The following is a 142,248-nucleotide window of genomic DNA, read 5'->3' on the forward strand; positions in this document are numbered from 1 at the left end:
GGAGGCCGGAGAGTCAGGGTCATAGCTTGGGATACATGAGACCCTGTCTCCAAATAACAACAACAACAACAACAACAGCAACTGTCTAAACAGTACTCTTTAACTTCTGTTTATAGATTTATTTTTATGTGTACAAGTGTTTTAAATTTATGTGTGTGTGGACCATGGGTGTACCTGGTAGCCACAGAGGTCAGAAGAGAGCATTGGCACCAGAGTTACACATGGTTGTGAATTGCCGTGTGGGTCCGGGGGCCTGAAACGCAGGTCCCCTGCAAAAGCACGTGCTCTTAACCACTGAGGCGTACAGCTCCAGCCCCTTCCACACCATCTTGATGCTGGTTGTCCTGCTGCGGAAGTTCTAAGCTGAGAGAGCTCCAGACCCTCCCCCCCCCCCTTGGCTTTTCTACTAGAAATCTAACGTTCCTGAGCTGAGAAAACTCAACTGCCTCCCGCTAACCCTGCTCTCCTGAGCTGTGCACGGCCGCACGCACCTATAATCCTAGCACTGCAATCCTAGAAGCCTACAACCCTTCCCCTTCGCCCTTCCTTTACTTACACTCACAAGCGACCCTTACAAACCTCCCCAACTTTCCCCTTCTGAACACAGTCCCCCGCCCCCATGTTGAAAGCAGGGGGTTGCAAGCTTGGTGTGGTGGAGCAGGGTGGATCTCTAAAATCCTCCCCTCAGACAAGGACGGGACAGAGGGACAGGGCTAGACCTGGAATCTTCCTCTATTATCTTAAACTTCTCTCTCCTGTTACTACCTACATGGTAAGGCATTTTTACCTGAAAAATGAGACCCTGGACAAAGGAGCGATCTTACCCTCTGGTGGCCTGGCTAGTCTTTAATTTGGCCAGCCCTCCTCGACTCACACATTGAGGAACATTCAGGCAGCCGCCATAACCAAGTGCTACCTCCATGGGTAGGGTCTGGGAGGACCAGGGTCTAAATGTTTGGGTACCCAGCAAGGTGGCAGCAACAGCCTTAAGGGTGGAGCTAAAGATAGCATCAGGCGAGGGGCGGATGTGGAGCTGAATTTAAACAGCCTGGCCTCTTATCAGCCTCTACCAGTGGTGTTGCTTGAGGACCAGGGCCCCTAAATCCAGAAATGCAGTGACCGGAAGTCACAGTCTTCTCTCGGGGTACTGGAACCTGGGGAGAGGGTAGGGGAAGGGCCCGGTGGGTCCTTTTTCCTCTTCCTGAGGTAAGGCTCATGGGTAGAGAGAAACAGCTGCTTCAAGTCCTGACCATGGCCTTGTCCCGCTCACTTTCAAATGGGGAAGTGGAACAGGTGGCCGTGGTAGCTTCTCCCAGGAGCGCAAGGAAAGTCCCTCTGCACTCTAGTGTCAATAACCACATATGTGCCCTGTCACTTGTGTCAAAATCAGCTTCAAAGTCACTCAGTGCTCCTCCAAACTAGAAGTCCTGCATGCCTACCCTGTACATGCACACCCACCCCTACCTCAACCGTGCCCCCTCCCCACCCCACCCCACCCCCCTCCTCGTTGCACCCTATTAAGTCTCTTCTTGGGGTGATATTTCTGGGAAAGTGCAAAGGAAGCTAGCCTCCTTCTGGGGCAGCTAGCCTGAGTGATAGGGCTCCAAGGAAGGAGCTGGTGAGGACATTGTTGGCCCTGGTCCCTGAGGACACTGGATGTAAAACAGTCGACAGCTGTCGGCTGCCTCAGTACAGCCACTAGAAAAATACCTCAGGGTCAGCTCCTCTGAGTGCCTCCATGACAAGGAGAGGGTGAGAAGTGACAGAGAGGCCTGAAGCAAGAGTCCCCACCACAGAGACAGGATGCCAGAACACTGAGGATTAGGACTTCAGAGGCAGCCCTGAGCCTGTGGCTTCCCTTTGTTTGCTGTTCTCCTTCAGGCCCTGCAGAGGAGAAGCAGAACCTCATAGCCCCCGGTTGTTAGTTTCTGGTTCTCTTGGGTGGAGCCCACATGCACGGCTTAGCATCACCCAGCAAGCTGGGAACCGGGATCCTCCTGTGATGTGAGCCTCAGTGAGCTTCAACGGTGGAGATTTGGCTTCAAGCTTAAATCTCAGCAAATTAAAGCACCTCACTCACGTCTCGCGAATTGTTCCTAAAAAGAGAGTTGTTGGCTAGCTGCTTCCTCGAGGAATCAGTTTAGGTGCTTGAACCTCCATAATGAAGGAAAGGTGTGGCCAGTATTGATCTTACAAGTCAGGCACCCCTGGTGATCCCAGCACTGGGGAGGATGGGTAGAAGGCCAAGAATTCAAGGCCAGCCTGGGCTATGAAGGGAGAACCATCTTGAGCAAAGGGGAACAGGGAAACATAGACATCTTAGGTTGTCAGACCTATTCTGACTTCCCCTCCCCCACTTCACTGCACCCCAACGTGCCCTAAGGATTAAATGACCATGATCTGAGCACAGAGAACATTCCAGGTTCCTGTCCTCCCTAGTGCCAAGGGACAGGGCTGGTTGCAAAACTATTCACACCAGGAAAAAAAAATCTAAGGAGATTCAATGACAGCTCTTAGACAGGATGAATCTGTGGCAAGGGACCCTCAAGGGGGAGGTTAAGGGACTTTTGAACAATTCAGAGTGGCTGGGAAAGACAGCAGCTGCTCTTGGGCTCTCTGCAAAGCAAGCTCCATAAATAAGTTTGCTGATGCTACTGAAAATTGCTTTTAGTAACTTTTTTTTTCATTTAAAAGAATGCATGCTCTTTCTTTCTTGCAAGTAACTAACACTTGGAAACAACCCAAATGTCCCAAAACAACTGATATCATTGTAAAGTGTGTATACAATGTAGTACCCACAGGGCAATGAGAACGAAGAGCTACAGATGTAAGCTACAGATGTAATAATGTTGCCAAATTTCATAGAATAGTGTTTAAGAAAAAGCGGAATGTAACTGTGCATATAGCTCCTTGGTTGAACACTGGCCTATCAGGCACAGGGCGATAGGTTCAGCCTCCAACATAGCAAAGAAAAAAAAGAATTGTTTCATGCTTAAAAATAGAATATAGCCGGGCATGGCTATATACCTTTAATCCCAGCACTTGGAGGCAGAGGCAGGCCAGCCTGGGTCCAAAAGCAAGATCTAGGGCAGCTAAGGCTACATAGAGAAACCCTGCTTCAAAAGAACAAAACAAAACAAAACAAAAGTTCAGTCTCGAGGGCAATGGTGACCCACGCCTTTGATTCCAGCACTTGGGAGGCAGAAGAAGAAGCATCTCTGAGTTTGAGACCAACCTGGTCTATATAGAGGGAGTTAAGGACAGCCTGGAACATACAGAGAAAACCTATCTTGAAAATCCCCCTCCTATCCCCTACCCCCAAAAGTCAGTCTCTTAAAAAAAAATCCGAAGTTTTTCAATTATGGGCTCCTGTAAAAATAAATAAATTAATTAATTAAATGCTTTCTTAGTCTAAGAGAAAAGTCACAGTCTAAACAAAGCAAAGCCAAACATTCGAAAGTGTAAATAACTCAACGTCCACTGTCTGGGGCTCACTCATGATCTCCTGGGCTCCTCCAAAGGGCTGGGGGGTCACTCCAGCTCTGCCCTCTGCAGCACACACAGCGCGTCTTCTAGGCTCCAGCTGGCTCCACTCTGTCACTTCTGTCATCTTTGATGGTGATCCCTTAGTACTGGCATCTCGAAAACACCAGGGGCTCCTGCTGCCACTGGGCTGCACCTTCACCAGTGGCCTCTCACAGGCTCTCACAGTGCTAAGCCTCTGCTGCTCTCCATGACCCCTTCATGCCCTCAAAACCAGTACAACCTGGGTGACTCTTGCACTGTCAAGTCTGGTTGCTAGCTCAAGTTACAACCTAACCACCTCTTGAACAGAAAGTTTCTGTGTGCTGACCTGCTGACCTGAGGAAACACTTCCCAGAAGATTTCACTTTAGTGATGCTGGCCCCCCCCCCCCCTCTCTCTCTCTCTCTCTCTCTCTCTTTCTCAGACAGGGTTTCTCTGTGTTGCTTTGGTTGGTCTGGACTCTATGTAGACCAGGCTGGCCTCAAACTCACAGAGATCCGCCTACTTCTGCCTCCCAAGTGCTGGGATTAAAGGCGTGTGCCACCACTCCCGGCTGGTCTCTTCTTAATCACCACTAATTTCTCAGCTCCAGTTGAGCAGCATTGAGTGTCCCAGCAAAGCGAAGGTTTCTCTTTAGAAGCCCTGGTCCCTTGTTAATCACGCTGACTCTTTAGCTCCAGCTGACCAGAACCACAGTCTTCACACAAATAACCTCACAGAGTGTCTGCTTCCCTCTGAAACGTCACAAGCCAGGCCTCCATCGTCTGCGCTGCCCTCAACATTCATATCTTCCAAGCCCCTACAGAACATCCCACGGAGCTCTCAGCACTCAGTGACTTTCCTAGCCCAAAGTTCCAAACTCCTTCTACAATCCTCAGGGCACGGTCAGGTCTGCCACAGCAATCCCCACAATCCTGGTACCAACAGCTGTGCTAGTTAGGGCTGCTATTTCTGTAATGAAACACCACGACCAAAGCAGCTTGGAGAGGAAAGGGTTTAATTCAGCTTATACTTCCAGGCTAAAACCGTCATCAGTGAGGGAAGTCAGGGCAGGAACTCAAACAGGGCAGGGACCCCGAGGCAGGAGCTGACGCAGAGGCCATGGAGGGGTGCTGCTTACCGGCTCGCTCTCATGGCTTGCTCAGCCTGCTTTTTTTTTTTTTTAATAGAACCTAGGTCTACCAGCCCAGGGATGGCACCACTCACAATGGGCTCTCCCCGCTCCCACAAATCACTAATTAAGAAAATGCCCTACAAGCTTGCCTATGGAGGCATTTTTGTCAGTTGGGGAGGGGCTCTCTTCTCTCAGATGACTCTAGCCTGTGTCAAGCTGACATAAAATTAGCTAGCATGCTAGCTAAATAAATACTTTTTTTTTTTAAAATAAAGGGTTTGATGATGCAAATCTATGCAATCGTAGCACCTGGGAGAGGGACAAGACACTCATGGTCAGGTCATCCTCAAGGCCAGCCAGAGCCACATAAGATCCTGTCCAAAACATACATTGAGAGAAATTAGAACGGTCCCTCCTACGCTGCTGGTGAAGAAGACCATGCAGACACTTTGGACTGAGGCCACGCATTCCTCACAAAGGCAAGTATAGCTCTTTACCTTGTGATCTAGCAATTCCACGCCCAGGTACACGCCCTAGAACTGAGAGCATGACCACACAGCCTGTCTGCCTGAGTTCTTACAGCAGCATTAGTCACCAAAGCCAGAAGGCGTTTCCATTAGCTGCTGAGTGGATCCACACAATAGGATATGGTAGGAAGGAAAGCAATACAGTCACTATATAATCCCATTCATAGAAACATTAAGAAGATTAGTGGTTGCCAGGTTTGGGGCAGAACTTGGGGGTAACAGCTAAAGGGCAATACACACACACACACACACACACACACACACACATATACACACATGAATTCATACATACATATATAATATATAATAATATATTTATGTGTGTATAGATATGCACATATACAGCTATTTACTTTGTACTTGGAATTCACATTGCAATTTCATAAAAAGTTTTAAATGGCCATTTTAATGATTTTGAACATTAGAATCATTTTTTGGCTTTCCAAATATTTATTATAAAATACCTTTTTTCCATTTTTATTGAAAATAGATTTTTCTCATACGACGTATACCAGTTACAGTTTTCTCTCCCTCTACCCTTCCCAGTTCTGCCCCACCTCCCCGCCCATCCAGCTCCAACTCCCTTTCCATCTCTCGTTAGAAAAAAAACAGGATTTATTTATACATATTTTTCGTGTGTATGAGAATGTGTCTGCATGCATGTGTGCATGTGCGCCCTGTGTGTGCAGTGCTGGAAGAGCCCAGAAGAGGGCCTCCAATCCCCTGGAAGTAGAGCTACAGGGTGGCCGTTAGCTCTTGTGGGTCCTGACCTCAAGCCCTCCGCAGGAGCAGCAAGTGCTCTTAATGGCAGAGCCATCTTTCCAGGCCGGTTACTTGAGGGTGAGCAAACGCTGTAGAATTAGATTGTTACTATGGTAGCACAAGCTTGCAAATGCCCTAAAGCCTAGTGACTTAGGGCTAGAAGGGCCAAATGTTATGGTAGCACAAATACAAACGTTAAAAAAATATTTTATTACTATTAATTTCGTGTGTTTCCATAGGGGCTTATGTGAGTACTGCGCCCTCAGAGACTAGGGCCACGGGATGTGCCGCAGCTGGGGTTATAAGTGGTTGTGAGCCACCTAATATGGGAGCTGGTAATGAAAACCGGGTCTTCGGCAAACGTGGCTCCATCCCTAAAAACTACAAAATGTCTCTGTAAATTGGGAACTAATGCTTCGTTTATTATTTTTCTTTTCATTTTACATTTTTAAAATTACACTTAAAAATTTTATGTGTGTGTGTGCATGTGTGTGTGTGTGCGTGTGTGTGTATGTGTGTGCGTGTGTGCGTGTGTGTGTGTGTGTGTGTATACTGTGTGTGTGTGTGTGTGTGTGTGTGTGTGTGTATACTTATACACACAGGTATGGAGGTCAGATGACATTTTCCACCAAGTGGGGTCTGAGAATCAAACTCAGATTGTCAGTCTTGTTCCTCCAGGGCCATTACTCGAAACCATCCCACAGGCATTAATGTTTCATTCCTTAAAAATCGCACCTCGGAACTGGGGAGATGGCTTAGTGGTTAAGAGCACTTGCTGCTCTTCTGGAGGGTTCGATTCGATTCCGGCACACACATGGTGCAGGGGGCTCTGATGCCTTCTTCTGGCTTCTAGGAGCACTGCATGCACATAGACCAGGGACATCTGTCCAGACAAAATATCCATGCATGTAAAATAATAAAAAATGAAGCTATGCAGAATAAACTAGGAACTGAAAGTGTGTGCGTGTGTGCGTGTGTGTGTGTATGTGCATGTGCGCGTGCGTGCGTGCATGCGTGTGTGTGTGCATGTGTGTGTGTGTGTGTGTGCGTGTGTGTGTGCATGTGTGTGTGTGTGTGTATTTCAGTAGGTGAACACTTCATTGAAATGTATGAGGCTATAAGTTCTACACCCAGAACCGCAAAAGCAATACATTCATTGTCACAAAAGTTAGAAGCTTGCCCAAATCACCACAACAGCCCTTGTGAACACTCCGAGTACCCAGGCTTTAGGAGTGTGGGTTACACTCTGGATCTGTTTTTGCCACCATCGGAAAGAATGTCTCCAACAACCGCCCCTCCCCGCCCCAACACACACGTAAGCAAGAGGAAAGTAACATTAGCCTTAAAAATGTCACTCTCCTCTCCCGGCCAGGACAGGATGTCCTAGCCATTTGTTAACCCCCTAGAGTAGCTCTGGGAGGTGGAAAGCAATGGCTAGGGCAGGATTGGGAGCTACCGGGTAGGAGGGAAGTGTGTAGGCTCAGTGGCGTAGAGAAGCACGTGAGCTTGGTGCTGAATGCGCATCAGAGGCGGAGCACTGCGCTAGTAGGGGGCTGTGGGAGGAGCTTGGAAGGGACTGGGCGGGGCCCTGGAGCTACAGGACTGGACGGGAAGAACTCAGGGGCGGAGCGTTGGAGCTCCAGACCCCGACTTGTTAATGCACGATGGCGGGGTGCAAGGGCGGAGTGGGAGGAGAGCGCGCAGGGGTACAGAGACGGGGCGTGGCGTGCTCGGGGGAGGGGCGTGAGAAACGGTGAATTTAGGGACAGGGTGCTTGGGCTGGATGCTGGTTAAGGAGGACGCAGGGGCGGCCAACAGGACTGGGTGGTGAGGCTACCGGGGCGGAGTGAGAGACCGCCGAGGCGGGGCACCAGAGTCAAATACTGAGCGTGGAGAGGGCGGGGGCAGGGACCGCTCAGGGGCGGGCCGTGGTGAGCTCAGGGGCGGATGGTGGAGAGCTCTGGGGCGGGCTGTGGTGAGCTCAGGGGCGGGTATTAGGGAGCTCACCCGACCGACCTGAAAGGCGCTAGGTGGAATTAGGGAGCTCAGGGGCAGGGCGGTAAAGGCCGCTGCCTAGTCGATAGACTGGGCGGGGCTGGGACGCAGGCGGTACCCGCGGGGACGCGAGCCCCAGGCGCCCAGATGCCCAGACCGGGGCAACCGCGGGCTCGGCTTGGCCTCGACCTCTGGACGCTCTTGGACTTGAGCATCCTGGCCGTCTGCCCTTGGTCTCCAACCAGCCATGCCCTCACCCGCGCCTCCCACCGAGCTGCTGCCGTGGGAGCGCGCCGTGGTGCTGTTGTCGTGCGCGCTGTCAGCTCTGGGCTCGGGCCTCCTGGTGGCTACACATGCCCTTTGGCCTGACCTGCGTAGCCGGGCGCGGCGCCTGCTACTCTTTCTGTCGCTCGCGGACCTGCTCTCGGCTGCCTCGTACTTCTACGGAGTGCTTCAGGACTTTGCAGGTACTTCGTGGGATTGCGTGCTTCAGGGCGCGCTCTCTACTTTCGCCAACACCAGCTCCTTTTTCTGGACGGTAGCCATCGCCTTCTACCTGTACCTCAGCATCGTCCGAGCTGCGCGGGGGCCCTACACGGACCATCTAGTCTGGGCTTTTCACCTCATTAGGTGAGTAGGAAACTGCTTTACCTCCAGGTCCCAAACCCAGGCTTATGGGTCCCTGGCCTTGCCTGCTGCACTGTGGCACTCTTGCGTCCCCAATCTAGGTGCTGTGTCCTACTAGCAGCCATGCCCCCCTCCCCCAAGCACCTCTGAACCATGGAAGGGTGACGATATTGGAGTCAACCCTATCAGAGCATCTCTGTTGTCTAACCCAGCCAGAACCTTCCAGCAGGGTCGGGGTCGGTGCAGAACCTGCCCACAGGAGAGAGCCCTGCCACTTAGGAAGGAGCTGGGGATGACACCCTGTGCCTTTTGCCTCCTGCTTCACTGTGATCTGACAGTCTCTGCTGCCCATGGAGGGACGCTCCAGGCTGCAGGAGATAAGTTGGGTATCTGCCCCGGCTGAAGAGCCCACTGCTTACAGTTCTATACCATAGTGGGTGTGGTACGTCCAGCCACTCTCAGACCGCAGTGTCTCAACTGTAAAACACACGAGAGTATGCTTTTTAAGCTTTCTGTGCCGTTTGTAGACCTCAGGGCCCCCGTCACGTGTGTTTTTCTTCTAAGTTAGAAGATTTATTCATTTTATTTTATGTGTGAGTTTGACTGCGTGTTTTGTATGTGTGTCACGTGTATGTGTACTTGGTGCCCTCAAAGGTCAGGGAGGGCATCAGATCCCCCAGGAACTGGAGTTATAGATGGTTGTGAACCATCGTGTGGAGGCTGGGAGTTGAACCCAGGTCCTCTACAAGAGCAACAAGTACTCTTAACCACCAAGCCATCTCTCCAGCCCCTTCTAGGTGGTGTCCACTGTCTAGAATCCAGGAACTTTAAAACTGAGGTCCGTGACAAAGGGCTGGTCAGGAGCAGGGCTCTCGGCCACTTGGAGTCTCAGAGAGTGGGGAAACCCAGGTCCTACCCTGTGACAGCCTGCTCTTGCTTTCAAGCTTGTCAGCAAGAAAGCTGTACCCAGAGGCCAGCCCCACTCGGGTCATTCCAGAGTCTGAAATTCTCAGTGTCCTGTGCAGAGCCCAAAGCAGGAGTCCTAAGGCTGCTTCCTGTCTCCTTGCTTCAGCTCAAGGCACCAGAGGCTGCCCTGATTATAGATCCTTCCTATTAAAGACTTGAGTGCTTTCCAAGGGCTGAGAGGATAGTCAGCAGTTTGGGAGAGACAGGTCACCTGGGTGTCACACGCCGGGGCAACAAGCTGGGAAGAGTCACTTGACCTCTGTTGTTGTAGCTGTTGGAAGGAGAGCAGCTGGTCGCGAAGAACCCACTTGTCAGCTGGTCAGGCAGTTTTTGTGCCATGTCACTCGCAGCGCAGGGACCTACTGAAAAGGGGACTTTGGTTTCTCTCCCCTCTAACCTGCATCAGACACCAGCCCTGTCAGAGACCAGAAGTCTTCTTCCTTGACAGGGTTGGAGTGTGATCTCGGTGGTCACTGACATTTGAAAAGGAGCCCAAGGCTGGACCTTTCTTTTCAAGAACTTCTCCTCTGCTGTATTCCTTTAAAAACGATGAGTAGGGTATATTTAAGCGAGGAAACAGAACCTTCTGTGTAGCCCAGCCCCTACACAAGATGAATTCCCTAGCCTGCCTGAGTTGGGAGGGCTCTGCTTGGTCCTCATCAGAGATGCTTTGGAAGGCTCTCTGTCATGCTTGGAGAAGTCTTCTTAGGTAAGGCTGTGTTCAAGAGACTTGTTAAAACCTGCCCAACAGGTTCATTATGACCCACATCCTCCCACGCTGGTTGCTAAGGGCTCTCCACTGTATAGCCTTGGAATATTAGGTTATTGTTGCTGAAGGGTCTGTTTGTGCAAGAAGTCTCATCCCTGCACACGGCCTACCTGATTACCAACTATGTGTTTGTACGTTTATTTATTCATTAGACAAGGTCTCCCTATGCAGCCCTGGCTGGCCTGATGTCCTGCCTCTGCCTCCCTTGGGTGCTGAGATTAAAGGCATGTGCCCATTGAGTATCCCCTTTTCAGACTACTGAAAGTCAAGCTTCTTCAAACTTTACAGCCTTGGAAGGGGCTTTAAAACATCAACAGCACCGAGGCAGAGGCAGGCAGCTCTCTGTGAGTTCAAGGCCAGCCTGGTCTGCAGAGTGAGTTCCAGGGCAGCCAGGGCTACACAGAGAAACCAAAGACCAAAACAAAACATCAACAGCACACGTGGTGGATATCTCTGTGGAGAATTCTTAGGAACAGTTGGAGTTAATGGCACATCCCTGCAATCCCAGGGGAGGTAGAGGCAGGAGAATCAGGAGTTCAAAATCAGCATCAGCTTCATAGGAACTTTGAGGCCAGCCTTATGGGCTACGTGGGACCTTGTCTCCTCCCCAAAAGTTACTAAAAATTGAGAGAATAGTGAAGCACCATTTTCTCATTATATTAGAATAGCTAGGTGGCACATGCCTTTAATCCCAGCACTCGGGAGGCAGAGGCAGGTGGATCGCTGTGAGTTCAAGGCCAGCCTGGTCTACAAAGTGAGTCCAGGACAGCCAAGGCTACACAGAGAGACCCTGTCTCAAAACAAAACAAAACAAAACAAAACAAAAAACAACAACAAAAACCCAACCCAACCTAAACCAAAAGAACACTCATGAGAATGCCAACACGCAAGCGTTGCTGAAGCTGAGATGCCTTGCTTTATCGGTTTTGTAACCTGGCGTAATCCCTGTAGGAAGCATTGGTTTGCACCTCTCCACCCAGTAATCCATTGACCAGAGCCTCCTCTGTGACGATAACACAGAGTTCACACAAAGCTGTGCATCCTCAGGACTTGCCGAGGAGCCGTTGCCATAGCGAGAACCAGAGCTTTAATGTCCAACAAGAGGGGAACGATAAGATAAAAGATTTCTCTTGCCTGGGCGCAGTGGTGCACGCTTGTAACCCCAGCAGCAGTCGAGAGGCAGAGGTGGGCAGATGGCTGTGAGTTCGAGGCCAGCCTGGTCTACAAAGCGCGTCCAGGACAGCCAAGGCTACACAGAGAAACCCTATCTCAAAAAAACCCAAACCCCAAAACAACAACAACAGATCTCTCCTTCCCATCCAGAATGTCATACATCTATTAAATGCCAGTGGCCAGTGCTCTGAATCATGTTTTTAAATGTTATAATAGAAGGTGACACACAAAGGAAATATTTTTTTGCTTGTTTTCTGGAAGTGCTGGGGATTAGAGGTAGAGCTACATCCCCCGCCATGAGAAATCTCATGTCTAAAACAAACTACAGGCATGAAACACAGAATTCCAGAGACTCCTGCACACACGCATGCACACACTTGCACATGTGCACGCACACACACACACACACACACACACACACACACACACACACACACAGTCCCAGGAAAGCAACCACTGGCCCCAGAGCCTTCCTCTTAATTCTCAACATGGTCCCATTCCCAGTGACCTTTCTATCTGATTGGAGGGGATAGGTAAGACGCCATCATCCGGCTCCTGAAGTTTTTACAGATTTGCTGCTCCATTTATTAGCTCACTGATCACCAGTGGTCCAACCAGATGTACGGGGTAGTCACCACTCACAGAAGACAGATGGCCCAAGACCACAGAGCTAAGAAATGGAAGGCTCAGGGGTAGACACTAATTCTGATCTACGCCAGCCACCGTCCGTGCCCCTTATGATTCCTCCTTGGCTGGAATAACACTAACATGAACAAAACTTACTTTTACCTTTGCAAATTTCCCAAATGTTAGCCCTGTGTCTTCTTCTGTCATTTTTCTGGAACACACACAATGCCTCCTCACCTCTAAATGCTTATGTGTGTGGTTCCCCCACAGAGGTGCACACACCTATATCTAACTACAAGTGGGATTGCCTCCGATGACACCGTCCCCTGATTGGTGGGCTTTCTTGAGCCTAGGTCTCTCTGAGGACTCTCAGAGTGTCTCTGAGGAAAAATTTGGATTACGTGTTGACCTATTTTTCATGTCTTTTATTCCTCTGCAATTCTTCCATTTCCCCATCAGTCTTAGTTTATAACACTGACCTTACATTTTATTTTCACTTGTTATGATTGCTTGGGGGCACACATGTCATGGCGCCTGTGGGTAGAGTCAGCAGACAGCTTTGTGAAGTCAGTTCTCTCTTTCCACCAGTCTCCTTCAAGAGACTGAATCGCCAGGTCCGGGCAGCAAGCACCTTTACCCCTGAACCGCCTTGCTAGCCCAACATAGACTATTTCGTTCATTTACTTTTGTTTTTGTTTCTGAGTCTGAGTCTCCTCCTTCCACTTCCCAAGTGCTGTGATTACAGCTGTGTGCGCCACTGACCGGCTCTGTGCACTGCGGAGGATCAGGAACACACCTAGGCAAGCACTCCGCCAACTAAGCTCTGTCCCCAGCTCCTAGGTCTATTTTGTTCAGATAGGGCTTTAGTCTGTAGTCTAGGCTGGCCTGCAATTCGGTATGTGGCCCAGGCTAGCCTCAGACTCAAAACCCTTTGTGGCAGCTCCTGTGTGCTGGTGTTGCAGACCTGCACCATGGCAAAGGGCAGTGGCAGTGGCCTCGTGAAGAATACGGCGAGGTAGTCTGTAGACCGCCCCACGGTTTTGGTTTTGTCTTGGCGCTTCCTCACAGAGGTTTCCAGTTCTGCACTTTGGCAGGTTTCAGAAGTGCTTTGGAGTTGACGTGGCAAAGTGACATCTGCCAGGCATGGTGTAGTTATTGCTCTGTCTCTCTCTCTTTTCTGCCTGTATGGGTGTTTTGCATGCATGTATGTCTGTACCTCATGTGTACCCAGGAGGCCAGAGGTGTTGGGTCCCCTGGGACTGGAGTTACAGATGGCTGAGGGCTGGGTCTTGAGCCCCAAACCTCTGTTAGAGCAGCCAGTGCTCTTAGTGGGGCCATCTCTTCAGCCCTGCCTCCTCACCCATGCGTCCTCACCCATGTGTCTGTGCCTCTGTGGTCATTTATTTGCAGTGCCCACCTGAGTCAGGGGCTGGAGTTGCCGGCATGGGTCCTTTCCCATGATTCCTTTATGGCAACTAAGATAACCTTGAGGTTGTCCCCACCCTCCCCTTGGCAAGGGCCCCAGAGTTGCAGGCACCAGCGAGCCACCCCACCCCTACCCCTGTTCTGCCAGAACAGTTCTAGAGTCCTGTGGATGGTGGGTGGTAGGATGTGGGGTGTTATCTCCAAGGATCAGGGTTGTAAGGGGCCTGCTCCTCCAGCAGTCTGAGCTCTGGGGTGAGAGCGAACAGCTATCCAGCTGTCCTGCCTTCTCTCTCTCACTTACCTCTGGACCTCTTCTGCTCCCTCCCTTTGGTTATGAAGAAGAAAGAGTCTTGGGCCCCAAGTTGACCATTAAAAACTCTGCTGTGTGGAGAGTGGGAAGTCCCAAAATAGTGAAAAGGGAAACGAAGGTGGGGTCTACCCAGGCGTACACAGCACTGAGGAGGCTGAAGCAAGGGGATTGCCATGAACTCATGGGCAGAGCTGGATTTGAGGGGGCGGGTTCTTCCTGCTGTGTCCTAGTGTCCTCTCTCAGATGTGCTGGGGGGGGGGGGGGTGGGAATGGGGAGGGGGAGGGGAAGGAGATAGTTTGTTTTGCTTGTGGTTTCTGAGACAGCCTGTCAGCTCAGCCTGGCCTCTGGCTTGCCATGTGCTGTCAGATTCTTGACCTTCCTGCCCTGCTTCCCAAGCGCAAGGATCACAGGAGTGGTCCTCCATGCTCAGCTTGGCTTTTGTTTTAGACAAGGGCTCATGCTGTAGCCCAGGCTGGCCAAGAACTCACTTACTGTGTAGCCCAGGCTGGCCAAGAACTCACTTACTGTGTAGCCCAGGCTGGCCAAGAACTCGCTTACTGTGTAGCCCAGGCTGGCCAAGAACTCACTTACTGTGTAGCCCAGGCTGGCCAAACTCACTTACTGTGTAGCCCAGGCTGGCCAAGAACTCACTTACTGTGTAGCCCAGGCTGGCCAAGAACTCACTCACTGTGTAGCCTAGTAGACTGGCTGTGAATTAAGGTGAGGTTTCTTTCCTTTGCCTCAGGCTCCATTGCTTGGCCAGTTGCTGCTGTAGGGGTCTACAGACTGGGGGCGGTGAGAGCTGTCACCAGCGCTCATGGGGAGGAGTAGGCGCCACAAAAGGAGGTTTGATCGCTACATTTTCTTCCTTTTTTTTTTTTTTTTTTTTGGTGAGACATGTCTCACTATGTATTATTAGCTGGCCTGGAACTCACTAAGTAGACCAAGCTGGCCTTGAACTCAGAGAGACCTGCCTGTCTCTTGCCTATGAAGTGTTAGGGTTTAAGTCATGCGCCACCATGCCCTGCTCGTCCCTAAGTACTTTAAACAAAGAAGATTCTTTCCAGGTTTGGTGCAGAGATGCTGAGGTGGATGAGGCAAAGCATCCTTTAGTACCACCAGCCGTTCACAGTCTGTGTATGGGGGTGGGGTGGGGGAGGGGCTGAGATAGGAGACCCAGTGGCAATCCATAGAACCAAGGAAATTCCTTACTTTTTGGACTTTAGAGTGGGGAGGTCTCTGTTCTCAGAGGGGAGCAAAAGTACAAGAAAGGATGTCACTGAGGACGCTAACCCTGTGGCTCCTCCTCATCCTTGGGTGCTGCATGCTGGATTTAGCTGCCTAGGGGAAGTAAGGCGCCTGTGCTCCCTCTAACATGGAACAGGCAGCCTCTTGACCATTTCTCCAGGACAGCAGTACCCCCCCACACCCCCGAACTGGAGCTGTTTTTTATTTGTTCTACCCAGTGTTTCTTCCCAAAGTAATATGGTAAAATCTTAGCAGTGGGAAAACCAGGCCAAGGGCCCCAGGGGCAGCCCCAGAGGCTACCCTTGACCCTTCCAGGGGTTGAGTCAGTCAGTGTTTCTCCACACCAGTGTGGCCAGGACCTGTGTGTGTGCCTGCTGGGGACTATAGAGTGTCACCAGGTGTGTCAGGTATTGCACAGGACACAGCCCTCCCCCTGCCCACAGCTGAGGCCACCCACTGACCTCATGGTGACCTTCCTAGAGACTGACCCCCTGAACCTCTCCCACGTCCTAGCTCTGCCCCTTGAGGGGACAATGGGGGGCCATTGTCCTGGGGAAGCTGCCTCTTTGCAGCCCGGCTCTGTTCAGATGGGCTTCCCTCTGGCTCCTCCCCAGAGCTTTTCTAAAGTAGCCCATTGTAGCCTGACAGTTCCCTCAATTCCTCCCTCCCCCCTCCCCGCCCCGCACTCATAATTCTGTTAGCATTGAAGGTTTTCCATAACCACTGAGCCCTTCAACCAGAATTTGCCATTTGGCGCGTAGAGGGGGTGAAGGAAGAATCCCACCCTCCCTTTGTTTTCTACCCAGCAGTTGGCAACCTCCAAAGAGCAGGGGGCACCGAGAAACACAGGGATCCTGGTTGTGGGAAGAGCTGATGGCACACAATGATGCCTGAAGCCCACTTAAAACCTGTGCCCTTCGTGGGGCGGGCTGCGGCTTCATTGGAAAGTGATGGGCAGCTTTCCCCTGAACTCCGTGAAGGGCACAGAGGGACGTCCTTACAGCACAGTGTCCCAGTCTACAATAGAACTTCCCCCGGTGGGCAGAGCTGGGGTGCTCCAGGTGGTTGGGTCCAGTAGGCACCCAGGGCGTTGGCGTTCTGAGGGCTTCTGCCTGCCGGCGGGCATCCTATGAATTCCTAGTATGAGGGTGTTTTCACTTTCCTGGAAATTTAAAGCTAGAGCAATAGAGAGTTCCCAGCAGGGCTTAACTGGAGAAAGCCAAGTGCCGCTGTTATCAGTTTCCTCTTCTCTGGGATCTTCTAGTTCGCCCCATTGACTCTGGGTTCGGGCTCCCCAGGGGCTGGGGTAGTGAACTCCTGCCTTTGTTCTGTGTGGTGTGTCACAGCAGCCTGGGCAGCTTGAACGGAAGTTCAAGGTGTAGGTATAAGGAGGTTTCTCTTGGGTCCTCTCTCCTTGACTCAGAGATGGCGTTACCTCCCTGGATCCTCACAAGGTTGCCCCTTTGTGCTTGTTGGGGTCAAATGTGTTCCTACAAGACACCATGCTTTTGGATGTGGGCCACTCTGGCCATCGCCTGCCTCATCTGAATTTAGTTAACTCCTGAAGGACCCTGTCTCTGCATGCAGTCACAGTCTCAGGTTCTGAGGATTAGGGCCTCGGGAGACAGATGAGCTCAGTAGCTGCCTCAGTCGCGGGGCAGCTGACCTTGGGTTCTGTGTAAACACAAGCCAGAGGGGCCCAGGCACCATGGGGCTGGGGGGTGCTGTTGGTGCCTAGGAGCTCTGCTGGGGTGTGGTAGTGCTCGGCTTCGTCCAGCTAGATAGACCCTAGGCTTTGACGCCTCTTGCTTTAGGATCAGAGGTTTGGAGAGGAGAGACCTCGACTGATACATGAAACCCTGTCTCAAAGACTTTAAGTGATGGCAATAAGTTCAGAAATAAAGAGACTGATGGGGCAGAGGCAGGTGGAGAGACGGCTCCACGGTTAAGAGCCTTGCTGTTCTTGCAGAGGACCTGGGTTTGGTTCCTAGCACCTACACAGTGGCCTACAGCTGCCCAGGCTGGCTTTAGACTCTTGGCAACCCCCCTGCTTCAGCCTCCGTAGTGCTGGGGGTTACAGGCCTGCCTTTCACTTTCTTCTTAAATGTCATAGAAAATGAGCATTCTGAGGCCTGTGTGTGTGCTGAGATCACTCTCAGTTTCTGATCATAGCCGGCCCGGAAGAGCGAGGCTCAGCAACAACATCCCTGGAGAGTCCGTTGGCTGTGTGGGGGGTTGGCCATAGGGGGTACTAGACACAGAAATGTAAGTGTGCAGGTGTACTTTTAAGATTACGTTTATTTGTTTGTGAGAGGAGGGTGCAGATGTGCCGCTGTACACCTGTGGAGGTCAGACGACAGCTTGTGGGGACTCAGTCTGACCTTCCACCTATTTTACTTGTCACTTAAAGCTGATGTGCGGCTGCCCTCCGAGCCTGTTTGCAGAGGGTTATCCCACTCATACATTCTTGTTGGTGTTTCCTCATGAGGAGGTAGAGAGTTCACAAGACCCTCATCTGAGTGTCCAGCCACTTCCTGCCACCTGTCGTATGTACCTCTGCCTTACATGATGCACATGGTCTTGGGGGAGGAGCTAGAATATATAGGCCCAGAAAGACTGGGGGCTCCACCTAGGTGACCATGGGCAAGTCCTCACTCCTGCCGGCTACAGGAAGGGCTTTATAGGTGCAGCCTTTTAGGGAAGGAACCCCCTACCTCTGGTCTGTGAGGAAGCCCAATAAATTAACTGGTTCTCCATAGTGAACTTGGGCAGAATCGTGTCTCAGTTTGGGACCTTGGGAGAAAGGGCTAGATGTTGCTTCTGTACCCTGCCCCAAGGAATTTTTAGCTAGACCTGTGTTTCACATCCTTCTATCAGTGGCGTGTATGATGCGTGTACGTACACATGTGCGCGCACTACACACATTCTTCTGCATTCTTCTGATGAGCGTTGTAGCTTTACAGCGAGAGGATGCCTCACCACAGAGCCCAGGTTGGCCTCCAGGGTGCCTGCCTTCCAAGCGCTGGCACTACAGGCATGCACTGCCATGCCTCGGCTCTAACCACAGTCTCCATGGCCGGCCCATTGTTGGCTGCCTGGGCTTGTCTGAGCTGATGAATGCTCATCTGGCTTTCCTCAGATGGTGCTGTCATTATCCGCACCCTGTGAGAACGCTGGCCTAAGTGGCAGCAGGGTAATAATTTGGGCCAACCCATTGCATCAGAGTCAGAACTCAATCCATGTGTCACCTCCATACCAGGTCCCTCTGATAAGCTATTTTGGAAGAAGACTGGGCAGGCAAGTCTTGGGACTTGGGCTTAATTCCAGGTGCGTTGCTCTGGGGTCGGTCTCCAAAGGGACAGCGGCCTCAGCGGTGTGACACCTGGCCAGGTGTTCTAGGGGGTCACTTGGGCCCTGGCGAGGCTACACTTCCTCCACATAAGAAAGGCTCAAGGCCAAGGGCATTTACTCAATAGCCTGTGATGCTAGACCCTGGTTTCTCCCAACTCCGACAACCTCGAGCTCTCCCAAGTTGCCAGGGGGCTGACTGAATCTGATGTCTGCAGGCTAGTGCCCATACCCCTCTGGGTGCAGGGAGGGGTTCTGGGCATGTAGGAGCAAGATCTTTCTGGCCAATGTCCTTTTCTGAGAAGCACTGCATTTTTATTTATTTTAATTATTTTATTTTTCAGTTATGAGTATTTTGCCTGCACGTGTGTCAACTCACTGTGTGTGTGTGCCAGAAGAGGGCACTGGATCCCCTGAAACTAGAGTCACCAGTCTGTAAACACTAGCATTTGTGTCTTGGCTTAAACCCTGACACCAGCAGCTAGTCCCCTGGCAACCTGGGCGAGCCTGGGGTTGGGAGAATCCAGGGTCTGGATGGGAGATCACAGGCTATGGATATGGGGAGGTGAATTCCCTTGGCCCCAGATGGTCGTGAGTTACCATGCAGTGCTTAGAATCGAACCCGGGTCTCCTAGAGGGGCAGCCAGAGATCTTGACCACTGAGCTGCGCCATTTGAGAGGTTGTAGCCCAGGCTAGCATCTCATTGTGTAGTCCAGGTTGGGCTAGGACTCACAGTGGTGTATCTGCCAACATCTTTCAAGTGGTGAGGCAATGGGCAAATTAATACCACCACTCCCAGTTTCTATGGTGCTAGAGACGAACCCACAGCTCCAGCCTTACCGGCCCATCGCCCTCCTGACCAAACCACATTCCCAGCCCCAAAGTCCTGGAATTCTAAACTGCAACAGGCTCCCTCAGCTTCTTCCTGCCCTTCCTTGTTTTTCAGGAACACTGATGCTGGTCTGGAGAGGAGCCACGCCATTTTTGCCCATGCCGAGCCTTCAGGGTGTCATGGGCTAACCTCGGCACCTCTCCTTTAGGGTGTCATGGGCTAACCTCGGCACCTCTCTTTTCTCATTATCCTTCAGCTGGGGTGTCCCACTGGCCATCACAGTGGCCGCGGTCTCTCTAAAGAAGATAGGCTACGATGCCTCGGATGTGTCCGTGGGCTGGTGCTGGATCAACCTGGAAGCCGAGGACCGTGTCCTGTGGATGCTACTGACCGGGAAGCTGTGGGAGATGCTGGCTTATGTCTTACTACCTCTGCTGTACCTTCTGGTCAGGAAGCACATCAACAGGGCGGTAGGTGTCACTGTGCTGGCCCTTAGGGGAGTGACCAAACTCGTGCTAGACCATAGGGACTGTGTGCCTGGGACAAGTGCTATGACGGAGGATCTGGACAGACTTGTTGGCTAAGTCAGGTCTAGTCAGTATCTGAGACTAAGAGGCTGAGCCGGCTCACGGGGTAATGTAGCTGGACTGTAGAGCTGCATTCTCTGCGCGGTCCTGCACTGCCCCCTTGTGGCAATCTCTGATATTACACTAAGGAGTTTAGATCAAAGTCAAGGAAGCTGCCAAGGAAGAAATGGCCATAGATAATTCACCTAGTTAGACTCGGAGGTCAGAATTGAGCAGATCATACATCAGTAAAGCTGTCCAAAAAGGGGGGCTGCTCTTCAGAGAGGTGGAACCATATAAAATGATCAACTCATCAGTTGACAACTCCAGCCGCTGAGAACCCCATTTCTCCCCATGTATTTAGTTTTTTGTTTTGAGACAGGGTCTTGTTTTGTTTTGTTGAGATGGGGTAATATGTAGTCCAGGCTGGCCTGGAACTCACTATACAGTCAAGGATGACTTTAATCCCAGCACTCAGGAGGCAGAGGCAGGTGGATCGCTGTGAGTTCGAGGGCAGCCTGGTCTACAAAGCGAGTTCAGGACAGCCAAGGCTACATAGGGAGACCCTGTCTCAAAAAATACAAACAAAAAAACAAAACAAAAAGACCTTAAATTTCCAACCCTCCCACTTCCACCTCCCAAGTGCTATGATTACAGGTACGCACCAGCATGCCAGTTTCAGTAGTTTTGGGGCTCAAACCCTGGGCTTCATACACACTAGGTGAGTGCACTGCCAAATGCACTGTGTTCCTTAGCCAGAGGCAGGCTCTGATGTGCTCAGGCTGGCACTGGACTATGCATCCGTGGACAGCTTGTCCTTCTGATTGCCCAGCCTCTGCCTCCCCAGTAGTGAGATTATAAGCACGCCTGGTGTATAATTTACCTCCTGAGTTCTCAAGGCAGAGACTCTAGGGGGTTGTGTCTTACTGGACTGTGTAGTCTCGTTTTTTTAACCAATATATGTTATTACAACTTAGTAACCGAGCATATGTCACTTATAACCTGACAAACCAAAACAATAGGAAGAGAGAATTAAAGAACACAATAACAAAACTGTAAGGATATCAGTTCCGAGGAGCGATTCTCCTGGTGTAATCAGCAGGATTTCTTCTGCTGGAACCTGGAGTAACCAGAACCCGGAACCTCAGCAGGAGCTGGAGCCCTGAAGCCTTCCCTCAAGCGGTTCTCTCTAGGAGCGTCTCAAAGTGCAGTGATGAACAGTCAAAACTATCCCAAGTCTCCAAAGGCCCCACCTCCAGTTTTGGGCTCATTTATATATCTCCTCCCGGAGTCTGTTCACGGGATCTTTTCAGCTGGCAACAATCAAGCTCCTGCACGAGGTGGTTGCTCTTCTAGTGGATTAGCCTCACCTGTTCTCTCACGAGACCATTCTGATCCAGAACTTGGGATCATAAAAAACAGGTTTATCTCTCCTTCAGGACTGTTTTGTTTTTCAGTGCTAGAGAGTGAACCCAGGGCCTCTGCTCAATTAAACACTCGATCACTGAGCCATACCCACAACCCAGCAGCTTGCTTGCTTGCTTTCTTTCTTTCTTTCTTTCTTTCTTTCTTTCTTTCTTTCTTCCTCCTTTCTCTTTCTTTCTTCTTTGACAAAGTTTCACTGTGTAGCCTTGTCTGGCCTTATACTCACAGAAATCTACCTGCCTCGCTGGGCATGGTGGCGCACACCTTTGATCCCAGCACTCGGGAGGCAGAGGCAGGCAGATCGCTGTGAGTATGAGACCAGCCTGGTCTACAAAGTGAGTCTAGGACAGCCAGGGCTACATAGAGAAACCCTGTCTCAAAAATAAAACAAAAACAAAAACAAACAAACAAAAGAAATTCACCTGCCTCCGCCTCTCCAGTGCTGGGATTATGGGCTTGTGCTATCAAGGCAGGCACTGGGCAGCTATTTCTCAGTAAGATGTTCCTTGCAGGCATCTGTGCTCTTGGGACACCACGTCCCTGCCCAACACTTACAATCTGTGTCTTCTGAGACCCTAGTTCTCTGTTTAGCTGATCTTCACCTGCCCTGTGCCCTTGATGGCTGCACTGGAGTCCTGGCTGAAGGGCAGAGCCAGCAGTCGGTCCCACACAGACAAGTGGCCAAGCCCTTCTGATGCCCTTCTTACTTCCTACTGACCAGAGAAGGTGGGGGCTGCGCCTGAAGAATGGAGCCCCGCCCCCAGCTCTACCAGGCTCCACCCTCTCCTGTGTGCCTCTTGTCCTTTCTGGAGCAGAGTAGGGGCCTCCAGGCTGGCCAGGCTGGCCCCTGCATGTGACAGTTATTGCAACTTAAAGTGGGGAGGGAAGTGAGAACACAGATCATTTCCTTCCCGGAGATGCGAGAGGAGAGCCGAAAATAAACGGGAGGCAAGCTTGGCTCTGAAGAGCAGCCCAGCTGGTCCAGGTTCTCCAAGTTGCCAAACTCTCTGCCCTGCCCTGCCCTGGCCCAGCTGTGTGAGGCAGACATTCAGCTCCCTGGGCCGCAGAGCCATAGGGGAGGAGCAGGTGGGTCCCTTAATCAGGTGAGCTGTTGAAGCTTGGCACTCAGGGATGCTAGGTGGGTGGTTATTCCCTTACAGGGCCTCAGTGCCCTAGACGCAGGGCCAGGCTCAAACTGACACCTCACATTGGCCACACTTCAATTCATTTTACAGATTTGATTGTGATATGAAACTGAGCATCCTTCTGTCATGACAACCATTCCACAGGAATGTCAGAGCCATGGCTGCCTCCATCCCTTCCCCTGCCCCTTCTGTGGGCAAGCCTGCATGCTAGGGATCTTGCATTGTGGAGGGGGGGTGGGTGATGGTAGCAATAAGCTGAGAAACAGGCAGGATGACATCAGAGGATGGAGGTATGACATCAAAGGGTGGAGGTATGACATCAGAAGATGGAGATATGATGTCAGAGGGTGGAGGTATGACATCAGAGGGTGGAGGTATGATGTCAGAGGGTGGAGGTATGACGTCAGAGAATGGAGGTATGATGTCAGAGGATGGAGGTTGGGAAGAACCGTGGAAACCAGACAGCAGTCAATGGCTAGGATGGGCTCAGGGCTATTTACAAAATGGCTGGTTGTGAGTGTCATTCTGAATGTGACTCTGAGTAAAGACTTGAAGGTGAGGGAACTGCACATAATTAGGGATGCTTTCCCAGATACAAGGACCAGCTAAGACCTGGGGTTGGAGGAGAGTGGTGTGGCTGGGAGAGTGAGCAAGGGAAAGAATGGGGCTGAGTTCAGAACTGAGCCAGGGCTCGCTTGCCCTGACAGGATATCGTAAGGAAGGGTTGAAGTAGAGCCACCAAGAGCTTTGAGTAGAGTGGGCTTGCCAAACCTGCCGCAACCTTCTGAGGACCTGCACCTGTATTGGGAATGGCCTGTGTTGGGGATGGCCTGTGTTGGGGATGGCGTGTGTTGGGGATGGCGTGTGTTGGGGATGGCCTGTGTTGGGGATGGCGTGTGTTGGGGATGGCGTGCGTTGGGGATGGTCTGTGTTGGGGATGGCGTGTGTTGGGGATGGCGTGCGTTGGGGATGGCGTGTGTTTGGGGTGGTGTGTGTTGGGGATGGTGTGTGTTGGGGATGGCGTGTGTTGGGGATGGCATGTGTTGAGGATGGCCTGTGGTGAGAAGGAAGGAGACCAATTAAACACGATGATTATGCTTAACCCATGCCATGGTGTGTGTGTTGGGGGGGGGGGTCAGTGTCCAGATTTTAGGTCTGATTTGAAGGTGGGGCCCCTAGGACTTCCCTGTAGGTGAGGTGTTGCTGGGGAAGAGAGGATTAAAAGATGATGCCCAAGTCTCTCTGGTGACAGAAAGGATGAAATGTCATTCAGCTGAGATGAATGTGCAGTGGGCCTGAGGGCTAAGAAAACTTGTTCATCCTGCGCAGGGCTTTATGGCATCTCTGACACAGTCCTGTGGAGATGTGGAGTAGGCAGGGCCTATGACGTGGGAGTTGGAGGTTGGAGAGAACCCTTCCGCCCGCCCGCTACCCCCTGGTCTAATAGGCTCCAGGCCTCCTCAATGTCCAAGTGGAAAAGGCAACAGTGGCCCTCTCTCGCCTTTCCTGGCTGCTGTTGGGCATATGGCCGTGCATGGCTGGTTGTGGTAAGAGGCCCATCTGGCTCACGTCTTTGCTTCCTGTCCTCCACACAGCACCAGGCGCTCTCGGAATACCGGCCCATCTGCGAGGGGCGCCGGCTGCAGCGAGGCTCCCTCACCTCCATGGCGGATAAGAAGCTGATCCTCATCCCACTTATATTCATCTGCCTCCGGGTCTGGAGCACCGTGCGCTTCGTGCTGACCCTCTGTGGCTCCCCGGTTGTGCAGGCACCTGTGCTGGTCGTTCTGCACGTACGTCTGTCTGTCTGTCTGTCTGTCCCCGTGGGCCCTGCAGTTGGCATGGCCGGATCCTTTCCCTACAGATGCGCCTCAGGTCCCAGTGTGTTAGTCAGGGTGGGCCTGGAGGAAGCAGGGCGGCTCACTGTCCCCTCCCCATCCCAAAGCAGTGTGGCGTGAAGTGGCCACTTCTTCCCAGCAACCTAGAGAAGCCCTGGCAGAGTTGACTGATCCTGGCTCCTTGTCACAGCAGAAGGCCAAAATGCAGGTCTGGAGTAGGTAGCCAGTTCAGGCCTGTCCAGATCTCTGCTTAAGGCCACAGGTCTGAGCCCGCCCCATGACAGTTTAAGGGCAGGGACAGGAAAGGTCATGGGATTCATAGCAGGCCACTGAGTCCCCGAGATTGTGTTTCTGAGACCCCCCCCCCCAGCCCTGTGTTTATGCTTCTTCCCCGTTCCCCACAGGGCATTGGGAACACCTTCCAGGGAGGGGCCAACTGCATCATGTTCGTCCTCTGCACCCGCGCAGTCCGCACAAGGCTCCTCTCTCTCTGCTGCTGCCGCTGCAATCCTCCGTCCTCCACCCAGAGCCCTCCTGGGGCTCCTACTCCCCACAAGATGGGAGAATCTCAGGAATCCAGAAGGACCGCAGAAGTGCCCAGCACCTGAGTGGCTGTTCTCCCTAACTGTTCTGCCTTCCTGGTTCCTGCTGCAGGGTACGGGGGACCAGGCATCCTGGAAGCCTCCGCTGGTGAAGCCTGGACCCCGTGAAGGAACGGCCGTCAGCGCAGCCTCTTCTACCTCCCAGACTCCCAGACTCTCAGGCGGGCGGTGCGTTCCTTGCACACCCATGTCCTGGTTCAGTGGGGTTTGTTTGTGTAAGCACAAAGACGTGAGATTCAGCCATGCAGGGTCTTGCCAGGGCACTGCTTCTCAGTGTCCTGGGGGCCACTAGCGCTGTTTACAGTTTGAGGGACCCCGTTACCTGTGGGCCCATCCCAGGCAGGACTGAATGACACACCATGGATCCCAGACATCGCAGTATGGAGTCCAGGTTTGCCCAGGGCGTTGAGATCCCCTAGAGAGCCTGGCGTAGTCAGCATCGCTGGTCAGCAGAGGCTGAGTCCCAAGTCTCTTGAAGTCACAGGAGACTACCATCACTGATCAAGACCAGCCAGGTGCACACTCTTGGGGATCTCACGGACTCTCCACGTGGGTCCTCAGCCCTCGGTATTTATTACATTTGCGTTTCAGCACAGGCCAGAGTCCAGAGTCCTGCCCATTGGTGAATCACATCACACTCAGGTCCCCTCCGAGTACCAGGACAGAAGGCAGCTCAGCTCCAGGCCCTATGGACAATATAATATTTCACCTGCTGTTCTCACAAAACCCCTGTCCTCATGTACAGGGGTGAGTTGGGAAGGGGTCTGGCTTTGCACTTTGTTTAGATATTTTTGTAGGAAAGGTGATGAGAGAGTTAGGGAACAGCCCAAATTCGGATTCCTCCCCAGAGGTAAATGTTTTGAGATTCAGCTTTGGGCTGGGATATAGCTCAGTGTAGTTTCTAACTTGGTCTTAGCACCGAAAATACTTAAAATTGTTTGAGGGTTATAGAAACAAGATTTTATTTAATTTTTTGAGACAATGTCTCATGTGGATTCCTTGCTATGTAGATCAGGCTGGCCTCTAACTCACAGAGATCCACTTGCCTCTGCCTCTCCTGATAATTACATTAAAAAGAAAAAGGGTTTTGTTTGGTTTGTTTTGTGTTTTCTGTACTCGGGCCTTGTGCCTGTTAGGCAACTACTCTGCCACTAATTTCTATTCCAAGCCCACCCTTTTTTGTTGTTGTTGTTGTTTTCAGGACAGGATCTTACAAAGTTGCCTAGGCTGGTCTTGAACCTTCGATTTTCCTACCTCAGCCTCCCAGGAAGCTAGAGCTGCAGCCTTGGCCTGTCAGAGAGGGGCTTAAAGAAGTGTCTGTGTCCGCTTCCACTCAGAAAGCTGTATGTGCTGAGCCGCAGGCTCTCAGAAGTTTGCCCGCCACCTAGCAGGCAAAGTGAGGTAGTGCCCTTGCCTTCTGTCAAAGCTGAGAGGATGCTCAGAGCCTGGGAAATGGCTGAGGATGAAAGCAAAGCCATACCGGGCCATCGATTTCCATCTCTATAAAGGAAGGAAGAGTCGCTCAGAGGACTGTGTCCATATGCTCCTTTTCTGGTTTCCTTGGAAAGCATTTCTTTAGAAGATTTACAAGAGATAGGCTCCCTTTTGGGAGTCAAAGGAAGCACGTAGGCAGTGGGCTGTCTGCTGACAGACACAGCCTACACAAGGCATCCTAAGGTCCTATCAGCTAAGACAGGTATCACAGCTAATTTGTGCACGGTCAGCGTGCTGCCGATAATGATCTACTGGCTTCTAAAATGGGACAGAAATTCTAGGAATTTGTTTCCTGTAGAGGAGAAAATGATCTCCAAAGTACCACGGAGGAAATTATGTTGGAATAAACCCCGCTGGGCAGGGCGCTGTGGAGCCCTGGGCTTTGTTCAAGGAAAGGTCTGCGTAGGACGAGGGCGTCAGAAAGCGTCCCAGGCTCGTCCCAACTGTTTGATGGTACCAGTGGCAGGATTGCTGCCTCCCCAAGGTCTACACTTCCGTCTGTTTCCCATGCTGCCCTGCAGGTGGCTGGTGGTGACTGGAGGCTTGGTGCCTTGCCTCTAGCCCTGTGAGTTCACAGCATCAACCTTAGCTCAGAGCTGGTGACCAAGTGGGTCTGCTGGGCGCTCAGAGCTCAGAACTGAAGAGAAGAAGGGAAGGAGAAACCTCGGGGCCCAGGGGGAGCCTTAGCGCCTGCTTTGCTCAGTCAGGTGGGTCCCTGTCTCTACGAGTTAGTGTTATTTGATATTTATCCGTCTGTGCCCCTCAGCCACCCAAATGTGACCTCAGCCTTAATGGGTGCTGCAGCCCCTTGCCAGCTGCGTTTCCCCATCACCCTTTTAAAGCACTTTGTGAATCTTGTTCTCCAAATCAGTCACCAGCTGCTTCCTGCCTCTGTCCTTCTAAGGATGTGTATATGTGTGCGTGTGTGTGTGCGTGTGTGTGTGCGCGTGCATACTAGATAAGTATTTTCCCATCCATTTTCATTTTATTAAGTTTTGAAGCAAGGGGTTCCCACCAGTAGTCCCGGCAGGCCTTAACAGTTTCTCTCTTTCTGGGTTTATAGGCCTATGCCACCAAACCCAGCCAATTTTCTAAAGCATTTTAGTTTTTTTCTGTCTCTCTGTCTCTGTCTCTCTCTTGAAAAAAATAAAAAATAAAGATTACTATGTGTCAAAAGCTCCGAATACAAATGAAACCATATGTCTTTGCTCTTATGTGTATGAATGTTTTTGTGCATGTAAGTGCACCACGTATGTAGGAGGCCAGGGGGACACTGATCCCCTGAAACTGTGGCTATAGATATTTGTGAGCAGTGATTGCTGGGAGCTAAACCTGGGTCTTCTTTAAGAACAGCAAATGCTCTTAGCTGCTGAGCTAGCTCTCCAGCCCTTCTTCGTGAGCTTGTGTGAACTCACACTTGTGGTGTAATTAGGCCTAGCATGAGTTTTTTTGTTTTGTTTTGTTTTGTTTTGTTTTTGTTTTTTAAAGTCTGATGTTAACCCTGGGTGGCTGAGTGAAAGCTCAAACTCTTGCTGTTTTAAACTAGATGAGTCAATCATTTTCCTCCTGTGTGTTTGCTAAACTGACTCCACACTGACGTGGGGAGGGCCGAGTGAGGCAACAGCCTGGCCTGAGGTCGGCTGAGACCTGGAGAGCCTTCTTTCAAGGGTGCAGTCACTGGCCACATGCGTGGGCTTTGCTAACCGATACTTGAGAAAGTTCAGGAACCCGACTGGTTGGCTACGCCCCCACCTTGTCTAGCTTCTGTCCCTAAGTCCCAAGTAGGCTACACTCTGTAATCCTGGATTCATCTACCCACCCCGCTTTCCACCTGTCAGAACCTTTCACCTTTGGTGGTTGGTTCTCATACACTGTGTTTCTGACCCTCTGTGACCCTCTGTGACCCTCTGTGACCCTCCCTGGCCTCGCACGACCCTCTGTGACCCTCTGTGACCCTCTGTGACCCTCTGTGACCCTCCGTGACCCTCCGTGACCCTCTGTGACCCTCCCTGGCCTCGCACGACCCTCTGTGACCCTCTGTGACCCTCTGTGACCCTCTGTGACCCTCTGTGACCCTCCGTGACCCTCTGTGACCCTCTGTGACCCTCCCTGGCCTCGCACGACCCTCTGTGACCCTCTGTGACCCTCTGTGACCCTCTGTGACCCTCCCTGGCCTCGCACGACCCTCTGTGACCCTCTGTGACCCTCTGTGACCCTCCGTGACCCTCCCTGGCCCTCCACGCTCACTGACTGCCGTGTCCATCTCCCCTCCCATCCGTCCCTCCAGCCTGACCGCCAGCCTTGCTCTGCATGGCTGCTACCGTCCTCCTTTTCTGCTCAGGAGGTCCTCGGAAGCACCCCAACTCCATCTAGACCACGAATCTGAACCTCACTTTCTCCCTGCTGTGATCACAGGCCTGCACACTCATGTCCTGGCTCACTGGGGTTTGTTTGTGTAAGCACAAAGAGGTGTGGGTTCAGGAAAGTCAGCCATGTAGGGTCTATGCCTCTGGTCCCTGGATGTGGGATCCCAGGCCTCCCTGACCAGATACACTTTTCTCTGTCTCCTGAAATGCAGCTTGCTGTCCCTCACTTCTCCACACTGTACATGTGCTTTTTGGCCTCTTTCTGCCTATACCGAATGGATACCCAACAGGATGACTTCTTGTTCCCATAGATTTCCAGTGGAGCTCTAAATACTACATTTTCTTTTGGGACCATGAGTTCTAGGGGTCAACCCAACATGCATCTGTGTCATATTAGTTCCATCTCTGTTACTGTAACAAAATATCCTGAGAAAAAGAAACTTAGGGAGTTGAGCCCGGTGGCCCACACTTTTAACCCAGTGCTTGGGTGGCTGAGGCAGGCATATCTCTGGGTATATAATACTAGTCTAGTCAACAGGTCTCAGAAGACAAACAAACAAAAGACAGCAAAAGCAACTACGGTAAACAGATCACACACAATCCATAACTTAGGGAAGCTCGCAGCTGCAGAAACTCAGAGCAGCTGGTTATGTCACATCCACAGTGAAGAGCGGGGAGTGATGAGTGCGTGCATGCTTAATAATCTTAGACAATCCAGGGCCCAAACCAGAGAATGGTACCACTCACTTCCAGCCTGGGTCTCCCTACACCTTTTAAGGCAAGAAAGATAACCTCCCACAGACATGCTGTCTCAGTGAGTGAAGAGCTTGCTGAGTGGTTATGAGGACAAGAGTTCAAGTCCCAACGCCCACCGAAAAAGTAAGTCATGATGGTGTGTGCCTGTAACACCAGCACTGGGAGGCAGAGATGGGAAGACTCCAGTAAGAGACCCTTTTCTCGAAAGAACAAGGTAGAAAGTACTAGAGGAATGACACCTGATGTCCTCTGCCTCCACGTGTGTATACATGCACAACATGAAGAAAGAAGAAGCTGATGGTGGTGGTGAGCCACAGGCAAGGACAAGGGGTGTGGCCCAGCGTAGAGTATTTGCCTAGAGTGCACGTTCACAGGGCCCAGGCCACAAAAAAGGAAAAGTGTAATGGAAGTTTTGGTTTCTATGTAAACCCAGTTATGTTATGTAAATACGTTTTTGTTTTAATCCCAAGTGTGGGATTTTAGTTTGGGATTTAGTATGTCCACAGCTGATAACTGTTTCATGCAGGGCGTGGTCACTGCCTCGTGCAGCACAGAGAGGGGCGTGGTCTAGGACTCTGAGGAAGATAAATAGGAGAGCCCAGAGAGAGAAAGGGTGGTGTGTAGCATGCGGCATGTAGCAGTTTAGAGTGACCAGAGGTGGATGGAGAGAAACATTTTAATGCAGAGGCTCGGAGGAGACTGCTTGCTGTGCTTGCTGTTGACGAGAGAGATTGGTGTTGCCCCCAAAGAACCCACTGATCCTAAACAGCTGGGAGAAGTAAAGGGGTTTGCACCCTCTTTCCCTACTAACATTCTTTCTCATATCCAGGCTTAAGGGTTTGGTGGAAGGGAGGTTCAATACCCCAAATAAAATAGAGTTTACAAAAATAAAAATAAATAAAAATAAATAAAGTAGTTTACAAAACAAGTGTCAACAGAAAAAAGGATATGTTCTGCTACCACAACATTTCTAATGTGATTTTTGTTGTTTTGTTTTTCGAGACAAGGTTTCTCTGTGTAGCCTTGGGTGTCCTGGACTTGCATTGTAGACCAGGCTGACCTCAAACTCACAAGGGTCCACCTGCCTCTGATTCCCAAGTGCTGGGATTAAAGGCATGCACCACTACTGCCCAGCTCTAATGTGATTTTTAAAAAAAAAAAAATATATATATATATAATGTATACAGTGCTCTACCTGCATGTACATCTTCAGGCCAGAAGGGGGCACCAGATCACATTATAGATGGTTGTAAACCACTATGTGGTTGCTGGAAACTGAACTCTGGACCTCTGGAAGAGCAGTCAGTGCTCTTGACCTCTGAGCCATCTCTCCAGCCCCCATAATGTGATTCTTTAATATAGTTCCTCATGTGGTAACCTCCAGACCAAAGATTTATTTTCATTGCTATTTCATAAATAGTTTTGCTACTGTTATGAGTTATAATGTAAATGCCCGTGTTTTCTGATGGTCTTAGGCGACCCCCGTGAAAGGGTCATTCGGCCCTGAAGGGGTGGAGACCCATAGGTTGAAAACTTCAGTGCTACCAGCTCTGTGAGCCACGAGGCTCTGGAAAAAGACTAGATTCCGATCACAGCCTCCCCCCCCCCCCCCTGTTATCAAGTATATCACTGGGTGATAATGCCAGCCTCCTAAGTTCTGAGACATCAGTAGTTCCATGTTAACTAGGTAATCATGAGACCAAGATGACCCCAGCACATCACTCAAAGTCAACTGGAAAGGCTTGTGACCCAAGAGTGTCACTTTCATCACTGGTCAGCCTGTCTCGGTTAATGCAGCCAATCTGAAGATTTCAGTTCTCGCCCTACCCTGCACAGGAGACATCACAGTTGACACCAGGCACAGCCTTGGGTGTCAGTGGGGACCCTAAAAAGACTTAGAAAAAAAATTTTTTTGAGACAGGGTCTCACCATGTAGCTCTGGCTGGCCTGGGACTCACTGTGTAGACCAGGCTGGCCTTGAATTCACAGAGATCTGCTCTTCTTGCCTCTTGCCTCCTGGGTGCTGGGATTAAAGGCATGCACCACCATAGCCTGGCTAAGTTTTTATAGTCCGGCTAAGTTTTTGTGTATGAGCATTTTGCCTGTTTGTACGTCCATGCTCTGTGCGCATGCTCTTGGAGGTCGGACGAGGGGTCAGATCCCTGGAATTGGAGTTACAGGAAGTTGTGAGCCACCATGTGGGTACTTGGACTAAGCCCGGATCCTCCCAGGAGAGCAGCCAGTGCTCTAACCTCTGAGCAATCTCCCCAGCCCCAACAAAGAGTTGCTCTTTTTAATTAATTAATTAATTGTGCACCTCAGAGGCCAGAGGGCATCAGGGCCTGGAGTTATAGAGATTGTGAGCTGCCATGTGGGTGCTAGGAATTGAACCCCGGTCCTCTGGAAGAGCAGCCAGTGCTCTTAACCACTGAGCCATCTCTCCAGCCAATAGCTACTCTTGTTGGTGAGCTATTTATACAGCATTCCTGGCAATTTCTTATACCCATGCTGCCAGAGAAGGAAGCATGCCCTCCCACCCTCTCTCTGGTCCTCCCTACAGCTTTTCTTCCTGGCAGATAGCAGAGCCATGAGCTCTCCTGGACTCACTGTGTTTAGTCCCCAAAGTCAAAAGATTCCATAGTTTGCTATAGAACAAACTGGCAAACACATAGCTACAGAACATACAAACTTACTAAATCAGAAGGGCAGTCAGTGAAATTATCCACTCGGCCAGCATAATTCATAACTCGCCTATTTCTTTTTCTACAGAGGAGAATGGCAGTGTAGACAGATTCAGGGGAGAAATGGTTGTGGGGGATAGTGACCCCTGGAGGCAGGAACCAGTTTGTAAATATATAGCATTTAGGGTACACCCAGGTCTGGTGTTATGGAGGGAATCCAGGGCCTCACATGCTAGGCCAGCAGTCTCTGAGCCACACCCTATGCCCAGGGCTACTTTGCTCAGTTGGCTTGGGTCTGGTTTTTGGTAATTTAACAGGCTCTCGGACCTTACTGGCCCCAGACCTTAGTGGCCCCCTGTAGGCTCAATTTTCTTAACCAATATATTTTATTAGCAACATAGTGACCGAGCATATGTCACTTATAACCTGACTAACCAAAACAATAGGAAATGAGGATTAATGGACACAATAACAAAACCGTAAGGATATCAATTCCAAGGAGCGATTCTCCTGGCACAATCTGCAGGATTTCTTCTGCTGGAACCTGGAGTAACCAGAACCCAAAACCTCAACAGGAGCCGGAGCTCTGAAGCCTTCCCTCAGCGAGCGGTTCTCTCTAGGAGTGTCTCAAAGTGCAGCCATGAACAGCCAAATCTATCCCAAGTCTCCAAAAAAAACCCACCTCCAGTTCTGGCTCATTTATATATCTCCTCCCAGAGCCTGTTCATAGGATCTTTTCAGCTGGCAACAATTAAGCTCCCGCACGAGGTGGTTGCTCTTCTAGTGAATTAACCTCACCTGTTCTCTCACGAGACCATTCCAATCCCACACTTGGAATCCTAAAAAACAGGTTTATCTCTCCTTCAGCCCCCAGACCTTAGTGGCCCTGATCTTTATGGTCCTGATCTTAGTGACCCCAGACCTTAGTGCTCCCAGACCTTAGTGGCCCTGATCCTAGTAGCCCCAGACATTAGTTGCCTCTACCTCCCCAGAGCTGATATTACAGGTATGCACCACGATACCCAGACAACAGTGAGTGTGTGTGTGTGTGTGTGTGTGTGTGTGTGTGTGTGTGTGTGTGTGTGTTGCTTGGACTTCAAGCAAGCTCCAGAATCAAGTATCCTCTTGCCCTGTTGCTGGGGTTATAGGCATGTATGCACCTTCACACCCCTCTGTCAGCCTTTCTCTGAAAAGATCATGAGTCCAGGGTGGAGGTAAGAGGCAGTTATGTTTTCTTGCTTGGATCTGCCTTTATGCAGATAAGATACCAGGGAGTGCCACTCACTAGCCCGAGGGGCACAAACCTACCTCTTCCCTTCATCACCCCCTTGGCCACCATCCCAGGAGGAAGCACAGACAGACAAGAGTGTCCTCGTAAGATCTTGTGGAGGAGCAGCGAGGAGAGCGTTGAGGGTGAGTCGGCCGTGGGCTGGCCACAGAGCTGGGAGAAAGTGTTTTGGGTTTTGGGTCTTGTTCTAGATAGTTCAGATGGGCCTGGACCTCCTGCTCATCTTCCCGCCTGGGCCTCCTACTGCTGGAATCGCCTTAGCTTGCACCCCCATACCCAACGTGGAATAATAGACGGGTGACGTTCAGGAAAAGCAGGGAGCAATGCTTCTCAGACGTTTGTGTCAGTCTTCACTGACCGGAGAGCTGCTGAAAGGCGGACTTCGTAGGTCTGTGTATCTCGTAGCTGAGATTTGCAGTTTTGGAGGATGAAACCCAGGTTTGTACAAATGCGAGGTAAGAGCTCTGCCACTGAGCTGCAGCCCCACCTGGTCACCCCGACCCCATGGTTTTACTATAATACCTAGGCTGGCCTCAGAGTCTCTTCAGCTTTCCCAGAGGTGGGATTACAGGCGGATTCGCGGTACCGGGGAGTGCACTGAGAGTCTCGCCCATGCCAGGCAGGCGCCCTTGCTGAGCTACACGCTCAGCCTTGTTCTAACTGTGTGAGGCGGAGTGTGGCAAATCAGCCAAAGCCTTTTAGCTCAGTTTGGATTGCAGTGATTATTTTGGCTGATGTGAGGCTTGCTCGGGTGTCTATTGTGACTATGTGGTGGGCGCATATAATAAGCCCAAAAAGTCACTAGAAATCATAGCTCAAACCTGAGACGGGATCACACTGACTTATCCAGGCAGGCCCCAAATTCACTCTACAGTGTGCCCAGCCAAGACCTGAATTTTCTTGATCCTCCTGTCTCAGTCTCCTGAGGGATTAAAGGTGTGCATCACGGTCCTTATCTCAAAGACTGCCTTTCCAGCAAGCTCCTGGGAGATCAGGCCCACAGACCCAGTCGCTTGGAGGAGCTTCTGCTTCCAGGAGCCCTAAGGGTGTGGGCTGTTGCTCATAGTTTGGATGCAAGGGGAGCTGTGTGGCCCCAGTACTGCTGCTGGCTTCCATGACACCATTCCCCAGGCCATGGAGGGAGCAAACGGAGACTAGATTATCTGGACTCCTTTCTGTCCTGTGCTGGTGAGTGATTGACAATGCAACAAGGGGGCGGGGCTGTAGTGCTTGCTGCTGTGTGGGCTGATCTGAAGCTTTCAAACTGCTGCAGAGGAACTCACTGTGCACTCCCTGGTTGGCCTGCCCTGCCATGGCCTCGAAGCACATGGTGCCACACAGCAGTTAACTGGCACTCACTGTGAAGATTCCTTCCCCAAGGGGAGGGGAAACATGCCACATGCCACTTCCTCCTCCCAAGGCCCCCAAAATTCTGTTTACTTAACACTATACTTTTTTAAAAAAATATGTTTTTATTGAAGTGGTATTATGTCGTTTCCCCCCTCTTTTTCCTCCCCCCAGTCCCCCCTCCCAGATACCCTCCCTCTAACAGCAAATAGATTTGCTTGCTTTGCAATGTTGAGGACCAAACCCAGGCAGCGGGCGTGCTTGACAAGTGCCCCGCCGCCAGGCAGCATGCCGTCCCTGAGATGCGCCCATTACAAAGGTTAAGGTGGGGACAGAGTGATAGCTCAAAGGTTAAGAGCACTGGATGCTCTTTTAGAGGACCCTTGTTCAACGCATTCCCAGCATATGACGGTCCACCACCATCTGTGACTCCGGTTCTAGGGAATCTGGTGCCGCCTTCTGGCCTCCTCAGGTACATAACTCACACACGGTACATATAGACACATGAAGGAAAAACATCCTTACACATAAAAAAAAATTATATAAAGTGTTTAAGGTGGATGAGGTGATGCACACATGTAACCCCAACACTGGTTATGTGTTCCAGACCAGGCTGGGGTACATCCTGAGACCCTGGCTCAGAAAACCGAGAACAGTGGCTGTGGCCCAGAAACAAGAGCACTTGCCTAAACACGTCCAAGGCAGTGCTCGGTTCTAGCCCCCAAAATAGCCATAAAAAGGTTAAAGGGCCAGAGAGTGAACTCAGCCATTAAGTACTTGTCCTGCAAGCATGAGCCTCCACAAGCATGTGTACACACACACACACACACACACACACACACACACACACACACACACTCGAAGTTTTAGAAACAAAATGAACAAAATAAGATAGAGCCCTTATATATTTTGTAACCACAAGTTTGAAAGTGATGACCGGGGTGGGGGTGGGGCAGCGAGAGAGATGGCTCCACGGCTAGATGGCGGCGGCCATGCGGCATCTGCAGGGAATGGCATATGAGTGCCTCACTGATGGGACTCTTCAGTGGCAAGGCCCTTGGAGACCCCTTCCTAATTGGCAAGGACCGGTGGTGAATTTTGGTGCCTGTGTGCTGCAAGCTCTGCTTGCTTTGCCACGCTGTTTATATTTGTATCAATACAGTTTCATTTTGTGGGTCACGGGCACAGCTGGGACCAACGCAGGCTGAAAGGCTGGGAGACTCTATCTTCTCAATACTCTTTCCGGGCATAGAACCCTCCTCTCCTGTCTCCGTGGATCCTCCAGATGTGACCATTAATCCTGGGTATCTTGTGACACGTAATCATGTCCCTGGAGAAACAGCTGCCGTCACACCGAGTAAGCCCGTGGCAGTTGTGGAGAGCAGTGGGGTCCTGCTTGCATAACTGTTCTGAGGAAGCTGTGTCTGAGCAACAGAGACTGACTGAAAGATGGGGAAGCTGTGTCTGCTCAGCAGAGACTGAGAAATGGGGGAGCTGGGCCTGATCAGTACAGACTTAAAACATGGTTCTTAGAAAGATGTTGGCCACAAGTGGTTGGCCATTTTCTCTCCTTGCCTAACTGTGTAATCGCATTTGCTAGCAGCTGGGTATGTGCTCATGTCCACAGGACGTACCTGGCTACACATTTATTTTTGCTTACTGAAATTGAACTTTGTGGTGCAAAATATGGTTTGGGGGGTGGTTGACCCAGCAAGAGGGCAGGGAGGAGGAAGGGAAACTATTGGGGGCTTTTCATAATGATGGGCTTAGGTAGTGCTGGTGTTACGACTTCGTTAAATAAAATAACCACTGATGTCGCTGCTCAGGGGAGCGGGACTGCGATTGTGAAAATAAAGTGGCTTGAGCTACTTGGGGCCACCTGCTTGAAAGTCAACAGTCTTTACTTTATGTCAGCGCCCTTTCCCCATCTCAGGACCTGACCCCTTGAAGCTGAAGCTGTTCTCCGGCAGTTAAATTATTTCCTGCCCTTCTAGAGGACAGAGCTGGCTCCCTAATACCAGGGCAGGCACCTCACATCACTTCTAACTCCAGCTCCAAGGGATCCTGGTACCTCTGGCCTCCAAGGACACCTACATACACATGACATATGCACACATACACGCAAACAGAACAAAACAAAACAAAACAAAAAACCTACAACACGTCTTTTTTAAGAAATGAAATGAATAGTTATTTAAAGCAGAGTGGTAATGCTTAGTCATCAGAAGCCATGCACGTGGCTGAGCCACGGCAGCTACCTGGCTCTCATGCTCTGGGCCCGTGATCCTGAGGAACGCACCCTTCTTGTCCAGTGTGCTCTGTGATAGACAAGGCCAAGTTCAGTTCTCAGGAGGATAAGCACACAGCAAGCTGGTCATGTGTGGAACACCAGGTGCTGAGTCAGAGGATGGACGGGAGTCTCCCTGAGTCGGCGGTGGTTAGCAGTGTGGACAGGTGCTGAAACGGTGACAGCGCCTGCCCTTTCCCCTCCTCCCCTAGTCATAATTTTGGACCTGGGTTCTCCTGGCCAAGAGACACACCCCTGTGTGTAGTATAGCTAGGCAAGGGATACAGGAGACAGAAGACATGTTGGGCAAGCGTTGGACTTTAGACATCCTGTGCCAAACCCCCTTCTCAAGATAAGGTGCAAACCAACAGCAGCTGAAGAATAGATGTGCTTGGACCTTGCTACGACCCTCTCCTTATCGAAGCCTGGAATAGAAACAAAGGCTGCCTGACTGCTGCCAGGTCCTACCTAAAAGCAACCTCTAGCACAGGCCTGCCTCGTTCTGTGCCCTCAGAGAGCATTCCAGGGCTTTCCACACTGCTGAATGACCTGACGTGCTGCCCCGTGGCACAGAAAGATAACAAGTTAAGGAGAAATGACTTGGGGCTGATCACTGGGATGCTGTATCATTTGAATGCAAACCAAAGTGATTGCACAGCCTCCCAGCAAGCACACCAGGGTCCTCAGGCCCCCTCACTGCCAGGAGGATACTGTCTCCTTGGCTTTAAGATCTGAAAGGGTGGCAGTGTGGCTCAGTGGTAAAAGCTGCGAGCACTACACCAGTAGGAAAAATAAAACAAAACCCAATTGCGGTAGGGTCAGAACAAAGCCTGTGTGTGGAAGTATCCTCACATCCCTTCATGCCTTCGCCAGTTAGATGAGACATATGATTCCAGCGCTCTGAGGTAGCAGCAGGAGGATCAGGAGTTCAAGGTCATCTTCACTACCTACGGCCAATCTGGGTTACATGAGACAACCCCCAAGGGCCTGGAGATGTGGCTCAGTGTTACATTAACTCCTATTTTAAGGAATGTGATAGTTTCCTCTTTGCTTCCCCAGGCACCAGGCATGCTCATGTGCACACTCATAGACATGAAAATGAATATTAAAAAAAAAACCCAACCTACACCAAAAAAAAATCACATGTATCATTTTATCAAACTTTTTTCCCCATTTACAGTGCAACAGATGAGCCCAGGGCCTCACTCAAGCTGGGCATCTGAACTACACTCCCAGTTCCCCTCCCAAATGGCTTTTCTTTGAGACATAGTCTTAGTATATAGTCCAGACTAGCTGCCACTCAAAGTCTCCCTAGCTGCCACTCAAAGTCTCCCTGCCTTAGTATTCCTGGTTCTAGCATGACGGACATATACCGCCATGCCCAGTGTGATGGTTAGTTTCAAATGTCAGCTTGTGGTGACAACCTAGGGTCTCAGCTGAAGAAGTGCCCAGGTTAGGTCTGCGGCAGGCATGTCCTTAGGGGGCGTGTCTTGTTTGCTGATTGACGTGGGGAGTCCCAGTCCACTGTGGGAAGTACCATTCCCTAGGCAGGAAATCCTGCACTGTACAGAACAGGAAAACGCTACGTGAGAGCAGCAGGCAGCTTGGGGTGCATTAACCCCTCTCTGCTCTTGACTGTGACTATGATGTCACTGACTGCTGACTGAGTTCCTGCCTTGATGGGCTGTAACCTGGAACTGTACACCAAATAAGCCCCTCCCCCCCCCAAAGTTGCTTTTGGGCAGCAATTTTTATTTTGTCACAGTAACAGAAAGGAGGCCAGGATACCCTGCTTCTCCCAAATTCTAAATGTTTTCTCTATGTTAAAAACAAAAACAAAAAACAAAAGAAAAAACAAGCAAGCATCTGAGCTTAGGAGGCAGAGGCAGGCAGAGCTCTGTAAATTTGAGGCTGGTCTCATCTACCTAGTGAGTTTCTGGACAGCTGGGGCTATGTAGAGGGACTCTGTCTTAAAAACAAACACAAAGGAGGGAAAGAAGGAAGGAAGGAGGGAAGGAAGGAAGGAAGGAAGGGTAAAAAGAAAGCAAGGCTGCCCGCACTGACAGCTGTCTGCCTGTCCATCTCACTGCCTCTTCTCCCCCCCACCCCCATCTCCTTTATGCTCCTCAGACAACCTCATTTTGCAATTTCTTCATTGCAAAGCACATGCTATTAGCACACACTGTCCCCTGTCTGGCACTCCTCGCCACCAGAGCATTCTGCAGCTTCACCCGCTTCCGGGCTCAACCCCCCCCCCCCTTGCCAAGAGCCACTGGAAGCTCTGAGTTGCTCAATGGGCTCACTCTGCTAAACTCTGTACGCTGCTGCTCAGTTTTTGTTTTAATCAATTGACTTGTGAAGAGGGACCGCAGTTGAGGAAATACCTTCATCTGATTGGCCTGAATAATGATTGATGTGGGAAGGCCCAGCCCATTATGGGTGGTGCCACCTTTGGGCTGGAGGTGCTGGGATGCACAAAGAAAGCAAGCCGGGCTGGAGAGATGGCTCAGAGGTTCAGAGTACTGGCTGCTCTTCCAAATGTCCTGAGTTCAATTCCCAGCAACCACATGGTGGCTCACAACCATCTATAATGTGATCTGATGCCCTCTTCTGGCCTGCAGGTGTACATGTATATTATGTATACATACTTTTTTTAAAAAAGGAAAGAAAGCCATAGAGACAAGCCAGTCACCTTTCATCCCAGCACTTGGGAGGCAGAGGCAGAGGACCTCTGTGTGTTCAAGGCCAGCCTGGTCTATAGAGCAAGGGAGTGGGGGGTGGGGGGTGAAGGGAGGGGGAGAGAGAAAAAAGAAAAGAAAAGAAAAGAAAAGAGACAAGCCAGTGAACAGTTCCCAGTCTAGTTTTCCCCTTGCGTTTCTGCCTTGGCTTCTCTTAAGGATGGTCTGTGACAAGGAGCTGTAAGCTGAAACAAACGCTTTCCTTTTTCAGTTGCCTCTGGTTCTTTATCACAGCAACAGGAAGCAAAGTAGGGCATTGTGTTTCCTCTACCAAGAGTCGAGCCCCAAGTGGCCAGGGCTATTTTTGTGCCCATTATCTCTCCTCTCTGGTATAGAAAAAGGCTGGGTAAATAAAAACACGACTAAAAGGAAAATCATACATAAACTCACGTCCAGAAAAATCAGTTTCCAAATTTTTAGTTTGTCTCCCCTCTTCTCTCCCTTCCCTCTTCTTTCTTAAGTTTGTTTTTGGTTTAGATATGGCCCCACCTAGCCCAGGCTGTCTCTCCAACTATGACTTTGATCTTCTGATCGCCTATTTCCTCCTCCCAAATGCTGAAGAGATTACAGTCTGTGCCACCATACTGGGCAAGACTCTTAAAAATATCTATCTATCTATCTATCTATCTATCTATCTATCTATCTATCTATCTATTTATTATATGAGTGTTCTTCCTGTACATCTGCATGGCAGAAGAGGGCATCAGATCCTATGATAGATGGTTGTGAGCCACCATGTTGCTGGGAATTGAACTCAGGACCCCTGGAAGAGCAACCAGTAGTCCTTAACCATTGCACCATCTCTCCAGTTCCACTGGGCAAGACTCTTATTCTAAAACTGTATTCTGACAAGGTTTTGGTGTTGTGTTACCGACCATGATTTTGGAGTTGAGACCTGAGACCTAAATCTTCACCCCAGAATTGTTAGCAAACGTATCTCCACATTTAGAAGCAACTTAGGGGCTGGAGAGATGACTCAGCAGTTAAGAGAGTTTGTTCTCCTTTCAGAGAACCAGTGCTTGGTTCCCAGCACCCCCAAGGTGGCTAGTAACCATACAAGTAAGTCTAATTCCAGGGGATTTGTCACCCTCTTCTGACCTTAGTGGGCACCAGGCACCTTGTAGGCTCAATATTCTTAGCCAATATATTTTATTACAAACTTATTAACTGAGTGTACGTCCCTTATAACCTGACTAACCAAAACAATGGGAAAAGAGGATTAAAGAATAACAAAACCGTAAGGATATCAGTTCCGAAGAACGATTCTCCTGGCATTGCCAGCAGGATTTCTTCTGCTGGAACCTGGAGTAACCAGAACCTGGAACCTCAGCAGGAACCCGGAGCCCTGAAGCCTTCCCTCGAGTGGTTCTCTCTAGGAGTGTCTCAAAGTTAGGAGCGTCTCAAAGTGGAATGATGAACAGCCAAAACTATCCCAAGTCTCCAAAAGGCCCCGCCTCCTGTTTTGGGCTCATTTATATATCTCCTCCCAGAGTCTGTTCACAGATCTTTCCAGCTGGCAACAATCAAGCTCCCGCACGAGGTGGTTTGCCTTCTAGTGGATTAACCTCACCTGTTCTCTCACAAGACCGTTCCGATCCCGCACTTGGGATCATATAAAAAACAGGTTTATCTCTCCTTCAGTACCACATAGTTGTGTACACATAAATGAAAGGAAAACACATAAAATGAAATACATCTTTTAAAACGTTTTGAAAACAACTCAATGTGAAAGAGGCCTGAGAGGACACTTGGTGGGCTATGGGTATCCATACCTTTCCTCACAGTGGACCAAACTGTTGTTTCCGGAAGAGGAGGCTATCAAAGGAGGCCCCTAGAGTCCAGCCCCTCGGTACTGCACCTGAGCCACTGCTTTTTCTCTATCAGAGGTGGCTCCAAAACTTCCTGGACATATTAGTAATTAGCCACACGTGTTCCTTCCACACGCCTCACTCTGTGATCTGTAACTGTCCAAAATGTCCGTGGGTTCATTGGTGTTTACTAAAGCTGGCGGCTCAGAGCTGTAACTCTAACATTTGGGAAGCTGAGGCAAGAGCATCTCAGGTTCAAGGCCAGCCTGAGCTATGTAGTGGATTCCAGAACAGCCTGGACTACAGAATGAAACCCTGTCTCAAAATAAAAATAACTACAAAATAAATATCCCAGCACTCGGGAGGCAGAGGCAGGTGGATCGCTGTGAGTTCGAGGCCAGCCTGGTCTACAAAGTGAGTCTAGGACAGCCAAGGCTACACAGAGAAACCCTGTCTCAAACAAAACAAGACAAAACAAACAAACAAACAAACAAAAAAACCCAAAAACCAAACCAACCAAACAACAACAACAACAAAAACCAAAAATAAAAGGAAAATAAAAATAAATAAAAGTATAAAACAAATGCCAAAGCTAAGCTACGATGGCAAATTTTCTTTCTCATCCAGAAGCCACAGAAGCAAGGGCAGAGGAGAGCCAGGAAAGGCCGAGCAGGCTGGATCCTTCTGCCACCGATGATGGGGGTCGGGGGAGAGTGCGGGGGCGGATAACTAGAGGGTACAGTCTGAAAACCATGAAGAGCTATCCGCACATTCCCAACCCAAATGCACCGAGTGCACTGTGTCCCCGAGACCCTTTTGGCTGTGGCTTGGCTGGGTCCGCGTCTCAGGACAGGTTCTTCAGGGGACACAGTAGACATATCTATTGAATACCTTCCAAGAATGGCCTGAAGGTGGCCTTGGGGCAAGCAAGGGCCCTGGTTCCTGCTGCCCACTGGACCATTCGGGATGAGAAGGACCCGATAGAGGCGCTGGCTCCCTTCCAGGCACACAGGGTCCCGTGTAGCTTTGCTCCCACCCCTCCCCCTCCCTTACTCAGCTCAGCCTCGTGCTCTTAGGACTGAAGATGAGCGTTGGTTGGTCACGCTGAGCTGCAACTGCGCGCAGGAACCAGATACCACCGGCTGGATAATTCTCTCAGGGTCTGACCACAGACCGGCACCCGCTCTGTTGGGGAAGTCTAGGCAGAGATTGACCGGGACTGGTGAAGACTGAATAGCGGGGGAAACACTGAGGACTGTTTCTCCTGGGCACCGCGCTGAGTCTGCAACTTCAGGGGACCCGCCGGCTTAGCCAAACTCTGGATGTTTAACTTAAAAGCAGAAGTGAAAGGAAAGCAGTTTTCCGGTGCCTGAAAGGGTTATTCTGCTTTAGACTGGCAATAAAAAATGCAATTGGCTGGGAGCTGGCATGGCCAAAGTACAACCTAAGTGTCTTCTTTCTCTCCGCACAGCACTGCACTTTGAGGCGGTGAGCCGCAGGCTGCGCTTGCAGAGCAGAGATGGAAAAAGAGGCGCAAGAAAAGAAAGGGGTGAGTGTGTGACTGACAGCAGCTAGAGCAGTGGGCCTGCTCAGCTTTCCTTGGGACTGACTCCCCAGGGCTCTGGAATTGAGGGGCCTGCCCTCAGCTAGATGGCCTGTCTGGAAGAGTGTGGCTTGCTCCCAAGCCCAAAGGACAGCTAGCTGGCTTTTTATAGGGTGTCAGTGTGATGTTTATAGACAGATGCCCTTTAGAAATCCTGCCGCTAGACCAGCTGCCGAGAAAGGGCCTGTAATTGGGCTGGGGACTATGGTTCAGCTTGTAGAGAGCGTGCATGAGGTCCAGGGTGAACCAGGTGTGTGGCCCACATTTGTGGAGTTTGAGGTTAACTTCAGCTGCAAAAGGAATTCAAATCCAGCCTAGGATAGAGACCCTGCTTCTCAAACAACAACAACAACAAAACAAACAAACAAACAAAAAAACCAGCCTTTTTTTTTTTCTGTTCCAAATTCCAACTGGAGATTAGTAGCTTTCCTTGACTGAGAAAAATTCACTGTGCCAAGAAAGTAACAAAGATCAGTGAACACTTTCAAGTAATTTGCATTTTAATCCTTTCAGTAGGATTGGCGGATAAGGAGAATTATGAATTCGAGCAAAGTATTATTTATTGAGGCCTGTAAGACGTGGTGCAGCATATGGCAGGGTTTGGGAGGGAAAAGCCCCTGTTAACTGTTCCAGCTCCTTCCCATTGACCTGTGGCCAAGACTTTAGCAAAATGTTTTATTTCAACCATTTAGCTATTGAGACAGTTTGTGCAACTGAGGCTGACCTCAAATTCCTGATGCTCCTGCCTCCACCTCCCCAGTGCTAGGATTATAGTTGTGTGCCGTCACACCTAGTTGTTTTAAGTCTTTTATTTTAGTGTCTTCTCATCTCTCAAATGGACTGATAGCCACTCGCTCTCCTGGGGCCTGAACAGTTAGACAATGCATGGGGAGTGTGTGGTCAGGAGCAAATCCTCCTGACAAGATTACTGCTTGGTTTGTCCTATGGAGCAAATGACCTCACTATTGACACTGGGCACGGAATCTCTTTTATTTTATTTTATTTTATTTTATTGGTTTTTCAAGACAGGATTTCTCTATGTAGCCCTGGTAGTCCTGAACTCGCTTTGTAGACCAGGCTAGGGCATGGGATAACTCTGTGGCTGTCTAGAGTGATCAGGAACATTTCAGCCTCTACTTACTTTCTTTCTGGTAAAACAAACAAATGTCCCCTAGAGGCAGAATCCATTCTTCCTTGTAGCCCAGAGTCACTGCTTTAGAGTTTAAGGACTTTACTTGGATTATCTTGTTTTGGGTTTCTTTTGGTTGGGGGGGGATGTTGAGACAGGGTCTCTCTGTGTAGCCTTGGTTGTCCTGGACTAGCTTTGTAGACCAGGATGGCCTCAAACTCACAGCGATCCGCCTGCCTCTGCCTCTCGAGTGCTGGGATTACAGGCGTGCGCTACCATGCCCAGCTCACTCGGATTATCTTGTTTTGTTTTGTTTTTCATTCTGGTTTTGTTGTTTGTTGATTTTCCAGTTTGTTGATTTTGAGAGCTAAACCCAGAGCCTCACACAAATGCTCTACCACCTAACTATACCCCACCCCACCCTCGCCGCCATTTTCTCTCCTTCAGTTTAAAATAGAGCCTCTCTAAATGGTCTAAACCAGCCTTGAATTCATGCTCCTGCCCCCACCCCAACACCCAGCCTCCTATTGGGCTGAAATTACAGACCTATGCTACCACCCAACCTGTCCGGGATTGTCATCTCTGACAGGGTTTGACAGGTCAAACGTTAGCACCTATATTAGACAGGGAGGTGTTGGGGCTAAGGACTTGGATGGTCAAGGTCACAAGAGATCCTGTGCCTGCCGCTGCTCAAAGAGAAATGAAAAGATTAAGGATGTCCCCATGTCATGTGATCTGCAGATGAACCCTCTGGGAGGAAACAACTCAGACAGCCACTAGCATGGGGCATGGGTTGACCCTCAGCTGCCTCCTGCCCCTCAGGTGTCCAGGCATGAAGCCCAGGGGATTAGGAGACACCCAGGGAGACAGAGACCGCCTGGTCTTCTGGGAAGGTGCAGGACAGCAGTTGGGCCCGACTTTCCCTCAGTAGGTGTGTAGCTCGAGACTACTTAAGAATTGTTGAATGAAATTTCCTCTTTCTCCCACACAATAATGCTTTGGACAATGAAAACATGTTCTGTAAGGTGTCCGCCACAGCTGCTTTAGTGTCCTGGAGCGAATCACCTCCTCTCTGTCCTCCCCAGGGCCTCACTGTTGTTTTGTATTAACTGAATAACGCACCATGTGTGACACTTACTATAGAGCAGGTTGTGACACTCCTTCCCGGTGTCCTCGAGTCACACCCAACAACAGGGTCAGCCCTGGCGGCGTGTATTTCACTGACGCCTCAAGATGTTTCCCCAGTAATCTGGGGGAGAGTTGGGTACTAAGGATGGATTCCAGGACCTTGTCCATGCTCAGCAAATGCTCTGTCACTCAGCTACATCCTATACTCAAATTCTTTTCCTCCCTCTCTTTGAAAGAAAGGATGTGGAAAAAAGGAAAGGAAAGGAAGAAAGCTGAGGTGAGAATAACACACTTATGAAATGACTTAACGATGTACGGAAACAGTTAGTGGTTCTCAGAAAATGGAGTCCATTGCTTTGGGGCCTGGATGGTTTTGGAAGTTCGTGGTCATGCCGAGCGGCAGCAGTCAAACACAGAAGGACATAAGCTGTGTTATCAGACCGGGGTGCAGACTGGAAGAGCGGTTGCCAGGCGCCTGGGGAAGAGCACAATGCTTCTATTCTGTAGGGTGAGCCAGCCCAGGAACTGCACTTCAGGGCCTGGTGGCTGAGGTTAATGGTTCAGTGATGAGTCGCATCCTGACTGTACTGATTGTAGCTAATGCTAACTCGAGTGCTTGGGGCTCACGGAGTGCATTTTACCTGCCTCCACCACACACATGCAAAGACAGCTGTGTGCAGCGGTGAACGCATCGATGGGCCAAACGCTGATGATCATTTTACAAAGTGCGTATATGTTAAAATACCACGCTACACGCCATAAAAGCCAGGCCCCTCCTGCTGCTTGGAAGGGTGGGACACAAGGAACACAGACTCAGTGGAAGCCTGGGCTACAGAAAGTTCAAGGTCAGCCTGGGCAATAATGAAACTCCTACCCACCTCAAAATAAAAAATTAAGGGGGGGGGCGCTAATGTGTAAATCTTCTTCCCACGTCTATTTTTGACCCAGAATAAAAGTCTATTTTCACTGCTGCTTCGTGCTCAGTCTTGTTGGCCCTATAGTTCCAGGAAAGAAAAGGGAAAAAGGACCCAGCTTGGAGGCAAAATGGTACGTCTTGGTACCATAGGTGGGATGTGGCCTCATGAGCTATTGCTCATCAGAGAATACAAAAGCAGCCAGGGGGCTGAAGAGATGGCTTGGCATTGAGAGTGCTTGCTGCTCCTCCTGAGGTTCAAGTTCAATTCCCAGTACCTACGCTGGGCAGCTTGCAGCTGTCTATAACTCCAGTTGCAGAGGATCTGACACTTTTAGCCTCTGGGCACCTATATTCTCATGCACATGGCCACATATAGACTCACACCCATACACATAATTATAAAAAATCTGAATTTTTTTCGAGACAGGGTTTCTCTGTGTAGCCTCAACTGTCCTGGGCTCGCTTTGTAGTCCAGGCTGGCCTCAAACTCACAGTGATCTACCTGCCTCTGCCTCCTGAGTGCTGGGATTCAAGGAGCATGCCACCACTGCCAGGCAATAAATCTAAGTTTTAAAAGCTGCCAGTGAACAGTGAAGGCATGCTCACCGGGCTGACTTGGTGACTGTTTCTTTTTGGTGGCAGTGTCAATCATAAAGCACCTACCTGAAAAGGCAGAGACTGTTGGGGACCTACTTGTGAGGAAGTGAGAGATGGCTGTGTTGTGAGGGTCTCCCACCCAACCAGCTCACTTCTTGGAGATTGAGAGAAATTTCTAGAGCTGAAGACAGAGCTATGAAAGCCTAGAACTCTTCTAAGAACTCTGCTTCCACCATTGAGACCTGTTCTTGAAAGTCGGGCATGGGCTAGCTGCAGTGGCTCGCATTTTTAATACCAGCACTCAAGGCGGAGGCCAAGGCTGAGGCAGATCTCTGTGAGTTCGAGGCCAGCCTGGTCTACTTAGTGAGTTCCAGGGCAGCCAAGACTATATAGAGAGACTGTCTCAGAAATTAGGAAAGAAAGAAAGGAAGGAAGGAAGGAAGAAGGAAGCCAAGCATGGTAGCTCATGCCTACAATGCCAGAACTCAAGAGGCTGAGGCAGGAGGATCAAAAATTCAAGGACAGCGTGGGCAACTTAACAAGACCTGTCTCAAAACAAAACAAAATAACAATAAAAAAAAACCCCTAAGTGGTGGAAAGCTTAATTAGCATGTACAAGACCCTCTCAGTGTCCAATTCCCACACATCCATACACCCACCAATCCATCTATCCAACAGCCAGTTGAGATAGGTATCAGTGTAAGTGGTCAGAGAAACTGACCGAAGTCCCTCCCAGTGGCTGTTGACTATATTTGTAAAGAAGAAAGGGCGCAAGATGTCTAGATAGCTCATCAGGTAAAAGCATTTAGCAGGTAAGCCTTCTGGCCTAGAACCCATGGGAAGGTGGGTTCCTCATCAAAAGCTGTCCGCACCTAGCCCTGGTCACACCTGCATGCACAGACCCGCACACCAGGTGCTCCTGGTATGTGCTACATCGTTGGAAAAGCATTACAGAGGGCTAGCTGCATCTGTGCTGAGCCAGTTGCAGTGAACCGGCTGATGAAACACTTGCTGGAAGTCCCAGCTATTCAGGAGGCCAAGGCGGGAGGGTTGTCTGAGCTGAGGAGTTGGAGAACCCTCTAGATAACACAGGGGGTTGGAGGGAGTGCCTGACTGGGAGCCTGGTCTAACTCAGTGGGTCAGTCTGGATAGAGTAACTGGAAGGCCAAGGCTGTGTGCACACTCACTGAAAGCACCCCAGGGGACCTCTCAGCTCATCCCTGGCATCCGCCCTACCTCTCACAGAAGCTGACCTTGGTCCTTTCCCTGGCAACACTGATATCTGCCTTTGGTTCATCCTTTCAATATGGGTACAACGTGGCTGCTGTCAACTCACCGTCAGAGGTAGGTCACTGTGGTAAGTGAGCCGCAGCCTGCTGACGTAGGGTAGGGAGGGGCCTGGAGGTGTGTGGTCCCCAGGGAGCAGACACAGCCTTACCCCTTAAGGGAAAGGAGAGAAAAGTCCCCTCAGGACCCAAGTCAGGTAAACGACCATGTCCTCAGACCTCAGACTCTCATGTACACGCTGTCTGTGGCCCGGTAGTGTGTGCAGTCACCGGGAGGTCAGTGGCCACAGCACCTGTAAGCACCTGCCGCCATTCCAGGGTATGAGAAGAAACATCACAGGTGTTATCTAGCCAGAGTTCTGCCACGGGTGTCACAGCCCACACACTACCCAGGCAGCTTTGCCTCTATCTCCAGCAGGGCCATCCCATTATCCAGTGTTAATTCTTTCTCCAAAACAAGCTCAGCTGGTTCTGTCCCCTCTGTCTCCCAGATCATGAAGCAGTTTTACAATAGCACCTACCATGAAAGAACCGAGGAGATGCTTGACTCCTTCACCTTGACCCTGCTGTGGTCCCTGACGGTGTCCATGTTTCCCTTTGGAGGCTTTGTGGGCTCTGTCCTGGTTGGAACCTTGGTGAATAAATTGGGCAGGTAAGAGAAGAGTAGGTTGGTGTGTGTGTGTGTGTGTGTGTGTGTGTGTGTGTGTGTGTGTTGGTATGTGAACGCAAACTGCAAGTGCAAGTGTGTATGTGTGCACATGGAAGCTAAGAGTTAAATGTTGAGTGTCTCTCTTCTATTGCTTTCCACCTTTTAAAAAATTGATTTATTATTTGTATTTTACGTGTATGGGTGTTCGGCCTGCATTTAAGTTTGTGCACTGCCTGTATATCTGGTGCCTGGTGAGGCCAGCAGAGGGTGCTGGGTAACCTGGAGGTGCCACGTGAGTGCTGGGGACCACACCCAGGTCCTCCGCAAGAGAATCCCTGCTGGGCCACCTCTCCACCCCCTTCCTCATCAGTTTGTGTTTTTTTTTTCCAACATAACACTTTTATTGATTCTTTGAAAAGTTCACATCACGCATCCCAGTCACACTCACTTCCCACTCCTTCTGTGTTTGTCCCCTGACCTTTGTGATTCCCCCCACACACAATAAAAATGAACTTTAAAAAAAAGAGTAAAATGTTCTCACTGGAGCATGGTCAGTAGCCTGCCCCTCAGACAGATCTGCGTCCTTCCCCTCCTGCAGCCCTGCCTGAAGCCGTCCATTGTGGAGAGTTACGCCTCAGCATCATTATCACGCCCTTTCCCCCCCCCCCCCAGACAGGGTTTCTCTGTGTGGCCTTGGCTGTTCTAGACTCACTGTGTAGAGACCAGGCTGGCCTCGAACTCATAGAGATCTGCCTGCTTCTGCAAGGATTAAAGATGTGCACTACCACTGCCTGGCATGCTTTGCTCTTTTTCCTTCCTTCCTTCCTTCCTTCCTTCCTTCCTTCCCTTCTTCTTCTTCTTCTTCTTCTTCTTCTTCTTCTTCTTCTTCTTCTTCTCTCTCTCTCTCTCTCTCTCTCTCTCTCTCTCTCTCTCTCTCTCTCTCTCTCCCTCTCTCTCCTCCTTCCTGAGGTAGGGTTTTGGAAAATAATCCTCCTAAAATGTGAGATTACAGAGTTTAGGATATGAGACACTATGCCTGGCTCTGTTTACCTCTTTCTAATACCCCTGTGTTTGTTATATTTTTACATCAGTTTATATTTTGGCATTTATTTTCTCTCTTTCTTCTTCTTTTAAAAAAAAGATTTGTTTTATTATTTATACAGTATTCTGCCCTCATGTGTGTCTGCCCACCAGAAGAGGGCACCAGATCTCATTGTAGATGGTTGTGAGCCACCATGTGGTTGCTGGGAATTGAACTCAGGACCTTTGGAAGAACAGGCAGTGCTCTTAACCTCTGAGCCATCTTTCCAGCCCATATGTTGGCATTTAAGACTATTGTTCACCCTTTCCTTTTGTCCAAATTGGATTTTAAAAATTTTAATTCTTGTGTTTCTCAGCTCCTTTTTCTTCATTTTAAGCATTAGTTCTTTCGTGCATTGCACTTTGACATTGTATCTGAAAACACATCTCTCTTTTTTTTAAGATTTATTTTATTTACTATTTATACAGTGCTCTGTCTACATGTACACATGCATGCCAGAAAACAACATTAGATCATATTATAGATGGTTGTGAGTCACCAGGTGGTTGCTGGGAATTGAACTCAGGACCTCTGGAAGAGCAATTGGTGCTCTTAACCTCTGAGCCACCTCCTCAGGCCCCTGAAAATGCTACTCAAAGCCACCTAGACTTTATATTTCTAGAATTTTCTAGTTTTACATTTTCATCTATTATCTTATTGAAATTTTGTTAAGACTACAAAATCTGTGTCTAGATTTATTTTTATTTGTTTGTTTGGGTTATTTTTATTCTTCATTTTATTTTATGTGTGAGTATATTGCCTACATGTGTGTCTGATGCCCAGAGAGACCAGAAGAAGGAACCAGATTTCCTGGATCTGGAGTTACAGATGACTGTGAGATGCCGTGTGGGTGCTGAGAATTGAACCTGGGTCCTCTGAAAGAGCAGAGTGGTCTTAACCACTGAACCATCTCTCTGATCCACAGTCTTAAGGTCCTTTGATTGTTGCGCTGGAACTGAACTCAGGCCTCAACACATGCCAGGCAACCACCCTACTGTCCAACCACATGTCCAGCCTCCATGGCCCCAGGTTTTGTCTGAAGCGCTGGGCTCCAGTGACGCACATACCACAGTGTTCTGAGTGCTAGGACTGCAGGCCAGGGTCAGCGCACCAGATTTATCTTCTTGCCTGTTATTCCATTTCCCCCTGTTCCCACCACCCACACCCTCTGTCCTTTGCTCCCACAGGGTATGCAGCTGACCTCTGCCAGCCTCGGGTCCCAGTGACTCTCACTGCCACAACTAGGGGGACGCTGCTCAGAGTGGACATTAATGAGTGTTTGTTGGCCGAATGAATCGCTGACAGTGTATGATGGGATGAGTGGGTGACTCCTTAAGCTAACCTGACTTTCACCCACCCCTCCACAGAAAAGGGGCCTTACTGTTCAACAACATCTTCTCCATCGTGCCGGCCATCTTAATGGGGTGCAGCAAAATCTTCAAATCATTTGAGATTATAATTATTTCCAGACTTCTGGTTGGAATATGTGCAGGTAAGGAACCCTTCCCTGGCGACTCTCGGGGGTCCAGTGCAGTCTGGGCCCTCGGCAGCACAGAACTGGAGCTGACCCTACGCAGGCCCTTGAGTTTGTGCCTCGTCCTCAAGGCTGGGCAGTGGGCCAACCTTCACAACAATGCTTCCTGCAGGGGAAGACGTCTTTTGCTTTTTTCCCCCCAAGGTAGGGATTGAACCTGGGACCCTGTGAAAGCTAGAGAAGTGCTCTATCACTGGGCCACAGCTCTTAGCCCATGAGGGCTGTTCTTTCTAAGAGGAAACTATGAACCTGAGTTTCCAGGGTTCTTCCTGTCCAGTGCTTTTTCTCAGTATCTCGGCAGGGGCTAAGATGACGGCGGGTAGGAGGGTAGTCAGCGGTGTGCCTTTGTTTGACGGACTGTCCTACGTCACGAGGACAGAAAGTTCTCACAAAGTGCTGTTTCGGTCGTTCATCTGTGCATGTGTGGGAGGACCAAGTTTAACAATAGATTTCATCTTGTTTTGTTTTGTTTTTTGAATTAATTTGTTTTTTAACATTATATGCATTGGGGGTTTGCCTTCATGGATGTCTGTGTGTGGATGCCAGGTCGTCTGGAACTACAGTTACTAACAGTTGTGAGCTGTCATGTGGGTGCTGGGAATTGAGCCTGGATCCTCTGGAAGAGCAGCCAGTGCTCTTACCTGCTGAGCCATCTATCTTTCCAGTCCAATTTCTTTTTCTTTTTTTTTTAAACTGCGATTTGTGGTCTTAAAGAGGTTATGGAACTGGCTCGCAAACCTCACCTACTGCCTTCTCAGGCTAGGCTGCCTGGAGTGTGCTGCATTGGTTTAGAAAATTCTCTCTCCCTAATTGTTTAGAAATGGAGACGCTTTTAAAGCCACTCTAGTGGCTTTCCCCAACAGCCAACCTTTGCCAGGCACAGCCAGGAGTGTCCTTCAGAGGGAGGGTGAGAGCCTCCTGCACTCTGCCTCATGTGTCTCCTTCTAGTCGGTGTTGGAGTGGCCTTCTAGCCTGCCAAATGCAGGATAGGGATGGAGGGAAGATTTGTGTGAATGTGAGCAAATCCCTAGCGTTCATAAGCAGCCAGAGCGGCCTGGAGCCGGCTGTTGCCAGAGGTGGTGCGCATCTTTGGTTCCACTCCTCAGAAAGTAGAGCCAGACGGATCTCTGTGAGTTTGAGGCCAGCCTGATCTACAATAGTTAGCTCAGGCCAGCCAAAGAGAAGAGGTCCACGGCAGAGTGGTGGGGGGAGAAGTAGCCACACCAAGGGAAAACTGTAGCCCTTGGGCGAACTTCACTCAACAATGAGTCCTCGCTCCTCATCCCCATCCTCTGACTCCTCCCATCCCATGCCCCCCATACCCCCCCAGAGCACCTGGGGACTCATCCGTGTTGTCATGGCCTCACCCAACTTGGCTCTGCCTTTAGTTTTCACTGCAGAAGCTTTTCAAGAAATAGAAAACTTCCAGAAGATGTCAGCTGTGAGCTGGCATAGTCTCTTTTTCCACTGATCATGAGCACTCAGGATAGGTTTCCAATAACAAGAAGAAATAACAAACTCTGGTCAATAAATCACAGCTAACAATCCACACATAGGTCTAATAAGATGGCTCAGCAAGTAAAGGCATTTGCCACCAAGCCTGACAACCTCAGTTCTGTCTCAGGAAACCACATGATGAAAGCACAGATTCCTCCAGAGCACATGCATGCAGGTATATGCTTACACACACACACACACACACACACACACACACACACACACACACATGCAATTTAAAAATATTATTTTTCTTTTTTTTGTAAATTAAAAATCTTAACCTGGGCTAGAGAGATAAGTCAGTGGTTAAGAGCACTGACTGGCTGCTTGCCCAGAGGTTCTGAGTTCGATTCCCAGCACCCACATGGTGGCTCACAGGCATCTAGAATGAGATTTGATGCCCTTTTCTGTCTGATGCTCTCTTCTGTCATGCAGGCGTACATGCAAATAGTGTTCATGTACATAAATAAGTACATCTTTTAAAAAAATCTTAACCTAAGCTGGGCCTGGTGGAACACACCTATGATATCAGGTACTTGATAAGCCAAGGCAAGAGGGTTGCAAGTTCAAGGTCTGCTTGGAGTACACAATGTGTTCTTGATTGGCTCGGGCATACCCTATTTCAAAACAAAACATAAAAAGAGAGATAGGAATATAGCTAAGTGGTAGGGCACTGGCCTGGCAAGATCAAGGTCCTGGGTTCATTCACAGCACACATACAAACAAAAAAAAATTCTAACTTATGGATATAGGGACTCCTAACTATACTCTAATACTCGCCATGCTGAGGCAGGAGGATTACCAATTTGAGGCTAGCCTGGAGTATTTATGTGTAACACGACCCTGATTGTTTTGTTTCAGTTTGTTTCTATTTGCTTTTGAGACAAGGTCTCACTCTGTAGCCCACACTGACCTCAAACTTTTAGTGATCCTCCTGCCTCAGCCTCCCAAGTGCTAGGCTTATAGCCACACACCAGGACACCCAGCTACAACCTTTGCTGGGGAGCCGGAGGCGGGCATACTTTCAGCCAATGGTTCTCTCATATTTTTCATTTGCATATTCATTTGAGAGGGTGGTACTCGTGTGCCATGGCCCGGATGTGGAGAGTCGAGAACAGTGGACAGGACCCCATTTTTCTCCCACCATTTGTGATCAAAACCAGTTTCTCTTTAAAAAAAAAAAACCTCAGTGTTTCAGTCTTGGCAGTGATCAGCTTTACAGAAGACCTGGGTTTGCTTTCCACAGCGGGCAGCTCATAGCTGGCTGCATCTTCCCTTCTAGGAGACCCAAGGTCCTCTTCTGGCTTCCCTGGGTACTGCATGCATATGGTATGGAAACACACACACACACACACACACACACCACACACACACCACACACACACACACACACCACACACACACACACACACACACATACACACCACACACACACACACACCACACACACACCACACACACACACACACACACACACACCACACACACACCACACACACACACACCACACACACACACACACACATACACACCACACACACACACACCACACACACACACCACACACACACACACACCACACACACACCACACACACACACACACACACACACACCACACACACACCACACACACACACCACACACACACACCACACACACACACCACACACACATACACCACACACACACACACCACACACACACACACACACCACACATATACACACACACACACACCACACACACCACACACACACACCACACACCACACATATACACACATACACACACACACACACCACACACACACACACCACACACACACACACACCACACACACACACACACATACACACCACACACACACACCACACACACACACACCACACACACACCACACACACACCACACACACACACACACACACACACACACACACCACACACACACACCACACACACACACCACACACACATACACCACACACACACACCACACACACACCACACATATACACACACACACACCACACACACACACCACACACACTCACACACCACACACACACACACACACCACACACACACACACACACACACCACACACACACACATACCACACACACACACACACCACACACACCACACACACACACACCACACACACACCACACACACACACCACACACACACACACACACACACACACACACACACACACACACAAATGGTTTTAATGAAAGATAACCAGCAGCCAGAAAACAAAACAACTGCCAGGTGTGCTAAGCTTAAGACCTCAAGACCAGGCCAAGACGATGACTCAAAAAAATTTTTTTGTATGTTTATGTTTTAAGATGTTTTGTAAGAATGGTGCCATTATTCTACCTCCTTGCAAATCATTTTAATGTCTGCCTTAATAGCAAACAGTTGGATTTTCTCTTAGTTTTCATACTACAAATGATAAATTACACTTGTACAGTAAATAGGAATCAACAGTCAACAAAATTACAAACCCAACCACCAGGCTTGGGACTGAGAAACACCTGGGTGACTTCCTCCAGGGTGTTCATCAGGACAGGCGTGATGGCACGTGGGCACCACACGTGGCCGCGGCCAGTGGCTTCACAATCAGCTCGGCAGTAGCAGGGCGTGTGAGGCTGCTGGGTGGCCCATGGGAAGGAGGAGCCTGGTAGCTTCTGGGGTGAGGCCCCAGTCAGAGGGCTCTGGTAATTTGTTACACTATCACTGGCCCAGCTGGATTTCCCAGCCTGCCCCTGGGTTCAGTTAGCAGTGACAGCAGGTGGCAGCAGGTGGCAGCAGGTGGCAAGCAGCATCTGGAGAAAAACCGCCTTAGACAACCTGCGCCAGCCACATAACTCACGTAAGAATGAAGTGAACAGCCCAGCTGTGAGCGAGGGGCAAAGGTGACTGAGGCGTGCTTTCCAGAGGTTCAGGGTTCATGAGTTAGTTTGTTGTTCATCAACTCGTTGGCAAGAAGACTGAAGGCTTTCCCTGACAGAAGGAATACAGACACCTTGGATCTTCCCAGGTTGATTTGCAGAGTCTATCCCAGTAAAGCTAGCCATGGAACATGCCTGTAATTTTCGCTCTGAAGACCCGAGGCAGGAGGATCTCTAGTTCGCGGCTAGCATGGGTTACAGAGCAAGACCCCTTCCCTAGAAAATATAAAAAGTAGAGGTTGCTTCCGGACATGTAAATGTCCTTAATCAGGACACCCTCCCCCAGGCTTTTGTGTTTGTTTTCATTCTGTTGTTTTTTGGTTTTGTTTTGTTTTTTGAGATAGGGTCTCTCTGTGTAGCCTTGGGTGGCCTGGACTTGCTTTGTAGACCAGGCTGGCCTCGAACTCACAGTGATCCACCTGCCTCTGCCTCCCGAGTGCTGGGATTAAAGGCGTGTGCCACCACGCCTGGCTCCTGTGGTTTTTTAACATTTATTTACCAGAGTGTGTACATGTCGAGTGAGGGGCACACATACACCACCCCAAGCTTTGGAGGTCAGAAGGTGACATGTAGGAGTCAGTTCTCTCCTACCATGTGGGTCCTCGGGATCAAGTTGTTAGGTTTTGCAGCAAGTGCCTTTACCCGGTGGGCCATCTTGCCTGGCCCTCTTTTGTTATTGTGACAGGGTTCACTATACAGTCCTGGCTGGCCTGGAGCTTGCTATATGGGCCACACAGGGGACGAACTTGCAACAGTCCTATCTATTCTCAAGCGCTGAAGTTAGAGGCGCACAAACCGCAGCATTAGGCTAAATTACAAATGCCCTTACCTGCTCACTTACTTTCATGTTGGGGATGGAACCCAGGACCTTGTGCATACCAGACGCACACTCTACCACCGAACCGTACTCCCAGCACTCCACCTAATCTTTTTTTTTTAATATTTATTTTATTGTTGAGTGGTGGCGGGTATGTGCACATGAGTGCAGGTGCCTGCAGAGAGAGAGTCAGAAGATAGAGATGGATCCAATGGAGCCGGAATTACAGGTGGTTATGAGCTGCCTGATGTGGGTGCTGGGAACAGAACTCAGGTCCTCTGCAAGGGCAGCCAGTCCTCTTGACTTTTATTTCTCAGTTTTTTTTTTTTAATATTTAGTTTTTTACCTTGTTGGGGGAAGTGAGCATGTACCTTTTTGCTTCCATCATGTGTGTTCTACAAATTAGACTCAGATCATGAAGCTGGGCAGCCAGCGCCTTCGCCACTGAGCCATTTCACCAGCGCCCCCCCCAACTTCACGTATTCCTAAAAGAGTCATATTTTGATATGATGAAAAGTTTTACCAGGTTAAATGGTGGGAGGCTGGAGATATGCCTGAGTTCAGTTCCTACCTCCCATGTCAGGCTGCCCACAACCATCTGTAACTCCAGCTCCCAGGGCGTCTGCCATGTCTAACCTTTGAGGACACCTGAGTTCATGTAGACATACCCACGAAGACACACAATCATATTACTGAAAATAACAGTACATCTTTTTAAAAAAGATTAAATAATGGCCTTCAGACGAGCCTCAGTATACATACATTTAGAAAGAATGCAGATTTTCAGGAATATATACTGAAATTTTTTATTTTTTACATTTTAAGCATTTAAAAATATTTGGTTATTTGGTTATTTTTCCTTATATGAGAGATCTGTCTTTACATACACCAGAAGAGGGCACCAGATCTCATTATAGATGCTTGTGAGCCATCATGTGGTTGCTGGGAATTGAACTCAGGACCTCTGGGCAAGCAGCCAGTGCTCTTAACCACTGAGCCATCTTTCCAGTCCAAGCATTTCTTCTTTTAGATTTATTTTTTACTATTTTATGTGTCTCAGTGTTTTGCCCACATGTACGGTCTGTACGCCACGTTTGTGCTTGGTACCCAAGGAGGTGGTGAGCCTCCATGTGGGTGCTCAGAAGCAAACCCTAGGCCTTTGCAACAGCAAGTGTTCTTAATCACTGAACCAACTCACCATTGCCCTGGATCGAATCTTCTGCCTTCCACATATGCAGAAGGCACATGATTACTGATAAACCGCTGGGTTTAGGCTATGAGCCACTTTTCATGCTGCCCAACATGAAAGTGTGAGCTTTGTGCATCGAAGGGTCTCTAATGCCGAGGTTTATTGTGCGATGTGCTGTCCCCAGAAAGTGAGCAGGGTGGCAGGGGGTGGTGGTGGTGTGCCTTTTAGTGACAGATTCTTTTCTCCCTGAGGCAAAGGAGAGGAGCCTCTCTGAAATCTGGGCCAGTCAGGAGTGAGGGTGTAGGGTCTGGCTGGACTACATGCCCAGTGACACAGTCAAGAAGCAAATACTCCTGTCAGTGGCTTCTTGGATGTAATTTCCTTCCTTGAAGTTTAAGGGACTGAGAATTAGAAGAGGTGTTTGCAAGGGCCATTCATTCATTCATTCATTCATTCATCCATTCAGTGTTATGGGATGTTGTGAGAGGTGGGGGTGTGTGGACGCTAGAGGTCCACCTCAGGTGTTGTTTTCCAGGAGCTCTACATATTTTTGAGACAGGGTCTCTCATTGGTTAGGCCAGACTGGAAGCCTACAAGCTCCAGAAATCTGCCTGGCTCTCCATCCCCTGCACTGGGATCACCAGTGTGTACTCCCACATCCAGCTTTACATGGGTTCTGGGAATTGAACTCGGGTCCTCATGCCTGCACAGCAAGTACCTTACCAACTGAGTTACCCCCATTTTAAGGGCGGGCGGGCCAGATAACGCACTTGACAAGGTACAGTGAGTCTTTGGAGACACAGTTTGTCTCTCCCAGGCTTCTGACTGGTTGTGTTCTTATCCACTCTCCTTCCAGGTATATCTTCCAACGTGGTCCCCATGTACTTAGGGGAACTCGCCCCTAAGAACCTGCGAGGGGCTCTTGGAGTTGTACCCCAGCTCTTCATCACTGTCGGCATCCTCGTGGCCCAGCTGTTTGGCTTTCGGAATCTCTTGGCAAATGAGGAAGGTAAGAACAGAGCTCTGCCCTACCCCCTCTCCCTAAAGCCCCTATTGCCATTACTGGAAAATTCTGCCCACTGACTTCCCTATTCTGTGCAGTGAAGAGCATCCTTGGGAGGCCTGCTCTGTCCAGAGCTCACCACGCACACTGTAGGTCCTTAACAAGCACATGGCAGTGTGCTCCTTTTCGGAGATGGCAAGGTGGCTCAGCCTTGCCTGTTTTCCTTGAATCACTAAGTGACAGTCCACACACTCAGAAGGCGCACGGTAACTGATAAAGGGCACCATTACTTCCTCTTTCTCTGCCTCAAGCCTTGAGCTGCATGGTCTCATGTAAGCCAGGCTGGTCTCAGATTCACATTGTAGTTAAAGATGACCTTGAACTCCTGATGCTCCTGCCTCCGCCCCACAAGTACTGAGATTACAGGGGTGCAAGACCACAATGGCCCAATGCAGGGCTGGGGGCCAAACTCAGAGATCTGTGCATGTGCTGCGCAAATACCACCTGAGCCCAGCCCTATCCCCAAGCACCCCCTCCCTACTTCTCCCCCCCCCTTTTTTTTTTTTCCTTCTTGTCTTTCTTTTTGAGCCTTGAGTTCTGGAAGGGGGACCAGAACTCAATGAGTGTGCGTGCCATGGCCTGGGAGCCATGCCTTTTGTAATAGTTCATTTGTTCCTCCCAGCAGCCCCATGAAACCCTGTACTTGAAACACATCCATTTTACAGACAGAGAGCCCAAGACTTAGCAGATTGGAAATGTGTCCAAAGTCCTGTTAAGACTCAGACTCTGCAGCCTGAACCTGGTTCAGTGTTGCACTGCCACACTCTTTCGTTTTCCCATCATTCCTGCATGTGTTCAGGACACCTCCTTTAAGGGTGCCATATTATCCCTAGGAGCTGGGACCCAAAATGAATAGACTAGGGTTGAGTCTCAGGGAGCCCCAGGCAACAGGACTCAAAGCCAGGAGCCAAGCTCTGCAGTGCACTGCAATGCACTGCGCAGGAGGGCAGGGACAGTTCTGCCCAATCAAGGAAGAATGTTCTAGACCTGACCAGAGGAGACAAGAATGCCAAAATCCTTCTCTGTGATTCCCCTGTGGTGCATACAGCAGCTGCTCTGCTCAAACAGAGCTGGTCAGCAGGCGTGAAGTCAGCAGAGGTGCAGGCAGAAGGCACCCAGTGTCAAGGCTGGACAGTGGTCAAAGTTGTGAGGTGGGATCAGGGTTAGCGCCTGGGGGTCTTTGGTGACTTGGTGAGGAGAGTTGCCGTGTAGGGGCCTCTGGGACGAGGGGCCCAGGGGCTGATGGGAGATGGGACAGCAGCACTTGTCACAGACAGGGCAAGAGGAGGTAGGCACAGCGTCCCAAGATGATCTGAGGCCCCAACTCTGATCACGGGGCAACAGAAGGATTGTGGGAGGATAATGCCCCATCCCAGAAAGTGGTGGTCCAGAGCTGAGCTTGGCGCTGGATGACACTCATATTTAAGGTGAAATAAGCCATTTCTTAGCCAGGAGCCATGGCTTATGAGACGAGGTGGAGGTTCAGAGGTTCACGTGTGCCTTGAGGAAGTTTGCAAATAAGTGAGGGCATTACCAGCCTGTTTTATGGAGTCAAGGGTGGCATGTGCCTGTGACCCCGACACTCAGAAGGCGGCAGAAGGAGACTGGGCAATTTAAAGTCTTCCTGAGACACACAGGAAGTCTGGAGTCAGCCTGAGTCACATTCTATTTCCTTTCTTTCAGTTCCTTGAGACAGGGTTTCTCTGTGTAACCCTGGCTGTCCTGGATTCCCTTTGTAGACCGGGCTGGCCTTGAACTCACAGAGATCCTCCTGACTCTACCTCCCCAAGTGTTGGGATTTACAGGCGTACCACTGCACCTGGATCATTCTTCTTCTTCTTTTTTTTTTTTTTTTTTATGAAATGGGGCATGGGGAGAAGCTGGAGAGATGGCTCAGAGGTTAAGGACACTGACCTCTTCCAGAGGTCCTGAGTTCAATTCCCAGCAACTACATGATGACTCACAACCATCTATAATATGATCTGATGCCCTTTTTTTGGCATGCAGGTACACATGCAGATAGAGCACTCAAATACATAAGTAAAATAAGCCAGTGGGATGGTTCAGTATTTAGAGGTATTTGTTGCCAAATTGGATGACCCGAGGACCCACATGGCAGAAGGAGGAAAGTGATGCCACAAACATGGTCTCTGTGATATTTCTCTATCTCCCTCCCCAACTCCCTCCTCCCCTCTCTCTCTCCCTCCATCCCTCCCTCTTTCTCTACCTTCCCTCCCTCTCTTTCCCTTCCTTTCCCCTCTCTCTTTTGTCCCTCTCTCCCCTCACTCGCTCTTTCTCTTTCCCATATCTTTCTCCCTCTTCTACACACGCATATATCATAAAATGAATGAATGAATGAATGTAATAAAAATATAAGAACTCAAAACCAGAAATGCACTTACATTGGGCATCGTGGTGCATGTCTGCAATCCCAGCTCTCAGGAGGCTGAGACAGGAAGACAGAGGTCCAGGCCAGCCTAGACTAACATGAGACCTACAACAAAAGGAAACACATGATTGGTCAGGTGGTGATAACCTTAGATCGGATGGACAGGGCCAGCTGTGTAATCATGAGCAGCCAGATTCAGTCTGTGCGCATAGTGTTGCTCTCAAATAACTAAGCGGTCTTCGCAAGGGGCCCAGACTCTGCTAGCCTCAGTAGAGTCTGTATGTGAAAAATGGGGCTGATCTGGTTCCCACCCCGTAAGGGTGCTGTAAGGAGGGCATGGGCTGCTTTGTGACAGGCAGTTAGGGTTGTTCCTGGCATACAGAGGTCTGTGATGTCACTGGGCTAGGGCACAGGAGAAAAGGCACGGGAGCTAGAGATGACTCACGCAGTGGGCAGAATGCCTTTGTAGCCATTTTTTCTTATATTTTTATGCAAATGGGTGTTTTGCCTACCTGTCTGTCTATCTGTGCCCCCATGTGTATTCCTGGCACCTGTAGAGGCCGGAAGAGGCCATGGGGTCCCCCAGAACTGGAGCTACAGGTGGCTGTGGGCCGCATGTCTGTGCTAGAAACTCAGGTCCTTGGCAAGAGCAGCAAATGTTTTTAACCACTGAGCCATCGCTCCAGCCCTTTATACGGCTATTTTCACACAGCATGTATGATTCCCAGTAAACACAAAGAAAGACAAAGAAACCAGAGGCTTTGTGACCATTTCCCAGGTCAAGAGAGAGCTGCACCAACCCCTAAGAGCTGCTGTGTGCCCCCCAGTAACACAACTCCCTTCCCTGAAGGGAGCCTCTGTGCTGACCTAAGCCCTTGTTTTCTTTCTTTGGGTCCAGGCTCTTCCCCTTTGGAGATAGTAGGGGGTATTTGTACCTGCTTCTGAACTTGATTGTAAGGGCGTTCACTGGACATTGAGTTTTTACACTCCAAATCCTGCTGGACAGATCTCTTCGGGCCGTTGCCGTTTTCATTGCAGTATCGAATTCTCTTTTAGGACCACAGAAAAGCTACGGCGTCCGTTCTATGTGGAATACAATGGGTGTTTGCGTTATTGCTGGTTTTGTTTCTGAGTTTATCAGTGCTGCTCTGACCACTCCAGTTTAGGTGTCCTTGTGTCCCCCCCCCACACACACACCCCTAAACCTCTCGGGACATACACCTGGGGTGGGATGGCAAGGTCACTCCCAGTGTGCTCCAGCCAGCTGGTCCCTGACGGACAATGACACACGGAGACTTCCCATTGGCCCATGCTTTTACCAATGCTTGGCATCATCAGATGTTTCTGTTTGCTACCTCATAGGTGCGCAGCGGTCAGTCATGCCGTAGCCACTGTGTAAATAGCCACCAACCACCCACTGAAAAGGTCAAGCTTTGTCCCCAAAGAGCCCATGTCCTGCCTCGGGGTAATGGTGCCCGGGCACTGGGTGTCTGTGACAGTAGAGCCTTGCTTGCAGGGTGGCCAATCCTCCTGGGACTAACTGGAGTGCCCGCGGCTCTGCAGCTTATTATCCTGCCCTTCTTTCCTGAGAGTCCCCGCTACCTCCTGATTCAGAAGAAAAACGAGGCAGCTGCTCAGAAAGGTGAGCTTTGTGGTGACTTTCCCTTGACTGGGTCCCCAGAGGCTCTTTGGCTCCGCCTTCACTCCCTCTGCTCGTTCCCTTCCCCTCAGCCCTGCAGACACTTCGAGGTTGGAAAGATGTGGCCTCGGAGATGGAAGAGATCAGGAGGGAAGACGAGGCCGAGAAGGCGGCGGGCTTCGTCTCCGTGGTGAAGTTGTTCAAGATGAAGTCCCTGCGCTGGCAGGTCATCTCTGTGGTGGTCCTCATGGCCGGCCAGCAGCTGTCGGGAGTGAATGCGGTACGGGCAGGCCTGTGAGCATGGGGGCAGAAGGCAGTGTGCGACCAGGTGCTGAGAGTGATTCTCGCATGTATCTCTGAGGGGCTGGGGTGCGGTGGGCCAGTGGCCATCCTTCATTCAGGGCCCTCGGCCTAACCCCGTGGCTGTCTTTTCAGATTTACTACTATGCTGATGAAATCTACCTGAGCGCAGGTGTGAATAGCAGTGATGTCCAGTATGTGACAGCTGGGACAGGGGCAGTCAATGTGTTCATGACCATTGTCACGGTGAGCATCCTTGGGGCTATGGTCCCATAAACCACCAGGGTAGAGTGATATTTGCAGAGGGAGGTGGGCCTGAGGTATGCAACATGCCCTTTGGGCTTTGATGTTCGGGTCTTAGAGCTCTGCTGCAAGGATATCCCTGACTCTAGTGGGGAGCAGCCACGGACCCCTAAAAGCAGAGGCTCAAACTCCGCTCCTGAGGCTCCCAATGTGTGCAGTGACTCTGCTCTGATCTCTCATATCTGGGGCTGACAAATGTGGCTGAAGCACAAGCCATGCAGGGAGCTGTGGTACCTGAGTGAGACTTTGCCCCCTTTGCAAAGGAGCCAGCCAGGCCTGGACATGGACAGAAGCTCTCAAGTTTACTCCAATGCCTGGCTTCTTCCTTTCAGGAGACCAGAGGCTTAGAGCCATGGGACTTAAGGCCTTTAATGTGGGCTTTCATTTAAGAGTGAACGTCTGGGGCCTAATGACCCAGCCAGCCCTCCCCACTGGTCATCCAAGGACACATACTTCTGTGCATGCATGTACAATTATGTCCACACCGTGGCTGGGCACACACTCCTCCTGGCCCCTCAAGAGTTGGTTGAGAAGCCAGGCGTGGTGGTGCACGCCTTTAATCCCAGCACTCGGGAGGCAAAGGCAGGAGGATCGCTGTGAGTTCGAGGCCAGCCTGACCTACAAAAGTGAGTCCAGGACAGCCAGGACTGTTACACAGATAAACTCTGTCTCAAAAAAACCTAAAAAAAAAAAAAAAAGAGTTGGTTGAGGGCCAGCGAAGGCCTTTCTCATGATGGCAGCCCCAGGCGGGGTGCTCTGCCCCACAGGAACATTGGGCTCTGTCTCTACAAACTCACTTCCTGCCTCCCGCACCTCCAGATCTTTGTGGTAGAGTATTGGGGACGACGGCTTCTCCTCCTCCTCGGCTTCTCCACCTGCCTCATCTCCTGTATTGTCCTGACGGTTGCACTGGCTCTGCAGGTAAGGAACGCTGTGACAGTGACCCACTTACCCAGCAACCCATTAAAGAAACCTCAGTGAAGCTACCAAAATGCATCAGAGTGACATCAAGAAATGAGAGAGAGAGAGAGAGACAGACAGACAGACAGACAGACAGAGACAGAGACAGAGAGAGAGAGAGTTCCTTTAAACCAAGGGTGAGCCCACATTTGAATTCCTCTCTCCTGTGTCTTCCGCCTGTCCTCATGCTTGTGTTCTCTGTTGTGTATGTGTGACGTCTGTGTCCCTGACACCTGTCCTTAACAATGGGCTTTGTTCTGTATTTACTGAATAGCATAGTAAACACTAAGAGATGGGGGAAGGAGTGAGGGATATTTTTCGAAACAGATTTTTTTGGGGGACAGGGTCTCTCTTTGTAGTCCTGGTGGTCCTGTTGTAACTCACCATGAAGAGCCAGGCTTGCCTCAAACTGTTTTGCAGAAAATTTTAACAGAGTTTTACAAGGGAAGATGTTATTCACCCACCCAACTGACCCAGAATAGCACTCACAGCCACACACAGATGTTAGCAACCTACTATTTCCAACACACATGGGATAGTTGTTTTACACACACACACACACACACACACACATGCACACACGCACACACAAACAAGTGAAAGTGTAAAAGGAATAGAAAAAGACATAACTTAAGATTAAAGGTATGCAGTTAGCTTAGGTTTTAAGAGCTGATAGCACAGAACATCAAGGCACAGACAGGCTGGCTCTATTGCTGTCTTCATGGAGAGTGAACGCATACAGGCTGAGCACACAGTAGGAGAGCAGACTAAGTACACAGCTGCCAGTGATCTCAGAGCACGTTAGTAACTCAGCCTCGAGGTCCAGCAACGGCTTGGCCCCTTTGATGGCCAGAGGTTATTTTCCGAAAAAAGATTTTCACTGAAGGTGCTAGCTGTGCTGGCGACCCTGCTCAGGAATGACACCCGTGCCGTTCTCAACCTGTGTTTTCACCGTAGTAAAGGCAAAAGGGACTCGTCACCAAAACGAGTTTGCTTTTAGAAGTATATAGTCTTTGTCAGAAGTGCCCCTCCCCCAGCGAATCCAGCTCCCTCTCAGCTGCCTTTTAAGATCTCATCAAGTGGCCGAGCGGTCACCGCTGGCTCCTCCAGATCCAGGTGCCATCTCTGCTCTGAGGTCCCCGAGGCTCCTGTCCCAGCTAGTTTTTGCACTGCCAAGTACTAACTACCTATTTTCCCCACCCTACAGGACACCGTCTCCTGGCTGCCTTTTGTCAGCATCGTCTGTGTCATCGTCTACGTCATAGGACACGCCGTGGGACCCAGTATGTATCCCGAGGCTAAGTTTCCTGGTTTCATTGCCCCATATCCCAATCCAGCATGATTTTCTCTGAGAAGCCCTAGGGAGGGTAGACGTGCCCCACCCCCAGTGGCATCTCCCTGACTCCCTTTAGCAAGGCTGGAAGAAGGGACTGCCATCCTCATGTCTCTGCCATCCTCCATGCCCACCATCCTTATGAACTGCATTCGTGTCCTCACTCAGCCACCTCGCAAAGGACTGTGTCTTAGATATTCACTGTCCCCAAGCCAGGGTGGCAAAACACCTATGGCTTCAAGGACCCTTTGTGAGTCACTGTGTCTCCCCCTAACCTTCTCTCTCTCTCTCTCTCTCTCTCTCTCTCTCTCTCTCTCTCTCTCTCTCTCTCTCTCTCTTTCTCTCAGGTCCCATCCCGGCCCTGTTCATCACTGAGATCTTCCTACAGTCTTCCCGGCCGGCCGCCTACATGATTGGGGGCAGTGTCCACTGGCTCTCCAACTTCACCGTGGGGCTCATCTTCCCATTCATCCAAGTGAGTGGGACCTAAGTGGGTCCCAGCGTCACGCAAATCCCCAAGCCACCAAGCCAGAACCTTCTAACACTCCCTAACACACAACCCCCTCACCGGTCCCTCTTCCCACAGGTGGGCCTCGGCGCCTACAGCTTCATCATCTTTGCAATCATCTGTCTCCTCACCACCGTCTACATCTTCCTCATTGTCCCGGAGACCAAGGGCAGGTCGTTCATTGAGATCAACCAGATTTTTGCCAAGAAGAACAAGGTGTCGGACGTGTACCCAGCGAAGGAGGAACTCAAAGACCTTCCACCTGGTACCTCTGAGCAGTAGCGGAGCCAGGCCACGAGCCAGGATGGCCGGTCTGCATGAACCTCCTGTCTAGACGTTGGTTCTGGATTCTTAGAGTCTGTGACACTGGAACGGGGAAGAGCCTGGTGGGCAGTGCCAGCCACATTGCCAGCCTCCATCCAGTGGGGACATCTGTCCTACTTTTGTGCTTTTCTGCTGTCTCTAACCACAGAGGCCAGGCACAGGCTCTCAGTCACATGCAGAGCTGTCCCTCACCTTTGCTGGCTTGACTCTGGTGGAGTCCTGTGACACCACTTTTCTAGCCAAAACTGTGATTGCAGGACCAGATGTGAGGGTCATATTTCACCAGCAAAACTGACTTTTAGTGGCTCCCATAGGCCTCCAGGGGTCACTGTTGGCTCTGATTCCTTAACAATTCTACTTTATTATGGATTTATTAAAGGAATGTGCCTCCCTTACAACCCTCCTACCCTAAACATGAAGGGAAAAGAGATTAAGGAGAACAAGAATAAAACCTTCTGGTTATCAGTTCCGCGGAGCAAATCCTCTGTGGACCGAACCTGGAGGAATCCACTGAGCTCGCTGACCACTGCCCAATCCTCCGACTCCGCATGCCCCGTGGTGCAGGAACCTCTGATCTCTCTCACTCCGCTTCCCCAGTGTCCTTCTCCTCCTAATCGATGGCACTTTTTGCAATACAATACTCCAGGCGGAGTTGCCTGGCCTGTCTTTTGTCTTGGGCTGAAACTTCCCTTCTCTCTCTCTCTGAGTCTATCTAAGATTTTTATCGATTTGTAGAGACAAGGTCTCAGTGGGGTCAAGCCACCCAAGACTACGTTCACCGTGGGCCCAGCCTAAGGCGAGGCTGCCTTCTCTCCACCGGCTACCCTCATCTGTTTAGGAATGAAGTCATCCTTTCTCCTGGCTCAGCTGTGTCACAGCACTGGGGAAGCAGACCATGGGAAGACACGTGGGAGCATGAACTGTTACCCACAAAGGACAGTGCTCTGTATAGCCAATAAAACCAATCTGATCACTTTTCACCAAGATGTGTCAGTCCTGTGCGAGCAGAGGAAGGCTGGAGGGGCGAACCCACCGGGGAGGGTGGCTGGTCTCCCTCTAGAGCATGATCTGGCTCGGATAGATGCTGGGATGCTTCCTGCTGAAGGAAGGGCTGGGCGAGGGCTGCAGAGCACCTGTGAAGTGCTAAGGATAAAGTCAGGGCGGTGCAGAGAGCGGCTCTGCGTCACTCTGCAGTTACATGGTGAGCACCAACGGGGCATGAAAAGAGGCTGCAGGAAGGAGGAGATTTGGTTCTCTGTTTTGTTTATGAGACAGTATCTCATGTGGCCTCAGATGACCTCAACATCACTGTGCAGGAGACAGTGTGGTATGTTGCAAATAGCAGCATGGCCTAGGGCGCAAATGCCAGACACAGCGAGATCATAGTGCATTTTTGCGAGATCATAGTGCATTTTAAAGCTGCAACCACTATGCTGGGCAGAATCTAAACTAATCTGTGGCCTCAAAACTTGCATATATACCAATAACTTGCCAATCTGATGACCCCTGGGGCGGCTTTCTTCCGAACTCTCAATTGTCCTCCTCTTCTAGAAAGCCCTAGAAGATGTCCTTCTGCCCAGCTGATTGGCCAAACAGTGCTTTATGGACAAACTGCTACATCCACAAAGGCATTCTTTCACAGCTCCCCTTTTTTTAGTCTAATAAAAAGGCCCTTTTATTCCCTATCAACCTAAAAACATCTAAACTTCTAAACAACTAAGCTTAACTGTAAACTAAATTCTCTGTCGTCAACCCAATCAAAGACTTGAGAAGGAATAAAATTAATTACCTGAGTAAACAGAAAGCGTAGGTTAGCAGCTTCCAAACTGAAAAAGTGACTGAGACACTTTGATGCCTGAATAGTCACTCAAAACTGTCTTTAACATGTTGGAGCATCATCTTTAGCCTTCTGGCCTAATGTATCTGGCAGACATATTTGTGAAGCAGGAACTATTGAGGACTTGCCTACCCAGCCTTGATGGGCTTCTTGTAGGTTTCTAGGACCCTCTGGATGGCTAAACTTACTTGATTTTTAACCTTTTGAGAATGAAGGTGGGGCATAATAACCAAGTTTTAACATTGTTTAAAAAAAAAGAATGTCTCTAGAATTAATAGAGAACAATTTTTCAACCGCATTTGAATTTATTATATCAAAGCCATTGGCCAGAAAGCCTGTAGGTGAACCCAGAGCAGCTGGAGGTGGGAGAAACAGCATCCACCCGCCATTCAAGAGCTAGCGAAGACATAGGTAGTTAGACAGACATTATAAACTAGGTTGTGTGTCGGAATAGACCTTTGTAACCTTGAGATTTTACCGTTGTATGAAAACATTTTGAACCAGGGTACAATATGCAGCATGTTGTAAAAATATCACTTTGAATTTATATAAAAATCTATACCAAACAGAGAGGAAGAACAGAGGTTAAGGTTTTAATGAGACCAGGTTTTTGTAACAGAGAGCTGCTGCTTTTGGACTCCTGGAGGCCTGGTGCAGGGGTGGGGGAGGGGAAAGCAGAGGCAAGCGGGAGAGCTGGTGCAGGTATACACAGAGGCAGACCGCCTGAGCCACATGGGGGTGGGGGTGGGTCTCTAAGTAAAATTTAGGATTAAATTTAACACAGAAATACCCCAAATCATTTGTGCACAGTTGGGCCAGAGTGCCAATGGAGCAGCTGGCACAGTGCTAATTAGTGCCTGGCTGCGGCTGTGAGAAGGTCCAGGGTATCTGGGGTAGGATGCAGAATCCCCTCCAGGTCATGTCATCTCTTGGGTCACCAGAGCTGATGGCTCAGGCAGCTTAACTGATCAAGACTGAAAGAAGAAAGAGGAAAGGGAGCCCACAGTTTCTTCTCTAGGGACTGGCTTTACTGCAGCCAAGGAGGAAAACTTAAAGTGGCCACAATTTTTCTATAGCTGAGGTTGTAAGTGTGGTTTCTAGCTAGAAACTCCAGGAGGGTCATGAAAGGAGGCCCTTTGATCTGTAAATAGGCCTCTTTGCGGAGATCTCCAGGAAGCTAATGTAAACTTAGGCCTGCTAGCCCTAGAGGGCTGACGGTAAAGCTCTGAGTCTGCTCATTTATTTGTGAATCTATAGGGAAATAAGAAATAAGAGAGAGACAGAAAATAAACCACTCACACACACACTCAGGAGAAAAGGTGGATGAAGTTAGGCATCTTTTTTGGGGGTGTGTTTTTGTTTTGTTTTGTTTTTTGAGACAGGGTTTCTCTGTGTAACAGCTCTGGCTGTCCTGGACTCACTTTGTAGACCAGGCTGGCCTTGAATTCACAGAGAGCCACCTGCCTCTGCCTCCCAAGTGCTGGGATTAAAGACGTGTGCCACCACCACCTGGCCTGAAGTTAGGCATCTTAACTTCAACTGAAGTTAAGCTTCCCAATTTCAATGCTGTTTATTGTTGGTCACCGTACTTATATTTCTGAGAAAGGGGAATTACCTCATAGTCAAAAAAGGGCAATTAACTACAGAACAGATGAATTTTAAAATACAACAGGTTACATGTTTTAAAGCTAAACATTTCTTATCTATATATTCATTACATAAGTTCGTAGTGAGTTCAGAGTGACAGAGGTTGACAAGGCCTAAAGGTTAACAGGGTCTAAAACTTACAAGAATATATGACTTATCAATTAGGACTGACCTAACTATACATTACCCAGCTATCTCTTGGTTCATAATGAGTTCAGGACAGTAATTTTATCTGTCTTTCATTCTAAGAAACAGTAAATTTAAAATGATACATATGATATCACAAAGTGACAAGGTATAAGGAATTATAACAGAATAGTTTGTATCTTCAGACATTAAGGTTTGTACCTAATTTAGATATTTCTAGGTAGCTCCATTATATCTTAGGTTCATGGAAAGTTTAAACCAACTAGCCTATATTTATGGTGAATACCAGGATTCATGGTGCCATCTGGAGTGAAGGCTTATCTGAGGCCACAAACCTGCTTCAAGGTTCAAATGCCCTAGTGAGGCATTTATTGCAGCCATAAGCTCTCTTAAATTGTTTTAGAAGATCTAAAACAATTTAACTTTTTAAACTATTTGAATCAAATCAGGAATTCTGTAGTCAAGGATTAATTCATCTGAACAACAAACAGTACACCCTCAAGAAGATCCTGTAGGAAGTTTGCTCAATCAGAGCTGGTCAGTACCCAGAAAGTGACAGTTCACACCAATGCCAGATGTTTTTTATTTTTGGTTTTTCGATACAGGGTTTCTCTGTGTAGCCTTGGCTGTCCTGGGCTTGCTTTGTAGACGAAGCTGGCCTTAGATTCACAGTGATCGATCCACCTGCTTCTGCCTCCCTGGGTGCTGGGATTAAAGGTGTGTGCCACCATGCCTGGCTCTAATGCCAGGTTTTAGAGAGATGGAGCAGTGCACAATTGACAGGACTATCAGAGGTTGGAAGCAATTCTGGGGTGTATCATGGTACAGGACTTGCAAAATACCGGATCTCTTCCAGAGATCTCTCATGCCTACTGGACTTCCCCCAAATCAATGGCTCTTAACATCGTGTCAGAGGCTGGAAGCAGTTCTGGGGGTGCATCATGGTACAAGACCTTGTAAATACCAGATCACCTCCTAGACAGCCCACATGCCTAATGAGCTCCTTTAAGAGGATGGCTCTTGGCAGCACAGCAGGGGGCCCTGCCTTGTGGTGGTGCAACCCAAAACCATTCAAGTGTGGCTGCAGTTAAAGTAGGGACGGAGACAGTGGCTGTAGATCAGGGGCGGGGCTTTGAAGCTTGAGCAGCGCGATGGGTAAACTGAGACAAAGAGGGCATTTGCTTACCTCAGTGGCAGTCTTGAGAAAGCTGGTTGTTGTGGAGTAGCTGATGGCGGGAGCAGGTGATGTTGGTGGCTTTGTTCCTACAGTGGAACCGGAGCCATTGTGGCTCCATCTTGTTGCTAGGCTCCCTCTTAGGCCTGTCCTCAAGGTTACTCCGGTTCCAGGAAAAGAATAATCCTAGGCCTGAGCCAATCAGCAGCCAAGTACCTAAAGTCCCCAGATATTATCGATAGATTGCTTAAGCATTTCGAGGTCAGGCTTGACCAGTCCCCTAGTGCTAACCCAACCTTGCTGAGTGTCAACCAATCCTGTATCTGCCACACTGGAAATTCTCGTTCCTTTCTGTAACCACAATAAAAACCCTGTCTAACAATGGTTCGGGGCTCTTGCTGCTGATCTGCTATGACAGCTGAGATTCAAGGGCTCTCAAATTTGAGCTTGAATAAAGGCTCAGTGCTTTTGCATATGGCTTTAGACTCCTAGTGGTGTTTGGATATCTAGTGATCTGTGCATAACACCCACATGGCTCTGACGCTAATCTTCAATGGAGTGATGCTGGAGCCATCATTGGAGAGTGGCAGCGGGTTGGGAACAGAGTTGAGAGAAAGCGAATCTGTTGAGGTGGGCAGAGAGGGGTCCCCATGTACAAAGACAGTGGGACTGCCCTTTGGGTTTCAGGACCAATGTTATCAGTAAAAATAAATAGAGTAACACAGCAGATATGATATGGAGAGATTTACTGTAGAAATATGGGGAGAAAAGGAAATGGGGAGGGGTATCCCAGGGGGACAGAAAGACAAACTGGGAAAGAGAGTGCAAGAGGGAGAGAGAGAAAGTGGGAGAGAGAGAGAGAGAGAGAGAGAGAGAGAGAGAGAGAGAGAGAGGGAGAGCATGCACGAGAGAGTACAGTGACAGATCAATCCTCTATATCTGTGGTGCAGCTGAGGCACACATACCTGCTGGTGGCAGGTAATGACATCAGAGGTTGCTAAGCATCCTAGAGGCAAGCTGCCTGTTTGCTAACACCTTCCTCCTCCTGTGCTAGCTGGGTTTTTGGGTCAACTTAGCACAAGCTGGAGTGATCTGAGAAGAGGGGCCTCAGTTGAGACAAAGTCTCCATCAGTTTGCCTGGAAGCATTCTGGGGTGCATTTTCTTGATTGGAGACGGATGTGGGAGGGTCCAGCCCAGCCCACTCTTGGTGGTGCCAAGCCTGGGCAGGTGGAGGTCCTGGATTATATGAAAAACAGTCTGGGCAAGCCAGGGGACCAAAGCAACAAGCTGTGCTCTTCTGTGGACTCTGCTTCCTGGTCCCTTGGCTTTCTTTCATGATGAACTGTGAGATGAAACAAAATTTCTTCCCTAAATTGCTTTTTATCAGTGTTTTTATCACAGCAAGAGAAAAAAAAAACAACTAAGACTCCTTCCTTCCTTTTTCCTTTCCTCTCTTCTTTCTTCCCCTCCTCCTCTCTTCTTTTCCTCCTTCCTTCCTCCTTTCCCCCTTCCATGCTTTGGCTCTCTCTCTTTCTGCCTTTTCCTTCTTTCCTAGTAGAGATATTTCTGGCATGAATAGCATTCTGCTATGTTGACTTTTTCAGCACTTATGTTTTCCTCTTCCTGACAAAGGGGATCCGTTCTTTCCCTCCGTCGTGTGGGTCCCTGGACTGCACTCAGGCCATCAGAGGCTGCGGCACACAACTTTAGGCTTTGAACCATCTGCCAGCCCCATGATCAACCTTAAAACAGGCCTTACTGTCTTCCCTGGACTGACCTCAAGCCCATGGTCCTCCTGTCCCTAACCCCAAGATTATAGGTGTTTGCCACCATGGCCAGAAAGTTGCACTAGAAAAATGGTGGTGCTTTTCCTTAAATAGACAGTCAGTCAGTGCACAGAGCAGGCACAGCTAGGGGAAGAACGCAGGAGAGCCTCTGAGGTTGACGCCGCAGCTTGCCTTTTTTTTTTTTCCAAAACTCATTCCAGGAGACCAACCAGAGTGCCTTCTCCCTCCTTTGGCTGGGGGGTTGTACAGTGCAAAGACGTACCCCACTCTGTGCATGAACTCTGCTGGCAAAGCATTAACACATATCTTATCAACTGTCAAGGAGAATGGTCTCCTGCAGAAAGCCATCAAGGTCCAGAGGGCAAGAAGATCATATGGGAGGCCAGCCTCAGGGAACCGGCAGATCCAGCCTGCAGCCAGCAGAGCAGGCGGTCCACAGCGCAGCAGGGCCTGGTAACATCCAAGAGGCACGGCACAGCCGTTCTCCCACCTGAATGGCGAAGAACAAAGGGACAGGGACACCTCTGCCCATGCCACACGTGGAAGGGGTAAGTGACAATTTTGGGGACTGCCTCTCTCCCACCAAGCTGGAGACCTTTGTATGCAGATGAGGGCCCTGGAATCAATCTATCAAGGAGGGCGTGTAGGAGTGAGGACCCAGAGGGTCGCAGAGTGACTGCCACACCCAAGCCCCATGGCTCAGAGACAGGCGTGCTCCCTGAAGCTTGAGGAAACCAGATGGCGCTGTTTTACAACCCTCACCTGCCTGTCCCTCCACTCTTAAGGTCAAAAGCAAGAAGTGTGTATCTAGAAACACAAAAGGAGGGGGCCTCTGGCCTATAACAACACCTGCTTGGGTCACCTTCCCAAACAGCACCCCCCTCCCCTTCCAGGATCACAGCCTGCTCCCAGCGAGACCTCCTTTTTTTTATCTAAGGAGGAAGTGGAGGCCTAGCCACACTCACCCCACCCCAATCCTAGAAGCCACAGGAACCAACCCTATGGAGTCCCTGACCTTGGAACTCTCTCACTCAGCGCCTCCAGCCCACACTGGTCCTTACTACCCTAAGTGCATCCTTTGGCTCGGTCTTCCAGTACGGCTACAACATTGCTGTGATCAACACACCACATAAGGTAGGCAAAAGGTGGGTCCCGTGGGTAGAAGTCAGCCGCTGTCCTGCTTCTGGGTGTTCCTACCTTCCAGGACTCCCCTAGATGCCCCACCTCTGAGGACCAGGGGCAGCTAGAGGCATTTTCCCCAGAAATGTCATCTTTTCCAGGGTCAGCAGTGTTAGGGGGTCTGGATACCCTGACTAGGCACCTTGGGTTTCGGCCCCACTCTGTTCATCTGGGAGGGTCATTTGTAGATGACAGGGACACATCAAGAATTGTATTCCGGGCTGGAGAGATGGCTCAGTGGTTAAGAGCACTGTCTGCTCCTCCAGAGGTCCTGAGTTCAATTCCCAGCTCCCACATGTTGGCTCACAACCATCTGTAATGTGATCTGATGCCCTCTTCTGGCCTGCGGGTGTACATGCAGGCAGAGCACTGTATACATAATAATAAATAAACATTTAAAAAAAAAAAAGAATTGTATTCCATTAGCATTTAGGGATTGTATTTGGCGTAAGGAGAAGCGGCTGAAAAAAAGGTGGGCTGGAATGAATTCAAGAGGATTCAGGTTGTGTGCAGCAGGCGCCTGGGCAGACAAGACATAGATATGTGTGAGGAACTTGGCTATGTGAGGATCTGAGAAGGAAGTTTAGCAGCAGGAGGAGGAGGGGCCTAGTTTGGGTTTCACATAGTAGAAGTCGTGTGTCTACTGGTGGGAGAGGCTCACAGGGACAGATGCAGAAAGGTTGTCCCCGAAGGAGCAAAGAAAACAAGCGCTTTAGGTGGCATGGTCTGTTCACTTGAATATGTAAGTTCGGCAGTATTTTCTAAATAGTGGTGTCACAGCTAGGCGTGGCGGTACACACCTTTAATGCCAGCCTGGTCTACAAAAGTGAGTCCGGGACAGCCAGGGCTACACAGAGAAATCTTGTCTTAAAAACAACAGCAACAACAGATTGGTGTCAGTAGGAGCCAGACACAGTAATGCTCGCCTATAGTCCCAGATACTGAGGAAGTGAAGAAGGAGGTTGGAGAGTTCGAGGCCAGCCTGGGTTACACAGTGTGATCATGCATCAAAGACAGATAAGTAAGTAAGTGCCATTAACTTACAGCTTTTGTTTGTAGGAGAGAAAACAAGTAGCTACCCATGGTATATATGCACATGTGAATTTATATGCATGTGAATTACACATGCATATATAATTACATATATCAGTTACTTGTTATCATTGATGGAGCATCTTTGCTCTTAGGACAGTTTTGGTGGTGGTATATTCTGCAATACTGATAACCAAATCCAGGACCCTGTGCATGCCAGAAAAATGTTATACTACATAGCAATACCTACCTCTAGCCAGGTGATTTAATAAATATTTTATTGCGTCAGGCACGGTGGTGTCTTTAATCTCAGCACTGGGGAGGCAGAGGCAGGAGGAACTCTTGTGAGTTTGAGGCCAGCTTGCTCTATATAACAAGCTCCAGAACAGCCAGGACTACATGGAGAGACTCTATCTAAGGAGGAGGAGGAGGAGGAGGAGGAGGAGGAGGAGGAGGAGGAGGAAGAGGAAGAAGAAGAAGAAGAAGAGGAGGAGGAGGAGGAGGAGGAGGAGGAGGAAGAAGAGGAAGAGGAGGAGGAGGAGGAAAATATACATGTATTATTGCATCTATGTATTTATATCTGTTTAGTCTTGAGTGTGCCTGTATATGGTGGGGCATGTACTTGCCACAATGAGTGTGTGTGTGTGTGTGTGTGTGTGTGTGTGTGTGTGTGTGTAAAGGTCAGAAGACAGCTTACGGGGATTGTCTCTCTACTTCTACCTTGGGGGTCTGACTCAGATCATCAGCCTTGGCAGTGAGCACCTTCACCCACTGAGCCATTTTACCAGCTCCAGTCCTAGGCTTAGTGAGACACTGTGTACAGCAAGCTGGCAAGCTGGCCCCGAGCCATCCTCCTGCCTCTCCCAGTGTTGGGATTACAGTCATGAGCCACTTTGCTCTGTGCTGTGGTTTATCGGTTTGTTTGAATTTGTGGTGTCAAGAGTTAAACCCAGAGTCTGGAATGGCAGGCAAGTGCTCTACCACTGAGCCGTAGCCCCAGCTTGGGATCCTTATTTTAAATTTATTTCATTCACCTCCTTATCCTTCCCCTTCCCCCCTCTCCCTCTCCCTCCCTCCCTCCCTCCTTCCCTCCCTCTCTCTCTCCTTCTCCCTTTCCCCTCTCCCTCCTCCCTCCTTCTCTCTCTCTCTCTCTCTCTCTCTCTCTCTCTCTCTCTCTCTCTCTCTCTCTTTATATATATATATATATTGTCTGTGTCACAAACAAAGAGCCTCTGAACCTGGTGTTTGTGAGTATCTGATGTGGATGCTGGGAGCCAAACTCCAGTCCTCTGCGAGAACAGCACGTGCTCTGAATTGCTGAGCCCTCTCTCCAGCCTCCCTTTCCCACCCAACTTTTCAAAGACAGAGAAGAAACTGGCCTCAGATGCTCTGTATCACTGAAGCCAACCTCGAATTTCTGATCTTCCTGCCTCTACCTCCCCGAAGTGCTGAGGTTACAGGCCTGCATTGCCAGACCCAATCTTATCCAGGGCTGGGGATAGAACCCAGGGCTTCATGCATGCTCTGCCTTCTGAACCACCTCCTCAGCACTTCTAAGTACCACACAGGCACTGTTCAGTTGCCATTATAATTAATGCACTGGACAGAGGCACTGTTAGGTCGCCATTATAATTAATGCACTGGACAGAGGCACTGTTAGGTCGCCATTATAATTAATGCACTGGACAGAGGCACTGTTAGGTCGCCATTATAATTAACGCGGTGGCTCATTTTATGTCAACCTGGAATGTGCTGGAAAGGAAACCTAATCTGAGAAAACACTCCCACCAGATTGGCCTATGAATGAGCCTGGGGGCGCATTTTCTTGATTGATGATTGATACGAGAGAACCCAGCTCACTGTGTGTGGTACCATCCCTTTGGGCAGGTGGGCAAGAGTTGTAAAAGAAAGCGGGCTGAGCCAGCCATGAAGAGCAAGCCAGTGAGCACTGCTCCTCCATGGCCTCTGCATCAGCTCCTGCTGCCAGGTTTCTTCCTTGAGTTCCTGTCCTGATTTCCCTCAAGTGAGGAAGTGTGACCTAAGAGTTAAGATGGAAGGAAACCTTTTTGCCCCCGGGATGCTGTAGCTGTTTTATCATAGTAACAGAAGTCTGACACACACTGAAGTAAATGCCTTCTAAGATTGGTGAGGGACTGAAGGCTCTGGAGGTTGGCTCACTGCCCGACATCACCCACTTAGTGTGAACCTTTCTTACGTTGTTGCCTCTGGCAGAATAAGGCTACAAAGGTGAATTTTAAAAAAAAATTTTTTTTTCATTCAAGCTCGCTTCCCATCTCTTCCCCCTCACACAGCATATCATTTTGTTCTCGGCCTCCAACAGAAGACCAATAGGTTCAGCTGTGTCCTGTGGGTTCTGGCAGGACTGCTCCTCTATGAGGTGACCAGGGGCAGCGGAGAACAGTGACATCACCATTTCTGTGGATTGCACAGTATAGTGATCTGTGAATGGGGGGGCGGGCCTGTCTTCCAGGTCTTGAAGTCTTTTTACAACGATACATACTTTGAGCGACATGGGACGTTCATGGACGAGAATACCCTGCTGCTCCTGTGGTCCTGCACTGTCTCCATGTTCCCTCTCGGAGGCTTACTGGGGTCCTTGATTGTCGGCCCACTGGTCAATAAGTGGGGCAGGTAAATAGAGAATGCCATTCCCAAACTGGAAATTCATCTTAGCAAGCCACAGGCTCTCTTGATGATGGAGTCCCTGGTGCGTAGCTGAGACCACCCTGACAATCAGACCTGAAGGCAAACTTCCATGTTACCACAGACCCTTTGGTGTCTCTTTTCCGGGCAGCTGCATAGGAGTTCCCACCACCTAACCCAGGGGTGCTGCACCTCAGAGGAGGTCAAGGCTCTGATGGCTCTTAGCTCAGTGCCTCGTGAGCACTTGTAGCAAGTGTTCAAAAATGCTGTTCAAGGGAGTCCATTCCGGGGTCAAGTGGCTTCAGGTTCTAACAGCACTCCTCACATGGGCTCAGCAGCATTCTGTCCTGAAGTTGGGAACTGGGCTGAGTCACCACACGTGCCTTGGTCTCATATCTCTGTTGGAGGTGATGCCTAGCTCTGTGCACTTTGCTTGGCTACTCAGAGGCCCATGCTGCTGAGGCATGGCTGAAGATAAAGAGGGTTGTGCCCGGTCAAGGTCCCCAGGAAGGGCAAGCCGGGGTTAAGACCATGGGTGGGGGCGGGGCACAACTGTATTCTGCACGGGCAGGCTTGCTCGCTCCAACTTGTCACACCATGTTAGGCTGTGTAAGGATGAGAGTGGACAACCCCTAATGAAAAATAAGAACCCTAAAAACACAGTAGTCTCCTTTTTGTGCCTTAAAGAAAATATTATCAGTTGGAAATTGTCTGTTTAGAAAAGCAGGGACCCAGAAGCCTTATAAACCTTATAAACGATTGGCAAAGAATGAACTTGTCTTTTTCATGCACTTGAGTGGAGAAAGAATTCTATATAGTCTAATTACGCTGTAGGTTAGGCCATATACAGTTATCCGCCACCACACCCAGCCTCTTAAAGACAACCTTTTCCCAGTATCATTGCAAGTGAGGAGCCAGGGTGATGAAGTGGAGCCAGCCTACCTAGTGGGGGTCCCACCAGCCTGAGCCCTCTTGAGGCTAGATCAGGAAGGGTAAGGGGGCAGGGTATAAGGAGTATAGGACTGCTGTGTGGTATTTATCCTCCTGGGTCCTCAGGGGTTCACTCTGGGGCTATGGCAGCCCAAGGGAGAGAAAAGTGACCAGAAAAAAAAATCCAGAGTGCACATCTGTGGATCGTGGCACGTCTGGGAGTGTTGAGAGGACATTTTTATAGTGACTCTATCAGGCTTGCTTCACCTATAACAGTCTGGGGCCTGGCCCTCTGCAGCTGACTCCTCCACGCGGTTAGCAGCCCCTGGAGTGGGCATAGCAGAACATAGCTATAGCCTAGCACTCTGAGGGCGGAGGCAGGAGGACTGGCTACAAAAGCAAATCTAAGGCCAGCCTGGAATACATGTTACCTCACTTAAAAAAAGAAAAAAAGCTGACAAGCAGACAATAAAGATGGCTTCCAGGGCCTGGAGGGGCCCAGCTTAGTGTGACTTTTCATCCCTTCCTTCCCTCCCCTCCACAGACCACTGGGTTTCCACCTTGTCAGTTGCAAGGGTCATCTAGCCCCATTCTGCACCCCATCTGTTATGGAGATCTACCTGGTCAACATCCTTGACCAGCACCAGGTCTGGTCTAGACATCCCCTAGTGGGGCTTGACTACCCCGCTCCCATCCACGGGAAGGTCCCACCTCAGAGGCAACTGCAGTGTTTGGAATGTACTTCCCCCCCTGCTCCCCCCCTGTTCCCCCCCTCCTGCTAGCCCCCACCCCATATCTTTCTTCCTGGAACTTTGACACACTCGTACTTTTCTCATTCTCGGTCAGCTCGAGCTTTCTTTCCTAAGCACAGAGAGAGCGTTGTGCGCCATATGGCAAGAGCACTAGCCCCATCATGTGGGGTTCCCCCCTCCCGTGACCTAATCACTCTTCTTCACACTGAGGGGCAGGGACTGCAGCACATACATGTCTCTTGGGGACACTCCAATACATAGCCTCATCGCATGCAGGGAACAGCCTGGAATACTGGGGTTTGGGATGAAAAAGCCACTGTTGGGTGTCCCTACCCTCTGGACCCTGCTGTCTTGCAGAAAAGGGACGCTGCTGATCAACAACGTCTTCGCTATAACCCCTGCCATCCTGATGGGGGTCAGCAAAGTGGCCCGGTCTTTTGAGCTCATCATCCTGTCTCGAGTGCTGGTGGGAATCTGTGCAGGTACCTGGGGTGGCCGCTAAAGATCCAGGTTGCTCCTGTGTGCACTGGTCAGGGGACGGCTCTGAGACATGGGTGCCCAGCATCAGGGGCCAATGCTGGACACAGGGGTCTGGCTATATGCTTTTTCCTCCCTGGATTTCCTCCAGTTTCCAGTCCTGGGCCCTAGCAAGGCCCATGCTTTCTAGTCTCTCCCCTTTATATAACGAAGTCTTCCACCATGCCCGTAGTCACAGCACCCAGAAGGCAGAGGCAAATGGATTGCTGTAGATTCAAGTTTGACTCGGTCTATATAAGTGAGCTCCAGGCCAGCCGGGGCTACATAATTGAATTTTTAAAAAAATGAATGAAAGAAGGAAGGAAGGAAGAAAGGAAGGACAGAGAGAGAAATAAAAGGAGGCAATGATGGCTCCTAGTTGTGGTGGAAACGGTTTATTTTGGATATGAGGGAGAGCACAGCCTGAAGCATCTGGAAGTTTCCAGAGTGATCATGACCCTGAGCTGGGCCATGTGAGGAGGGGGTGGGGGGAGCAGGGAGGGGAAGGAAAGAGCCAGGAGATCAGGAGGGTAAAAGGTAAAAGGACCGACGTAACCAAAATGACTGGATTATATAAGGCAGAGCCACAAGGGGAAAGGCAAGCTCAGTGGCTGGAGAAGTTTAAGGTGGGGTGGGGTATGGGAGCCGTGGGACTCTGTAACAGACAGGGACTGAGGGATGCTGGGAGAACCTGGCTGTCAGGATCTGCTTTGATATGTTAACTAAGAACCCTTGTCTTTTGTCCGGGGTTAAAGACCCAACCTCAAAAGAAAGGGAGGAAGAGAAAGGGCAGAAAAGGGTACAGGGAGGGAGGAAACCTTTTACTGTGAAGAACACATAACCAATCTAGTTTTGCATGTATCTTCGAAGGAAGGCGTCTTAGGGTTTCTATTGCTGTGAAAAGACACCATGAGCACAGCAACTGTTTATAAAGGACGCATTTAATTGGGGCTGGTCACAGTTCAGGGGGTCAGTCCATTACCATCATGGTGGGCAGTGTGGCGGCCCCCAGGCAGACATGGTGCTGGAGAGGGAGCTGAGGGTTCTACATCCAGATCCACAGGCAGCAGGAAGAGACAGCTACCAGGCCTGACCTGAGCTTCTGAAACCTCAAAGCCCTCTCCCCAGTGACACACTTCCTCCAACAAGGCCACTCCCTGTGAGCCTATGGGGGCCATTTATTCAGACCACCAGAGGGCAAACAGTTTAAACTGAGAATAAATGCTTCTCAAGGAAAAGGGAAAAGAATACAGAATCTGAAATCTGTCTCAGGCAGCAGTTAAGATTCTTAACTGTAGTGGTTTCTTTTATTTTTGAAAAGGGAGAGAGCTAGGGCTGGGAATGTGGCTCGGTGGTACAGTGCTTGTCTTTTATACACAAAGCCCTAGGTTCTATCCCAGATCTCCCTGCACCCCCCAGAAAATAAAAACAAGCCTAGCTCAGTGGTAGAGCATGCATGGCTACCATACCACACAAAACAAAAGGCGATATAAGTGATGTGTGCTTATGAAATAACAGAAAATTGCCAGGTGGTAGTGGCACAAACCTTTAATTCCAGAACTCAGGAGGCAGAGACAGACTGATCTCTATGATTTCAGGACCAGCCTTGTCTACAGAGCAAATTCCACAACAGCCTAGGCTACACAGAGAGACCCTGTCTCAAAAACCAGCAACGACAAAGAAATAACAGAAACTCAACAAAGTAAGACAGACATTTAAGTCCACATAGTCTCCACATGGCCTAGACTTCTCCTCTCTAACAGTAGCCTGGCCCAGAAACTATGAGGAAAACAGTATCATTTTTTTTTTTTTTTTTTTTTTGAGAGAGGGTTTCTCTGTGTAGCCTTGGCCATCTTGGACTCACTTTTTAGACCAGGCTGGCCTCGAACTTACAGTGATCCACCTGCCTCTGCCTCCCGAGTGCTGGGATTAAAGGCGTGCGCCACCACGCCCGGTTTGACAGTATCATTTTTTAATAAAACAGTATAGTAAAGAAATCAAAGTAGGGGTTCCGTGGGTGAAAGGGGAAAAGTTTGTTCCAAACTGCCAAGGCTGTCTGTCTGGAAAGCAGAGAGAAGCAACAGGAGGGTGGTAGTTGTGGTTGTGGTTGTGGTGGTGGTGGTGGTGTGTGGTGGTGGTTTGTGGTTGTGGTAGTGGTGGTTGTGGTTGTGGTTGTGGTGGTGGTTTGTGGTTGTGGTGGTGGTGGTGGTGGTGGTGGTTGTGGTTGTGGTGGTGGTGGTGGTGGTTGTGGTTATGGTGGTGGTGGTTGTGGTTGTGGTGGTGGTGGTTGTGGTTGTGGTGGTGGTGGTTGTGGTTGTGGTTGTGGTGGTGGTTGTGGTTGTGGTGGTGGTTTGTGGTTGTGGTTGTGGTGGTGGTGGTTGTGGTGGTGGTGGTTGTGGTTGTGGTTGTGGTGGTGGTTTGTGGTGTGTGGTGGCGGTGATGGTGTGTGATAGTGATGGTGGTATGTGGTGGCAGTGGTGGTGTGTGGTTGTGAGATGCCTCTAGGGTTTTAAGGGAACAGGTGACCTGGGAGGAGGGGAGCCTGGGGGCTGGGGTGGACCGCTTTGAAGTGGATGACAGGTGCTTGCGAGTCAGGACTGATGGAGCCTAGAGGCTGGCATAGACCTTGATAAGCCGATAGTCACCACAGGCATAAATTAATGGAAGAGCTGGAGATCCCAAGGAGAATGACTCCTCTTAGCAGGGAGGGACTACTTCCTCAAGTCCCCAAGGGAATGCTGGCTTTTGTCTAAACGTCATACTTTGGGAAAAGGAATCTCTTGGGACAGTTTTTACACTCTATGGTGTCTCCAGCTGAAAGGGGTGGGTTGGGGAGGCTGTGGTTGCTGGTTCAAACTAAACAATCAATACTCAAGGATTAAGAGATGGGGTTGAGTCAACCTTAGGCACTGGGTTCTGAGAGGCTGGGGATTGTTCTTAATGGCCCCATCTCCCCCCCCCCCCTTTTTTTTTAACCAGGCATCTCCTACAGTGCTCTTCCCATGTATCTGGGAGAACTGGCTCCCCAGAACCTGAGGGGCACATTAGGGACAATGACCGAGGTATTTGTCATCATTGGAATCCTCCTGGCACAGATCTTCAGCCTGCAGGCCATCCTGGGCAACGACACAGGTAACTAGCAACATGTAGCCGTGAGGTAGGGAGAGATAGTAAAGCCTGAGCATGCGTGGTTGCAGCCACCGGTGCAGCTGAGGCCAAAGTTACCAGTGGTTAAAACAGGAAGGTGGTTTGGTGACCTTTACGTCAGCTTGTGGGTATAGAGGTCCTTGCCCAGGACAGGATTGCTGGAGATGGCAGAAAGACTCCGGGATAAGCCAGGCTCCAAAGGCCAGCTAATGAGCTCCCTGGATCTGCCTCAGCCGCTGCTTCTCCTACCCTCCCCAAATGCTGGAGTCATGGCCATGCACAGACAAACACAGGCCAGCTGAGGTCCTCATGCAAGAGTTCTTACCTACTAAGGCCTTTGCTCTATTTTTAACACAGATGCTCTTTGTGGGCAGCCTTATCTTGGCAAGGACTAAGTGCCCACTGTTAGGTCTTGCTGCAGGGCCTAACAGTGCCCCAGTGTCAGCTGGAAGCAGCGGAAGACAATTTCTTATCAACAAAAGACTGGGATGTTAGGTCCTGCTGCAGGGCGTGGCTGGCACGCCCTGCCCTCTACCTAGGGGCGGGGCCTCCCCCTCTCCCGAGACCCTTCACTATACAATCCAGACATTTTGGTTCCTGGCAGCTTTTACCCCTTTCCACTCTCTCTCCTTCCCTTCCCCCTTCCTTTTCTCCTCTTCTCTTCTCTTGTCTTTTCTCTTCTCTTTCTCTCTCTTTCTCCTTCTCTCTATGTCTCTTTTTCCTCTCCCTCTTCCAAGATGCTCCCACTAAACCTACACTCATCTAATATAGCTTTGTCTCACTATTAGCTCATCCTGTTTTAATCAGTCACCTACTACCCTCGCTTTTCACCTGGTTGGGAGTGGGAAGAGAAGAGGAAGCACCTGTGTCCCCGTAAGTCCTCTGAGGTAGATCCAAGCCTCAAGCCACCATTTATTTACGTTCTGTCCAGGCTGGCCAATCCTCTTGGCTCTCACCGGGGTTCCTGCACTGATTCAGCTCCTCTCGCTGCCCTTCTTCCCCGAGAGCCCCCGCTACACTATGATTGAGAAAGGGAACAAGGACAAAGCAAAGCAAGGTACTGAAATGCAGACTTCTCAGCCGCAGTCCCCAGTGCACAAGGCGGCACGGAGCGGGCAGGCGCCGTCTGGTGAGATTGTGACGGGGCCAGGGTCACAGTGGACTGGGTTTGAGAGCTTGTGCTGGGTGAACACACAGTGGCGATTGGGTTCTGGGTGAAGAGGCCGGCTGAGGTGCAACAGGGCAGAGGGTGAGTGTGATGTGCTGCCCTATGCTCCACAGCTCTAAGGAGGCTGAGAGGTCGCAACTATGATGTGGAGGCCGAGATAGAAGAAATGAGCACAGAGGAACGCATCGAGCGAGCTGAGGGTCGCCTGTCGGTGCTCAACCTCTTCAGCTTTCGGCCCCTGCGCTGGCAGCTGATCTCTATAATTGTGCTCATGGCGGGCCAGCAGCTGTCCGGGATCAATGCGGTGCGTGGTGCCACCTTGCCCCCAGAGTTTTGGTTCCCTTGGGTCTTTTTGAATGAATTCACAGAAGGCTAAGGAGTGGCGTTTTGCATTTTGACTCCTGTAAAGCTCAGTCTGGCCTCCAGCAAGGATGAGCAGCAAGGCTGGTGCTGGGAGAAGGGATTCTGGAAGCATCAGTGAAAGAAAGGAAGGAAGAGGAAGAAGAGGGATAGTTAGATGAATGGATGGAGAGATGGATAGATAGATAGATAGATAGATAGATAGATAGATAGATAGATAGATAGGTGTAGATATATCATCAGTTAAGGCCATTGGTTGCTCCTGCCCAGGATCCAGGTCCCATTCCTAGCCCCCGATGGTTGCTCACAATTGTCTGTAACTCTAGTTCCAAGAGACCCAACACCCTGTTCGGGACTCCATGGGTACTGCATGCACACGGTGTACAGATAGACATGCAGGCTAAACACCTATAAACATACAATAAAAATAAGTGCAACTTTAAAGAGAAAGACAGAGGTTGAGGATTTAGTTCAGTGGTAGAAGGCTTGCCTAGCAAGTGAAAGGCCCTGGGTTCAGTCCTCAGGTCTGGGGGGAAAAAAGACAGACAGACAGGCAGGCAGACAGGCAGACAGGCAGACCGAGGCCTCCACTGGAAATAGAGAACCCAAAACCAGGCCTTATTTACAGAAACTCCTGGCTGCATTAATGCAGGCCTGCCAGGATGTCCAGGGCAAAGAGGAGGCTCAGACACTCTGTGCCTCTTCCTACCCTTTACTTTTCTCTTGCTATATGCCTTTCTTAGTCCCCCAAAGAACATCTGCCTGTAGTTTTTTACCCTTACCGTAAGAGACCTGTGGAGAAGTGCCCGAGCCCTGACCCCAGTCACAGGCTTCAGAGGAGGGCCATTGGTTGATCCATCCTGGGTCAAGACACTCTGGTGAACTCACTTGCTGTGGAAATACGGTGTCATGTTCTCTGGCGGCCATTTTCACTCTATCTGTGCACGGGCAAACAGCTAGACAATCTCAAATGTCCATCCTGGAGCCATTGGAGAAAGGACAGGCAACTCTGTTGATGTCTATGAGAAATATCAGGAAGAGGCGAGACCCTGTCTTCAAGAGTTGAATTGTTTAGCAAGTGATCTTGGGAGCCTCCCAATGGGGACCCACTTATGTGGCTTTTTGTGACTGTCCCGGGACTGGACCAGAGTTGGCCCAAAATAAGTGAGAGCCTGAGTTTGCAGTCTAGTAAAGTCACATAGGGAAAGATGCTTAGTGGTCCTGTGGTCTGGCTCAATTTGATAAACACAGAAACTAAGATTCAGGGAAGCAGAGCCTGGAACGCCAGGTGCCTAGCTTCACCACTACCTGCCATCTTTATCCTATCCAAAGGTCCCCCATCCAGGCTCTCAAAATTGTCTATTGCTCAAAGTGAGGAAGGAAATCCAGTGAAACCACAGCCCCCTGTTTGTGTGATTTAGGTCAACTACTATGCAGACGTAATCTACACCTCGGCTGGTGTGGACCCCACCCAGTCCCAGTATGTGACTGTGGGTTCTGGTGTGATCAACTTGGTGATGACTCTCATCTCGGTGAGTTCCTGGGGAGTGGTCTCTCAATGCAGGGTCCCCAAACAACCTTCTGACTGGAAGACAGAGCCCCTCAGGCCAGTAGAGTGTGGGTGACCCTAGTCCTGCAGGTATAATCCTATTTCAGTAACCTTGGTCAAAGGTTGGGGCGTAGCGTTCTTGGTAGAGTGCTTGCCTAGCATTCACAAGTTCCTGGGTTCAATTCCCAGTTGCAATATTGAACTGCATATGATGGCCCACACTTGAAATCTCAGCACTTGTGAGGCAGAGGCAGGAGGATCAGAAGTTCAAAGCCATTCTTAGTGACATAGTGAATTCAAGGCCAGCCTGGGCTACATGAGACTCAAGAAAAAACAAACGCTGCAAACCCAGACAAGATGGTAGTTCTTGGTTGTCAACTTGACTACATCTAGAGTTAACTAAAACTCAAGCATCTGGGCTTACCTGTAAAGGATATTTTCCTTTCCTTTTCTCTTTCTTTCTTTTCTTTCTCCCTTTCTGTTTTGGGTTTTTTGTTTGTTTGTTTGTTTGTTTGTTTTTGTTTTTTTGATACATGATTCCTCTGTGTAGCCCTGTCTGTGGACCCAGCTGGCCTCAAAGAAATCTGCCTGCCTTTGCCTCCAGAGTGCTGGAATTAAAAGCATGTGCCACCACTGTCCAGCATGGAAGAGCCACTTTTTTTTTTTTTGCATCAAATGTTCCTGTCTTTATTTTTTTGTTTGTTTGGTTTTTTGGTTTTTTTTTTTTTTCATTTTTTTCGCCTTTATTAATTTATTCTTGTTACATCTCAATGGTTATCCCATCCCTTGTATCCTCCCATTCTTCCCTCCCTCCCATTTTCCCCTTATTCCCCTCCCCTATGACTGTTCCTGAGGGCCATTACCTCCCCCTGTATATGTTCATAGGGTATCAAGTCTGGAAGAGCCATTTTTTAAAAAATATTTATTTATTTATTATTTATACAGTAGTCTGTGTGCCTGCATGCCATAAGAGGGCACCAGATCTCACTATAGATGGTTGTAAGCTACCATGTGGCTGCTGGGTATTGAACTCAGGACCTCTGGAAGAACAGCCAGTGCTCTTATCCATGGAGTTATCTCCCCAGCTCCGGAAGAGGCACTTTCAATCCAGATCTTTTGAGGTGGGAAGATCCACCTCAAATTTGAGCTACGGCTTCCTATAGCTCCAAATAGGAGCTATGGCATCCTATAAGTACTTGGAAGAAGGAAGCTCTCACTCTGCCTGCTTGCTAGGAAATCCATTCCTTCATTGCAGTACAGCCTACTTCCTCAGGGTTCCAGTGTATACAGAAGACCATCTGAGACATCCAGACTTGTGCGCTGAGCAACTACTGGATTCTTGGACCTTCTGTTGGTAGGCAGCCATTGTTGGACTAGCTGGACCACAGCCTGTGAGCCATTCATATATATATTAAAGAAAGAATTTATAAAATTCAAAAAACAACAACAGCAAAAACTCTCAAAATCATCCCCATGCCCCCGAAAAAAAAAAAAAAAAAGACTATCAGGGCTGCTTGCTATTTTTGGGTTTTTTTGTTTTTTGTTTTTTTGTTTTTTGTTTTTGTTTTTGTTTTTTTTTTTTTTTTTGAGATGGGGTTTCTCTGTGTGTAGCCTTGCCTGTCTTGGACTCACTTTGTAGGCCAGGCTGGCCTCAGACTCACAGAGATCCACCTGTCTCTGCCTCCTGAGTGCTGGGATTACAGGTGTGTGCCCCCACACCCAGTTTGTAAACCCCATTTCTTAACTGGGTTATTTGGTTTGGTGGTGTTTAATTTCTTGAGTTCTTTATATATTTTGGATATTAGCCCTTTGTTGGATATAGGGTTAGTGAAGATATTTTCCCAGACTGTAGGCTGTCACTTTGTTCTGTTGACAGTGTCCTTTGCCTTACAGAAACTTTTCAGTTCATGAGGTCCCATTTATTAATTGTTGACATTAAAGCCTAGGCTGTTGTTTTTATGTTCACGAAGTTGTCTCCTGTGCCAATGGGTTCAAGGCTCTTCCCCACTTTTTCTTCTAACAGATTTAATGTCTGTGGTTTTATGTCGAGGTCTTTAATCCACTTCGACTTGAGTTTTGTGCATGGTGATAAATATGGATCTACTTGCATTTTTCTACATGTAGACATCCAGTTAGACTAGCACCATTTGTTGAAGATGCTGTCCTTTTTCCATTTGTCAAAAATCAAGTGTTCATAGATGTTGGATTTATTTCTGGGTCTTTGATTCCATTCCATTGATCAACCAGCCTATTGCTGTGCCAGTACCAAGCTGTTTTAATTACTGTTGCTCTATAGCACAGCTTGAGATCAGGTACGGAGATTCCTCTGGGAGATCTTTTATTGTACAGGGTTGTTTTAGCTTTTCTGGGTTTTTGTTTCTCCATATGAAGTTGAGAATTGTACTTTCAAGGTCTTTTAAAAAATTGTGTTGGTATTTTGATAGGGATTGCATTCAATCTGTAAATTGCTTTTGATAAGATGGCCATTTTTACTATGTTAATTCTCCTGATCCACGAACAAGGGAGAACTTTCCATCTTCTGATGTCATCTTCAATCTCCTTCTTCAGAGATTTAAAGTTTTTTTCAAACAAGTACTTTACTTGCTTGGTTAGAGTTACTCCTAGATATTTTATATTGTTTGTGGCTATCATGACGGGTGTAGTTTTCCTAATTTCTTCCTCCACCTGATTGTCATTTGTATATAGGAAGGCTACTGACTTTTTTGAGTTAATTTTGTATCTAGTCACTTTGCTGAAGGTGTTTATGAGCTGTAGGAGTTCTCTGGTGGAATTTTGGGGGTCACTTATGTACACTATCATATCATCTGCGAATAGGGATAATTTGACTTCCTCCTTTCCCATGTGGACCCCCTTGGTCTCCTTTTGTTGTCTTATTGCTCTGGCTGGAACTTCAAGTACTATATTGAAGAGATGGAGAAAGTGGGCAGCCTTGTCTGGTCCCTGGTATTAGTGGAATTTCCTTGAGTTTATCTCCATTTAATTTGACGTTGGCTATTGGCTTGTTGTATATAGCCTTTATTATGTTTAGGTATGTGCCTTGTATCCCTGATCTCTCCAAAACTTTCAACATGAATGGGTGTTGGGTTTTGTTAAATGCTTTTTCGGCAACTAAGGAGATGATCATGTGGTTTTTTTCTTTCAGTCGGTTTATATGGTGGGTTATATTGATGGATCTATTTAATTAGCCAAGAGCATAATGCTGCACAATAATTACTCCGTTCTAAACTTCCAAGCTAGTATAGCTTCCTCCCATTCAGATTTCCCACGTTGTACTTGCTTTTTACTCACCTCCTAGGTCCAGTTCATTTCTCCTGGTGTTCCCTGGTCCTCTCCTGCCCTCCTGTCCCTCCTCATCCCCTCACTGAACTAGGTTGTCCCACCAGATTCTCTGTTACTGCTCCACACTGGCTAATTGGCTTTTATTGGCAAGACAGAGAACAAATGATGAGATGTTTACACAAACTAGAGACAGGAGATGCTTAGAATAGGCATCATAATGCACTGTCTGGATTGAAAGCAGAGAGTGGGGCAGAGAATTCAGCATTTGAATGAACAAAGGTAAATTGTACACAGTCCGTAAGAATACTATACCAACATCTGGGATTTCTCCGAGCAGGGGCTGGGGATAAAGGCTTGGTGGTGTTAGTCGGTGTGTAGGATGATGGACAGATCTTACCCAGAAGGCTACAGGGGAGAAACAAAGGGTCCAGCTGCTTAGACATTGTTCTTAGGGTCCTTTCTCCTTGCTCTCCTTAAAGATGAAGGATGCACTTGCAGACCTTAGAGTTTGCTAGTCACCTCGAGGCACTAGGTCCCTGCAAGAGGAGAAGAGCCCTTCCAAGTGAGAGACCAGAAAATCTGGTTACCAGGCTGGAGAGACGGCTCAGCAGCGAAGAGTGCTCACTGCTTTGGTTGTCAGCACCCAGACTGGGCAGCTCGCAACCCACTGTAGCTCTAGGTCTAGGAAACCCAACTCCATCCTTTGTCCTCTGAGGGCACTGCATGCACATAGTGTACATTAAGTCAAGCAGGCACACGCACCTACATAAAATTTAATGTGGTTAGTATAGGGATGCGGGGGGGGGGGGGGGGGGCGGGGCTTCAGAGAGGAGAGTCCCGGGGTCTGTGAGTGACATAAATGACAAGGCAGTAGTGTACAATCCCAGGGTGTAACTTGCACCAAATAGGCCACCCGATGTAGCAGGGGTGAGGAGGTGCACCTATCATGGGCCAAACAGGGGAGGATGGAGATTCGGGTCAATCCTTCGTATCAAGAGACACCTCGTTATCCGTTATCTGCTCCCTTGCAGGCGTTTACCGTGGAGCGTCTGGGGCGGCGCACTCTCCTGCTCTCTGGCTATGGCATCTGCTGCTCTGCTTGCCTGGTGCTGACTGTGGCGCTCCTCCTTCAGGTCTGTTCTCACGCCCTGCCCTGCGGGTGGGAGGCTGGCGTAAGGGGTTCGAGGCCCCAACTGCATGGACGGTTTTGGGTCCTCACCAGCTTGAGAAAACGTATTCCCAACATTGAAGTGCCCATGAGTGAGTTTGCTCCACGTGACCCACAAGACGGGCGTGCAGCTCAGTGTGCCGCTGGAACCACTTGATGTAGATGCTGGGAATCGGACTCAGGTCCTCTACGAGGGTAGCCAACGCTCTTGCCTGTTGAGCCATCTCTGTAGCCCCTGGAGTCTGATGCATAAACGCAGTCTCGAGTCTGTGCCCCCCACCCCGCAATGGGGACAGCGGGGCATTGCTGCCCTCTTGGAATCCTGCCAGACGTTGAGAGCTAAGTCCCAGTGTTCAAATTATCTTCACGATAGATATTTTGATCAGACAGACATAGATCCAGATCTGGCTGACGTTGGAAAGGAAAGAGTTAAAATAGATGAGGTAATATACTTGGGGACTATGTCCCCTGGGCTGGCCAGGAACTCGTTCTGTAAACCAGGAGGGGCTAAGAGAACAGAAGAAAAGAGACCACGCCCCTCTGTCAGAAGCCCTGCTGGCCCTGCATGGCATCCTACGCAGCCATCATGGCTCCTTTGCTGCATCCACCCTGATTATCATTAGTTAGCTGGCCTCTTAGCCTACGCCTGCCGTTCAGTTCACTTTAAGTCTGTTAACCTGGCTTTGTATCTGCTGTTCTGTTGGCAATTGCAGGCAGGGAGGTGGTCTAGGGTCCCCTTGCCCTTAGGCACCTAGGAGGATTCTCTCAGACAATTGTGAGATGAGTTGAAATCCCCACCAAGTCACCTCAAGTGTGTGACGATCCAATGTTCTATCCTAGAGGGGCTGAGGTCCTCCTGGTCTGTGTCGAGGTCTGTAGGCTCTTATCTACATTTGTGGGATAGAAACAATACCACCCACACTGGAAGAGGGTGACATGAAAAAGAAATGGCAGCCGTCTCTGGGAATGCAACACAGCCTGACTAAACATGAGTGGCAGGCAGGGTCCCTCTTCAACCCCGCCACCATCATGCAAGCTTGCAGCAGAGAACCTTCTGGCTCCATTCTAATCCTCATCTGCCTCCTCCCCTCGTCCAGAGCGCTTGTGGCCTCTGTGGGGCTCAGACTTCCTGCAGCAGGATGGTGGAAGCCACAGCAGGACGGGGTCCCCCGTGATGTTCTTGGCTTAAGGCACCCACAGGTCCCAATGCCAGGCCCTCTGAGGCACACAGAGCTGCTTCTCCCACAGAACACGGTCCCTGAGCTGTCTTACCTTGGCATCATCAGTGTCTTCGCCTACATCGTGGGACATTCCATAGGGCCCAGTGAGTTCTTGCACACTTCCAGTTCTTGCACACTTCCCCTACCTCCACCACAGCCTCTGGAGCCTGACACACATACGTGCTCCATAAATACTTGTTGAGTGGCTGGCTGTCCCTTCCCCCCCACCCCCCACCCCCCACTACCTTTCAAACAGGATGCCCTCTGACCTACATAGCTCCAGCATTCCTTTTTTGGTTTTGGGTTTTAGAGTCAAAATCTTAATATGTAAAATCTTACTTACTAGGCTGGCTTTGAGCTCATGGACTTTCCTGCCTCAGGCCCCAAGTGCTAGGATACATTGTGGGTTAACAAAGCCCATCTCTAGATCTACTTGGTTTTTAGAAATGTATTATCCGTTTCATTCATGGCACATCACGTATACATAATGAGTTCCATGCTATCCAGGGCTACACAGTCCTCAGCTAACAAGGTGATCTGAAAACCGGCCTGCGATAAACAAGGCCTTCTTTCAAATATAAATGTTTATACATTTTACTTATTGATTTGTATGTCTGAATGCTTGCGTATGCTACGGCGCATGTGTCGAGGTCAGAGACTACTTGTTGGAGGCGGTTTTCTTCTGCTCTGTGGGTCACAAGGTCAACTCAGGTCATCAGACTTGGCAGAGAATACCTTTACCCACTGAGCCATCTTACTGGCCCCTAAACAATTTCTTTTTTTTTCCCCCCAAGGAGGGAGCAATTAGGGAGAAGCATAGCTACAGTCTGTTGTTATAAGGCTTAATAAATGATTGTTGTTAGGCTGTAATTATTACTGTTATCTAACCTGCTATCAATCAATACAGCCACAGACACCTGTTGCATTTTTTTAGACTAGCCTTTCCTAGGGAATGGCGGATACTATTTCTTTTGCCTCCCAAGCTCCTGTACCATGGCATCTGTTCTAATTTCTATCTGGGCTTCCTCCCACCCCTAATTCCAGGAATACTTGCTAATCTTCTCCATCTCCTCCATCTGCACTGACCCAGCCATGGGCTCCTTTCCCACGCCAACCCATGGTGCCACTCCATTTTTATTTCTTTTTTTTCCCCCTTCTGATCCTGTCTTGCTTCCTCCTCCTTCTCCTCCCTTGCTTTGTTGCTCCTCAACCCCAGCCTGTGAACCCCAAGCCCCACCTCCCTTTCTTCTGTCGAATGCCAAGCTTCAGCATTTTTCTTTTTATTAACCAATCGCTCTAAACGAGGTGGAGCCAGGTTTACACAAGAAGAGCAGCTGTGAGAATGTGCTCATCTGTGCAGGGACCAGATTTTAGGGACCAGTAATCAGCATCAAAAATACATGGCACCAGACCACCCGCCAACAATAGTCATTTGAGACAAGACTCCCTATGGCAGCAGTAATGAGACAGCAGAGAAAAGATCTAGAAAGAGGTGGAGAGCTGTCGCTGCCACCCCTGTACACAGTACAGTGGCCAGCAACGTCCAAACCAGGAGTTCACAGGTCACAGCATCTCCCTGACAACCAGAAATGTCAAAATTGGGCTGATACAGAGCAAGGGCTGGGGGGGGGGGGTGGGGGCAGGGGATTTGCACTGTGAGGATCCCAACAAGCATCTGCTGGGTTTCTACAAATCTCACTAGCATCCAGTTAGAGGAACCCTTCTGGGGGCTACCCCCAGCTTTCCAGCCCTCTGCCAGTTTGGGGGTAAAGATATGGTTTCTTTATAGTCCCCAGTCACAGCAGGGGAGACCAATGCAAGGAGGTGAGGAGCTCTTAAGGGTTTGAGGTTTGAGGTGAGGTCATTTCAGGTCCTAGGAGCCCTCCGGACCCTCTAAGCCTGCCTTTCCCCCAGGTCCTGTCCCCTCAGTGGTGAGGACAGAGATTGTCCTGCAGTCCTCTAGGACAGCGGCGTTGACGGTGGATGGCGCTGTGCACTGGCTCACCAACTTCATCGTGGGCTTGGCTTTCCCGTCCATCCAGGTGAGTGGCCCTTCACGCCATCCTTTCCACCTGGCCTTACCTCAAGTTGCCCCTTTATGAAGATCACCCCCCCCCTTACCACATCTTCCTCCACACCCCCACTAGGGATGTAGTGCAGTTGGTAAGAGCAGCTGCCTAGCATGTGCAAAGGTCTGAGACTGATCCCTAGCACACCATAAAATGGTGGTACAGATCTGTAAAACCAGCACGTGGAAAGTGGAGGCAGGAGGATCAGAAGTTCAGGGCCCTCCTTAGCCACATAGAAAGTGGGAGACCAACCTAAGATACATGAACTCTTGCCTCAAAACACAATAACAATCCCCCTGAAATCTACCAATTTAAAAGACACGAGTAGATCTCAGATGTTTTATGTGAGACTTGCTCTGGTCCAGTTCTTTTTATTTATTTATTTTTATTAGTGCTGGCGACCCAGAGCCTAACGTGCATGGTGAGCAATGTCCTACCACTGCACGGCATCCTCCTGCCTCAGCATCCATTGTGCTGGGATTCAAAGCACAATGCCACTGCACCCAGTTAGTAACGCTTTAGTATGCCGGGCCTTTTTATAGAGGAACTGCACCTCGGAGTTGGAAATGGCTTCTTGCTGAGGGGCTTCAGGCTGTGAACATCAAAAGGAATAGTTCGCACCACAAGAGGTCTAGCCCCCCTGCCTCCCCCTGCCCCCGCCGCCTCCATTTTCTGAGTCTTCCACACCCCAGACTTCCAGAAGGGCCCAGAGTCTGTAAAGTCCTTGTGAGCCAAACACTAAGCAATCCTTTTGGTGGTTAGGGAGGGCCACGGTTCTCCTGATGTTTTTTCCTTTAGGAGTGGAGTAAATTTGGCCATGAAGAAAGTCTCCATGACTCACAAAGGCACCGAGTGTGTTGTCCGAAGTGTCCCCCCCTCCATCTCACCCCCTCTCTATTCTAGGTGGCCATCGGGGCCTACAGTTTTCTCATCTTCGCTGCGCTCTGTCTCCTCACGGCTGCCTACATCTACGTGGTAATCCCTGAGACCAAGGGCAGGACATTTGTGGAGATAAACTGTGCTTTTGCCAAGAGAAATGGAGTGGGGTTTCCAGAACAGAAAGAAGGAAGCACGGCCAAGCCCCACACGCCTTCTCTGTCTGCAAAGGAAACGTCTTTCTGACTTGCTGAGGACCCACACATGTCCAACATCCTTCTTTGAGAAGGGCACTCGGGGACCAGGCGGTCAGGGAGGGTAACAGCTCTGAGGTGTTGGTGCTCCCATAGTAACTGGAAGACTTTGGAAAACACAGCCCTGATTCACTTGACAAGGGGTTGGCCTCAAGGCTAACCATTAGAGGGATGACGTAGGCAGATGAGGATGTATGTGAATGCCAAATGACCAGAGCTGATTCTATGTTAATTCCAAAACTTGCATGAGGTATGGATGCATTATTTAAACTAAAGTTTTACAGGTTCAAGTTTTGTTGATAGAGTTACTATAACAAAATTAACTTGGCAATTAACTGATGAAAAAAAAAAGAAGAAGATAGGTTGGGCGGTGGTGGCACATGCTTTTAAACCCAGCACTTGGGAGGCAGAGGCAGATGGATCTCTGAGTTAAAGGCCAGCCTGGTCTACAAAGCGAGCTCCAGGACAGCCAAGGCTACACAGTGATACTCTATACAAAAACAAAAAAAACAAAACAAAACCCACACACAAAAACAAAAACAAAAAATAAAATCAACAATAACAAAATAATTAAATGCATTAATTAACTAATTAAATGAAAATAAAAGATGATTTGGGCTCCTCTTCCTCAGGATCCAGCCCCAAATTGGGTGGTGTTATGCTTCTGTGCATGCAATTAAATTGGCCTGCCTTAAGGGGCCTTTAGGGTCCTGACAAAGTCCTGTGTCACCATCTGCATCCCGCCTGCCACCCCAGCCCTCTCTCTCTCTCTCTCTCTCTCTCTCTCTCTGTGTGTGTGTGTGTGTGTGTGTGTGTGTGTGTGTGTGTGTCTTCCTTAGCTTCTTCCCCTCCCTTTTGTGCCCCTAGGGTGCCTCTTCCCCTCCTCCCTTCTACAATAAATTTCCTTATAGCAAACATGTTATATAGAGGCCTATTTATCTATATTATAGCATTGGTGCTGAGACTGGTGGGGCTGTTCTTGTTGCGTCTGGACCAGGAACCGCTGGCTGTTTCCGCTGACCTCTGCTCGGATCCATTTCTCTGTGTGCTACTTTCTAACCCAAAGGCACATTTTTCTCTCTCTCTCTTTCTCGAGCTGGAAACCCTGGTACCAAGTGGAACCGTGTGCACTCTGGCATCTGCCCTGGTCCTGGCAAGTGTGTGACAACAGGCTTAGCCAGCAGATAGCAACTCCTCCCTAGCCCCTCTATGCCCTCCTGGGATGCCCGAGGTTTGGGCCTGTGGCTTGCTTCTCTCTTCATCCATCTATGAAAATGGCGTCTCCGTTCAGACCTCCAACCTTTATGAAGACAGCTAGCTTCTAAATTGCCTCATCACACTGCCCAAGAGACTGGAGAACTATTAAAAACTTTCCTTTCTTGTGCCTTTTTCTCAATCCAAAACTTGAGTTTATACCAGCTACAGAGCAAGCCGTGAATTTGACAACTACTGAAAAGCCAGCCATGTCAGGGCGTGTCCACCCTGCTTTTGAACCCATTCGCTTTTCCATTTTGGGGCGCTGCACTGAAGCGAGCAGCTTTCTCTAGGCCACTTTTGCAGGTGTGTGGAAACCATCTGTCTGTAAATCTAATCCTAAATTCTACTCGTTCCAATTCTCCCAAATGGCTTTCTGGCCACATGGACTGGCTTGCCACCGCTGTCACTATGCCTCCTGCCTCCAGCCAACAGGATTCCCAAGCAAGTGTTACCTCTCTTGCTACAATGGACTCTTGTTACAATAAATCTGGCCACATTTACAGGCCAAAAATTGCCTTACCACAGACATTTGGTTCCCAAAACTAAGCTATGCTCTTATCTCTAAGACTCTGCTTTCTAACTCTTTTTAAAAAATCCTCTCTCTGACTTTTTTCTACTCTCAAAACAAACAAACAAACAAAACAAACAAACAAACAAACAAAATCCTTCTATCTCCTTTTAGACTAAGAAAGCAACAAGGTCTCATTTTAAATTGATAAAGATTTTTAAAAATAGAAATTCATATTATATTTTTACAACATGCTATATATATATGATTCAACCCTGGTTCAGAATGTTTTTTTTATATGATGGTGACATTTCAAGGTTATAAAGATCTATTCCAATTAACAAGCTAATTTAAGACATCTATCTATCTACTTACGTTGTTACTAGCTCTTGGATGCATGAATGGACGAGTGCTATTTCTCCTGCTGCCAGTGACCTGTGCTCAGGCCTCACCTACAGGATTCCTGACCTGTAGGTGATTTGATGTAATAAATTCAGTTTCAAAGTTGTCTCACAATGTCCTACTGTAGTGCCAGCTCTGGAAATTGAGCTATATTTAATTCTAAAGACATTCATTTGTTTACAATGTTAAAACTTGGTTATTGTGCCTTACCTTTACTCTCAAAAGGTCAAAAAACACTGCCTTAGAAATAAACTTAGCCTCAGTTTCTAAATATGGTAATATTATTAATCTGTTAACACAGCCTTTGACTTTTATAAGCTATGGGCTTTTTATAAACTAAATCATACAGGAAACTGTTAATGCTCCAGAGTGCTATGCCGTAGAAAGATCAAAAGGTTCCCAGTTTCCTTACGGACTAAGGTTAGGATTTTTAGGCTCTAGTCTTTGATGATTCAAATCTTATAAATGATCAAACGCTGTAACGTTCATGCTCAGAACCAGCGTGACTGATTGCAGGATTAAACTTTATTTTGCCCCCTGTGCGTGTCTTCAAAGTTAAACAAAAAGTAGCTAAAAACAAGCAAATCTTGTCTATCTAGATAGTCCTGAGATAGACTTGGTCTCGTCACCATCTTAACTAAGGCGCCGAGAATGGCCCCTGAACATCCATAACTGAGTTGGTAAAACTGCTTTTTAAAGTCTTTAAAACCCAAGATGAGCCTTCCCAACGGTCTCAGCTACAGCAGAAAACTATGTGCCAGGCCCAGGCCTTGGCCTCTGCCCTGAGGCTATCAGCATTCCCACAGGGGGAACGGAGGTCAGCAATGTCCCCTTTCACTGGGGTCCTGCTTGAGTCAGCTCTACCAAGGACCTGTTTGAAATGCTGCCAGGAGGGACACTGGTCCTGCAGCTGCCTCACGAAGCCATGGCCCGTCTGCCAGCAGACTGGCCTCTGGACATCAAAATGCTCCCACCCAGGCTAGCCCTCTGTGCACAGACGCGGAGGCCTAGTCAGCGCGAGCACCACAGGCACTTCCAGCCGTTGAGTTCCTGGTAGGGGACCGAAGGCTCCCGGATTCAACAACCTCCAGCACTGTCACTTATCCCACGGTGATGCTACAGGTCTGTTTCAACCTCGTACTCAGGTCCCACGGTCACAATACCAGTTTCTTTCAGGGGAGGCTTCATGTGCCTGAAGTACTCTTCCTATTCAGAGGACCACGCCTTCAACCTCACTCCTGGAGATGCTGCTGTCAGGTATAGATACAGTGTACCTTGTCGCCAGACATAAGAAGGGAGTCTCAGAGGTAACATCTTACCATTCCTTTAATGAAAGGGGAAGGACTGCTGCCAGGAGTCTCACCTGTGTCTCTTGGTAAATACAAAAAGGCCTAAAGATATAGAAGCTTAAGTTATGAGGACCTAAGAAAATGTCTAACACAGGTAAAAAAAAAATCATTGTAAAATCCACTATTATAGTTCCAAGCTCAAGATTTTAAATTTCCTTTGGTTTGTCTTTTAAGCATAGATTTTTAAAATGTTTCTTGTTGTGCTTGGCTTACGTACATCCAGTCTTCTGGACAGACTTTCATGCCGTGTACTCATGCTGAAAAGTAAGATTGAGTGAGCTTTTGCCCTTCTGCTCTACAGGAGGTTTCTGTCCTCCCCGAGCACACCCATGTTACCATTTCACTGATGCCAGAAAGATCCATAAGGCTTCTGCCTTTCCTAAGCTCACCTCAGAGAGTATTCATGCTTTTAACCCAAGGTTTCCCCTGAGCCTCTGCTATGCTATGACACAAAAATGTGTGTCCACTACCATTTTCTACAACGTGTATAACTACAATGTGCTGATTATAAACAATAGAAATGATAACACGCCCAAAGTTTATCTCCTTTGTAAACTTAAAAGGATTCTTGTAAGCTACAGGAAATCAACCCAAATTCACCTGTCAGGTCAAGTGGATTAAGTACTGCCAATCAACAGCTAAGTTTCCCAACTATTGCCTATTTCGGAGTGTGGGATTCCTCCCCCACTCCCTAGTTTTGGGATTCCCCTCCCATAACTATCAAAGCCATAAGGACAGAAGTTTCAGACAAACCACTGAATAGAATTTTCTCCCCAAAACCTACTTAACTTTGTTTTCTGATATATATATATTTCAGTATCCTGCCAGGTTTTCTACATCCAGGACAGGACCAGACCAGCTATCCACAGGTCCTCCAGTCAAATCTTGCACACTTGCAGTCGGCTGGACCTGCACTGTCTGTTCCAGCTGCAGATGTTCCCACAGATCCCTGGACAGCAGCAAAACACCCAGCTCTCCAGGACTTTGCCAGCCCACGCCACACCCGCTCTCTTAGGATGGCACTTGTCCGACAAGACTGACAACCTGAATTTGATCCCCAGACCCTACATTAAGGTGGAAGGAGCTGAGCAGCAAGTCCACAGATGCCCCTCCCACCACCTGCCCTCAGGTTCCGTGCCCTCTGAGGTCAAGGTTCTGATGGCACTTAGCTCAGTGTATGTGCTTATAGCAGGTGTGGCCCAAGTGTCCCTCAAGAGGTTTCATTCTCAGGCCAGGTGGCTCCACCTTCTAATGGCTGCAACCTCTCACGTGGCCTCAACAGCATGCTGTCCTGAAGTTGGGGGTTAAGCTGAGTCACCATCCTTTGAGTGCCCTTTGGAGGGGAATCCCCGGGTCTTTGCACTTTGCTTGGAGACTGGGACCTTTTGCTCTTCTGCCCAGACCCAGGTGCTACAGAGACATGAGTGTAGGTAAGGACCTCCCCCCCACACACACACACAGGTCAGCTTTTCTAATTCCCAGGCCTCCCAGAAGTCTGCAGAGTTCCTGGGGTCAGGAAGGATGAGCAGCTTCTGGGCTGGCTGGCTGCACTGTTAGCAAGGGCTGGGGTCTAATAGCCCGCCCGCTGAGGATTCATGATAATGCCTGGGACTGTGTGAGACCGAGTGTCCCCCACGAAGGCTCTCACGACAGAGTTGGTGATGAGCTACTGCCAAAGCCAATCTGCATGGAAGTGCCTTGCAGAGTGAGTCCTCAGCGTGGCCTTGCGTTAGATCATTGCCGGCACTTGCATTTAATACAATTCTCCTCGGGTGGTGCCCAAACCGCTTGTATTACTTTCCTCTCCTGGTGCTGTGATAAAAAAAAAAAAAAAACACCCTGACAAAAGCAACTTAAGGGAAAAGGTTTGTTTGTCTCTTATAACTTGAGGGTGCAGCTAATGCTGTTGGGGAAGTCACCGTGGCAGGAGCTGCAGGCAGCTGTCACGTGGCCTCCACAGTCAGGAAGCCGCACGATGACGGCTGCAGGTGTGTCCTCAGCCTGGCAGCTAGGACGTCTTCCCACAAAGTTAGCCTAATCCAGACAGCATCCTGAAGACTCCTCAGAAGAGATTCTCCTAGATGATTCTGGTGGACAATAAGAATTAGCCATCACTTCCTTATATGCTTCCTTAGCTACAAGTAAGCCAACAGAATGGGAAACTCAGACACAGTGCACAGCCGATTCAAAGCCTTTACTCCAGCCTGGACCACACTCAGGTGTCAGAGAGCAAGGCGTGGCCCTGGGGTTTTTAAGGGCAGAGAGTCTGGATGGGAAAGTGCTGGGGTGAGTTGAGGGACGTGGGAGAGTTGGGGGACATTTCACAGAGTAAGCAGTTTGAAGCAGGTTTAACAGAAAACAGGAAAAACATTTGGCCAGCTAGAGTGGGTTCTCAACAAACAAGCATCTTTAACATACACACAGTTTTTAACCAATAAACCTGTGGCTTTCACTCTTTAAAGATGCAGTACGGCTTCTCCTCAGATTCCTGAACTGCCTGCCTCCCTGAGCTCAGAAAATAAGGCTTTCATTTTAAGCTTCTGTATCTGAAGTGAGTTTTCTTGGTTTCCACCCCAAACCCCTCTGAATCAAATGTTTTCCTTTGTAAGAGTTGCTGTGGTTGCCAGGCAGTGGTGGCACACACCTTTAATCCCAGCACTGGGAAGGGGAGGCAGAGGCAGTCAGATCTCTGAGTTGGAGGCCAGCCTGGTCTAAGAGTGAGTTCCAGGACAGTCAGGGTTAAAAAGAGAAACCCTGTTTTAAAACCAACCAAACAAAAACAAACAAAAGAGGAGAAAAGGATTGTTATGGTCATGATGTCTTATCACAGCAATAGTAACCCTAACTAAGACACATAGTACAAATTTAGCCAACTTTGAGACTACTGGGAACTTGGAAATATAGGACAAATAATCCATTTCCCAGTCATTTGCTAACGTGTAGACTAATTCTTTCCCCTGGCAGCTTGAAAAATTGGTCAATTGGCTGGCTATCTCTTCATCTTCTCAATCTCACCCTCACCTCCGTCTCCTGGAGGTACTTGTGCTTTTTTTTTTTTTTAAACAAAATCTCAACCTTTTGATTTTTACCAGTGAAGACTTGGGAGCCAGATGCTGGTGTGAAATCCTGCCAGCTCAGAGAGGCAGAGAAAGCTCCCAGCTGACCTTCCTTTTCAGCCGACATTCCATCAGGAATGCCCTCTCTCCCCGATGCCCTCTCAAACAACCTCCTTCCAAGTGAAAGTCCCTTCCCTTCTACTTCCTGTGTGTCTCTCTGTCTTCCTGACTTCCTCTTCCTTTCTATGTTTATTTCTTAATAATTGTATGATCGCTTTTTTGTCAACTGGCTGCTTGCTCCATCTCTTGACCTATAGTTGACTTTATTTAATCTTGTTTACAATATTCAAGCAGAAAGCTCTTGGATTAAAGGTATGCAGTAGGGCTGTGCCACACCACAATTTAAAAAAAGAAAACAAAACAAAACAAAAAAAACAGGTTATTTTCCAGTAAAGAACACAATCCCGGGAGTCACGGTGTGACCAAATGTCCTGCAGCACTCCTGGAGACCAGAGGTTGACAGCAGCTGCCTTCCCTCTCACTATCTACTTTCGATTTCTTTTTCTGAGACAGGGTGTCTCTGTTGGGCTTGCAGACACAGATGGGGTACGTTCAAACTTTGGCAATCTCAAGTTTGAGACTTAACATCTCATCCTGAGAGTGGAAGACACGGAATAAAGCTCTATCCTTGTTTCTGTGCCTGCCTCAGGAGCGTGTGACACAGCCCCAAGTGGTTACATTACAACTTGTCAGACAAGTAAACTGTTACCTGTTATCTTTCCCCATGTAAATAGAGCATTGCCAGCATCCTAGCTCCAGCCAATCAAGCACCTTCATCCCCCAGGCCCCTCCCCACTGCCCAAGGTTTACAATGTCTCTGTTTCGCATGAGATGAACAGGCCAGCACTATCTATTTCGTCAGATATCCACTGAGATTTGTTGTTTCTTCCGGGGAAAGAAGGCTCCCCTCCTCCCCAAAGGTTTGCCCCTGGAACACTAGGTCTTTACTGCTGGCCAGGCAGCCATAGCTAACCACCTAGGGTACCGCTGGAGTTAGCCCAGTAGCTCTGAGACAGCTGCTCAGTTTGTTGAAATCCCGATGTTTGGATCAGCCCTGGAACATTCACTGTAGCAGTCACCAGATCAGGTGTTCAACTGCACCCTCTGCCGTTAAGAGCAAGGGCTGTAACCCTGCAGTGTCACTACTGCCCCGGCTTCAGAACTCCAGGTTTCTGTCACCACCTGGTACTGGCAATCTCGTTAAAAAGAGCCAACTGTAACATGGTGGGAAAACTTCTTTCCACATCCCTGGTGAGATTGGAAGTCTTGCCACAGAGACTTCGCTCTGTGCACTGCAGCCATCCAAGAGAACCCAGGACCCCGAGATTCTTTCGTAGGGGCAAAATCAATGCCATATTCTGTATGTCATTTATATTCTACAATTAATGCCATGGTCTGTAAGAAAGCTGTTCTCCAGGTGATTCCACCACTTCCTGCATTCTGGGAAAGACCACGCACTGCCGTAAACTGAACCTGCCAGCCCTGTCCAGAAGATATTATTAACACCCAGGAGATTCAGCCTTCTGGACCCAACCTGCTGAAAGGTCTGCATTCCTGAGACTCACAACCCTCCGCTTATGGTTTTGTCCTTGCTTCCCTGTGACCCCCACCCCTAATTACAGTTTTTCCTTATAAGCCTATTACCCTTGAGGCTCCGGGAGCACTCTCCCATCCTGCTCCATCAGGACGGATTGTGATCCAAAGCTCTGAGCCCGTAATACAGGACCCTGTGTTTGTTGCATTGGTATCAAGTCCTGGTGGTCTTTTTTCTTTTGGGGGAGGAGGGGGGTCTTGGGATCTGGGTAATCTCGGCATAACATTTCCTTTTCTGCCCAAAAGCAGACAGTACTCAGACCTTCCCATGAAAAAAGCACACAGTTCTTTCAGGAAGGCTGCAGCTGGAGAAACAGAACTACATTTCTCTGTGTAGCCTTGGCCGTGCTGGACTCACTTCGTACACCAGGCAGGACTTGAACTCACAGAGATCTGCCTTCCTCTGACTCCCTGAGTGCTGGGATAATAGGCCTGCATCACTGCACTCAGATGCCTTATTTTTTTTCTTATATTTACTCATTTATTATTTGTCCAGGAGGGGACACACATACTGTGGCACCCCTGTAGTGTTCAGAGGACAATTTGTGTGTTCCCGACAGCTTTGAGAGTTAGCTGTGGAGGTCAGAAGACATTTCTGGAAGTCAGATCTTTCTTTCCACCTTGTGGGAACCAGAGATCAAACTCGGGTCAGCACACTCAGTGGCAAGTCACCAGCCTTCCTCCACCTCAGTTTTTGAGACAGGGTCACACACCGAACCTAGAGCTGGCTGGTTGGCTAGACTGGTTGCCCAGCAAGCTTGAGGGATCTTCTTGTCTCTCTGGCCTCCCTGCTCTGAGAATGGCAGGGATTAACTCTGGGCCTCAGTGTTACACACAGCCAGTTTCCCAGATCCCTTGCTAGATTTTTGACATCGTCATGGGTGCACATAGTACATCTTTTTTCCTGGGGGCCAGGCACACCACTGAGCATGTGTGTGTGTGTGTGTGTGTGTGTGTGTGTGTGTGTGTGTGTGTGTGTATGTGTGTGTGTATGTGTGTGTGTGTGTGTGTGTGTGTGTGTGTGTGCTATTTTGCAATTCATTAGGTAGACCAAGCTGCCCTAAACTAACAGAGTTCCCCTGCCTCTGCCTCCTAAGTGCTGAGGTTAAAGATGTGCGCTACCATGCTCAACCTCCAAAGTCCTTTTGATGTGATTGTTATGATTTTGTTCTTTTTGTTACTTTCTGGACTACTAAAAAAAAAAATTGCTCGAGCCAGATGTTTCGGCACATGCTTTTACTCCCAGGATTCAAGAGGCAGATAGAGAGATAGATCTTTGTGAGAGGCCAGCTTGGTCTACAAAGAGAATTCCAGGACAGCCAGGGCTGTTACACAGAGACACCCTGTCTTGAAAAAAAAAAATGCTTAAGAATGTAGGTAAGATGGCTCAGTGGGTAAAGATGCTCGTAGCCAAGGTTGACAGCCTGAGTTAGATCCCAGAGCCCACATCGTAAAAGGAAACCTGATTCCCACAAGATGTGGGACCTCTACACACATGGTGTGAGATGTTGATGTTTGCATACCTGCCCATACCCAAATAAAGTGGTTTTTTGCCTAACAAATTGCTTCCTGCCAGGCATGATTGTGAGGGAGCTGAGGCAGTAGGATTAATAGTCCAAAGCCAGCCCTATAACAACTTGCAGAAACAAAACAAAAACAAACAAAAAATACATGCCCCATAAATAAAGAAAAAAAGACAAGTGGGGACAAAGAATCCTCTCCCCCCCCCCCCCCCGCTCCTATTATAATGTCAGTCTTTAAAACATTTCCCTTTGTGGCTGGAGAGATGGCTCAGAGGCTAAGGACCCCTGAAGCTCCTCCAGAGGACCAGGTTCAATTTCCAGCAGCCAGATGGCAGCTCACAACTGTCTGTAACTCCCAATCCAGAGGATCTGGCGTCCTCACACAGACATGCATGCAGGCAAAACACCAATGCACATTTTAAAAATTAAGTATTTTGACACACACACTGAGAGAGAGAGAGGAGGGGTGTGCACAGGAGCTGGGTCACTTGTTGCTCTTACAAATGACATGGTTTGATTCCTGGAAACCACATGGTGCTTACAACCACATGTAACTCCAGCTCCAGGGAGATTTACTGCCCTCTTCTGGCCTTTTTAGACACTACACACATATGATACACAGACACACATAGGCAAAATACATAAAATTAAAAGGAAATCTTAATCTTTAAAAAAAAAAAAATGAACAGGTACAGAAGAATAGTAACACAGAACTTAATAATGAAAATTTCCAAAATCAATTTATAGCATCTACATTCTAAAGGGAAGTTCAGGTTGATCTTCCTAACTTAGATCAAAGTGAATGATTTCCCTTCTCTGGGGGGGCGGCTCAAACCCAGGGCCATGACAAGTTGTCAATCATGAGCTGCATCCCCAGGCCCCACATTGAAGAGAATGATTGACAGGAGATGTGGAAGGCTCCATCCCTTTGCGTGTCTGGCCAAGTCGGCTTCCATCGGTGACGTCTCATGTGCTTCCCTGCTCTTCTGTCTGGTGTAGCTGACTTCTCATGGATGGCAACTCTCTCTGGGCTAGTCAGAGACTTGCTGCAGGCAGCAAGGAGGCCCATGTCCCAGGATTCCTCAGAAAAGGGGGCAGGTTGAGCCCTCAGGGCCTGCTTGGCCTCTCTAGCTAATTAGCTGTGGTTTCTCTTCTGAGTTGTCTTCAATTGGAAACAGTATGCAAGCTTCTCATCAGTGTTTATGCTAAACTTGGGCTGCACTGACAGTCTAGAGCACATTCCATAAGAAGAAGAATGAGGCAGGCATGGTGGCATGTGGCTTTAATTCCCAGGAGACAGGCCAGCCTCTGAATTTAAGGCAATCCTGGTCTACTCAATGGGCTCTTGATCATCCAGGATTACTTTTATTTTCACCTCTACAGTGACAAAAACTGTTGTGCAGAAAGAAAGAGAGAGAGAGAATTGAAAGAATTATTACAGGTTTACAGAGATGGCTGAGCTGCCACAGTGTCGTGTCCTACGTGTTGGTCCTAGAAACCCGACTGGGGCAAGAAGGGAATGAAGAAAGGACAGACACATGGACAGGAGACCTGAGATCAGGTGAGGTGACTCACTCTGATGCTGTGCACCTACTACACATGGCCCAGAATCCCGGTGTTTTTATTGCAAACAGCATAGCAGGAGGAGGCACCCAAGCTGGGTAGGAGGAGCAGAGCCAGCAGCTACAGTGCCAGCTGTTACACACGAGATAGTTCATACATGCTCAGTATTTACACACACTGCCAACATGCGCTTCCGTCCCCAGGAAGGCTTTGTGATTCCTCTGACCCTCACTTGGGGAAGCCTTTGCCCACTGCCATGGGTCTGGGGCACTTGGTTGACGTGGCTGTGCCCAGGGCAGACAACACACATTCACTCCGGGCCTCATCCCTTCTTTACATAGTCAACTCAAGGATTCCTCAGCTCTCCAAAACAGAGGGCCTGCCATGCAAGATGAGGATCTGAGGGAACAGATCTCAGGACACATGTAAATCTTGGCATTGTGGCATGCTGCTGTAACTCTGTGGTTCTGCTCTCCACCCACCCCACCCCCAGTTGCTAGGGGTGTGGAGGGTGTCAAATGTTCCACCTCTTCCATGAACACAGTTTCTGGGCCCAGAACGATGAAACATGGAAATGGGATCTATGGACAAAGATCTCCAGTTCAGCCACATGTGTGGAGTTAACAAAAGATTTTCTACTATAAGTGTGACTGCTCCATTAGCTGGGCTGACAGCACCAGGCCAGGTGTCATCGGGAAGGCCAGGGATCTGAAAGCCAATACAGACAGACACAAGGACCCAGCCAGACTCAGGTGAGTCAGTGGCTGCTTTGGGAACAGCAGCCACTCTGCTCCTGCATGTGGGCACACTGAGATGCAGAAATGGTGGGATAAGGAAGCGATCTGCACTGACTTGATGAACAACAGATGCTCTAAATAGCTAGACAGATCCACAGTGGCTGCCTGACCATAAGTCAAGCCTGGAAGTCTCGTGGTGAATCTTGTGAGGAGGAGGGGAGCCTTCTTTCCCCACCATCAACAATGAGTCTCAGACAATCTTTGATGAAATAGAAGGTGCTCTCCCTTTATTCCATGGAAACAGGGACCTATAACCCTTGGGTTATGAAAAAGAGTTTTGAGGCTGGATGCATGTCATTGGCTGGGGCAGGATGCTGGCAATGCTGTGTTTGCCTGTAACCTTGAGGGATCACCTGTAAGCTTGGGGCCCTATCAACTGTTCCTGAGGCAGGCTCCAAAAACACAAGAGAGGGACAGAGAGACAGAGAGAGACAGAAAAGAAAGAGAGATGGAGGGAGGGAGGGAAGGAGAGAGAGGGAGGGAGGGAGGGAGGGAGAGAGACAGAGCGAGAGACAGAGAGACTGAGAGAAACAGAGAGAGACAGAGAGAGAGAGAGAGAGAGAGAGAGAGAGAGAGAGAGAGAGAGGTGGGGCAAAGGAGCTGGGTCACTTTTTGCTCTTGCAGATGACAGGGTTTGATTCCTGGAAACCACATGGTGCTTACAACCACATGTAACTCCAGCTCCAGGGAGATTTACTGCCCTCTTCTGGCCTTTTTAGACACTACACACATATGATACACAGACACACTTAGGCAAAATACATAAAATTAAAAGGAAATCTTAATCTTTAAAAAAAAATGAACAGGTACAGAAGAATAGTAACACAGAATTTAATAATGAAAATTTCTAAAATCACTTTATAGCATCTACATTCTAAAGGGAAGTTCAGGTTGATCTTCCTAACTTAGATCAAAGTGAATGATTTCCCTTTCTCTGGGCTGGGGCTCAAACCCAGGGTCATGACAAGTTGTCAATCATGAGCTGCATCCCCAGGCCCCACATTGAAGAGAATGATTGACAGGAGATGTGGAAGGCTCCATCCCTTTGCGTGTCTGGCCAAGTCTGTTTCCACCGGTGACGTCTCACGAGCTTCCCTTCTCTTCTATCTGGTGTAGCTGACTTCTTCTCATGGATGGCAACTCTCTCTGGGCTAGTCAGAGACTTGCTGGAGGCAGCAAGGAGGCCCACTTTCCAGGATTCCTCAGAAAAGGGGGCAGGGAGCCCTCAGGGCCTGCTTGGCCTCTCTAGCTAATTAGCTGTGGTTTCTCTTCTGAGTTGTCTTCAATTGGAAACAGTATGCAAGCTTCTCATCAGTGTTTATGCTAAACGTGGGCAGGACTGACAGTCTAGAGCACATTCGATAAGAAGAAGAATGAGGCAGGCATGGTGGCACATGGCTTTAATTCCCAGGAGACAGGCCAGCCTCTGGATTTAAGACAATCCTGGTCTTCATATGGGATCTAAATCATCCAGGATTACTAAGATATCCAAGAGTATGTTGACAGAATCTGTTGTGCAGAAAGAAAGAAAGAGAGATAATTGAAATAATTATTACAGGTTTACAGAGATGGCTGAGCTGCCACAGTGCCGTGTCCTACATGTTGGTCCTAGAACCTTGACTGGAGCAAGAAGGGAATGAAGAAAGGACAGACACATGGACAGGAGACCTGAGATCAGGTGAGGTGACTCACTCTGATGCTGTGCACCTACTACACACGGCCCAGAATCACGGCGGTTTTATTGCAAACAGCACAGCAGGAGGCAGCCAGGCTGTGTAGGAGGAGCAGAGCCAGGAGCTGCAGGGCCAGCTGTTACACACGAAAGAGCTCCTACATGCTCAGTATTTACACACACTGCCAACATTCGCTTCCGTCTCCAGGAAGGCTTTGTGATTCCTCTGACCCTCACTTGGGGAAGCCTTTGCCCACTGCCATGGGTCTGGGGCACTTGGTTGACGTGGCTGTGCCCAGGGCAGACAACACACATTCACTCCGGGCCTCATCCCTTCTTTACATAGTCAACTCAAGGACTCCTCAGCTCTCCAAAACAGAGGGTCTGCCATGCAAGATGAGGATCTGAGGGAGCAGATCTCAGGACTCATGTAAAACTGGGCACTGTGGCAGGCGGCTGTAACTCTGTGGTTCTGCTCCCCACCCCCTCCACTCCCAGGTGCCAGGGATGGGGGAGGGGTGTCAAATGTTCCACCTCTTCCATGAACACAGTCTCTGGGCCCAGAACTATGAAGCATGGAACTGAGATCTATGGACAAAGATATCCAGTTCAGCCACATGTGTGGGGTTAACAAAAGATTTTCTACTATAAGTGTTACTGCTCCATTAGCTGGGCTGACAGCACCAGGCCAGATGGCATTGGGAAGGCCAGGGATCTGAAAGCCAATACAGGCAGACACAAGGGCCCAGCCTGACTCAGGTGAGTCAGTGGCTGCTTTGGGAACAGCAGCCACTCTGCTCCTGCATATGGACACACTGAGATGCAGAAAAGGCGGGATAAGGACAGCGATCTGCACTGACTTGATGAACAACAGATGCTCTAAATAGCTAGAGGGATCCACAGTGGCTGCCTGACCATAAGTCAAGCCTGGAGGTCTCGTGGTGAATCTTGTGAGGAGGAGGGGAGCCTTCTTTCCCCAGCATCAACAATGAGTCTCAGACAGTCTTTGATGAAATAGAAGGTGCTCTCCCTTTATTCCATGGAAACAAGGACCTATAACCCTTGGGTAATGGGAAAGGGTTTTGAGGATGGATGCATGTCATTGGCTGGGGCAGGGTGGTGGCAATGCTGTGTTTGCCTGTAACCTTGAGGGATCACCTGTAAGCTTGGGGCTCTACCACGTGTTCCTGAGGCAGGCTCCAAACACAGAGAGAGAGAGAGAGAGAGAGAGAGAGAGAGAGAGAGAGAGGGAGGGAGGGAGGGAGGGAGAGACAGAGACAGAGACAGAGACAGAGAGAACGTGCTTATTCCCACACTTTGCATTCTCAGGATGAGATTTTAAATCTCAGTTGTGAGATTTCCGGGTACACACTCCATCTCAAGAGTTCCATGCTAGTTCCCTGCAGGCACGGCCCACGAGCCCCACATGACCCTGGCACTTGTGTGATGGAGACAGAGAGCCTGCCAAATCAATGAGTTCCAACTTCAGTGAGAAACACCTCAAAAAAAAATATGGTGAACCCTGCCTGAAGACCCACACCTTTAATCCCAGCATTTGAGAGGGAAAAAAATGTGGATTTCTGTGAGAGTGAAGTCAGCCTGCTCTACATAGAAAAATCCCACTATGTATAGAGCTAAATGGTGAGAGCCTGTCTCAAAACTCAACAACTCAGATGAAGAGCAAGTGAAGAAGAAATTCAGTGTTGACCTCATGTTAACATCTCTACTCACACTTACATGTGTACATACAACACACACACACACACACACACACACACACACACACACACACACACACACAGGACATACATTTTAAAGGCGTGATTAGCTTTAATGGATTAAACTTGAAAGTAGCTTACAAAAACAGAGAATACATTGTGGTCAGACACAGTTCCTCCCTATGTGTGTATTTTGTGTGTGTAGGCATGTGCACATTTGTGTGCGTGTGTGTGTGTGTGTGTGTGTGTGTTGCTACAGAAGCAAACCAGAGCTTCACACGTGTACTAACTCTAAGTCACATCCCAAGTCCTCCAACCTGTGTGCTTCTGATTCCTTGGCTTCCCTTGTATGATTGTTTTGTATGGTCAGTTAAAGGATCACATGAAATGTTCCTGTGAGTTAATATGAACAACAGGGATGGGACTGCATAGAACTGTGCAGTACCATGGGTCATGCAACACGGCTGAGTGGAGCTGCCTATGGCTGTACAGAAATCTGGGTCTCAAGGAAGAGCAAAACATTATCTGTCCTCTGCACTTGTATCAGCACAGGGCACAGTAACTGAGGTCCCATGGTAGAAGCGAGGGAAGAGGACCTCCTGATGCCCACTGGGAGGTGAGGCAGGCACCAGGCATAGGGGGTTCATAGTGAGGACCAAGAGGACATGTAGGCTCCACTGCAGGGAGCATCCTAGTGTGGGTGACTGTCTAGGACATGTGCGCTCTTCTGAGGGTAAGTTGGAGAGTCTCCCTTGGAAAGAGCATCTGGATTTGGGATACAAAACATGAAATGGTATATTGGTATGTGTTGCAAGAACAGTAATGCAGGTGCGTGTGTATGTGTGTGTGTGTGTGTGTGTGTGTGTGTGTGTGTGTGTATGAGAGAGAGAGAGAGAGAGAGAGAGAGAGAGAGAGAGAGAGAGAGAGAGAGAGAGAATAGTAAAAAAAAAAACAGTAAAATATTTTCATGGAAAATTGAACATGGGAAATAATGGAACAAAAAGATGGGTCAGTGAATGAGTCTAAACACTCTTTGCTTAGCCTATGAATTGAGCGAAATGGCAGATGACACTCCACCAACCGGAATCCTCAGTGAGATTGGCATGGTAGACACTGCCATTACATTTGACTTTCCTGTCAAAACATCACTGGAAGAGAAAATTATACAGGAGAAAATGATAAATGAATGAGGGACTAAAGTGGGGCAGGGTTAAAGTGGGCCTTCATTTGTATGTGGGTGGGTAGAGGTGTAATTTGCAATGCAGAAGGGAGGGACAGGCTCTTGGGAAATAATCTCACTTGAGCTCAGTAAAGGTAACTTGAGCCTTCACTCAGAAGCCAGTTTGCAGATTTATGTTTGTCACTTGGTTTCTCCCACCAAGTGTCAAGATCAGGGAGGCTACAAACCATGTTGTTCCTCCTCTGTTGCTCTCAATGAGATGGGAGAAATCGGTGTTCCCCGCCTTCTCCTGACCTGTGCACATGGCCCGTGTGAGCATCCCTGCCTGGGAATGCCCATCTTTCTCTCTATTGCTAGAAGACACCAGGCTGAAAAGGGATGGACACTGAGGACCACAGATCACACAGAACAAGTAAGAGTTGGTGCCACTCACGTGGTGGGAAATTGGCTTCCACGACTCTCCCGTTGAGGGGCTGGGTCTCACGGTAAGTATTTTGAAGAGGCTGGTTGTTGGGATCCTTGATAGAATTCTCTATTTTCATGACCTGCAGACAACAGAAGGTGAATTATGCAGGGGAAGCACTGGGAAATGTAAAGCATCTAGCTAGTGACTGGACAGGAGCTAGGATCTGTGTGGCAGTGAGAGCCTGCGAGGAAACCTCAGGTCCAGCGGTTCTGAGTGGTCAGCCAGCTGTGACCTCAGGTCTCACTCATCCGTCCTTCTGTCTGTCTCCCCACACTGTCATTCCCTCTTTTCATATGAGTATTTGGTTAATGGAACAAAAGCAGTCAGTAACCAAAATATATCACAGGGAGCTCAGTGTTTGTTTTTCTAAAAATATATTCTGTCTACATCTTTAAGTGTTTTTTCTGCATGTGAAAGTCTGGATTCTCCCTTTATTTCCCTCCTTTTAGAAGTTTGAATCCCATTCTCTCTCTCTCTCTCTCTCTCTCTCTCTCTCTCTCTCTCTCTCTCTCTCTCTCTCTCTCTCTCTCTAACTCCTTATCTAATATTTATTTTCTTTTATATTTTTAGACAGTGTCTCATTACATAGACCTGGCTCGTCTGGAACTCACTATGTAGAACAGAGTAACCTCAAATTCCCCAAGCTCTGGCTGCTTCTGCCTCCCAGGTGTGCACACATACAAATAAAGTTAACTCATCTTTGTAAAGGCTGAATAGAAAGCTGTGTGTTAACAGGACAGAGAGCAGCACAGTGTCGGATGCTAGAAGGTCAGCTGCCCCAGGGCCTAGGACAGAACTCCCCGGGTCTGCGTGAGGCCATCCACTTCTCCACGCAGCCCTTCCTTCTTCCCAGGGCCCCGAGGCCAGACTTTCACCACATCCATTCAAACCTCCATGCATCAGCCAGTGCCTCCTACAGCCATCCCCGCCTCAGGGGCTGAAGGTCACCCACAGGTCCATGGGGGGCGATCTTAGTCTCGGCTGGTTTTATGTCAACTTGACACAAGCTAGAGTCATTTGAAATGAGGGAACCTCAGTTGAGAAAAATGCCTCCATAAGATCCAGATGTAGGTCACTTTCTTAATTAGCGATTGGTGGCGGCAGGCCCAGCTCATTGTGGGTGGTGCTGTTCCTGAGCTGGTGGTCCTGGGAGCTGGAAGAAAGCAGGCTGAGGAAGCCACGAGGAGCAAGCCAGCCAGCAGCATCCCTTCCATGGCCTCTGCACCAGCTCCTGCTTCCAAGATCCTGCCCTGTTTAATTCCCGTCCTGACTTCCTTCATCTATGAACAACACTATGGAAATGTAAGCCAAATTAACCCTTTCCTCCCCAAAGTTCTTGATCATGGTGTTTCAGCACAGCAGCAGAAATCTAACTAACCCAGATTGAGGCCTGTATGTGGCAGACACCAAGGAGCCAGGTGGGCTTCTGGGAGAGTGCTTGTTAGCCAGACAGTCAGGGGAGGCTTAGATAAAGGGGTGCCGCTGTTACCTGGGCCTTGGAGAGCTTGGTGGTATCTCGAAACACAATCCACTTGACGTTCTCTGTGCAGGGTGGAGTGGTGAGCGAGCCAAAGTAGGTGTAATAGTCCTCGATGTCTTGAGGCAGCAGGTTCCGAATGTTAACCTTCTTCAGAGTTGTGGTTTCTCCTGAGGGACAAGGCAGGGAATGAAGTAGGAAGGAGCTCTGCTGGCCAGAAGGGACAGCTTAGGCTCTGCCTCGGGGTATGGAATGTTCCAGTGTCCTGACCTAAGCCAAAGAATGAAGAAGCCGAGGAGTGCAAACATGTTTCCCCCAGTTTACTGCTCTGTGGATGGGAGAAGAGCAGGGAGCTGGGCCTGCAGTGCACACGTGTAATCCTAGCACCTGGGAGACCGAGGCAGGAAGCTGCCCATGACGTCAAAGCCAGCCTGGGCTTTAAATTGACTTCCAGAATCTAGAGAGATGGCTCAGTGGTTAAGAGCATGTCCTGCTCTCCCAGAAGCCCCTAGTGCAGTTCTCAGCAGCATATCAGGTGACTTGCGACTGCCTGTAACTCCATCCTCAAGGGATCAGAGCTAAAGTTGCAGGCATTAGTGGGACACTGGGCTGGTTAGATGGCAGCCAAACTCTGGTCCTGATGACTGTGGAACAAGCACTCTTAATGCCTGAGCCATCTCTTCAGCCTCCATACTGAGTATGTTTTAAAATTTATATTTTTATGTGTATTTTGTCTGCATGTATGTATATACACCATGTGCATGAGTGTGGCCCATGTAGGTGCCAGTAATAAAACGTAGGTCTTCTGCAAGAGCAACAATATCCCTTAACAACTGAGCATGGAGGCTCTGGCCCCTGGGGCGTGCCTGAGCACACAAACAAGCACCCATTCACATTAATAACTTAAAATCCATACTTTGAAGTTGAGGAGGGCAATGGACATGGACTTATGCACACATTTCTCAGAGGTATATTTTTCTTCTAAAGCTAATGCAGATAAAACAGGGTGAGGGCCCTCAGCCGGAGGGACCCCGCCTCCCTCAGAAGGGCTGTGGCTTCCCTTCTCACCCCACACTCAACCCTCTCCTCCTGGCGGCTTTCCTTACCTGGATTCCTGATGTTGGCCAACTCAGAAATGAAGCTGCTGTAGTAAGTATTTTCAGCATAATCGTTAATCTGGGGAGAAGCACAGAGCACTCGGTACAGAGGAGAACTTGGCCCACTACCCCATACCAGCTGCTTGGTTTCCTGACTGGGAGGCTGAGCAGAGAGCGAGGAGGCAGCATCTCAGCTGTGGTAGGAGGGACAAGAGGACTGTTCCTTGTTATCAACTGCCTGGGCTCTGTCCTCAGAGCTTCTGAAAGACGTGAAGTCCTAGGCAAAACTGCTCCTGTAGCCCTATTGCTAGGACACTCTTTCATATGAGAGTTCATTTCATTGACTTGTTTTAACATGTACCAGAGTTTGTCTGTGTGTCTGTATGTGAGCCATCTGCATGCAGTACCCATGGAGGCCAGAAGAGGGCATCAGACCCACAGGAACTGGAGTCACAGTAGGTTGTGAGCTATCATGTGGGTGCTAGGGACTGAGCTCTGGTCCTCTGCAAGAGCAGCCAGGGCTCTTCACCACTGAGCCATCTCCCCAGCCCTGACTTTTTTTTTTTTTAAAGAAGAAAATGAAAGTTGCTTCTGGTGTAAAAGGCATATATGTTGTGGTTTTTGGATGTTGGTTTAGGTTTGATTTTGTTTTGTTTTGTTTTGTTTTGTTTTTAGTTTTTTGAGACAAAGCTTCTCTGTGCACTGCTTCTTGTCCCAGAGCTCACCACCTAGAACAGGCTGGCCTCAAACCTGAGAGAGGCGCCTGTCTCTGCCCTCCAGTGCTGGCATTAAAGGCATGCACCTCCACTGCCTGGCTTGATTTTGCATTTTGAGACAAGGTCTCCTTGTGTAGCTTGGGCTGCTCTAGAACTCTCTGCCTAGACCATGCTGGCCTCAGACTTGCAGCTGGACTCCAGGCACGAACCACCGTTGCAGACAACTCAAGTCCATTCTGTTGATTTCTTTTTCCTCCATGTATATTATGTGAATTACTCATATTATTCCCTTATTTCTTCTGTCAATGTTACTATCACTGTGCATTTGTACGCTGGGGAGGACACATGGCTGTGGTGCGCATGGATAGAGGTCGGAGGACATCTCTGTGGAATTGGTTCTCTCTTTACACCTTTATGGGGTTCCAGGGATTGAACTGAAAATTTACACAACAGCGAGCTTTACCCACGGAGTTATCTCACTGGCTCTTACTTCTGTCTTTTAACCTGTGTGTTTGTGTGTGTGTGCGTGTGCATGTGCGTGTGCGTGTGTGTGTGTATGTATGTGTTTGTGTGCGAGCGCGTACATGACACCATGCCTGGCTTTCACGTGGTTGCTGAGGGTCAAATGCAGATCCTCATGTTTGCACAGAGAACACTTTCCTGAGTGAGGTATTGCTCCATTCCCTGTCTCTCCTTATTTCTTTATATGGAAATCATTTTTGTTGAAACATGGACATATTAGATAATATGTGCAAGTGAATCTGGGTTCCCATCTTTTACAATTGCCCTGTGGTGTTTTCTTGCCTCTTTAACTCTCTGCATGCTTATTCAGATACTTGTCTGTCTTCAGTCTGTAGAATATGCTGCCTCAACATAATGTCTCTGCTAAGCTTGATGTTTTAATTTTTTAAAATTGTGTGTGTGTGTGTGTGTGTGTGTGTGTGTGTGTGTGTGTGTTTATCTGGTATCACCCTTTTTAGTTCACGCTGTCTGAGAACTCAACAAGGAGACCATGCTGGCTTTGAACTCACAGCTATCCTAGCTCAGCCTCCTAAATGCTGGGATTACATGTGTGAGCTACCATACCTGGCTCTACTCTGCTTTTAAATGCTTTTTTACTTTAAGACAAGGTCTCACTATATTTTTCTGGATTGCTGGGACTCTAAGTAGACCATACTGGCTTCAAACCGGGATTATAGGCATGTGCCACCATACTTGGCTTTTGTTTGTTTCTTTTCAATACAGGTTTTATGTATGTATCCCTAACTATACTGGAACTCACTCTGTAGACCACGCTGGCCTTGAACTCAGAGATCCACCTGCATCTGTCTCCTGAGTGCTGGAAGCAAAGGTGTGTGCCACCACCGCCCAGTTATTCCTGGCTCATAGATGTCACCTTACTTGTGTAGCCTGAGTTCCTAGGGACAGTTGTGGATCTGTGGTGACAGTGAATTTGAGGGAGGTTGTCTCCAAACCCTTCATGTTCTTGTGGCTTGGCTTTCTACAGGTGGCACCACCACAACTAGACTTGTGTTTTGTGTTTTTAGATACGATGGAAACATCTGGGTATTTAATTTTGTTTGCGAATTTATCCTGTTGTATATAAAGTTTTTAAGAATTAGATTCATGTCTACTTTGAACTTATTTTTTAGATTCATTTATTTTGTATGTGTGGGAGTTTTGTCTGCATGTGTGTCCATGCACCATGTGCAAGTCTGGGGCCCTCAGAGGCAAATGAAGACGTTTGCTCTCCTGGAACTGGGTGTGAACAGCCATGTGAGTGCAGAGACCAGAAGCTGAGTCTTGGGAAGAGCAGCCAGGGCTCTGAACCGCTGAGCATCTCTCCAGCCGCCTCCTGGCTACTTTCCTCGCCCATCCCTACGTCCATCCTGTGGTCGCTCTTAGAACGCAGCGCTGTTGCCTTTGTCTGGTTACACTGGAGGCTTCATGTGGCCCATTACAGCAGCCTGTGTCCAGCCAACCCTTCTGGGATACCAGGTCTTTCAGTCACCTTATTACCCAGGGTCCCATGGTTCATGACACAGGAGTGACCAAGGGCTGGAGAAATGGTCAGCCCTCCACCAAGGGAGCTTTCCCAGTAATTCTGAGCTTAGGAAGGGAAGGAGAGAGACACTGAAGGTCACGTGACAGTCACACTGCACATCTCATTTGGACATGAGGGCATAGCCCGATTGCAGACACACATGTGTAGTTGCAGCCTACCTCAACCAAGAACGCCACTACAGCCAAACCGTCAGATTGCTCCATGGCTTTCTCAAAGCTCTCGTAGTTTGCATTGTAGTGAACAACATGAACCTGTGAGTGAGAAAAAGCAGGTCAAGGGCCGGTCATCTGGACATCGAACACTTAAAGGATGCTAAGGGGAAAAAAGGAAAGAATGTGAGCTGTTCCCACTGAGGCCCCATAGGATCTCACACACCCCTGACCTCTCTCCTCCCATGCAGGCTACAGGTCCCAGCAGCCAAGACCAGAAAATTCCCTGAGAATGTAAAGAGGGAAAGTGGGATTCTGGAAGATGGTGGTTCTGGTTTGCCTTGAACCAGCCTCCCTCCTGGCAGAGGCTGAATCATATGAGGCCACTATGCCCTCCTCAGGCCTCTACAGGGCTTGAGGAGAGAGTGAGCAGTGAAGGCTCCTTTCTGAGGAAGCCTCTGTAATCAGCTGTAAGCCTGAAATCAGCCCAAGGATGGACACAGGCCACAGAGGGACCCTAAAGCTCTAACACATGAATTCAGATGAAACAGAGGCCAGCCTGCCACCACCCAGGCGAGAGACGCCTGCCATGCTGTGAGTTCTCAGAAGAGAGGTCCCGTTTACATTCCCTCACAGAGCAGTGACCAGGGAGTAGTTTCTGAATAAATCAAAAATAAAATCAACCACAGGGTGACTGAACCATCACCATCATATTGGCTATTTTAATAAGGAAGGCAGAGCCTTGGAGGCGGCTCAGTTGGTAAAGCACCTGCTGTGTGAGCATGAGGAACAGAGTTCAATCCCCTGCACCCTCCAAGGGAAACTGGGCAAGCAGTGCAGGCCTGTAATCTAAATGCTGAGCCATGACAGAAGGATCCCTGGGTTCAGTGGCCAGGCAGTCTAGCTAGCTGAGGAGACCCAGACTCAGTGGGAGAGCCTGTCTCAAAACAATTTTTGGCAGCGCATGTCTTTAATGCCAGCACTTGGAAGGCAGAGGCAGGTGGATCACTGTGAGTTCAGGGCCACCCTGGTCTACAAAGTGAATCTAGGACAGCCAAGGCTACACAGAAAAACCCTGTCTCACAAAAGATAGTAATGAAAATAACAACAACAATAATTGGAGTGTGATAGAGGAAGGCAATGTCAACCCCTGGTCTCCACACATATGCATATATACATGCATGCACACTCACATGCATGGCGCATACATGACACCTACATAACACAAACATACAAGACATATAAACAGAGAAGTGATGATGGAGCTTGAAGGAAAGTGAACCCTGTTAGAGTCCTCACAGACCTCCACTGCACGTCTCATCCCATCAACGGTGTGTTCAGAGCCGCTGAATCCTGAGAATCCGCCTCCCCAGTGCAAGTGCATCTGCTCAGCTTTGTATGTAGTGCCGTCAGAGTCTATCATGTGCATGCTGTCAGGCAGGGTGATCTGCACTGCAAGAGAGAACAAAACACAGGGACACTCAGAGTTCCCAGTAACAGCTCCCTGGTCACCTCCCACCCACCACCCAAGACAACCCAAGGAATTATAGATGGATGAGAGTGCGGTCCCCAAAGGCAAGGGGAGTGGTGCACAGGACACAGAGCAGTCAAGATGGGTGCTAGGACACTTCTCTGTCCAGAACCAACAGGCTGTGGGGGAGGGGAGACTCCAGTGCAGCAGATCCAGCTGGTTGGTCCTATAAAATGGGAAAGCTCAGAAAAAATATTGTCCACAGTACATGCCTATACTCCCAGTACTTTGAGGCCGAGGCAGGAGGATTGCTAGTTTGAAGCATGGCTTCGTGGCTTTCCGCATGAGCCTGTTAGCTAGCCCACAGAAGGGCCAACTCTGCTGGACTGGAGGCAGCACCATGCTGGGCTGTTTGTGGACAAGGAAGCTGCTGTGGGAGGGGGAAGATTCAGTAACTTCCTGTGGTTCCTTGGGCCGGGACAGAGCTGGGCTGAGAACCCAGCACCTACATCCAGTCACTAACCACACACCATGCTGTGGCTCAGCTTGTCCCCAGAGGACAAGAAACCAAGTTACACAGCCAGCCAGGACCATGTGAGCTCTTCCTAGGTTTAGGACCTAAACTGACTGAGATTCTAACACTAAATTGTGAGGCTTGTTTGCCAGAGGAAAAATGAATAGGTTCTCCTGCCACACGCCCTCCAGACTTGCTACAGGGCCAGGACTTGTATCAAATGATGCAGAGATTCATCTCACTGTCTCTGTCGCCTGGAAGGAGCTCAGCAAGAGTAAAACTGGGCAGTGACAGCAGAGAATGACTAGAAAAAGACAGTAAGGTACTGTGGTCGGCCATGCTGTCACATGCTTCAAGCTCAGCACAGAAGAAGTAGAGATGGAACCATCAGAATTTGAGGCTAATCTTGCTGCACTTGCAGCTGGAGGCTAGCCTGGGCTCCATGAGACTCTGTTTTAAATCAAACAAAGCAGTTTATTTAGGAGCTGAGAATACAGCTCAGCTGCTGGGTGTCTGTCACACAGGCACAAGGCCTAGGTCCCCAGGATAGGATGAAAGAGGTGATCTTTGAGCCTCGTCTGCAATCTCAGCACTCAGGATCCTGAGGCAGGAGGATCATGAGTTCTCAGCTGGTCTAGGCTACAATGCAGGACCCTGACTCAAAAGAGAGAAAGATCTGAACCAGCCGGATGACCAGCAGATCACAGCATCTGACATTTGAGCCTGGCAACTTGGTGTACACAGCTAGCACACACGTGCAGTAACAGTGGGTCAAAGTGCTTTTTAAAGGATCTGATTCAGTACCCTGCAAGCCACAAACTCTCTCCCCTTTGGCCAAGGTCTTCTTATTCAAAGTCACTAAAACGGCGGTGGGAGCACTGAGATGACTCAGGAGCAGAGAGACTTGCAGGCAAGGCTGATGTCCTTGCTTCCCATATCCCACAAGGTGGAGGGAGGAAAGTGAGTCCTGAGATTCACCCTTGATCTCCACATGGCAGGTGTTACAAGGTCTCTTTCTCCCTCTCTCTCGCCCCCCCCCCCCACCTTGAAAGTTTTTAACGGTGGCTGTGGATGCACATGTTCCCTTTTTTGTTGTTGTTGGTTTGGTTGTTGGTTTGGTTTTTTTGTTTGTTTCTTTCTTTTTTTGTTGTTGTTGGTTTGATTTTTTTTTGAGACAGTGTTTCTGTGTGTAGCCCTGGCTGTCCTGGAACTATCTTTGTAGACCAGGCTGGCCTAAAACTCATAGAGATGCTCCTGCCTCTGTCTCCCTAGTGCTGGGACTAAAGGCGTGCACCACCAACTGCCTGGCCACATATGTTTCCTTAAAGTGCAAAAATTCCTATCCGAGATGTCTCTTTCTTTCCCCCTAAATTGTCTAAAGAAGTTGGAGCTTTGATTAAGTAAACATAACATGCTAACCCAGCCTTAAATATATGATCGACCCCTCTGTAGAACACACGTTTTAAATATAGAACCTCAAAAATCAACATTCTCGAGGAGGGAAGAGACTTTAAAGGAGGAAGTTGCTGAGCCAGCTCTACCAGAGAGGGAGGAGTCAGAAAACCGGACCACACAGAGCTTCTGAATGGATCTTGCCCTGCCTCTTGCTAGGACAGTAGCAACAAATGAAATTCCAGCTAATATGTGTTCCCAGGGAGCAGCTTCTAGGTGACACGCTGCCTCCAGGACACTGAGTTTGGTCCCCTGCTCTGTGTAAACTATTTATGTAACACACTGCCATAAGGCCAGACTCAGGAAGCCTAAATGGGAAACTCAGAAGCTCAGGGTCATCCTCGCCTGAGCCCAGCCAGGGTGTCTTAAAAACGAGGAAGGCTGACACGTGTAGCCAGCCCTTCCCAGGTTTGCCTAGCGTGTGCAAGGCCGGAGGTTCTACCTCAGCCCATGAAAACCTGGCCCCTGTGCAGGCTGCTCCTGGCACACATGCGCACTACCTGCTTCCCGTGTGGACTTCTAAGGCCACCAGCACCTCTTACCTGAGTGTCCGTTGTTAGTCATGGGGAACTCCAGCTCCTCCTCCTCATAGTTGACCAGGATTGGGGGCCTCAAGGACTTGTTGTATTTCACCTTCCTCCTCTGAAAGTTGATGGGCGACTGCCTCTGTCCCCCACAGGTAGGGTACTTCTCAGCCCACTCATCTTCTGTGGGCCAGTCATCTGCAACAGGAGAAGGTTGAAAGATTATTAATAACTTAATATTTATTTATGATTTTAATAAATCAGCTGTTACTCCTTAACCAGTTCAATACACAAATAACCACACAGAGAGAGACTAGGAACTACTTAATCAGCCTAGAGCACAAATGCTGTGCAAAAATTACCCCATGCTAAGCCTCCACGCCAGTATAGTTTCCTCCCACTAGATTTCCGACCTTACCCTTGATTTTTACAAATATCCCATGTCTGGTTCACTCCTTGTGCTTCCCAGTCCTCTCCGTGCCCATCCCCTCCTGTCCTTCCTGCTCTCTCCCCTCCCCTCACTGGATCAGGATGTCCCCCCCATCCTAGTCTCTGTATTGCTCAGCATTGGCTAATTGGCTCCTGTTGGCAGCACAGAGAACAAATAGAGACATGTTTACACAAACTTGAGACAGGAGATACTTAGAATAAACAATGCAATGTCTGAATTGAAACCAGATATAGTGGTGTAGAGAAATCAGCATCTGAATGAACAAGGGGAAACTGTAGACAGTCCACAAGAACATTGTAACAACAGGAGAGAGGGAGGGCTGAGTTCAGAGCTACCGGGCTGAGCCAAGCCAGGCTCAGGGTTTCCTGAGGGGAAGACCCACAGGGCAGCCATCTGGAAACAGAAGCAGGCCTTCCAGAAGGCAAGCCAGGGGAGTTCTACATTAAGCCAAAAACTTGGGGTGAAGCAGTGGAACCCTGACTCTTCCTTTGTGGCTGCTGGCATTAAGGACCAGAACTAGCGACTCCTGTCCAGGGGGTTCCCTGCAGAGTAGTAGGCCCCCTCCCTTAAAGTAGTGTCACAGTTGCTGAATGTCTTGGAACGAGCCTGGGTGTACCAATAACCCCTGACCTCATCCTCAGAGTGCATAGTTTCTCCTTCCAAGCCCTGGACTTGAGCCCCCAGCTTTGCCTGCTCCTGGAACCTTCCTCAAACAGCGGCTTTCTTCTCGCTCCAGCCCCTTCTTTGGGTTCATAGGAAGGCAAAGGCCACCTAGGTGACAACCTATGGCTACAGGGCACCTGAAGAAGCATCATGTTAAAAGGGTGGTGTAGGCTTGTAGCTCCAGCACTGGGGAGGCAGAGACAGGAAGATCACAAGTACAAGGGAGTCCTCAGCTACAAAACAAGTTCAAGGTCAGCCTGGGCTACATCAGATCCTGTCTTTAATAGCAACACAAAAACAGTAGAATAAAATTTGGACATATCTATAGTTCAAATTTCTCAGGAGGGGGAGGGGAAAGGACCTCTTTTTCTTTTTCTTTTGTTTTCTTGTTCTTAGATACAGGAGGTTCTTTTGAACCCAGGAGTTAACTTGTTTTCTTTTTTGAAATGTCTTACGATGTAGTCCTGACTTGAATTTATGGCAATCCTGCTGTCTTTTGGGTGTTGGGATTACAGACTTGTGACACCAGATATAAATGAGACCATAGGTTCAAGGCCAGCCTGGGCAGCATAGTGAGATGCTTTCTTTAAAAAAGAAAGAAGAGGGGCTGGAGAGATGGCTCAGAGGTTAAGAGCCCTGGCTGCTCTTCCAGAGGTCCTGAGTTCAATTCCCAGCAACCACATGGTGGCTCATAACCATCTATAATGTGATTTGGTGCCCTCTTCTGGCCTGCAGGTGTACATGCAGGAAGAACACTGTATACATAATAAAGAAATAAATCTTTTAAAAAAGAAAGAAAGAAAGAAGAATTCTCTCCCTCATCCCCTTTCCCTCCCTCCCCTAGTCCTTATAAGGGGACCCCTCCTCCTCTAAAGTTTGACTGCAGCTTATTCAGTGTCCCCTACTACCTGTAACCTCTTCCTCTGTTCCCTGGCAAGGCCACCCAGCCAGGGTATAGAACAACATTAGGAGGCTGAATCCATGTCAGAAGTGGTCCCTACTCCACATATTATGGGACTCACATTGAGACTGTGCTGCCAGAATATGTCATTTAAAGATGTTTTTACTATTTCAAAGATTCAATGACAGTAAGACAAGTTAACTCCTGGCAACACCCAGGCTGCCTCAAAGAAGAAGACGAGCATCCAAGAACCTCCTTATGGAGTTGGCTTCAAATGTGGCAACCCAGCCACTGGACAAAATGTCCTCATTTCTGCCACAGACAGAATTCTGCCTAAATATGGGCAAGTTTAGATGTAGGCAGAGTCGACAGCCAAACTCTGCCAAGACAGGGTAAGCAAGTCCTCAATAGTCCCTGCCTCACAAATATGTCTGTCTGATGTATTGGGCCAGAACGCTGAAGATGATGCTCCAGTGTCAGAGACAGTGTTGGGTGGCTGTTCAGGCAGTAAACTGTCTCAGTCATTTTTTCACAGTGGAAGCTGCTAACCTGCACTCTGGGTTCACTCGAGTATTCAAGTTTTATCCTTCTCAAGTCTCTGATGGGTTTGAAAACCAGATAGTTTTAGTCTTTCAATTAAGCTTAATGGGTTAGGGGCTAAGACGTTTTTAGATCAAGATAGATGTTTTAAGTTCATAGAGATGAGATATGATAGATATTAATCTCCATTCAGAAATTTAGACCCAACAAGACAGGAAAGATGTTTACTTCAAGTCTGTCAGATACACAAATAGCCAAATCACTATGAATGTAACATTTATGTAATTCCTGAGTGTCTGGTGGTTTTTCCTTCTGTATGTAGTTGGTTTTTACCCATGTGTAATAATATAAATGTTTATGTTAAAAAAGAAACATAATAAAAATGATTTTTTAAAAAGAAAGAAGGATCTGGTGGTGGTTGCACACGCCTTTAATCAAAGCACTTGATAAACAGAGGATGGCAGATCTGTGAGTTCTCAGCCATCTTGGTCTACAGGATAGCCAGTGCTACACAGAAAAACCCTGTCTCAAAAAAAGAAGAAGACTTGAGAAGGAATAAAATTAATTACCTGAGTAAACCGGAAGTGCAGGTTAGCAACTTCCAATTTGAAAAGGACAGCAACAGAGACAATTTGCTGCCTGAACAGTTACCCAAAACTCTCTATAACACTGGAGCATCATCTTCATCTTTCTTTTTTTTTTTTTTTTAAGATTTTATTTATTATTATGTATACAGTGCTCTACCTGCAAGTACACTTGCAGGCCAGGAGAGGGCATCAGATCACATTATAGATGGCTGTGAGCCACCATGTGGTTGCTGGGAATTGAACTCAGGACCTCTGGAAGAGCACTCAGTGCTCTTAACCGCTGAGCCATCTCTCCAGCCCATCTTCATCTTTCTAGCCCAATATATCTGACAGACATATCTGTGAGGCAGGAACTATTGAGGACTTGCTTACCCTGTCTTGGCAGAGTTTGGCCATCGACTCTACTTGCATCCAAGTTTGTCTGTTTTTAGGCAGAATTATGTCAGTGGTCAAAATGAGGACATTTTGCCCAGTGGTTTGTTTGCCACATTTGAAGCCATCTCCATAAAGAGGTGCTTTGATGCTCATCATCTTCTTTGAGGTAGGCTGGGTGTTGCCAGGAGTTAATCTGTCTTATTGTCAAAGAATCCTTAAAACAGTAAAAAAAAAAAAAATCTTTAAATGCCATATTCAGTAGGACTCTGAGGTTTTTGAGTTTTTTCTTTTGTTTTGTTTTTTAAAAGATTTATTTATTATTATGTATACCTGCATATATTTATTATTACATATACCTGCATGTACACCTGCAGGCCAGAAGAGGGCACCAGATCACATATAGATGGTTGTGAGCCACCATGTGGTTGCCGGGAATTGAACTCAGGATTCTAGAAGAGAAGCCAGTGTCCTTAACCTCTGAGCCATCTCTCCAGCCCAACTCTGAGGTTTTTGAAGAACTTATCTAACTTTACCTTATCTATCTGCAGAATCGTACCTACCTGTTATGCCTAAGATGTATCTTCTTGTGATATAAATAGACTAATACTTGACATGACCATGATTTGATCAGTTGACAAATAACTTGTCCGACTTAATTATCCTCAACAGCCTGCAGTACCACTTTCAAGGAATTGGAGGGAAACCTGTGTTCTACTTGAGTGATATGAGTACAATACCTCATATTAGATTAGAAAAATATATAATCTGTGTGAAGAATAATCTTACATTTGAATTCTATACCAATGTATCAAAATTAAACTCATTTTGCATCAATATACAAATTTCTATACCAATGGATTAAAAATAATCTTGTGGGTAACAATTAAGGTCTTAAATTGAGGAGTTGACTCAATAATCTACTTTTTCTTCTAACACCCCTATATATTTCTATATTCCCCCTTCATTCTTTTCAGCCCCCATCTCCAAACATAAGAAAAAAAGATAAAGGAAAAGAAAGACATCCCTGAGTCCAACCTCATTTTCTCTCTGGTTAAGAGCAATAGTGACTTATAACCAACCACCCATGAAAATACAAAGATATTATTCATTATTTGTTCCAAATCAGCCAGAAGAAACCCTAAGAGAATGATGCCCCATTTCCCTTAAGGAGGGTTGGGGAGGTTTTCGGTTGTTTTCTTGGGCTATGGGTGTTTATTTTCAGACCAACTTTTAAACAATTCTTTCTTAGAGGCAAGATGCCAAGATCAAGGAAAGAAGTCTGTGACACAGCCCGTCCTTGATCCAAATGCTTTGGGTCTGGGTCTTATGGACGTTGGGAAGAAGCATGGGGCATAGCTCAGCAGTAGAGTTGGCCAAGCATGAACAAGGCTGGGCTCCAGTCCTAGTGCTAGGGGAACCTACCAGTCATCTTCAAAAGCCACCCAGTTCCCCAGGCCTTGTGGAGGTGGTGTGGGAGGGGGACCTTCACTCTGGGAATCTCCAATACCATAAGGAAGACAAGGATTTGCCATCTGAATACTACATCTTCCATCACCTCTGAACAACTGCCGGTAAGGCTGTAGGATGACACTGAAAAGCTCCAATCTTCCCAGGCAGCTGTGGACCCTTCTCTGAATAGGATGATTGATGGAGCTGCCCTCTGAGCCTCCACAATGTCCCTGACTGTCTCCTTGATTTAGGACCTAAAGTCTACTCTGAATGTGTGTCCCTGTGTGACGGGGGAGGACCATGCCAAGGAGACTTTGTGTGCTTTGTCACTTTGGCCTCCTGCACCATCCAGCAGCCTCCAGCCGCCCCCCAGGCACTACCATCCCCAACATGGTTCTATAAAGATACAAGTGGGAAGATTCTTCTATAGTTCCCCTTGGAAAGGCTGACTGGTCAGAAGGTCAGTAGGCTCTGATGGAGGCAAGGCATCCTGGGTGAACAGTGAGTGGGCACATTACTGAGGAGGAGGCTGTCTGTGGTCCAGCAGTCTCTATGAGGCCATGGGTGTCCTCTCCAGACACCTTGATTGTCACATATTCTGACACCAATAAGAGCTTCACAATCAGAAGTGGGTTCTTGAAGCAGCCAGTACTGGGTGGAAAAGCTTTTAAAGCTGTCAACGGAGGCTGGGCTGAGGCAAAAGGCTGCGTCCTCTTCTCCTTCATCAGGGTTTTAAGTCTATTAATTCATCAATAACAAAACACATGTGAACCCACAAGGAGCAGGCCAACCCCAACAGAGGGCCCACATCCAGTACAGATGGCGGCCTTGTCCCTGTCTTGAGGTGCCAGGTGGTGGCTTACCTGAGTAGCTCCAGTGATCCAGGGCCTGGATGCCCAGGAGGAACAGGGGCACCACGGTCACCACAGCCCTCATGGTGGATGCTGCCACCCTGAATGCAGGACAGGCTCTGGGCTGCACTTCTTTTAAAGTTCAGAAACTGTAAATAACGATTTCCCAGGTCCTGCTGGCTGATCCGCCCTTGCTGCACCACTGAATAGTAACACCTCCCCACAATGGCCCTTCTGACATGGTGCTGTTTGCATGTGCCTCACCTCCCAGGGCATTACCCCAGCCAATTAGCCCATGGCTGGTGGTTCTACATCTTTGGAAACTCGGTCCAGGGGCCACACAGTGCAGGCATTGTGGCCCTTGAGTCATGAGTGACCTGTAGGGATGTGAAGAGCCTGAGGCACAGTGTACCCAGAAACAGGCTTCCTGGATGATGACATTAGTTCTTCTGCCCTTTCTCCTGGCTGCTGAGGGAACCACCAGGGCCTGAATACCTTGCCAGGTTCCAGCTGGTATTTCCTGCCTGTCCCAGAGTGGACATAAGAACATCCCTGTTGGGGATTGGGGGCATAGCTCAGCATTTAGGAATACTGGCTGCTCTTCCAGAGAACCCAGGTTCAGTTCCCAGCACCCACATAGCAGATCACAGATTCTGTAAATTGACTTCTAGGGGATGCTACACCCTCACAGAGACATAGATTCAGGCAAAACACCAATGAACATAAAAGAAAAAGAAATAAGGTTTTTTTTTTTTTTAAAGAGAACATTCCTGATGGCTCAGGGTAAACTCTCTCCTCATCCAACACACCTCCCAGTCCCAGCCAGCTAGGTAACTGGGAACAAAGTCTAGTACCCTAGCTTTAGGGAAGAAATGGACCAGCCCCCCTTGGAAGCAACGACAGGTTACTCAAGCCCTTGACTTTGTATCCTGGCTCCTGAGCTACATCTGCACCCATGCCTTGGGGCCACTGAGGTAGAGGAGGTGGAGCAGGTATAGGCTGTCATGTCTCTCTGGGGATTTTTTCTGATAACTGCAGGACACTCAGGAAACACAAGACGAACCAATCAGTTCCTAAATCCCTGCAAAATCACATGGTTGGTGCTGGGGAAAGTGGCACATGGGTGCACAGAGTAAATGAAACAACACAGAGCATCTCTGTGAGTTCAAGGCCAGCCTGGTGCGTGGGCAGGGGCGGTATAGAGGGAGGGAGGGAGACAGAGAAAGGGGGGGAGAGAGAGAAAGGAGAGAGAGAGAGGAGAGAGAGAGAGAGAGATGAGAGAGAGAGAGTTAGTTAGTTCCAGGACAGCCAGAGCTATACAGAGAAACCTGTCTTGTGACATAAAAATACAAAAACAAAGAGCAGAAAAGTCTGATGGCTCCAAAATGCTTCCCTTGTTAGGCAGGGTGAGGGAGTGACGTGGGAGAACTGCCATAGGTGGATTAACAGCAGCCTATTTAGGTCAGTTTTGTGAAAGGATTAAGGTAGGAGGAAGGTCATTATCATGACCAATTGAAGCTGTCCTGTTCCGGACATTGAGCTGTGATCTCTCTTTAAGCTTGACTTATTTGCTAAAGCAGTGAGTTTGTTTTGCTTGGTGATCCAGCACCACTGCAGTGTGACTCCATGGTGATTTATTTTTAAAATTTTAGCATTTATTTTTATAGCCAGGCGGTGGCACGCACCTTCTTCCCAGCATTCAAGGAAGCAGAGGCAGGTGGATCTCTGAGTTCAAGGCCAGCCTGGTCTACAAAGTGAGTCCAGGACAGCCAGGACTACACAGAGAAACCCTGTCTGGGGAAAACAAAAACAAAACCAACCAAACAAAAACAAAGAAAGAAAAGAAAAAATGTCGTTTTATTTTATGTCCACTGGTGCTTTGCCTGCTGGTTGTCTGTGTGAGGGTGTCAGAAACCCCAGAACTAGAGCTACAGACAGGTGTGAGCTGCCATGTGGGTGCCGGGAATTGAACCTGGGTCCTCAGGGAGAGCAGGCAGGGCTCTTAACTGCTGAGCCATGCCTCTAGTCCCCAGTGATTAATTTTTTGAATAGAAAACTTGTTTATCCTGATTTGTTGAGTGAATTTAGTCAAAAACAGTGGCATCTTGCAATTTTAAGTAATTAACAGTATAAGCCAGGCACTTAGGTGTGCACCAGTAACTTTGGTTTTAAGGGACTTTTTTTTCTCTCTGTTCATTTGGTGGACTGCATTAAAGGATTTCATATATTGAACCATCTCCTGCATGTCTGAGATGAAGCCTATTTGGTCATACTGGAGGATATTTTTGATGTGTTCTTGCATTCGATTTGAAAATATTTTGAGTATTTTTGCTTCCATGTTCGTAAGAGAAATTGGTCTGAAACTCTTTCCTTGTTGAGTCTGTGTTGTTTAGGTATCAAGGTGACTGTGGCCTCATAGATGACTTTGGTAATATTCCTTCTATTTTGTGGAATAGTTTGAAGAGAATTAGTATTAGCTCTTCTTTGAAGGTCTGGTAGAATTCTGTGCTGAATCCATCTGGCCCTGGGTAATTTTTTGGTTGGAAGACTTTTGGTGACTTCTTTTATTTCCTTAGGAGATAATAGGACTATTTAGTTTTTTACCTGATCTTGATTCAATTTTGATAACTGGTAGCTATCAAGAAAATTGTCCGTTTCATTTAGATTTTCAAATTTGGTGGCACATAGGCTTTTGAAGTAAGACCTATTGATTCTTTGGATTTCTTTGGGGTCTTTCTTATATCTCCCCCTTCATTTCTGATTTTATTGATTTGTATACTTTCCCTCTGCCTTTCAGTTAGTTTGTCTAAGGTTTTGTCTATCTTGTTTATTTTCTCAACGAATCAGCTCTAGGTTTAGTGATTCTTTAAATTGTTCTCTTTGTTTCTAATTTATTGATTTCATCACTGAGGTTGATTATTTCCAGCCATGTACTTCTCTCTTGGATGAGTCGGCTTCTTTTGTTCTAGAGCTTTCAGGTGTGCTGTTAAGTTGCTAGTATGGGATCTCTCCAATTTCTTTATGAAGGCACTTAATGCAATGCTCGTAGCACTGCTTTCGTTGTGCCCCATAAATCTGGGTAAGTTATGTTTTCATTTTCATTGAATTCTAGGAAGTCCTTAATTTATTTATTTATTTTTTATTTTGTCCCTGACCCAGTGGTCATTAAATAGGGAGTTGTTCAGTTTCCATGAGTTTGTAGGCTTTCTGTTGCTTCTACTGTTGTTGACTCCCAGTTTTAATCCACGGTGGTCCCATAAAATGGAAGGGGCTACTTTGATCTCCTTGTGTCTGTTGAGGTTTGCTTTGTGACCAAGTGTATGGTCAGTTTTGTACACGGTTCTGTGAGGTGCTGAGAAGAAGGTACATTCTTTTGTGTTTGGGTGAAATGTTCCGTCAATATCAGTTAGGTCCACTTGATTCATGACGTCTATTAGTTTCATTATTTCTCCATTTAGCGATTGCCTTGATGCTGCCCATTGCAAAGGGTGGAGTGTTGAAGTCTCCCACTATTAACATGGGGCATTTGATGTGCAATTTAAGCCTTAATAATGTTTGTTTTATAAATGTGGGTGCTCCTGCATTTGAGGAATAGATGCTCAGGATTGAGGCATCATTTTGGTGTGTTTTTCCTTTGATGAGTATGCAGTGTCCTTCCCCATCTCTTTTGGTTAGTTTTGGTTGAAAGTTGATTTTACCAGACACTACAATGGCTACTGCAGCTTCTGGAGTCTGCTTGCCTGGAATAATCTTCTCCAGCCCTTTACTCTCAGGAAATGTTTTTTATTGCTGAGGTGTGTTCTTGTATGCAGCAGAATGATGGGTCCTGTTTGTGAATCCATTCTGTTAGCCTGTGTCTTTTCACTGATGCCATTGATGTTGAGAGATATTAAAGACCAGTAGTTATTGCTTCCTGGTTGTTTTGTTTGTTTGTTTGTTTTTTGAGGTTGTTGGTGGTAGAGTATATGTGTGTTTCCTTTCTTTTGGTTTTGTGAGTGAGAGGTTATTTATTTCCTTTGTTTTACTGGGAAAAGCTAGCCTCCTTGGGTTGATGTTTTCCTTCTAGTATCTTCCGTGGGGCTGGATTGTGGGTAGGCATGGTTTAAACTTGGCTTTGTCACAGAATATCTTGTGTTCTCCATCTATGGTGATTGAAAGTTTTGCTGGGTATAGTAATCTGGGTTGGCATCTGTGGTCTCTTAGTGTTTGTCTGATGTCTGTCCAGGCCCTTCTGGCTTTCATAGTCTCTGTTTAGAAGTCAGGTATCATTCTGATTGGTTTGCCTTTATGTATGGTGTGGCCCTATTGTACTGTAGCCTTTAATATTCTTTCTTTCTTCTGTATGTTTAGTGTTTTGATAATTATGTTGCAGAAGGGTTTTCACTTCTGGTCCAACCTATTTGAAATTTTGTAGGCTTCTTGTATATTTATAGGCATTTCTTTTTTTAGAGTAGGCAAGTTTTCTTCTATGATTTTGTTGAAAATATTTTCTTGGCCTTGGAGCTGGGACTCTTATATTTCTTCTATTCCTATTATTCTTAGATTCGGTCTTTTCATGATGTCCCAGATTTCTTGGATGTTCTGTGTCAGGAGCTTTTTAGAATTGACATTTTCTTTGACTGTTGCATGGGTTTCTTCACTCATATCTGCTACCCCTGTGATTCTCTCTTGTAAGGCGCGGCCACACCCGATAATGGCGGCGACTGTTACCACTTGGTGGCAACCGTTAATGCTCCCTCGCAAGGGCAGACATAAGCCCTCTCAATGCACCCCTCCTGAACAGGGGTATGCAAATGAAGCACTCCAACACAGCCCTCTCGACTTCGGGCATGCTAATGGGGCATGCTAATGAGGCATGCTAATGAGGCATCCAAATGTAACCAATGAGAGTTTGACACGCCATGTGCAGACAGTATTTAAACGGCGTGCTCCCAGGCATGCGGAGTCTTTCGCATCAGCTTCAAGGGCGCTCCCAATAAAGCTCGATTGAGAAGGATCCTGGTGTCTGTGTCGTTCCTGCCGGCGGGAGGGCGCGACACTCTCTTCCATCTGTATTCTGTGGGTGATGCTTGTGTCTGTGCTTCCTGTCTTCTTCCCAAGGTTTTCCATTTCCTGGACTGTCTCAGATAAGAAACGCTTAGTTTATTATGAAAAACCATGTAACCTGTTGTTATTTTCTAATTCATCTCTTCTGTGACTAATTGCCCTTTTTTGAGTATGAAGTAATTCTTTTCATGACATAGAGAACTTGTATCACAAGTGTAAGAACTGTAACCAGAAGATACACGGGGTTGAAGTATTTAATCCCATCCACCTTTTCCTCTTGAGTGCTTGTGTGTGGGAGTGGTCTCTTTTCTGTCTCTCTCTTACCTCTCTGTAGATTCACAGATAGGTTAACAGACTCGGAGCGTTACCATCAGCCTTCTAAGATAAACATGCCTGCGTTACTTTAGGCAGGAGCTGATCTCAGATCAAAGGGCCTTTCTTCACAACTCCCTACAGTTTTTGCCTAGAAGCTGAGCAGTCCTGGGTGCAGGATAAAAGTAGCCTGTTGAAGTACTTCTCCTTAGCACCAGCGCAGCGAGGCTGAGTCCTTAGAGAAGGAAGCCTCCACTCCCTCCCCTCTTTCTACTTCTTTCCTTCTTTTATTATCTTGAGTATGGCTCATTTTATTGGACGAGTGTTACAGTTTCATCCATTGTGATCAGCTGCCTGAGCCATCAGCTTGGCAACCTAAGAGCTAAAGTATCCTGTCCCAGTATCTCCCCTGCTCCTCCCAAAGCTGGACTTTGGCAGTTGATGCCTACCAACTTAACTAAACCCCGACTCTTGCTTTATTTTTGTTTTTGTTGTTGTGTGTTTGCTTGATACAGAGTCTCACTATGCAGCCCAGGCTGACCTCATTTGAGCACTTTGTTTCTTGGGAGTGTGTCTGATTGGTCAGCTTACGGAGATGAATGCTGAGGAGATAAAGGAGCCCATTGAGAGGAAGTTAATTTGCCTGAAGATTCCCATTGACGTTTGCTTAGCCTGAGTGACAGTTCAGCAAAGAGAACAGCTTGTCCCAAATCTTTGGAACGATCTCTGTCATAACAGGATGCTTGTAAATTCCCTTGAGCCTGAAACTGGCTGAGACTGGACAGCTCTGTGAGTGAGCTCAAGAGAGCCCTCCAAGCGAGCATCTCCCGAATGTGTCTCTGTGCCAGCCTTCCAGGTCACTAACTGGTCACGTTATATTCAAAAGGAAAATGTATTGAGGGGAAGTATCAGGTGTGGTGTAGAGTAAATATCCCTGATTTGATATCCACATAGAAGGGGCCACTTGATCAAATGACCTTTATAGAAAACTAGAACAGACCCCAGTAGCTCCCATTATGAATACATTAAAAGTTTCAGACAAAGGTCCCCAACACACACACACACACACACACACACACACACACACACACACACACAGAGAGAGAGACAGGTTCTCTCTATGGAGCTCTGGCTGTCCTGGAACCCACTCTGTAGCCCAAGCTAGCCTTGAACTCACAGTGATCTACCTGCCTTTGCCTCCCAAGTGCTGAGTGCTAAGACCCCCTTGCCTGGTTTCAGGGAAGAAAGCTGTCTAAAACTGCATTGTTTTTCTGGCCCCCTTCTCTGTGAGTGCATGTGTTCATGTCACTCTCACACACCCACACTTGTAGGCCAGAGGTCAATGTTGGGTGTCCTCAATCTCTCTCCAATCAGTTTTGAACCTAGCGTGAGCTGACTTGACTAGACTGGACAGAAAGCCCCAGGCACCTTCCCATGATCTCCGCAGGCTCAGCCCCAGGCTTACGGGTGCGTGCTACCACGCACAGCTTTTTACCGGTGCTGGGACTCTGGTCCTCACTCGTTCGTGGCGAGCACGGTACTAAGGGAGCCATCCCCAGCCTTCTGCCTTCTAAACAGAGAAACTTGATGAGGAAGGCTCTCTTCTGGACACGACGTGAGACTCACCCCGGCACTGAGAGCTTGAGGAGGGGAGCCATGGCCTGCGATGCCTCCAAACACTGCTGTGCGACTTCCATTCAGTCCACTTCCCAGAGGCACTCAGCGGCCCCAAACTGGGGATGCGGAAGCCTGAGCCCACGTTGGAAAGTCTAGACAGAAACTTACTCTCACTCTCTTCCTGCCAAGAGCAGGTAGCTTCTTAACTAGCACCCTGAGAGCTGAGAAGAGTGTTCTGATGATGAAGTGGGTGGTGTTCAAGGCCAATAGGCCAGCACAGAGCAAGCTCTAGAAGCTCCTGCTCTTGTGTGAGCAGGAGGAAAGACCCAGAAAGACCAGTGTGATTAATTTAATTGTATCTTTTAGCTTGAGTTGATATGAATATGTGGTGCAGGGATGGATAAAAATGTCCATCTTCAGCCAGGCACAGTGGCACATGTCTTTACTCTCAGCACTCGGGAGGCTGAGGCAGGAGAATCTCTATGACTTTGAGGCTAGCCTGATCTACAGAGTGAGTTCAAGGACAGTCAAGAGATCCTGTCTCAAAAAAAAGAAAAAAGAAAAAAAGAAAAGAAAAGAAAGAAAGAAAGAAAGAAAAAGAAAGTTCAACTTCTAGGCCAGTGAGATGGCTCAGCAGGAAGCAGGGCTTGCTGTGAAGGCCTGGGAAACTGAGTTCAATTCCCAAAAGCTGCATAAAGATGGAAAGAGAGGACTGACGCCACAGAGGTGTTCTTTGACTCACACACACACACACACTTTCAGTCCATTAATAATAAATCAACAAAATTTTAAGGTTCTTTCTTTTTTTTTCTTTTTAATATTTTTAATTTGTTGTTCGATATAATTGACCCAGAAAATGGTTGGAAAATCTAGTCTTTTGTCCTTATAGTTCTCAAAAATCAGTTGTTTATGTATGTATGGAAGGATGACCTCTTTGTATGGGAGTGGGCAGCATGGCCTCCGTGCATGAGGTGGGCAGCATGGCATCTGTGCATGGGGTGGGCAGCATGGCCTCCGTGCATGAGGTGGGCAGCATGGCATCTGTGCATGGGGTGGGCAGCATGGCCTTGGTGCATGGGGTGGGTAGCATGGCCTCTGTGCATGGGGTGGGTAGCATGGCATCCGTGCATGGGGTGGGCAGCATGGTCTCCGTGCATGGGGTGGGTAGCATGGCATCTGTGCATGAGGTGGGCAGCATGGCCTTGGTGCATGGGGTGGGTAGCATGGCCTCCGTGCATGAGGTGGGCAGCATGGCATCTGTGCATGGGGTGGGCAGCATGGCATCTGTGCATGAGGTGGGCAGCATGGCATCTGTGCATGGGGTGGGCAGCATGGCATCTGTGCATGAGGTGGGCAGCATGGCATCTGTGCATGGGGTGGGCAGCATGGCCTCCGTGCATGAGGTGGGCAGCATGGCATCTGTGCATGGGGTGGGCAGCATGGCCTCCGTGCATGAGGTGGGCAGCATGGCATCTGTGCATGGGGTGGGCAGCATGGCCTCCGTGCATGAGGTGGGCAGCATGGCATCTGTGCATGGGGTGGGCAGCATGGCATCTGTGCATGGGGTGGGCAGCATGGCATCTGTGCATGGGGTGGGCAGCATGGCATCTGTGCATGGGGTGGGCAGCATGGCCTCTGTGCATGGGGTGGGCAGCATGGCATCTGTGCATGGGGTGGGCAGCATGGCCTCTGTGCATGGGGTGGGCAGCATGGCCTCTGTGCATGGGGTGGGCAGCATGGCCTCTGTGCATGGGGTGGGCAGCATGGCCTCTGTGCATGGGGTGGGCAGCATGGCCTCTGTGCATGGGGTGGGCAGCATGGCCTCCGTGCATGTGGTGGGCAACATGGCCTCCGTGCATGAGGTGGGCAGCATGGTCTCTGTGCATGGGGTGGGCAGCATGGCCTGTGTTGGACTTTGCCTTCCCAAGGCCCCATTTACTCTGAGTTCCCTGGCACCAGCTTTCTCTCACATTACTCTCTGAGCCTCCTCAGATCAGCTGCCTCCTGACCCTAAGCAACACACTCAGTTTCCCAATGCAGATTCCCAAGAAAATATACATGCCTTAAACCCCAGTGCTCTGGAGGCAGAGGTGAGCAGATTTCTGAGTTGAAGGCTAGCCTCAGATAAACAGGAAGACCCTGGCTCCATTTGTGTTTTTTACTCAGTTTGAACCAAGATGGTTCAACTCTTCTTGGTGGGATGTTGGTTTTCTTTTCTTTCCTTTTTATAGACAGTGTGTAACTGTCATCTGGGTTGACCTCAAAATCAATATATAGACAAGGATGAGTTTTTAAGGTCTGAGTGCTGGAAACATGGCCATATGCTACAGCACCAAGTTTATGTGTTGGTAGGGATTGAATCCAGGCATTTGCACACACTGGACAAGAGCTCTACAACTGAGCTACAGCCACAGCTCACAATAGCATTTTTTTTCTCTTTTTACTTTATTACTTATGCATGCATGCAAGCAAGCATGTGTGAGTGAGTGTGTGTGTGTGTGTGTGTGTGTGTGTGTGTGTGTGTGTACGTAATCCATTTTGCTACTTTCCTGGGGCCCTCCTACCTCACAAAGCCCACTTACTCTGAGTTCCCCAGGCTACAGCCTTTTCTCACATTACTCTCTGAGCACACATGTGAAGCCGTGGTGTGAGTGTGGGTCAGGTGCTGATGCCCACAGAGCCTGGAAGTGTATCAGATTCCCTAGATCTGGAGTTACAGATGATTGTGATCTGCCTGGCGTGGGCACTGGGAACTGAACCCAGGCCCTCTGCAAGAACAGCATTCCATCTTAACTGCTGAGCCATCTCGAGTAGCCCATCTCTCCTCCCTGCCCCCACCCCCTTCTCCACCCCCAGCTTCATTCTGTAGCATAGGCTGGCTTCCAACTCCTGGAGGTCCTCAACTCACCACACTCTTTCTGCTTCAGTCTCCCAATTGTGATGACATTTATTAAACTGTTCAGCAGAGACGGAGGCTCATGGGGTTAAAAGGTGGCCCTTTCAGCTGGTCCTGGGGCTCAGCAGACCAGGCAAGACTTGACTTAGCTCAGAGAGCACAGGCTGACTTAGCCAAGACAGCACAGTCATGTTTGAGTGAGCTGAAGAGCAAATGCTTTGTGACCTCTGGTCCCTCACTAACTGGGTGACAAATGTAAGTTACTTCCTTTTCATAACATGAAAAGTTCAAAAATACTGCAAGTCAACACATATCAGGCCCTGCAGTGAGCCCACACGTAAATGTACTGCTGAGTTCCTCTGTGTGTGTGTGTGTGTGTGTGTGTGTGTGTGTGTGTGTGTGTGTATGTGTTCACTGTCACAAGTTCCTACTGAAGATGGGGAAACTGAGGCACAGAGTAGTTGTGTAGCTGCTACCTTTGAGATTCCTTGAGTTTCATGGGTCTAGGACCTCATTGGAATCTTCCCAGCAATGGGTGTCCCCTGACTAAATGGCAGCAGGGGGCCCTTTGAAGTATGAGCCATCTGCCATGTCTCATACACTTGGTGTGACTAGTGCTACCATGTTGCTATTCCAGCACCGCACACTGGGGACAGTGAGCAGGGGGCTCCTCCATCGTTTTCCCTAAAGCTAGCCTGCCCAGCTATCTTTCCAATTACCTAGCTGGCCCAGGGCTAGGGGTGGTTGGTAGGGTCAACCATGAGGCATCAGGAATGTTCTTTCTTCTTCTTCTTCTTCTTCTTCTTCTTCTTCTTCTTCTTCTTCTTCTTCTTCTTCTTCTTCTTCTTCTTCTCCTTCTTCTCCTTCTTCTCCTTCTTCTTCTTCTTCTAAACTTATTTATTTTTATTTCACGTGCATTGTTGTTTTGCCAGAATATATGTTTGCATGTGGCTTTCGGATCCCCTGGAAGTCCATTTACAGAACCTATGATCTGCTGTGTGAGTGCTGGGAATTGAGCCTGAGTTCTCTGAAAGAGTAGCCAGTGTTACTGTCCCCTGAGCCATCTCTCTGTGCCCCCTAATAGGGGATGTGGTTATGTCCATTATGAAATAGGCAGGAAATACCAACGGGAATCTGGCAAGGTTTTCAGGCCAGGGTGGTTCCCTCAGCAGCCAGGAGAAAGGGCAGACGAAGTAATGTCATCATCCAGGAAGCCCGTTTCTGGGTACACTGTGCCTCAGGCTCTTCACATTCCTACAGGTCACTCATCTCTCAAGGGCCACAATGCCTGCACTGTGTGGCCTTTGGACACAGTGTCCATGGATGTGGAACAGTGAGCCATGAGCTAACTGGCTGTGGTTATGACTGTGGAAAAGGCGAGGCACGCGCACACAGCACCATGTCAGAAGGTCCATTGTGGGGACCTTCCCTGAGCCTGGGAAATTGTTATTTACAGTTTCTGAGCTTTTAAAAGAAGTGCAGCCCACAGCCTGTCCTGCATTCAGGGTGGCAGCATCCACCATGAGGGCTGTGGTGACCATGGTGTCCCTGTTCCTCCTGGGCATCCAGTCCCTGGATCACTGGAGCTACTCAGATAAGCCACCACCTGGCACCTCAAGACAGTGACAAGGCCGCCATCTGTACTAGACAGGGTCCTCTGTTGGGGTCTGCCTGCTCATTGTGGGTTCACATTTGTTTTGCTATCAATGAATTACCAAATAGACTTACAACCCTGAAGGAGGAGAGGAGACAGCCTTTTGCCTCAGCCCGGCTTCCGTTGGCAGCTTTAAAAGCTTTTCCACCCAGTATTGGCTGCTTCAAGAACCCACTTCTCACTGTGAAGCTGCTATTGGTGTCAGAATATGTGACAGTCGAGGTGCCTGGAAAGGACACCATGGCCTCATAGAGACTGCTGGACCACAGACAGCTTCCTCCTCAGAAATGTGCCCACTCACTGTTCCCCCAGGATGCCTTGCCTCCATCAGAGCCTACTGACCTTATGACCAGTCAGCCTTTCCAAGGAAGGGGAACTAGAGAAGAATCTTCCCACTTGTATCTTTATAGAACCGTGTTGGGGATGGTAGTGCCCTGGGGGAGGCTGGAGGCTGCTGGATGGTGCGGGAGGCCAAAGTGTCACTGGACACACATTTGCTCTTCATGGTCCGCCCCTCACACAGGGACACACATTCAGAGTGGACTTTAGGTCCTAAATCAAGGTGACAGTCAGGAACATTGCGGAGGCTCAGAGGGCAGCTCTATCAATTACCCTATTCAGAGAAGGGTCCACAGCTGCCTGGGAAGATTGGGGCTTTCCAGTGTCACTTGGCCATCTTATGTACTGGCAGTGAGTGGCTCAGAGGTGATGGAAGATGGACATTCAAAGATGGCAAATCTGTAGACTCAATTTTCTTGTCTTTTTTTTTTTTCCTTCTTCAGAGCTGAGGACCGAAGCCAGGGCCACTGAGCTAAATCCCCAACCCCGACTCAATTTTCTTGACCAAAATATTTTATTAACAACTTATTGACTGAGCCTGCGTCAATTATAACCCGATTAACCAAAACAGTAGGGAATGAGGATTAATTGACACAACAACAAAACCTTAAGGATATCAGTCCCAAGGAACCATTCTCAGGTCGGGAGCCGCAGTATTTCTTCCACTGAAACCTGGGGTAACCAGACCCCAGAACCTCAGCAGGAGCCAAAGCTCTGAAGCCTTCCCTCAAGCAGTTCTCTCTATGAGTGTCTCAAAGTGCAGCGATGAACAGCCAAATCGATCCCAAGTCTCCAATCCGCCTGGTCGCCAGTTCTGAGCTCATTTATATAGCTCCTCCCAGAGTCCGTTCACGGGATCTTTTTCATCTGGTAGCAATTAAGCTCCTGCACCAGGTGGTTGCTCTTCTAGTGAATTAACATCACCTGTTCTCTCACTAGACCATTCGATCCCACACTTGGGATTCTGAAGAACAGGTTTCTCTCCTTCACAAATCTTTGTCTTTCCTATGGTATCAGAGATTACCATATTGAAGGTCTTACTCCCATGGGGTCAAGGGCCTGGAGAACAGGGTGACTTTTGGAAATGCCTGGTAGGTTCCCCCTAGCACTGGAGCCCAGCCTTGTGCACGCTTGGCAAGCTCTACTGCTGAGCTATGGCCCAGGCTCCTTCACAATATCCGAAAGACCCTGATGGGAAGCATTTGGATCAGGGAAGGGCCTCTTTCCTTGATCTTGGCATCTTGCCTCTAAGAAAGAATTGTTTAAAAATTGGTTTGAGTTATTGGCTAGTGTGAGAAAATAATCAGCTTCTCTGTTAATTACAAACCAAGAAGCACCAACGTGAGCACCATTCCTAGAACAAGCCGTGTGTGTGTTCACTGAAAGCTACGTGGAAGGATCCTCAATTGCAAAGGGCTGGATATAGTGACCTGCCCCTTTAATCTCAGTAGTCAGGAACAGAGGCAGACAGATCCCTGTGAGTTCAAGGACAGCCAGGCCTACATAGAGACCTTGTCTGAAAAACCAATACCAAACCAAACCAAATTGTCTAACAAAACCCCTCAGTGCTTTTGTGGAGGGGTGGGGGGCTCTGTTAGCTGCAGTGAGTCCCATCTTTACTGACCCCAGGATTATTAACCATCTCTTAAATCAGAAACTTGTCAACCTTGCTTTCCTCTCTTCCTTCCTCTCCGTCTCTCTTTTCTTCTTCTTTTTTAAAGACAGGATTTTTTTTTCTGTATAGCTTTGGTTGTCCTGTAGAACAAGCTAGCCTAGAACTCAGAGATCCACCTGCCTCTGCCTCACATGTGCCAGAATTACAGGTGTGCACCCACACCGCCAGGTTCTTCTTTCTCTTTAAATGAAAGTATCTCACTATGTTGCCTAGGCTGACCTTGAACCTCCGGTCTCAGTTATATCTGGTATCACAAGACTGTAATTAATAATCTAAAGACTAAGTCATGAGAATTGCCACAAACTGAACTCCAGTCTGGACAACACAGTAAGCTGTCTCAAAAAAACAAAGCAAGTTAACTCCTGGGTTCAAAAGAATCTACTCCCTCTAAAATAAAAAGAAAAAAAAAAGAAAAGAAAAAATCCCCTCACCTCCTCCTCCTCCTGAGAAGCTTTAACTATAGATATGTCCAAATTTTATTATAGTGTTTTTGTGTTGCTTTTAAAGACATGATCTAATGTAGCCCAGGCTGGCCCTGAACTTGTTTTGTAGCTGAGAATGGATGACCTTATACGCGTGATCCTCCTGCCTCTGCCTCCCCAGTGCTGGGGCTACAGGTCTGTACCACCCTTTTAACATGGGAATTCTTCAGGTGCCCTGTAGTCATGGGTTGTTACCTGGGTGGCCTTTGACTTCCTATGAACCCAAA

At 48.7% G+C, this 142,248-nt stretch overlaps 4 protein-coding genes across 5 annotated transcripts; 3 read left to right on the top strand and 1 right to left on the bottom strand.

Annotated features, from left to right (window-relative positions):
* Positions 1-7,628: 7,628 nt before the first annotated feature.
* GPR157 (G protein-coupled receptor 157) lies at positions 7,629-24,983 on the top strand. The gene is made up of 4 exons (XM_084786752.1): positions 7,629-8,553; positions 19,507-19,720; positions 23,982-24,179; positions 24,629-24,983. The coding sequence occupies exons 1-4, from the start codon at positions 8,171-8,173 to the stop codon at positions 24,830-24,832; spliced, it is 999 nt and encodes a 332-aa protein (XP_084642878.1). The 5' UTR covers positions 7,629-8,170; the 3' UTR covers positions 24,833-24,983.
* An 8,519-nt stretch (positions 24,984-33,502) lies between these two features.
* On the top strand, positions 33,503-67,777 carry SLC2A5 (solute carrier family 2 member 5). 2 transcript variants are annotated; one of them, XM_084786744.1, is made up of 13 exons: positions 33,503-33,536; positions 43,063-43,140; positions 48,210-48,308; positions 48,742-48,902; positions 51,348-51,472; positions 58,835-58,987; positions 62,947-63,072; positions 63,162-63,349; positions 63,505-63,615; positions 64,492-64,593; positions 65,840-65,915; positions 66,313-66,440; positions 66,552-67,777. In XM_084786744.1, exons 2-13 carry the CDS (start codon positions 43,111-43,113, stop codon positions 66,753-66,755), a joined length of 1,503 nt encoding a protein of 500 aa, XP_084642870.1. In that variant the 5' UTR covers positions 33,503-33,536; positions 43,063-43,110; the 3' UTR covers positions 66,756-67,777. The 2 variants fall into 2 exon arrangements, with proteins under 2 accessions (XP_084642870.1, XP_084642871.1); XM_084786745.1 differs by lacking the exon at positions 33,503-33,536 and adding an exon at positions 42,723-42,956.
* Positions 67,778-73,884: 6,107 nt separating this feature from the next.
* On the top strand, positions 73,885-96,040 carry SLC2A7 (solute carrier family 2 member 7; the record flags this gene model as incomplete). Its single annotated transcript, XM_084784742.1, has 12 exons — positions 73,885-73,938; positions 74,426-74,524; positions 78,093-78,253; positions 80,305-80,429; positions 83,443-83,595; positions 84,542-84,667; positions 84,892-85,082; positions 86,560-86,670; positions 91,019-91,120; positions 92,404-92,479; positions 94,290-94,417; positions 95,348-96,040. The coding sequence occupies 12 exons, from the start codon at positions 73,885-73,887 to the stop codon at positions 95,564-95,566; spliced, it is 1,545 nt and encodes a 514-aa protein (XP_084640868.1). The 3' UTR covers positions 95,567-96,040.
* Positions 96,041-109,120: 13,080 nt separating this feature from the next.
* LOC311599087 (carbonic anhydrase 6-like) lies at positions 109,121-128,085 on the bottom strand (the record flags this gene model as incomplete). The annotated part of the gene is made up of 8 exons (XM_084784743.1): positions 109,121-109,191; positions 112,686-112,797; positions 114,208-114,365; positions 115,302-115,371; positions 118,232-118,324; positions 119,526-119,674; positions 122,202-122,381; positions 128,013-128,085. The coding sequence occupies 8 exons, from the start codon at positions 128,083-128,085 to the stop codon at positions 109,133-109,135; spliced, it is 894 nt and encodes a 297-aa protein (XP_084640869.1). The 3' UTR covers positions 109,121-109,132.
* Between the last annotated feature and the right edge of the window lie 14,163 nt (positions 128,086-142,248).

The sequence above is a fragment of the Acomys minous genome (genome assembly GCF_964271855.1).
Source record: "Acomys minous genome assembly, chromosome: 6".
Classification (NCBI taxonomy): Eukaryota; Metazoa; Chordata; class Mammalia; order Rodentia; family Muridae; genus Acomys; species Acomys minous.

What these genes read in the sequence shown, in the direction of transcription:
- GPR157 (XM_084786752.1), top strand. Translation starts at nt 8,171, where the DNA reads ATGCCCTCACCCGCGCCTCCCACCGAGCTGCTGCCGTGGGAGCGCGCC. An exon ending in GGAAGCACATCAACAGGGCG is followed by an intron (nt 19,721 to 23,981) that starts GTAGGTGTCACT and finishes TCCTCCACACAG; the next exon opens with CACCAGGCGCTCTCGGAATA. An exon ending in CTGTGCTGGTCGTTCTGCAC is followed by an intron (nt 24,180 to 24,628) that starts GTACGTCTGTCT and finishes CGTTCCCCACAG; the next exon opens with GGCATTGGGAACACCTTCCA.
- SLC2A5 (XM_084786744.1), top strand. Translation starts at nt 43,111, where the DNA reads ATGGAAAAAGAGGCGCAAGAAAAGAAAGGG. An exon ending in CGAGGCAGCTGCTCAGAAAG is followed by an intron (nt 63,073 to 63,161) that starts GTGAGCTTTGTG and finishes CCTTCCCCTCAG; the next exon opens with CCCTGCAGACACTTCGAGGT. An exon ending in AGCTGTCGGGAGTGAATGCG is followed by an intron (nt 63,350 to 63,504) that starts GTACGGGCAGGC and finishes CTGTCTTTTCAG; the next exon opens with ATTTACTACTATGCTGATGA.